Raw genomic sequence first — 144,179 nt, 5'->3', positions numbered from 1 at the left:
CCTAAATACCTTAGTACCATTACATCACCACAGCACACTGAGCGTGCGCTAACTATAAGCACCCTGCTATTGATATGTAAATGCATCTCTTACTGTAAGTATCCCTGTTTCAAATAGAACACAAATTGTCAAGTCCCCCTGACTTCTTAGGAAGGCTGAGAACCCTTAGGGGGGATGAGGAGCTGAACCAGACATTGTCAGCAGGTTCCCTCTCAGGCTGAAGGGTCTTATACCTCACCCAGAGTTCCCCCACTGTTTGTGGCTCTCTACAATTTATTCAAGGTTATATTACTTCAAAGAATTGGGTCCCTGACCAAGTACCTTTGATTCCAATCCCATTAATTTGCTTCTATACTACTTTCATTGGGCCTGGAGTCAAGAAGATCTGAGTTCAAATCCAATCTCAGAAACTTACTAACTGTGTGATTTGGAGCAATTCTCTTCACTTCTGTCTGCCATAATCCACTGGAGAAGGAAATGACAAACCATCCAGTATCCAGAAAACTCCATTATATCTTATAGGATCAGGAAGAGTTGGATGAAACTGAAGGACTGAACAGCAATGTATGTAGATATATATGTATGTTCATATACATACACATGTAATATCCCTTATGTAGATATATGTGAATGTTCATATCATATGCATGCATGTATAGATGCATATTATACATGATCTTTATTTTTATTATATTGATATGCTAAATAGAAAAAGCATTATATTAAGTATTAATGGTTCTAAATAAACTTATATATGAGTATATGTATGTACATTTCTCAGATAATCTTTTTAAAAGAGAATTATAAACATTAGGTATTACTGTATGTAGAGAGAAAATAATGATAAATTAGAATGTTTTAACAATAGTTATATTGTTACAATATTTCTCTATTAAAACAGTTACCAAAATTACCAGGTGTAAAATTATGCCATCTTTTCTTTTATAGATGATTCTGAGGGTTTTTAGAAATTCTACTGATAATAAAGCATTGAAGAAAATCCCCTTAAATCTGTACAGAACAATTGGATGGTTATGTGTGGGTTGTCATCTTTAATCAAATAAAAAGAAACCATGCCTTTTTTTTTTTAATCAGTGTGTACACTATTCCATGCACTGTCTTTAAACCCAATTACACTTTCACTGACAATAAGGGTCTTATAAACAAAGGATACAGAAAGATGAATGAGTAAAATGAGAAACTTTGTTATATACATTGCAATTTATTGTAGTCCTTGAAAATCAAAACTAATCCAAAGTCTAATAAAATGACAATAAATTGTAGTATTATCTAAGGTTTGTTGATAAATGACAAATTATTACTGTAATGAGATATTCAGAAGTTTTTTAGTTTTGTTCTTGTTTGTTTCCTTTGTGGTGTAGGTAGCAGTGAGTTAAAATTCTAACTGACTGGACTTAGTGAACATGGATTGATCACTGAATCTGATGATTTCTCAAGAAATTCTCTCTCCTTTTTGAAAATCTTTTTATTCTGAACTTGAATAGTTTATAAAATGAATATATCCAAATATACAATAAAATATGAAAATGTATTTAAAATTAAGGATCTCCATTTTATATTGCTTGCCTTTTTAAAGCATAGAATAAACTGTGCATTAATTTCAAAATTGGCATCTACATCTACATCTGGATTTCCTTCTGTTATTGTGAAGATCAAATGAAATACTATTTGTACCATAATTAACACAGTGCTTGGCACACAATGAGCACTTGACTAAATACTTGTTCCCTTTTCCTTCCTCCCCTCCTTTTATGTTCATTTAAAAGAAATGCTTCAATGTCTCTCTTTTTTGGAATCACTATTGTACTTGTCTTCCTGGTGTTATCAGTTTATACTATCCAGGATTCTCTGAAATCATTTAGTTTACCACTTAGTAAACAATATAAATTTTCTTATATTCACATATTAGAATTTATTTAGTTATTCCTCAATTGATGGGTGCATTCCTTACATTATAGTGTATTTTTTCTTCTTTTTCCCCCCTTTCTTTTAATCCTAATTTCAGGATCAAAAAATGAATTGTGTTTGTGACTTTTCATTTCTAAACACACACTCCAATATTATCTTCCCTTTTTATAACCTGCCCTGACACACTTGTTTCTCCATTAAGTCTGATGTTTTACTATACACCACCATTTTGTCCATTTCAAATAAGACTGAAGTTCATCTCATGCCCATTCTCCCTTCCTTTTCTTCCATGTATGTATATTCTCACCCCAGTTATGAAAAATAACAGATTCTATCTCCTATTCCCTCTCTACACAAATATATTCATCCATTTTTCTTATTTAAATTCCTCAATACCTTTTGAAGAGAAGTGTCTGGAGGAATACATTTTCCCCTCAGAATATTAATACATCATCATGCAGGCCCTTCTACTTACTTCTGTTTGTATTTCAAAGTCTCTACTTAGCCCTAGCCCTCTCACCAGAAATTATTAAAAACATTTTATTCCATTGAAGATCTTTGGTTTTTCTCTGGATTATAGTCAGTTTTTCACATTAAGTTATTCTTAGTGTAATCCTATATGTTTTTTGTCTTTTAGAATATTATATTCCAAAATTTCCTTTCATTTATATTAGAAGCCATCAATTTTTATGTCAACATGCCTGGATATAGTTCCCTGGTTTTTAAATTCATTTGTTCTGAATGCATTTGTTTGAATTTCCTTTGCTATAAATTCTATGGATTTTGATATTACATTCCTGAAACTTTTCTTTTCTTTTCTTTTTATTTCTTTCAGGAAGAAATCAGTTATTATTCTTTTTATTTTTACCTTGCTTTCTTTTCTAGTAGATCTGGGCAGTTTCTGTTTGTGATTTCATGAAATATTGGTTTTTAAGCATTTTTGTCATGATTTTCTGAGAGTTCAATGATTCCTAAATTTTTATTCTTTGTATTGTTTCCAGAGTCACTTGTTTTTGATATCAGATATCTTAAATTTTTTGTTTTTTCAATCTTTTAATTTTATTTCATTTCTTACCCTTTATTCATTCTAGTCTAACTTTAGGGAAGTTTGCTTCTTGAAAAATGTTTACATCTTTACTTTTTTTCTGCTTTTAATTCTTTTTTTCCACAGCTTCTATCATATTTTGTATCTCTTCATTTCTGACTGCCCTAGGTATTTCTGAATACTCCTCCCATTAAAATTTCTTAGAGAAATTTCTTTTGCTTTAGCTATATAGCCTTGCATTCTACAAATATTTCTGGATTATCTCTGATTGGGCTAGTTGACTATTATTTTATTGATCTTATAAGTAGAGGTGCTGGTTTGCTAGTGGGCTCCTTTCCATGGGTCCATGGACCTCCAGTTGACTTTCGATGTAGCACTGCAGTAGAAAAAGCTACCTGCTACAGTTCATCATTGGATTTCTTCATCATGAGTCAATCTAGTGTGAATTTCAGTTTTTGTTTTAATAGTGGGAGTTGAGTAATCTGCATTCAGGCAGTCATTTTGAACTGCCTCAAAATTTTTTTACATGTCATTTTGAACATATAAATCAAAGAGCAGAACAGTATTTTGACAGAATATATTCTACTGTATATTTTGGTAATTAGTAAGGGAACATTTTGATGGGCAGATTAGAGATTCAGTGCAGATAAATTCCAAAACTTTCATTTTTAATAAAGGAATAGTTAGTAAGTTAGTTAGCAGGTCTTTTTATTAAATACCATGTGCCAGGAGCTATGCTGAGCACTGGGGATACAAAGACTTTGTCCTCAAGGAGCTATGATGCTAATGGGGGAGATATTATGCAAACAACTATGGACATAAATGATACAAAGAGAGTATATCGAAAGTAGTGTTACAGAAGAGGCATTATTATTAATAGGGATTAGGAAAGGTTTCTTGTAGAAAGTGAGACTTTAGCAAAGACCTGAAGAAAGCCAGAGAAGCCAGCAAGTGAAAGGAAGGAGGGAGAGCATTCTAAGCAGAGGGAAGAGTCAGTAAAAATGCCTCAAAATGCCAAGATGGCACAGTAGCAGAAAAAAAAAAAAACAGCTTAACTCTCTACTACAAATCTTCCTCAGAGAGTTAGAAAATGTATCAGATAGAGTCTTTATTGGGAAATCATATAAACAAAATCACAGTGAATCATTTTTTCAGGTTAGGTTTTCAGGGAGATAAACAGGTGTGCAGACATTGAGGATATGGTTTAGATAGAAACAGTTATGCAGAATGCTGGAGGCAATTAAATGACTCGGTGGATAGAATGCTGGATTTGGAGTCTGGAAGATTCATCTTCCTGAGTTCAAATCTGACTTTAGACCTTACTAGTTATGTGACTCTGGGCAAGTCACTTAATCCTGTTTGCCTCAGTTTCCTCATCTATCAAATGAGCTGAAGAAGGAAATGGCAAAGCACCCCTCTATCTTTGCCAAGATAATCACAAAAGAATTCATGAAGAGTAGAACACTACTGAAAAAACTGAACAACAATAAAAATACAGAACTCTCCAATGTAAGAATTGAAAAGGGATCAAAGCTATGTACTAGACCAAACCCTATACCCACACAGAGAGATCCAAGCACCTTCTGTTTTCAGGAACTAGTGCCAGCTGGCATCTATATAACCCACTACCAAGTTTTTGGTCATAGTTCTAAGGTGGACTGAGAAGCAAATGGAGAATCAAGCAACAGCAACCATTATAGTTACATAGCATAGAGTGAAGTCTCACTTTCAGGTCCCAAACTAGTCTAATACTTGAAAGGAATAACTAGGTCAGGAATCTCAGGTATTGAAGAGCCTACAGCTTTGTCCTAAATTAAACCACTTGGGAAGCACTGAAAACTTGCTACCTGCCCAGATGAACTGACCCTGAGAAACTGAAATAACATAACACTAAGTATGGCAATAAAATTACCAGTTAACACAAGAAAACACAAGTTAAACTCAGATATCCTTTCCAGAAGTGTAAATAGTTCAGCCCTAAAATAAAATCCAAAGCCAGGAAATAAACTGAATGAATAAACAGACAAAAAAGAATCCTGCCATAAAGAGCTGCTATGGTGACAGAAATGCTCAAAACAAAGAGAAAGACAGACACTGAGACAAAGAGAGAGAGAGAGAGAGCCAGGGAGGCTGAGAGAGAAATGAGAGAGAGGAGGGGAGAGACAGACAGACAAAGAGAGACAGAGAGACAGAGAAGGAGAGACAGAGACCAAGACAGAGACAAAGAGGTGGGGGGAGAAAGGGGAAGAAAGGAGAGAAAGAGGGAGGAAGGGAGGGAAGAGAGAGAATGAGCGAGAGAGAAAGAATGCCTCCAAACATCTATGAGAAAATTTTCAAAGAAAACTACAACTTGAGAATGAGTTCAATCTCAAATCCCTGAAAAATAATTGTTCTCTTTTAAGTTTAGAATCAATCAAATGACAGTGGCATGGGTCTTGGAGGGGAGGGGGGAGAGGGAGGGAGAGGGAGGAGGAAAAGGGAAGGGAGATGGAAAAAGAATACACAGTTATAAAAGAAATAATTGGAAAGATAATAACTTGGCACAAAAGGCACAAAATCTCACCCAAGAAACTTCCAGAAAACAAGAATGACCAAATATAAGCTAATAACTCCATGAGATAACAAAAGGAAAAAAAATGTTATGTCAAAAGACTGAAAAAAATAAAAGAATGTATAAAATTATATCATAGCAAAAGCAACTGACCTGGAAAATAAACAGAAGAGAGATAATTTAAGAATCATTGATTTATTTGAAAGACAGGATCAAGAAAACTGTAGTGATCAAGAACACTGTTCAGATCTCTTAGAACTGGAGGAAATAGGAAAAGATTATTACAGGTCACCTCTTGATAGAAATTCCAACATAAAAATTTTTGGGAATATTATAGCCAAAAGAGTTTCTAGGTCAAAAAGAAAAAAAAAATAAAGCAAACACAGAAAAAAAAATTTAAAATTCAAGTACCCAGGAGCTTAGTTAGAATCACACAAAATTTAGCAGTCTCTACTATAAAAAAACAGAGAGTAAGGATGTGCTCTTTCAAAAAGAAAAATATCTAGGCTTACAACCAAAAATAACTTACCCCTGATAGCTCAATATGCTCAAACAGAGAGGAAAAAAAGCAAAATTTTTAATGAATTTGAAAACTTCTAAGAATTTATTATGAAAGGACCTGAAAATCTTCATGGAAATTTGAAATACAAATATAGAAGTCAAGAGAAACATTAAAAAGGCAAATATGATTAAACAATGATAAGGCATTAAACAGTTGTTTACATTCTAATATAAGGTGATGATACATGTACTCCCTCAGAAACCTATTATCATTATAAATTTTGAAGAATCTTACTAAGACTGCAGGTTTGGGAGTAATGTTGTTATGTTTTCATGATCTTAGAAGAAGAATGAAGAGGAAGAATAGAATAAGGAGGGAAACAGTGAAGAAAGAAGGGGAAAATTATTTAACATAACTGGAGGACATAAATTAATAAAGAGGAAGGATTGGGGTAGTGGGTAACCCTTAAACTTTTCTGTCATTTGAACAGATCAAGGGAGAGAATACACTCACACACAATTGGGTACAGAACTATATTTCACTCAATAGGGAAATTAAAGAGGAGAATATAAGGAGGTGTCTAAAAATCAGGGAACAGATGAAGCCATTATGGTATATAAATGTGATAGAAGGAATATTACTGGACTGAATTCTGTTAACATAATGACTAATTAGGATTCCAGAAGACTAATGATGAAACATGTTATCCTACTACTGAGAGAAAGGTGAAATGCTTAGAATGCAAAATGAGGCAGTTTCTTTGACATGGTCAATGTAGAAAATTGTTTGGATTGATTATATACATATTTCTTTTTTTAATAATTATAACTTTTTATTGACAGAACCCATGCCTGAGTAATTTTTTATAACATTATCCCTTGCATATTTCTAATGAATTTTGAATTTCTTATATTCTCCATTAGGAAATGGGAATTGGAGTGGAAAATGAGAAGGTGAATCTTGGATAAATAAAACAAAATAATTTTAAATATTCTGAGAATTATCTTGGTGGTAGCAAAAGAAAAAAACCAGAAAGATGATTTATTAATGACAAGTACCTAGGTAAGAGCCTCAAAATATATGTTGAAAGTTGTTTTGAAGCATTAGTTACATAGGTAAGGAAATTGAGGCCCTCTGAGGTTAAGTGATTTGCCCAATCATTCAGGTCTGAAATTCAAACCTTAGTCTTCTGATGCCAGATTCATTAGAGTTGGGGAGTCATTCATTAGAGCTCTCCCTTAATATACTGCCTACACTATGAAAGGTTATAAACATTTATTGTTATGAGAAGTGAAATGGAAATTGCCTTGAGCTACAGAGCACAAATAATGAGCAATGCAATTTATTGGGCCCTGAAATAGTAATATGCCAATAAAGAGAATCATTCATTTCAAATATTGCCTTATTTTTGTGTAGTGTTTCTAATTTTCAAAGCTTTTTTTCCAGTATTATATCATTTAATCTTTAATATAACTCTGTGAAATAAATAAGACAAGCCTTATTATTCTTGTTTTATAGGTGAAGAAATTGAGTCTCGGAGAACTAAAAACTAATATTTCCAAGACCAAAAAAACTATTTAAGGACACAATTAAAACTTGGCTGCAAGTTCTAAGAGACAGAAAAGTTATAACACTATGGTTAACAGCAGTCAGTTAATAAGCGTTTATTAAGTACTTACCATGTGCCAAGCACTGTGCTAAGTGCTAGGGACACAAAGAAAGGTAAAAGATAACCTTTGCTCTTAAAGAACACACAGTCTAATAATGGGTCGAATTTTCTCCATACTTTAAAACAACTCTTGTCTCTTTGTATTGTGGACTCTTCTAAGAGTGAACTATTGCAGTCAACTCATCAAAATTCTAATTCAGAGCTATGCTTAAGATCTAGCTGAAGGGAATGGTAATTTCTCTCCCTCCGAGAGTTTCTTATTCTTTTCTTTTTATAACTGCTTTTGTGGGTACACGCATACACACACACACATACACACACTCACACATAAACACAACCACTTTACCCTCCAGTTTAAATGTGATGAAAATACCTGAAACAAACGATTAAATGAAATATGGAAAAACCCAGAGCATGGTTTTTAGAAAATCAGTACTTGTGCTATATGAGTTATTATATTCAAGTGGTATAATTTAAGGAGCAGAGAAATTGCCATGCCCTTTCTCTTTCAGTGTTTCAGAGGCACCTATTTTTATAGTGGGCAAGAAGAATTGAGAAAGGATAGGAAGGGAGTCCTGTCTTGAAAAGCCTGCTCTCTGAATAGAAAACCATATAATGTGGATGGAAGGAAATGATTCCTCTGCCTTCCTTTGTCTTTGAGGGAGACTTCTTGCCAGGATATCTAGTGTCCAAGGAGCAGAGCAAGGCACTGTACCCGGAACAAGGCTCAGTGTGTTGTAGTGATGTAATTGTACTAAGGTATTTAAGGACTTGAAATAAGCAGATTCGAGTGAAAGTGAGAGTGTGCCCGAGGTAGAGCTCAGACTCCAGACTACAGAGAGATCCTCAAGAAAGCTAGCCCAGCCATTACAGAATGGTTTGTTATTTTCTTTTCCAGATCATTTAACAGATGAGGAGACTTAGGCAAACAGTTAAGTGACTTGGTGAGGGTCATACAGTTCAGAAAGATCAATCTTCTTGGCTCTAGACCAGCAATCCATCATTATACACCTTGCTTACCTTTCTACAGCTTACCTGACCAAATCACTTTCCTACTCAATAATTTTATGTTGTGGCCTATTTCTTCTAGAACAAAATGCTAACTTTTCATGTTGTTATCACAATTGCTTCACAATCAGGTTCCAGTTTATTTTTTAAGACTTATTTTGCATTATTCCATTTCATGAATTCTTTATTTCAGCCTAAATGAGCTACTTGATATTACTCAAACTTAGCATTCCATCTCTTTCCTCTGCACATTTCCACAAGTTGCTTTCTTGACTGAAAAGTATCTGTTCTTCACCTTTGTCTCTTATAAAATATAATCCTTTTGTTGAGGTTAGGAAGGGGACCCCAAAAGTTTGGGGTCACAGACCAGTGTTGTGAGATGCCTCAAAAGAATTTACAAGCTTGAACCCATTTCCTTGACAAGGGGCAAAGTTTATTGTAATTGTAACACCAATTACAAGCAGACTAAATTCCAAAAGAAATAAGCAAAGTTCTAAAAGAGAGGAGACCCCTTTATCTAGCTTTCTATCATTGATACACTAATTCTATGATCCAGGAGTGGTCTCTGGAATTTGATCATCACTGACCAATAGATTATCTAACAGTCAGCAATGAAGTAAGGAGTGGTCTATTCAGAATCAGACAGACTGGGCATGGGAGTTTCCTGAGGCAGACTCCAAAACCAGAATGTTTAGGATTTACTGACTTATTGTTAGAACAGAAGACCCTCTAAAATCAGGGAACCACAAAATCATTTCTATATTACATCATTTCCCCCTCTCAAGCAGTTTGCACCCCAAATTCATTTGGGAAAAAGAGATGGAATTCTAATCTTCTGGAGCTGATAGGGGGCATGAGTTATCACTACTCAGTGGGGTTCTTACCAGGAGGGGAAGTGGGCGACTTGAAGATGGCAAGCAGCAACATCCAAGGGATGTTGATTAGTCAGCTCATAATATTCTGATTGAATGAGTAGTTGGAAGTTCATACCTTGGAGGAAACAAATCTCACAAGTAGATTAAAAATGCAGGGGCCAAATATGAGCAAAAACAAATAATTAAAAGTGGAGTTAGTAGAGACAATAGCCAAGAACCCCACCCAGAGGAAGGCTTTGGCAGGGGGGGTGGGGAGAGGAAGATGAGGCTATCATGAATGGCTCTCATCCAAGCAGCTTTTTTTAGGATAAATACCAAAGAATGTTTTCCCCCAAATCCCTGCTTTTGTCTCCTTGAAAGGGTGGGGGCAGTGTCTGAAGCAGAGGCATTATACACAGTGAAAGGAGCACTCAGATGACCCAGGGTGCAAGCACCATAATGTTTAAAAATGTTGAGCATTGGTAGAGAGGATGACATTCAGAGTGGAGATAATAATTAGTCTTAAATGTGTTTGATCTCTTTTAGCAAAAACTAGTGCTTTCAGTCTTATAAGGGAAAGTGTTTACCCAATTAATAAAGGTGACAACAAAAACCAAAAAGCAGTTGGAAGCCTCAGGAAGGGGGCTTATGTGTAAAATTCACATTCCACTCCTTCCCTAAGTTTGTACCCCTCCTCCAGTTAAGCTTCAGGATGGGGAAGGGGCTTAGCAGCCCTTTCAGAATTACTTGGGCACACCTGGGCATACTTAACAGATCTGTTTAATAGTTTGTCCTAGCTTATGATCAGTGAAAATAGGTTTCACAAGGGATTGGGAAGCATTTTTTTTTCCAAGTGAGTAGCTTGCTTGGTGTAGGCCATAGAGAAGATGCCATTGGCTGGTTTTGGGATTTGGAATGTTAGATTTCAGGAGATTATGAAGAAGCTTCAAAGAAGGTGGCGTAGAACTGCATTATGAGTGAGTTTGCTAGGATAATTTTGGAATGAATATCCTACAATTATTATGGGGGCAAGAGATCCTTTCTGGCAAGAAGAAAGGGGATAGTCAAATTAAAGTCATTCCCCTGGGGGGTAGCTAGTACAAATGGGATGGTATCCAGGCTGGGGTTGGTGACATTGGGGAATGGGGCCTTTGCAAATAATGCATCAGGTTGATGAGGTTTGAGTAGTCTAGATTCCTGGTGGTCTAGAGGTTAGTGACTATAAGAGAGTTGTTAATAGTCCCCATTAAATTGGCCGCAGGTTTTAGAAGTGAAAGAATTCACTCATTCCCGAATTATTAGTTGCAAAATGAAAGTTTATTGTTAGATAGGAATCAGTTTACCCAGAGATTGACTTCTATAGTGGAAGATCTATGGAAAAATGGAGTTTTGCATTGAGAGAATGCAGTTTTCAGTGGACAGAAAGTCCTGGCAGCTGAGTGAGCTACCAAGGTCCATCTGCAAGTTGATGGAAGCTATTTTATTGGGTATCTTAGTGGGGGTTGGGAAGCCTGAGCAGATCAGAACCAGTGGGAGCTGAGCAGCCCAAACAAGTTAGAACCCGGGTTTGTCCCAGCCCCGCTACTGGAATTCAAAGGGATGCTTTGACTAGGATTTGTAATTGAATAAAAGGCTCTGGCCTCCCGGAATGACAGCTTGTCTGGGGAGGATATACCTCAGCCAGGAAGGGCTGAGAATCTGAAAGCAATCACAGATCAATAGGAAATACAGTTTCTTAAAGGGACCACAACCCGCTTCAAGGTCACATCTGTGGGCTGCCTTGGGGATGCTGAGGGCACCCCGACAATCCTGAATGCCTCCACTGCCCATGGAGTTCCCTAAACTGACTAAAGACTAAGGAGTCATCTCCCCACCGGTGGGAGCCACACAGAGTGACAGAGAGAGCTGAAGAAAAAACACTAAGAAGAAAGCTCTCATCCTCGGAGTGTTGTCAAAGGTACACCTGCAAAAAGTGGAAAATAACAAGAAAGAAAGCAAGGTAATCTTAAGTGTCTCATCCACAGTTTGAATTATTTGAGAAGTGAAGGCTGGGCCATTGTTACCCTGCAAAGAGCTGGGCAAGCCAGGAGGAAGTTCCCACTGATGTGCCTCTGGGATTAGAAGCTGTCCTGGGAGTGTTTGAGACCATCCAGAAGGAGAAAGGATGCTGACCTAGGGTGAGTTTAGAGGCTTCCTCAATTAAAAGGGCAGTGGCAGTCACTGCTCTAAGGCAAGAGGGCCATTCTAGGGAAATTGAGTCCAGTTTCTTTGCCAAGTAGGCATCAGGTCCAAGAGCCTGAGTTAAGACTTGCAGGGCCTGGCTCCACCTTTCATCAACATACAGAGTAAAGGGCTTTTCTAAATTAGGTAGAGCTAAGGCAGGGGCAGAGGTCAGTTTAGCTTTCAGCATCTTAAAAGCCTTAGCCTAATCAGGCCCCCAGTCAAAGGGAAAGGTGTCAGGACCTGGAATAGAATCATAGAGGGACTTGGCAATAATCCCAAAATCAGGTATCCAAATTCTGCAGAAACCAGCCCTGCCCAGGAAAGTGCGAAGCTGTTTATTTGAGGCAAGTTCAAGGAGAGATAAGATTGTCTGCTTTCTCTCCTCTGTGAGCTAACAGGAGTTGGGAATTAAATCATGGCAGATGCATAGGCCAGGAAGCAAGAGAGTTAAAGGGTTTTTTTGTTTGTTTGTTTGTTTGTTGTGGGGAGTTTGCAGCAGTCAGAGAAGCCTCTAAGGCTGTGTTGTAGATGCATACTTATATTGTGCTCATGGCTTCTACTGACCATTTGCTCTGATTACAGAAATTGCTATAAAAGGAAAAAGCAGGGACATGATTATAACATAAAAAAAAAAAAAAGCATCAAAGCAGATCCTTCAGCCTCAGCCCGAGTGCACGGAGAGAACAGGACAAAGCATCCTTAGTTAGATCTGTTTGGTACCTGATCATGCAGTAATAATTATCCAGACTCAGGAATAATCGGGTGGGAAACAGAAACAGAACTGGGAAACTGAGTCAGAAGGATCCCACCTTAAGCAGAGGCAAAGGTCATGTCCTCCCAGCTTTGCCCAGATATAATAGTCACTTAGACATTTCAGGAAGGAATTCTCTGAGTAATTTTTGGCATTTAATGGTGCATTACTGACTTAATAGTCAATCAAATTCAAGACTCAAAAGAATATCAGTTGCAGTCCCAAGAGATGTTTTCTCTAATAGCAAATTCTATCAATCACAGGTTAGGGCTAGATACATTATTTTAAAAGTTTACCAGGACTTACACACATAGAAGATTTTGTTTAACATGTTTTATATGTTTAAACTTATCCTGGTGCAAAGGATCAATCATTATATAGGCTTACAAATTCTTAGTAAATGCATTCTTTGTTTAAAAACTATAAATCTTAAAGAGGCTCAGTTCTCAGGGCTGATGACCTTGCTTACCCTGGTGGTTACAAGAAAACTGGCAAGCTTACAAATTAAGGGGAGTTGGCAGAGGCCCCAGGGAAGGGGCTGAGCTTGCTGTTACCCACCCCAACTGTTCTTAGTGTTTTCATGGGCTGTGCTGTTGGTACCTCTCCCTACTCTGTGAAGGGGGAAAGGTGTTACTTATACTTGGAGGTGAACTGGTAAGGCTTAAATGATGACAACTCCAAGTAGTTTAGTTAACAATTTTAGAATTTTTCTAAGTAATAGCCAAATAATCTTAGCTGTAGTTCTATTCCCTTAAATGAGTTTCATTTTTGTTTTAGGGAGAAAACAAAACAATCCTTAAAATTGAGATAGAACTTAATACTTCCTAGCTCTATGACCCTGGACAATTCACTTAACTCCAACTGCCTCAGCAAAAAAAAAAAAAATTGAGATAGAACAAATTTTTAAAATGACTTAACTTTAGATAATGAGATTTCTTAGATAATGATTAAATGTCCTAGACAAACTGAGTTGCAATTTGGTTATTTTCCAACAAACGCAAATCATTTCTCTTTTAGTGGTGCCAGTTTTTATTGACAGGGCCCTCAGAAGTTCGACTCTAGATAACTAGAGTTTTTAAAATAGTGGCAAACTGCTTTTCTATTTTCCTAAAGTTTGAAAACTCTTCTGTTAACACTATCAGTGCAAATAGATTACAATTTACACATCCCTTTAGTGAGCTTTAATTAGAGCTCCTTTAAAATTGCTTTTACTATCATATCTCAAACAAATTTCCAAATTACTTTACACACACATAGAAATTATTTATTTGTTGGTCACATCAAAAAAAAACCCACAAAGTCATTAAATATGAAGTAATTATATCCAATAAAGCAGTTAATATTCATATTGCATGTTTTATGCCAAGCACTTTTGCAATCATGTGGTTTTTACAATAATAATTATTTCTCTTTACAAATTACAAAACCTGGCAGAGATAAAATAATTTGCCATAAATTACACAGCTAATACATATCCAGAATTGAGACAAAGAATGGTGGTTTTTACCAAATGCAGAGGCTGAGTGGGTTTCTCATCTCATGCTGCCATGCTGGGTGGTGCAGGGGTACCCGAATTCTTCCCAGGCAGTTCCTTAAGAGAACCTGCTGAAAGCTGGGATGACAGTGCCAGGATATCTCTTTGATGGTAGTTTCAGGTATCAGGGCTCAGGGGATGCTGACCATGGAACCTGATCCCCACTCCATTCCCATTCTCCCCAAACTGGACTGGGGAGTTGTTTGGGCAAGGTTATGTGAAGTTCCCACAATTGCTTCCTCTATTTCTACAGATGAGGCAGAATTTGAGTTTGAGGGATTTGCAAAGAGAGGGACTTGGGATACTTTGATATTGTTAGCAATCCCCACAACTGAGATAATCTCAGGACCCTCCGGGGAGTGGAGTGGAGAGAGTCCCTTTTGGGGTGTTTTCTCAAAGGAGCAGAAGGGGATTCCAGACAAGATAGGAGTCAAGGAAGGAATAGCAAAAAGTTGTTATTTACCTAGGGACAATGATACATTGTTGGTGGAGTTGTGAACGGATCCAGCCATTCTGGAGAGCAGTTTGGAACTATGCTCAAAAAGTCATCAAACTGTGCATACCCTTTGATTCAGCAGTGTTTCTACTGGGCTTATATCCCAAAGAGATACTAAAGAAGGGAAAGGGACCTGTATGTGCCAAAATGTTTGTGGCAGCCCTCTTTGTAGTGGCAAGAAACTGAAAACTGAGTGGATGCCCATTAATTGGAGAATGGCTGAATAAATTATGGTATATGAATATTATGGAATATTATTGTTCTGTAAGAAATGACTAATAGGATGATTTCAGAAAAGCCTGGAGAGACTTACAGGAACTGATGCTGAGTGAAATGAGCAGAACCAGGAGATCATTATATACATCAACAACAATACTATATGAGGATCAGTTTTGATGGAAATGGATATCTTCAACAATGAGAGGATTCAAAGCAATTCCAATTGATCAGTAATGAACAGAACTAGCTAGAAGCAGCTACACCCAGAGAAAGAACACTGGGAAATGAGTGTGGACCACAACATAGCATTTGTACTCTTTCTGCTTTTGTCTGCTTGCATTTTTCTTTTTCTTCCCAGGTTATATTTACCTTTATTCTAAATCCAATTTTTCTTGTGTAGCAAGGCAACTATATAAATATGCCTACATATATTGTATTTAACATATACTTTAACATATTTAACATGTAAGGGACTACCTGCCATCTAGGGGAGGGGATGGAGGGAAGGAGGGGAAAAGTTAAAACAAGTTTTTGCAAGGGTCAGTGTTGAAAAATTACCCGTGCACATATATTTTGTCAATAAAAAGCTATAATAAAAAAGAAAAAATAAGATAGTTGGTCCTTTAAGAGGAACCTTAGAAGCCTTTTCTTCAAGAATCCATTGGCAATTATTTAATAGCCAGGTTATCTTTAATGGAGACCTGTGTCTCTCAGACACAGACACAGAGAAGACTCGGGATTCCATCTCTGACCATCTTCTGCCTTCATCACTTCTCCATCTAAAGACCAAGGCCCATCCAGGGATCCTCCAGAAAGGTAGCCCAGACATTAAAGTAAGCACCTTAGGATATAGTTCAGATCCTAAATATTGAAAAGGAGCATGTTTTTGAATTTTTTTCTGGAGCTATGTGCGATTTGTAGTTTCTTAGTATTTCTAAGGTCTTTTGTAGACATGCTTCTAACAATTGTTCCTCAGGTGCACATCCCTGTAATAATGAAAAGGTAGGCATCATCCATGTAATATAATAAAATTTTATTAGAAATTATTAGAAAAGCTTTTTTTACAGGAGTAAGAGCAGCAACAACATACATTTGACACATAGTAGGGCTATTTTTCATTCCCTGTGACAAAAGTGTCCATTCATATCTTTTATAAGACTCAGCTAAGTTAATGCTGGGCACTGAAAAGGCAAATTTTTTCATATCCTTCTTGAGGGAGGGATAGAATAGAAACAGTCCTTAATGTCTATAACCCAAAGAGGCCATTCTCTAGGCAATTGAGTAGGAGATGGAAGTCCAGGATGAAGAGGGCTCATAGTTTCCATATTTTTTCAGAGTTCTGGTCCTCTACACCAATCCACTGTATTTGTCAAGAAAATCTGAAATGGGTCCATGAAGAACTGAACATGACTGTAAATGATGCAACAGCAACCAAATGTTGTAGGAAGATCATTTTGTTCGTTTTATGCAGAAATTTATGAAGAAAGGAGAGATTGGAAATGAGAGTCCTGTTAGAAAAGTAATCTAAAGCAATGTTCTCCAAATTTTTTGATGGCATATCTCTATGTAAAAAGTAATTATGCATCCAAATATATGCATATGATTTATTTGGAAATTTTATGCATGTTTTAACTCTAATAAATAATTTGGGTATAAAAAATTGATTCACCATAGGCAGGGTGCCTAATTTTCTATTTATAATATCCTAAGCCTACCTTTTCATTATTACCTCTTCTGGATTTCTGCCTTTATCCCTGTTTCCTTGTACACAATTTTTTAAAACGTCTCATATTTGTCTTTCTGCTGCTACTCTGTTGCTGTTACTCTCCTTTACTGACACATTAATTCACTTTTCCTGTATTTCTGTTTGGAGTATTCAAGAAGCAATATCTTTTAGTTCTGGTTTTCTTTAGCAAAAAAAAAAAAGTTTTCAAATGTTTCTTTATTATTCAATGTCCCTCATTTTTTCATTTATGGCTAAAGGTTAAATATGCAGGGTAGGTAACTGTGGGCTATATCCCAACTTCCATTTCTCTTGGGACAGAGTATTCCGTTCTTTCATATGTATCCTGGTGGATACAGAATAGATTTGAATTACTTAAATTTCCTTTCCTTTGTACTTGAAAATCTTTAATGAGCTTAGATAACTTGTTCTTGAATTCAATCACGAAATTAAACCATTGTGTGTTTTGGAGTTTTGAGTTTTCTGGAAGTCATTTATGAATTTTTTCAATTGGTAATTTTCTATGTTCTGAGCAGTTCTCTTCTATTATTTCCTGTATTATGGTGTTAAAGATTTTTTCCTTTCATGTTCTTCTGGAAGATCTATGATCCTTTGATTATTTCTATGCATTTGTCTTTGAGATCAGTATATTTCGCTTGCATAGTAAGTATATTTTCTTTTATGCTACTGTTTTTGCTTTTTTCTTAGATCATCCCTTCAATGAATTTGTATTCCTAGCCTTTTTTGTTTTCTTTGATAAGGCTTACTATTGAAGATTCCAGGTTTTTTTGTTCTGCCCATTATTTTTGCTGCTCAGGCCATAAATTCTGTTCTTATAATTCTCATTTTTATTTTGAATCCACTAAGGAATAGTGTGTTATGGTTCCATGCTCTCTTCCCAATCCGCAGGACCCTCTGTCTCCTCAAGACAAAGATTAGCCTCTTTGAAATTCAATTTACTTATCAACTATATGTATCACAGTTTATCACCATTGAAAATTTCAGAGGCCATTTAGCCTAATCTGTATCCAATCAAGAACTTTTGTTTTGCAGGATTTGTTCATATTAGCTTGAACTTGAAGCTTAGATCTAGAGGCTATATATATATATATTTGTTGTTGTTGTTGTTGTTTTCTGTATTTCCCTACTTAATTTATCTGCTTATTTTCAACGTTTTTGAGTTTCCTTCTTCCTGAAATCTTTGGTGATATCAGTCACTTTTCTTTCTAAGTTTTCCCTTTTGCTTATTTTCTGAGTCTATCCCATCACATAGTACTTTCCTTAGGGTCTAGATCTCAAACCATCTCACCTTCCGCCCACCCCAAGCAATTCATGATTAACTAGAGGAAGTCTCTTCCCTAAGTGACTATTGAGTGGACAGAATTGACCTCAGCTAGATACTGAGTTTTTTTTCTCAAGCTTAGTGAAATGCTGCTTATCTCCTCACTCCACATCTCATACACATCTTGTACTGGGGTCCTATCCTGTTCCCTCTATTTACTTGGTGCTCCTGGCAGTTCAGAGAGTTGTAGCATTGGTGTGATGGGGTTGCCTTCCCTGGGCTAGATATCAGTTGTGACTTTCAACAACTAGCTTCTGATAGGTTGCTACAGATGCCAAATGGAACAATGGAATAACTAAGGGTGGAAGTTTTGACATAAACTGAGATCTTTTGAGGAGACGAATGTAAACTGTATCCCCTTCAGGAGCTCCCAGACCCTGGGAAAAGCCTGCAAACTCCCAATTAAGTGATTTCATTCAATTGGAGATCTTGATCAATCACACTCCACTGAATTGCCATAAACAACTTTCAGTGGCTCAAACTCCCAGTTAAGTAATCTCATTCAATTTTAAATTGAATTGAAAATCAGTCTCTTAAGAGTTGACCTCCATCTGTGGGACAAAGATCAAAGTAAGCCCCAATATATCTAGGACTACATGCCCAGATATCTTTGCAGAAGTCCTAAACAAGATTATGCTTGCCAAGGAAGCTGTCTTCTTAGCAAGCTGTCCTGCCAGGACTTTTTGCCCACTGGTGAAGATATTCTCTTCTCAGTGTTAACCTTCGCTATCTTCTTAATAGGACCTTTTTTGCCGACTAAGAAGTCTGTCTTCCTGGCAAGCTGGCTTCTCAGTGCCAATAAATCCCTTTTTGCCACACAGATTTTGGATTTGCAAATTCTTTCTCATAAGACCTGTGGCTCCCACCAGAGGGAATTTCCTAACCCAATTCTCCTCACTACTACCTTCTCACTAACCTCATCATTTGCACCTCATCAGTTTCTTCAGCATAAAAGGAAGTCCTTAAGGAAATTGCAAGAGAGGAGAAAATGAAGTGTTCTAATATTTGTGAATGATACATTATCACCAGAACGCTTGTGTTAAAAACTCCTCATGAAGTATTTATTAAATATTTACAAGTATCAGACTTTGTACTAAGAGCTGGGAATACTATTATAAGCAGAAAGTCCCTGCCTAGGAATTTATATTATTATGGGGGAAGACAATATGTAAAAAAGAGCTGAAAAAGGGTGGGGAGGTTTAGTAGAGACAGTCTGGAGAGTCAACAGTGGAGACCAGAGAATAAAAAAGTTATTGCTGGCCTGGGCCCTTTTCTCAAAGTAGAAATTTGGGAAAACAAACAATAGTTAAAGGAAGGGTCCTCAGGGATGAAATATAATTCCAGTGTAAGAAACCAAGGATGAATAAAAGTAAATTACTATGCCATGCTAGAGAATCAGGAATGGAGCCCAGGAAGGAATAAAACAGTTGGACTAGATGCTTTCCTTTAAGATGAAATTTTGTGCAGTGAAACAGCTTGAAAATATTGAAGGTGTGGAAAACTTTTCCAGATGGAATTCAATCCACTCTCTTCCTCTTATTTTTATTTATTCCTGAGTTCAGTTCACTCTCATCTGCAATGTCTGTCCAAGACAGATATAATGATATACAGATTTAATGGACTAGCCATCTAATAGCTGGCATGACCTAGGCAGCACCTACCTGTCATCCATTTGGTTTTTCCTTTATGAATAATGGCATGACATAATATATTTAGAAAGGAAGAAAAATTTAGCAATAAATTATTCCAAACCCATAATTTTACAGATAAACTGTCACCAACAGAGGCTAAGTAATTTCCCCAAGATGTATGTGCTATTCCTCTTTATGTAGAAGTAATACATAAGGATTAAATTAGGTATTAATGAAAACAGAATTGAATTCTTAGGCCAGTGGGACCTATGTGGAATTTTTCTATAAGGTGTTAATAAGGGATAACTACTTTATGTACTTGTGAAGTCATACTGGCTATGCCCCTAAAAAAAATGACTTCTAATTCTGAAGACATTCCATAGCTTATAATTTTATAATGTGCAAGAAAAAGAATTTGTAATGAAAAGAATAGTATAGTTGTGTTTTATTTATTAACAACAAATAGTTCTATTCATTTTAACACTATTAAATTCAGTAATGCTAAATAAGAATATTAAAATAATGTATTATAAATAATTAAAGAGTAAAAATAATATTTTTTGCCCTGCTAAATAAAATTCTTAGAAAAACAGAATCCAAACACAGAAATTATAGAAATTAAATTACAAGTTAATTAATAGTCTAATTTTTCAAGAAGGTTATTAAAATAAAAATTACTTTAAAAATTCAAAGAGAGGATAGTAAGGTTATCACCAAAGGGAAAAATAAACAAATGCAGAACCATAGAAATTAATGAATATATACATTTATATACACATATATACAAGTATATATTATATATCTATTTTCATCTACCCACACATATATATGCCTACATATATACATACACACATATATTCAGATACACATTTACCCATATGTAAACATGCATCAAAAACAAAATTAATAGTTTTCTTTCTTGATTTTTTCTCTTTAAATTTGACTTTGTCTAAGATCAATTATTACTAGTCCTGTTTTTTTCTAATAAATTCTACTTCTCTTCCTTGTTGTAGTGTTTATATCTATATCTATATATCTTATTTCCTATCCTTGCTAACTTCTACTTTAATTCTCCTTAACTTGCCTTACTATTACTTAACCTCTCTCCAACCATGGATCCTTACTTTATCTTCCCCCACCTTCCCTCTTTATCTCATTCTCATTAATCTACACACCTAACCCCACTCCTATTAATCTAAACATCTTTCTGTACCCCACTTTATTTTATGCCACTCATTTCCTCTCTTTATTCCTTTCCCATTAATCTACACACTTTATCCTGCTACCATAACTGTACATACCCTTCTTTACTTCACTTAATCCTTTATCCCTTGTGCATTAATCTATATACCTTGTCCCACTGCCATAAATCTACATATCCAGCTATATCCCACCTTATCCTATTCCCTATCACCTTATTTCTTTATAGATTTTGGAGGGTGCTATAACTTTCATGATATATATGTAGTGTTCTCTATTTAACTCATTTCTAAGATAAGTTTTTAGAACTATAAGCCTTCCTTCCCCCTTTAATGTTTGTCAGTCTTTCCTCTGCATTTCATTTTTATAACATAATTATTATCTTTAACCTTTTCCTAGACAGCATTGCTTTTTAGAATTAAACCATACTCAGCTCTGCTCCAGTCTTTCCTTGGTGAAACCCCATTACTGACGTCACTCTCAAACTTATGGTATACATTTCCATGTAAAAAACATTAATGATTTATTCACATTAAGTTCCTTGAAACTAATATTTGATATTGGCTCTTATATGTTAAATTTTCTATGAAGTTTGGGTTTGATTGGGACAAAGTCCTGGAAATCTGTAAGTCTGTTTGATGTCCATTTTTTTCAGCCAATATTATGGATAATTGGTGGGATAAGATATTTTTGGCTGCAGGCCTAGTACTTTTGATGGCAATACATATTTTTTTTTCAGGATTTGCCATCTTTTATCGTGGCTGCTGATAAATCATATACAATTCTAATTGTGGCTCCAACATATGTAAATTGTTCTTTTTTTGTTTTTTTCCAAATTTTTCTTTTTAATCTGGGGATTTTCAAAATGTGACAATAATATTCTTATAGGTTTTCCATAAAGGCTCTCTTTGAGGTGGTGATCAGTAGATTTTTTTCCTATTTCTACTTTCTCCTCCTATTCTATCACTCCAGAACAATTTTCATTAGTCATCTCTTACATTATTATGTCAACGTTCTCTTTCTGATCACAGTTTTCAATAGTTCAATTATTCTTATATTTTCTCTTCTTGATCTGTTCTCCAGTTCTGTTGTTTTTCTTACCTGTTGACTTTACCTGCTGGCAAAAATGATCAATTTTTATTTTTTATATTTTGTTTTAAGTCTTTGTCTCTTTAAGCTTTACTGGCTTCCATTGGCCAATTTTAATTCTCAAATTTTTTTTTTTCTTTTAGGTTCTGTATGTCTTTTTCTAGTTAGTTTTTTTCATAATATTCTTGTTTGGTTTTTTTTTTTTTTTGGATGGTTCCTATTTTTTCACTCAATCTCTCTTACCTGATTTTTAAAGTCTTGTTTAAATTCTTCTTTAAATTCTTTCTGGGCAGGTAAACCATTTAATATTACTCTTTGGGGCAGAGGAAGCTTTTTTATTTCACTACCTTCTCTAAGATGAACTCTATTCCCATAGTAAGTTTTTATGGTTGGTTCTTTCTTCTTTGCATGTTCTTTTTTTTTTTTAGGGAAAGTATTAGTGTAAACTTCTCTGATCATGGGGTCGGGTGATGGTGCCTCTTAGCTTCACTTTAGCTCTTTTATCTGATTTGGAACCCCAAACCAAAAGCTTTACTCCCCTGCAAGCCAGCACTATCCCTGCCCCACTGCTTCTGTACTTACCAGGTATGCTGGTTCCTTCTCACCCAGGGTCATGTCTCAGCCACACAGCTAAGAGAGAGAGAGAGATGGAGACAGAGACAGAGACAAAGAGAAAGGACTTCTTATGTAACCATTTAAAAACTCTAGTAGTCCTTATCCCAACTTCCACTTGCACTGATGGTCTGGAACTACAAAAGGATAGCTATATTTTTTCTCTTATGATCCTAGGGAACATTAATGATTTATTCACATTAAATTCCTTGAAACTAATATTTGATATTGGCTCTTATATGTTAAATTTTCTATGAAGTTTGGGTTTGATTGAGACAAAGTCCTGGAAATCTATAAGTTTGTTTGATGTCCATGTTTTATATTTTGTTTTAATTCTTTGTCTCTTTAAGCTTTACTGGCTTCCCTTGGCCAATTTTAATTCTCAAATAATTTTTTTTTCTTTTAGATGTTCTAATGCTTGGGGTTCCCACCCTAGTGTGTTCTTCCCATTATTAATCTCTAATTACAGTTAGTATTTTCTTGGTATCATTGATCAACTTGGAGCACAGTTCTTTACATGTAGGTACTACTTCACAAATGCTTTATTCAGTTTTTCACTTGCCTGACCAATTCCATTTCCTCATTTCCAAATGAGGAGTAACCAGTAAAGAGAAATCATTCTCTTGTAGAAACACTCATCTTTTTTTTTTTAAGACCAAAAGAGCCTTTATAATTTGTTTTAATTGACTTATTGGTCAAGCAGAGAAATATGTAAAACATTGATTTAGAATATAAATATATTTATTAAACTTTATAAACAAAGATAGTAGAAGACTATGTTAAACATTTCTTCATAAAGGAGGGATAAATACAAGGTAAAATAAAAGATCTAACTATACCAAATTATCCCAAGGCTAACTAACAAAACTGGAAAAATGAAAATAAAACAGTGAAAGATGGAAAAGATCTGAAAAGTATTTAATAAAAAAATATTTTTACCAACAAAAACAATGAAGCTACTGCATTTGGACTAAAATCCCAGTTTTAGATATTTCTAGAGAAGATATATCTGGAACTGACCAAGTGTACAGAGAGAAGTTTCAGGTCAGAAGCAATACAATTTTGATAGGAAACACTCACTTAATGTCAGTCCATTGCTAGACTGGCTCAAACAGACTTCTCCCTAGGATTTGCTCCTCACGAGGTTCAACAGTCTACACACTCACAAGCCCCTGGAGCTCTTTTAAAGTTTTGAAGCTCACAAAATCTAAAGCTAGTCTATTTTGACTCGCTTCCATGCTTCATTTAAATCAGGAAAGAATGTATAATAGGGCTCTATGCTCACAGCTCCTGGCAGTGTGGGTTTAAGTAGACCATTGACATTGGAGCCACCTCTCTCAGTAACAGTTGGGCCATGTCCATGTGGCTTTACACTCCTAATAAGAGAGCCCCTTCTCACACAGAGATCTACAGCAGCCCTAGCTCCTTTCTCACCACCAGGGGAGAAAAGAAGGTTCACTTGACTAGTAAATGCTCTTTTTAATATGTGCTCAATTCTGGGTTAGCAGCCAATTTAAAAAAAGCAAAATAAGCAGACCAGAAAGAGAACTGAGCATACTCTGAAGTTCATATAAGGGACATACTCATAAATTCTGGGCTCTCATTGGCTTGTCTCATTATACTCACCCTAAAGAAGAAGTTCAGCAAAACCAACTGACACCATTAGCACCTCTTATTGTGGTTACAAAATTTAGTACTCATAGTCTATGACTGAGAGAGTAACCTCATTATCTGCTGTCAAGTTTTACCAATAATGCTTTTAATCTTAGTACAGTTGCATTTAGTGTTTTCTTCATTTAGGTTACTATAGTCATTGGCCCACACTAAATCTCTCGAAGCTGCAACAAAACTTTTTATTAACTGTATATTGGTATCTAGATTGGATAGGTCTTTAGGCATCAAATCTAAACATTCTCAAATAAGAGTCTATCTCTTTAAACATGCTATACCATAATCAGGAGTAACAACTTATCTTCTTTAGGGGTGAATGCTGGATTATAGAATTCACTTTTGTTCATAATAAGTGTATCTGGGGTTGCTTGTTTTCTGGTCTGCCTGGTTTCATAGAACAAGATGTTCCTTCCAGGATAAGTTTATCACTTCTAAATTTACTGCCATGCTTCTAATGCAACCCTTGATTGATACCAAGTCCCTTAGTGTCCTTTCCCCTTTTTGGAAGGCTGAAAGTTAGAATACCAAAATCCCCCTCAATGTCTTCCTTTATAGAAGACAGAAAATGGACTCTCAGCTCCATTTTGCATCTGCTGCTCTATCTAATTTATTGACAGAATAAAATATCCTCTTGCTGGCTATGGCTATTTAATTTTTCTAGTTTCCTACCTCCTTTTGTGTATTGTCTTCCCCTTTAAATTGCAAATTTCTTATGGCAGGGAATGTCTTTCTTTTTTACTAATTGTATCCCCAGCACTTAGATAGTGCTTGACACACATTAAGTGCTTAATAAATGTTCATTGGATTGCATTGGATAGAATTAAGCCCCCAATACAGTTGATGAAGTCATAGATGTATTGATTCATGTGACTCAGCTGCTATTCCCAACTTCATTTTAAGTATTATGTTAACATCCTTATATGGCACACCAACGACTAAGATGTTTAGATTCTAGATGTTATGTTCCATTTTTATTGATTACAAAAGGAAATTATAGAGATGGTGATATATTCCATTTGCCATCAATTTGTTTTCTTCTGGTCATTTTTACAGTTTAATATTGCTGTGATGATCTGACTTAGGACTCTCACATGAGCTTTTTGGAAACTTGCCTTTTCCTCTATTGCTTTTCTTTGCTTGTTTTATGAGGTAAATTGCTAATTATCTTCTCATGTTTTCTTCTGTGGTCTCATATAGATCAATTTGTCTTTTAAATCCATATTTCTCTTGGCTGCCATGTCTCTCCATTTGGCAAGTAAATGAAGTATTTGTTGACAGAAGTGGTTATTGAGTTCTTTTAGCTTCTATTGTAATGACCTACAAAAATGGGAGTTTTTTGTTTCATATTCATACTTCAACTTCATTTTTTTTTCCTTCTCTTTTTGTCTATAGTTTTCAACCATGGGATGTCTGAAGATGAATCTCCTAAAAGGCAAGTGAAAAACATGTCACGGGAATCAGCAAGCTAAAACATATTTAAAAAAAGAAGAAGAAGAAGAAAGTACATAGATAAAGCACTTTAAAATATGTTAACAGAGAAATAAATAACTGGGGGTGAGTGGGAGAGAACAGCTTATTTCTTAGTAAGTACAAGGCATAATTGATAAGACAGCCCTTGTACAAGGAGTAAAAGGAAGCCCTCCAGCACATTAGATGGACCTCCTGTAGTATATTTATAAAAGGACATAGACAAAATGCACATAGGATAGATGGTCTTGGATGGTTTGAGATTTTCATCCATGGAACGAATGCCCACATAAATGAAATTATAAATCCACCAGAGTATTAATATATATATATGTATATATATATATATATATTCATGCTTTAAAATAAAAGGTGTTTTTTTTAAGTCTAATACTAAGAACAATAGGGAAAAAGAGATAGAACATGTGAAAGCTAAACACATAACATTTTAAGAAAAGTGCCTAAGTTTCAATTTCTTTTAAGTTTCTTTGTTGTTTTAGAACAGAAGTCAGTAACTTTTTTAGCCTAAAGTGATACCAACAAGGTTAAGAAATGGTTGTGAGAGTGAATGACTAAACAAAAGAAATTATAAGTAAGCAGAAACAATGGAAAAAAATGTGGGAGAAGGGAAATTGGAGAATACCATATGACCATTTAGGTTACCTACCCCTATTCCAGATTAACAATTTGATTTAGATACTGTAGTTGTTGGAAAGGTCTTCATAAACTCAAGCAATGGGAAATGTACTGTATAAAAAGCAAAATGTTCTGGGATGACCTGTTCTCAGAAGTACAATGATCCACGGCTATTCTAAAGGATTTATGATCAAAAATCTTATTCATACCCAAAGAAAGAATTGATCATGTCTGAATACAGATTGAGGCATTCTTTCTTTCTGTGTCTGTCTCTTTCTCTGTCTCTGTCTATCTGTCATACTTTATTTTTCTTGAGGTTTGGTTTTTTTTTTCCCCTCATTAGGGTAGGAGATCTATGTTTTCTTTCACAGCATGACTTTTATGGTAATGTTTTGCTTAACTTCAAATGTGTTTTCTTAATTGGGGGATGGAAATAAGGGAGAGCACTTGGAAGTCAATTTTTTTAAAGATTTGTAAAAAAAAAAATTATTTAAAATGTAACTGGGGGCAATATTAAATAAACTTTCCAAAAAATGTACAATCACGAAGAATGAACTTCATGAAGCAATTTCATAGAAATCACTTAGAAAATCACATAGAAGTGATTTTTCTCACTTCTATGGATTGTACAACACTGTGTTTGCATTTCAATTTAAATGTCATTACCATTAGAAACATGCTGCCCTGTGTAAAGCTGTGTTTTGGGTGCCCCCTAGTGGACTGTGTACACTAGCTGCAGAGAATCCTGTCAAATCTAGGATTCTTTTACATTAGAGATTAACACAGATTGCGAATGGGTAGTATCCTATTCTCTTGCTAGATTCCAAATACCCTAATATTGGAAAATCTATTGTATTGATCTACTTATTTTGATATTCTATAAGTTGAGGCAGTCATAACTCTGATTCTAAAAGTTTATAGTATTAAAAAAATCAACTGTGGATATTTGACCGATTTAAAACTGAAAGATCGCTGACAAGATAGATGGCTGAGCAAAGTACTTACTTTTCAGCAAACTTCCCATCCTAAGCACTTCAAAGTAATAAGGAATGAACCATATGAAATAATTAAAATTATAATAGGAGGAAGAGAAGGCTGGAAAACACTCTCTGCAAGGTTAAAAAAAACAACCACCTTTCTAAAACAACTGTAGAGGATGTAAAGTATCCAATGTTCTAATTATACCGAGTCTGCCATGTAGGTCGTGCCATGTCCCTGCAATGACTGGCTTTGACAGATATTCATTTTAGGCATTGACCAGAGGGGCTTCTATCCTGTGGTCCTGAAAAATAAAAATTCAATGAATAAATTAAGATGAAAATTAAAGCAAAAATTAGGACAGAAACGAGGTCTGCCAACAAGAACTCACTAACAGTTTGTCACTAAAACAAATGAGGAAGTAAATGACTTAGAGCATATAATTGATAATCTGTTCAAAACTATAGGGTTGGGGAAAAGAGAATGACAATTTTGGGATTCAAAATATAAAGATGGAAAATATTAACAGAACAGAATCAAGAGACAAACACTGAAAGGACAAATGTGTTATTTACAGTTCAAAAGAGCTGATCCTGAAGATAGAGATAATTCAAATATCACCTATTCCTCAGAAAAACAAATTTAAAATTCCTAAATGTCAATCTTTAATCAGTCAATAAATATTACTAAATGCCTAATATGTCAGGAAATAATATAAGAAAACTGATCACATATTTTGGAAATAGGGAGCAAAATACAAACCTGTAGAATCAACAAGTCAACCACAAAAATAAACCCATGTTAAAATTATCTATCAAAGGATATAGTAGTTAACTTGTCAGACTTTCAATGTCAAACATCAAATATTGTAGCCTTGTCCTGCCTTCAGTTATTAAAGAAAACAAATCTAAATACCCCAGAAGTGACCTTCTTGTATGAGAAATCAAAGAGACAGTAATGTTATATTTTTTTTTAAAAATGAGATTGAGTTACACCTCAAAATAATATATCTTGCAAAGCTGAGCCTAAAAAGTAAGTGAAAAAAATGAGCTTTAAATAAGAGTAAGGGATTTTGGTCACTCCTATTAAAAAATAGATCCAAAGGAGAAGAGTCTTGTGTACATATAAATACTTCAAAGAAAAGGATATATGGACAAAGACCAAGTAACGATAAGGTAATAAAATTAATAATTTCATGCTAGAGACTAGGTGAGAGTGAGAGCAAAGTACCGTGTTTCCCCGATAATAAGACACTGTCTTATTATTTTTTTGGACAGAAAAACACCAGAGGGCTTATATTCAGGGGAGGGTTTATTTTAATGAGCATTGACAGCAATTTTAATAAACAGGTAAATGTGAACAAAAAAAAGTACCTTTATTCAATAATGATCATGTCATAATAATAATAATGATGATCGGTTTATACAGAGGGTACCGTAATGTAGCGTGTAGCGCAGGGGATCACCTTCACTACAGTAGCAATCTCAATAGGGCTTATTTTAGGGGGAGGGCTTATTTTAGAGGAATCTTACACAGTAAGGGGAGGGCTTATTTTCGGGATAGGTCTTATTATCGGGGAAACACGGTAGTATAAATTAATCACTAAGACTAAGTAATTTAAAAGAGAGAGAGAAAACAAGTGGACAAAAAACCCCAAAAGTATTAAATGAAAGAAATTTAAAAAAAAATTTAATACTTGTAAAGTGGAAATGGATTTTCCTATCCTTTAAAAAAAAAAGAAACTAATAAAATGGACAAGAAAACAAACTTGAACAATTTGCTGCATAAATTAGTTTCATAAACAGAGGGAAAATTCACTATGCATAGATAACTTTTTTATCTATTTAAATTTAAATTTAATTTTCTCTGTAAAAGAAGCTGTAAGCATGTCTTCTGATACTATAATACTAACAATCCATAATGCTAAGAGAAATAAACTCTAAAGATGTATTATGCTTAAAGACAATGAAATATCATTACCAAATACATCTGTGATTTTTCTTTCTTTTTTTCTTTTTGCAAGGTAATTGAGGTTAAGTGACGTATCGCCAGTCAAAAAGCTAATAAGTATCAAGTATTAAAGTTGGATTTGAACTTGGGTCAATGCTCTATTCTCTGTTTCAACATCACTAGTAGTCCCTAAATATATCTGTGATTTATTAATTGCTAAATCTGATGACATCTTTTCAGTCTACATCCATCTGGATCACTCTATGGTTTTTGATGTTATTACCCATAACCTCTCCTGGATTTGCTCTATCCCCTGGCTTTTCATGACACTGCTTCTTAACACCTGTTTCTTTTCCTATCTGACTGGTCCTTTTTAGTTTTCTTTTCTGGATTATCAAACAGATACTATTGTCTCTGGAAGGATATGCTCCAGGATTCTTCCTACTCTTGCTGTTTCTCACTAGAGACTCTATTTCCTGCTTCCCCTTATACTCTGCCTCTGAGATATCAAATTGCTTTCTTCAGAGCTTATTTCTATTTTTTTAAAAAGCTTATTTCAAATGCAACCTCTTGTAAGATCATGATTGCTTCCTGTGACTTCCAGAGAATGCCCTATCACCCAGACTGAAAGAGTCAGCTAAGCAATTTCAAGTCTCCACTCAAGGAAATTAAAATTTTCTGAACATAAAGGGCAATAAATTCACTGCATTCTCATCCAGGTACAGATCATAATTACACTGAATGGAGAGTTTTCATGGATTGCTCTGTCAAAAAGAAAAACAAGAAATTTCATCACCTTGTGGCTATGATGTTGCCTCTTACGTCAACTAGACAAGTCCTTGAATGACAAGTAAGTACATGGGAATGACCATTCCCATATCTGAACCTCTTCAACTTGATAGAACCTGCTGAATTTATACTTTGGTGACATTGCCTTCAAACCTCGGGCTCAAATCCAACTGAAGCATTATCATCTGTAGTATCAACTTTGTCACCATCATCAGTCTTTCATTGTCACCATCATTCTGACCCTTTCTACTAGTCAGTCTCCCAGGGCTTCAGATTCTCTGTAAAATGAGGAGTGGGGTTAGCTAGTTTCTTGTCTCTTCTAGCTCTAGCTCTCTGCTTCTTTAATTCTGATGAAACCATCACCACCAGTCAATATCTTTTAGCATTTGGGGGAAATATGGGTTCAAAGAAAATCTAAATGATGCTTGGAGTGGATGAGGAAACAGATTTAATTCAACCAACATTTATTGAGCACCTACTATGTTCCAGGCATTATGCTGGGCTTTGAAGACACAAAGACAAAAGTCAAACAGGCTACGCTCCCAGGGAGCTTACATTTTACTGAGGGTAATGTGGGGAACCACATGTACATAGATAAATATATACAAAACATACAGAGTAAATACCAAATAATATCAAGGGGAGGGGTCCATGAGTGGGGGGGCAGCATTAACAACTGGTGGAATCAGGAAAGGCCACTTGTAAGAGGTGTGCTTTGTAGGGAAACAGGAGTTCTGCAGATTTAAGGTGAAAAATGACATTTCAGGCATGAGGAACATCCTGTTCAAATTCATGTTGGTAAGAGAACAGTAGTATGATGATGAGTATTTAACAACCAGCTTTTCTCCCTCCCCCCTCATCCCTCCCTTTCACATATGCACAATACACTTTTAAATTTAATCTGCATTAACAGTTTTCCATCATATCTTAATACTACAAATCATCATAACTAGATAACCCTAGTTTGTCATCATAACTACAGAGCAATTCTAGTTTGTAGCATTTGCCAATTTCTGAAGTGTAAATGCTCACACCAAAAATATAACAATCAACTCTCACAAGTAGATATCAGTTGCCTCTGGCACATCACTTTGAGATATAGCCTATTACATATGAAGAACAGGGATTGAATTGACCAATTTGTTGGAAGAGTGTGGAAGGGGAATGAGTAAAAGGAAATGTGATCTATGAGTGAGGGGGAACTGTGATCTGTCTGGAGAGTTTGGAATAAATTGTGAAGGCTTTTAAATACAAAACAGAGGTTTATAGTTTATCCCAGGAGACTAGAAAGCTATTCTATTAGTACTTCCTAAACAGAGGAGTCATAAGTCATCCATACCTGTGCTTAAAGAATATGAATTTGGCAGAAATGTGGAGGAAATGGCAGGACTGGGGTAGGGGGAATGGAGGGGAGAAGGGAGAGTGGAGACTGGAGGAAGACCAATCAGGAAAATATTTTAAAAGTTCAGGTAAGAGGTGTCAGGTGATGACTATCTGAAAGGAGAAAGTGAAGTATGTGAGAAAGGGGAGAGGAGAGAGAAAAAAAGAGAAGGGGAAGAGAATGTTGAAGAAGAATCATTAAAGATCTGGAAAAACTTAGATTTGGGGGGCCATTGAGGGAGACTGAAGAGCTGCAGATACCATTGAAATTTCAAACCTAGGTATATTTTTTTAAATATAACTGGAAAAATAAGAAAAGAAAATTATTATGTTTCACTGAGGGCTATTGAAATTGAGATATCTTACAAGGATAAAGATGTCTAACAAGCAGTTGGCAGATGACAGAGAAAAAGATAATCTAACTCTTAGCTTTTTTTTCCCCACAAACAAAAATTGTAAGACATATTATAAAAGAGATGACTAATGAATATCTAGAAAAGAAAGTTCTGATCAAAAAAAGTCAATGTGGCTTCATTAAGAATAGATCATACTAATCTCCTGTCTTTTCTAAACAGTCAATAGATCTGCTATAGCAATATTTTATCTGGATTTTATCAAAGCATGTGACAAAGTAAATGAGATTATATTTTTAAAAAATACTATGACTTTTAAAAAAACTACTGTCATTTCATATGTTTTGCATGATTTCACATATATAATTTATATCATACTTCTTGCCTTCTCAAGAGGTAAGACAGAAGTGGCAAAAAGTGAGAAAATCTGGAGCTCAAAATTTTTTAAAATGAATGTTAATTTTTTACATGTGATTGGGAAATGTTTAATGAAATAAAAAATATATTGAGAATAAAAAAATCCATTATCATTTCCCAATATTATTGCCCCATTCCAAGAATATCTTCCATATAATAGTGAAAAAATATTATACAAAACAAATGGGCATATCTAATATGATTTTTGCAGAAAATATGCAGAGATTTAGCTTAGGCAGTTTTAGAATTAGGTGGATTTTGAACTGGTTAAATTTCTAGATCTAAAAAATTGTTCCAAGTCATTTTGGGACTGTTTAACAGGATGTTTAACTCTTAGATATCTCTTAGATAAAGGTATTAATGGCATGATTAACAAGATAAGAAGGATCTATGCACTATATTTGAAAGAGAGAAGAGTATCTTCTATATATTCCCTGCATCTGGAGGAGTGTCAAGGGAATAAAACCATTATAAGAGTAACAAGAGATCTTGACTTTACACTGTGCTATTACTGAAAGTTATTTGGATGGTGTGGAGCAGTTTGGGGAGGGCAGTTTTTGAATGAGAAGCTTATTGCTTTTAGGTTAATAAATTCTGAAGGGAGTTTAAATCATAGGCTATTGCTACAACTATGGAAAACTCTAGAACCTGTAAAACTCTAAATCTGCAAATTTTGCATATAGTTCCTGATCAAATAGCTCAGGAAAATCTTAGGCTTCTGTTCTCTGGAATAATTTTACATCTTCAATATGTTTACATATTTCTATTAAAAACATCTACAACTTTGAGCAATACTGCATTTATATACAATAGCTACTTCAGTTAAATTTAAGATTAGTTATTCAGTTAATGGAATGTTAATGACTATTGTCATAATGAGAGCTGCATTATAAAGAATAAAAACTATCTTCAAAGTCCATAAGATTTGTGTTTTGAATTTCAACTAATACTGAGTAACTTTTATCAAGCCATTTAACTTTTCAAAACCTCTATTCCCCACTTTCTCACTCTTCACGCCTGCCCCAGACAATTCTCTAAGAATATGTTTTTAATATTCATTGGGAGAGATGATATACTAACCAGAAGCTCCCTATAGCAATGAAAAAAACTGCTCTCCCCACTATCTCTCCAAAAAGAGATTAGTCTGGCCTTGGTTTATATTAGGAAATCATGAAAAGTCAGTGTAAGGTTAGCTATAATCTGGAAAAAAATAAAAGGATCCAGGCCTTGCCAAATGCCTCCTTTTTCTTTATGAATATAAATGTGATCAAAGGAGTACCTGGGTCAGAGAGAGTCAGGGATGCTGACTTGTCTCTTCCTTTTGCTCTTCATCCTATCTATATTCAATTTACTCCAACATAGTGATGTCATTTTGGTTCTCTTTAAGAGCAAAGGACAACCAATCTATCAACTGAATTATCATTATCTCATCTATGCAGCTTAACTATCATTATCTGGGAACTCAGGCTTTCTAATTATTGTTGTGTATTATAGTGTATAAATTGTACTGAAGGATGTTTAAAGAAGTGAATTTTTATTCTGGATCATTATTATTTTCTTTTTTGTGGCAAGAATTTTAATTTCCTTTTTTAAAGTCTTATGTTACTACTATAAATTAATCTAAAATTGTTCATATATGTGTGTGTGTGTGTATACACACATATATATTTAAATTAAGTGGAGAATAAAATAAAGCAATGAATTAGATGGTTCAATTCCCTACAAAGTATTATCACCTCATACTTCAATAGGTAAAACCAGATTGTGTTAGATTGTGTTACTTTGTTAATGTGAGAGATTATCTCAATTTTCCATTTCACCTAATTTAACTCAATCAAAAAATTACCAAAAAATTTCTATACCTAAGTAACTATATCAAGGGGGAAAAAAAGACAGTCACTACTCTCAAGGAGTTTATATTCTATTGGAGTATTCAGTCACCGTCAGTCAACAAACATTTAAGAATTTTGTATTATGCTCAGCTTATCTGGATAAAAAGAAATAAAAAAACATATTTTCTGTGATCCAGGAGTTCATCTCAATTTCTAATGGACAGGTAAGCAAATACAAGATTAGAGGTTGGAGAATACTAGCATTTGGACAGTCAGAGAATTGGGAAAGATTTCATCTATAATAGATGGCTTCTATGATAAGCCTTGAAGGAGTCATACAGATTCTGAGAGATAGAGCGGGGTAGGAATTGTCATCCAGACATGGCTGAGAGTTTATGCCAAAGCAGAGATTGGATGAGGAATGCTAAATTTATGAAATAGCTAGCAAATCAATTTTGTAGGAATGTAAAGCGTCTGAAGGGAAGCAATGTGAAATAAATATGTAATGGTAAATTGGAGCCAAATTGCAGAGGACCTGGAGTAGCAGGAATACCTGGGAATATAAAGAAAAAGAGTGAGTGTTATACTCTCTTCTAGGTCTAAATAAGTGGTCCATAATCTATACCTTAATACATTTTATTTTTCAGTTGTGTGAAGGAGGAATTAGGGAGAGGGGGAAGAGTAAAATAAGGATACTGATTATAAGATTGTTGCAATAGATCAAATGAAAGTTGATGTATATCTGAATTAGGGGTCAGTTATATGAGCAAAAGACAGATAATGGATGCAAGGAATATGAAGGTAGAAAATATAGGACTTGGCAACTAATTGGAAATGGAGAGTGGGGTAAAGGAGAGGGAAAAGTCAACAACATGCAAATGTAAATGACTGCAAAGGTGATGGTACCATCAAAAAGATTGGAAAAATTTGGAGAAGAGCCAGATTTATCAGGTAGGATAATGAGTTCTATTGTTGAGTTTGAGATGTGGAAAAATATGAGTATTATGTGTTATCTCTACTTTTTTCTACATCTGGTAAATCTATCTCAATTGGAAATACATGAATTTATCATGACTCAATCCAGAAATCTTAAGGCAGGAACGAGATGATTGTTTAATATGACTGATACATCTAAAGCCCCAGTTAGCTATATATTACCTCCTTTTCCCCCTCCTCTATCCTAAATGCAATAAAGAAAACAAAGGCAACAAGAATCTGTGTACAATATGCATTTCAATAACAGCACAAAAAGAGATAGGCAATCAATTAACATTAGGAAAACACACTTTTTCATCTAAGCTTTAAAAAAGATCACAGTACATACTAGAATATAACTCAATAAACATATATTACTTTAAGACAATCATCTGTATACAGACAATACAGGTTAGTTGTGTCACAGTGACTACTTCCTCTATAAATCAGAGAAAAATAAAGATTTTTTATAAGAAATTATTTTACCTTAAAGAGCAAAGATATAATAAGCCTGCAGAGTATTTGCACATGTGAAATGAACATTGTTGGTTTTCCTCATGGTAATGATAAGCAGAAGTTGTATTGTATTCATATAAATATGACATTCTGAGAGTTACCACTGAATATTATCCCTAGCAGGCCTAAATGGCAATATCAGTCTTCAGGTGATAGCACACAATTACATATTGCTTGCCTTCTTTCTAATTTTAGGAGATGAGATAATAACACACACATACACATTCACATTAACTTTCTTAAATGGAATTTCTTAATGCTAAGCATCTTTTTATAGTGTGACCTCACATACACCCTCCCTTATTTCTCTATGCTGTAGAATCTTTTGGACCCAGTCCCCAATACTTTCATGGAGGCTGTATAGAAATAAATGTAATGATTGCTGTCTTCACAAAATGTAATGAATAAAAAAATCCAAATGAATGAAACATCGACTTAGGCCACAGATTAAAGCAAGTATAAAAAAATTATCTATATATTTAAGACATCTAATCCAAATGGCAGTTAAGAAATTCATTTTCCTATCTATCTTACCTCTAGGAATTTCCAAGTCAAATCCTTGACTTATGTCTGCTCAAAATTAAGATTCTCTGATAGACTGTGCAATAGTCTCCTATTTTAACGGATAGAAAATGAAGTTTCACTCTTCCTCAAATTCTCACAAAACCCTTCTAGATATTGTTGTCATACTTATGTTGGGCCCAATTCATTTTTTTGTTCCATGGATGGTGGAAACTTATATATATGTAAATATGTCAATGGGGTACAAGTCTACCCAAATACACACACACATATACATTATAACTAATTTGTAAACTCCTGGGGGAACCATGTCTCACTCATCAAGCTTAATGTGTTGCATATAACAGTTCTTGATAAACATTTCTGACATGAATGCACTTGGGGGTAGGATAGAGGAATTTTTTATATTTGTAATAACATTAACTTTCCTCAGAAATACTTAATCTTGACCAACATGGTATAAGTTAAAAATCACAAAATTCAATATGCCTACATATAGAAAACCAGACCATAATTATTCCCCAAAGAAAGGAATTGGTTGCTTAATAACAGATTTTTTAATTATGGGACTTCATAGCTGTAGACAATAAGATATAATAGCATATCTATTAGTGTTTTCCACGTTCAGTCTAATCTCAAGTAACTGTACAAATTATCTATTCTTTGGAATCTTGTGGGAAATTTTGAATCTTAGAAATGCTTCCATTTATTTCCCATCAGGCATCTGGACTCTCTCTCTCTCCCCTGGGCTTCATCAATTGGACATTAGAGAAATGATAGTTTAAGTTAGTTGAAGCAAAAATATAACTGGGAAATTAATTTTCTATAAATTAGAGACCTGGGCTTGAATCCCTGGGCAAATCACTCTAACTTTTCCTTACCTTAGTTTATTCATCTGTTAAAAGGAAATACTACAACTTCCATCACGTATTTTAGAGGTTTGTATGGATGATGAAATAGATTAAAATGCCATGTAGTTGCAAACTACAATTATTATCTATTCCAATGGCAAAAATAAGTTATTTAAGCATTCTTGCATTAGTGCAGATAATTGAAAATTGATTATATAGAAATGGATTCCAGTAAGGAAATATGGATCGCCAACATGCCTGATGCAAAGCTTATATGATAAATAATCTTTTAACTATATAAAAATGACTATTTCCAAGCTTGTATATTTCTAGGTGATTTTAAAGGAAAACAAATCATAATAGACATATGTATTCTTAATTTTCATTCCATGTTAAAAATAAAGTAACATTTTATTTGTGATTCAAAAATAAATGTGAAAAAGTAAACTGATTTTAAATGATGATGTCCTTCATCAAAAGGGCTGAAATTTTGTTTTATTGATTCTGCATTGGAGCTAATCTCTTGCAATTCTTGTATTTCTATAAAATTCTTGTAATTCTATAAAATCTAATTGATCAAACATGATTCAGAGCAGAAAGTATGGTCTTAAAATTCTTAAGAACAAATAGTTCTTATTTGGTTGGGAGGTTAGCATTTATTTTCATTGTGATGACATTTCTATGATGCACTAAGGAAAAAAGCAGCATAAATCCTCAATAATGACCAGTATAAAAAGCATGACTATAAAGCAGTCTCATTCAGGACATAATCACAGAATTCAACTTCAATACTTTAGAATCATAACATATATGTAAAATATTTTTTCAAAAAAAAAAAAAAACAACATGTTTTTTCTTTGGCCCTCCAGAGTCCACACAGAATAGATAGAATAATATAAATACCTAGGATAGCTTTGTATGTATCTATTACAAATCATCATTAGGAATTATATAATAAAAGATATTGATATATCTTGATATTCAATGCTACAGAGAAAGATGGACAGACAGACTAATGAAACGATTGATAAAGAGTTGTTATTTGTTTGGTTGGTTTTTTAAAATCATGGCATTAATTTGGATACATGCATCTTATAACTTTTGAATGGATTTCTCCATTTAGAATACTTATATTTTAATGGTATAATATACTTAGACATGTATGTTTTCTAATGTAATTACTGAGCAATTTGTACTTTGAAAGAATAGATAGATATATTCAGGCTGGCATATGTATTGAAAATTTAGCAAAGCTTAATAGCATTTTGTTTTGCAACACTATGCTACCACACAGAATCAAAAAAAAAAAAAAGAAAAGTGGATTCTGGTATACAATTAATCAATATTCTCAAACCTTTTTAAAATAACCTTCTAACAATCGATATAAAGTGAATTATGACAAATAATCACATTTTAAACAATCCATTTCTCATTTTGGCTCTCCCATTCTTTTTTCCTTTAAAACTGTCTCAAATTTATTGATGACGTGGAATTACAAAACCATGTTTTATTCTAACTTTTTATCCTTTAAAATATATTATCTGGTCATTTTGATTTTTATAATTGGGGGTTTTACATGAAAAATTTGATAACTTCAGTGTGCCTGTGGTCCTATGATGTCTTTCAATGTATACATTCCTTCTAATAGTGCAGATCTTTCTCAATCCATAATGAATATTATTACTCCCCATCGAAACAAAGGAAATAGGCTTGCTGGGTAAACATCCTAGGGGCTCTTCTACAACCACAGACCTTTTCATGGGAGGTTTTGTGTCATTCAGAGCAGCAATATCCATGCAAGAAATATCTAGCATGGGTAAAAAAGGCTGTTTTTGCTCTGGGTGATCTTTTGGGCCTAGAAATTTGGGTCCTTTCTATTCACTGGATATATCCCTTCCACATTACAGATAAGGGCACAGCATCCCCAACAATCTGGAAAACCCATGTAAAAATTTTTGGCCCTCCCTTTTTTACCATAGAAATCTGAGTTGTTATGGCATTAAAAGATAAAATATATTGCTGATAGTACACAGTACTACACATATATCTTATGCATTTCTGATTTTCTAGATTTTTTTTTCTGTGTTATCTGTTGGCCTTCACATAGCATCTGCAGCATCCACAAAACTCCATAAAAATTCCCACTTAGTTTCTTATGCCGGCCCAGGAAGGGATAACTGTATTAGCAAAATGGAGGACAGCCAGTAAGCAATTATCTAAGAACTACAGTACACATTGTGGATTTTTTTTTTAAATCCATCACTGGTTATATAGATTTTGGCCCTAACAAACTGGCAACTTTATTATGTATTAAGGGATGTATATGTCTGTGTAGGAAGAAGACAATTGTTCTATCTTGCTTTATAAGGTATATTCCTAGGGAAATACTAAACTTAAATATTGCTATGATCCCACAGAACTTTAATACATATCTAAACACCAAATTCTGAACAAGATTATAATAAATTTGGAAAATACTACATTTAAGTATGTAGTCGCTTTATAGTAACAAAACAATGATAGGGCAACATGGACACAATTATATGATTTAAAAACTGCAGCTATTCCCTGAATTATTCAGATAACAGAGGAAGAAGCAGAAAAGAGAGAGGAGATAGAATCTAGATACCCAGACTGGGTTCCAATTTACCAGGGATTCACATTGTCTAAGTGCTTGGCAAAAAAGCAACCCATCATTTGAAAAAGAAAAAGTGATTACAGACATAACATTAAAAAAAAAAAACAATCACAACAGTAAACTACGACATTTTGGATTGTTATTACAGAATACAATATTATTTTACTCACACACAACTTCTTCTCCCTCCCTCCCCACCCACTCACCCCCACAACCCCAAATGACAAAAATAATGCTTGTAAAAACTACCTTTCTAAATACCAGTTTTGAGTCAGATGAATTTCAATATAGTCAGTGTTACTGGCCAATCATCACTAAAATTCCCTCTTCCCATTCCCCAAATTCCCCTTATTGTTTGTCATCCTAAAACAGCTTGATCTTCATTGAATGATACCATTTGAACTTTCTTCCAGAGTTTTATTGGCCAAAAATCCACAGCAAACCACAAAATATTTTGCAGAAGGAATGATTTCCTGGTAAGCCTCCAAGTCAATGTTTAAACCACAGCATTTTGTTTCTCTTTCCTTATGTGATCTATGCAAATTCATAAATAAGTCTGAATGTTTTCTCTTCTGCATAGTCACACACATAAGTACTAAAAACATTGCATTGGCCCATTCACTTCCTGCGTCTCAGTCCTTAGGAAGTGGGTGGGCTAGAGAGGTCTTCACATGGTTCTAGCTGCATTTTTAGCACTCCAATTTTATGAAGATACCAAAGCTGAAGGAATTCCTCTGGCATGGCATGGAAGCCTGAATAAGGGAGTTCATTGTCATAGTAATGATGACTAATAGACTGCTCACGCAGATCCACTGAGAAAGGCCAGAAGCCATAGATGGTAACTTCTTCACATAAGCCCAAGGCAGCACTGACAAGAAAGAGACCTGTAGATAAGCGCTTAGCATGAATTCCTCTGCTTTTCCAGAATTTGCCGATGCTACGAAGAAAGTTGGGATTGGCAAAAAGCACTGTTTGATTGGCACCCACATCTGCCAATGTATAATAAACCCGGAGAGATGGTTCTGTCCCTGTTTTCATAGAAAAAGCAGGCATGTAAATGTAGCTGTGGTTATATACTTTCATGTCATCAACAAATGTCTTTCGGGACCAAAGCAAGTTCTGGAATCTGTCAAAAAAAAGAAAAAAAAGAAAGAAAGAAAAGAATCAATCTTAGCAATGAGGGAAACATTTTATCTTGTGGTGGCTCCAGTGATTAAAGCAATAATTATTTTTGAAATAAATTAGCAATTTATTTTAAAATAATTTTTTACATAAAATCCTCTTTGAACTTGTAGAAGTTGTAAAAAGCTTTTGTGGAATTATCTCCAAGCTCATACGCAATTTTTTTTTATGTTCAACCTACCTCCATATATTATTTTTTCTGAGCATAAAAATACTAAGATGCTTGCTTCTTTCAAAAAGAATTTGCATGGATTCATTTTTATGCAAAATTATTATGAAATAGAATACCCTTTTAAAATAAATACTGCCAATTTTCAAACTTCCTTATGTGCTTGTTAGATACTGTTTATTCTTCATATTTTCAGGGGATAAATTCTGGAGATCCCAGAGAATTCCATGCATACTTTAATGTACCAATAATAATGACTTATTCACAAAAGGGAATTTGTTTCCAACACAAAATGCCTCAAACAGCTGCCTATCTTTCTCTCCTGAGTAATAATTCATATGGTCCTGAGAGTACTCCAAAATACTTTCCTCCCCATAACTCTTCAAATAAGCAGTACAAGTGCTACTATTTCCATTTCACATTGATGGTAGAATTGAATGAAAAAAAAATGACTGGATTAACTGACTTTCAGTGATTTGACTGGGATAAATAAGACATCTGGAATTTGAAATCAGAATTCTTAAGTCCAAAACCAGCCCTCCTTTCACTTTACAACCATGTTTGTGCTTCCAATTGCCTCCTCTCAAAGAGAGATGCTATTTTTCTGTTTTATGAAGAGAATGCCTTGACTTGGGATGTCTGTAGCCAATAGTGGCAGAAGCTGGGGATGAGGACAGGGTAGTTTTAGGAAACTGGAGGAAGTACCACCTAGAAAGAGTTGGACAGCCTGAATCATGAATTTTTGAAACTGCAAATTATGAATCCACAAGATCCAAGGATTTTGTGTTGGATATCACTGTCAGCTTGCCAAGCATCTCACAGTGAGCAGGCATGAACGAGTTGAGATGTACATAATTGGAGGGAATAAACAAATCAAATGAGCATTTGATCATAACAGTCAGGAACTAAGTATCTAAAGCTATATTTATTATAACTGCTAGGAAAAGCATAAAACTCATGTACCATCCAGAACATATTCTCCTCTCAAGTTTCATTGTGCATCTGAATGTTCAATTCTTAGGGTATTCCTCACAGATATGAGTAATATGTGAGTTCTCAAGCCCTTAGAAGAATGTATAACAGCAAGTTCAATCTGACTTCAAAGATTAGATCTAGGTGGTCCTCAAATTCATAAATTCTTGTTATTCAATTTCAAGAGAGTTCTTGTCACAGATATTGTGAATTCCCCTACAGTAGGTGGTCCAGACTTTTAATCCAAAGTTTTATATTTTCTAGCTCATACAAACACACACTGCATATAATCTTGCTTCTTCATTTGTAAAATGATCAAGACTATTCAGCCTAAACTGGTTACAGATTTCATGGAAAGGGACAAATGTGTCTTCAAATTTGAAGCAAAAAACTTGGGTTCAAGAAAGGCCACAGAGAAGTTGAATGTAGAATCTTTTATTAATAAGGAAAAATTACCTAATTTAACCAGTGACTCAGAACTGAAGCTTGGGATTTACATGAACTAAGTTTATTTTGGGGAATTTCCCAAGAAATATATTTGGCTTGTGCCCAAGCTTTTTCCTAGAGAACATTAGAATTTGACATGTCTAGCTCTTCCTGAAAAAAAGCAAAAGGGCGTTTTCTTCCCCTGAAAGTGCTCAGATTAACAAAACATTTAATAAAGAACAGGGTTTTTATATAACCTGATAAAAATGTAAAAGTCTTGCATCTGACTCTATAAATTGTCTTTACAATATTTTCCCTTCTCTGATAAGCCCAAGATATATGTACTATTCCAAACTTCTAGTACTATCCTAAGTGGACCCCAGGTGGAACTGGATTGAAGTATCCCTGCAAAAGTCATTTTCTACTTCTATTGTCTGGGGAAAAGAGCAAGAGAATAGAGGAGTGGAACCAAAAAAGAAATTTTTAGTGATTGAAAGGGCTTCGAATGTCCAGGGATTGGACTGTGTGAAAACACTTTGGGGAATTTGAGGAAAAAGAAAACTGGCTAGTAATCAGCGAATAATAAATGTTTATTGATTCATTGCTTGATGTGAAAGAGGAAAAGAATTGAGGAAAAAAAGAGCTGAAGAGAAAGATTGAAGTAGGAAGAAAAGAAGAAAGTAAGGTAAAGCAGGGCAGCTAAGTGGCACAGTGGACTGGAATCAGGAAGACTCATCTTCCTTAGTTCAAATTTGGCTACAGACACTTCCAAGCTTGTGATTCTGGGCAAGTCACTTACCAAGTCACTTACCTTTATTTGCCTCAGTTTGCTCATCTGGCAAATGAGTTGGAGAAGGAATGGCAAACCACTCCAGTATCTTTGCCAAGAAAACCCAAGAAAATGGGGTTACAAAGAATTGGGACATAATTAAAACAAATGACTCAACAACAACAAAAACATAAGTAATGTAAATTTTAAAAAGGTAAACAGAATGGCCAAAATAAATTGGAAAGTAAAACAAGTCAAATAGAGAAGGGAAAAGAAGTTATAAAGCTGAAAGAAAGCAAATTGTTCAGAGGCAAAAAAGGCTATAAATAGAAATGCACTGGAGCTGCAGTGTATTTACACTTTGGAAATCAGCAAATGATGTAAACTAAGGATTGGTTTATTGTTTGTTGATTATCTAAGCTTTTAAAAAACAATGAGAAAATGTTAATAATACAGATTAAATTTAAAATGTGTCTTTTTTTGATAGCTAGATGCTAAATATTTATCAGCTTACCTCTGGTCATAAACATCTTAATGAGATGGCTAGAAAGCAAGTTATAAAAACCAATTTGTAAAAAGATTAAACAAAAAAAATCTGATTTAGAAATGGGGAAATCTGAATTATTTCAGGAGATGGAAGAATAGAACATCAAAAAACAAAATAGAGGAGGAAAGGGGGAAGAAAAATAATTTTGTAGTTTGGTGCTAAAAACAATATGAAGAGGTGAAAGCTGGATAATCTGTCCTTTGAGGAATGATAAGATATCTACCCTGAAGTTGTCAGTTTATTTTATCCCAGAAGAATCAGAGGGAGAAAAAAATGGTAGTAATCATTAGTGATGCTCTACTGAGGGTATGAGGTAGATATTTGTTAGCCTAATCCTAACAGAAATTTGCTGTCATTCTAGGGCATACATCCAAGATATAACCGAAATACCCCTCTAACCCCCCACGAAGACTTGTGAAACAGATGACTCTTTCACACTTCAGGAGATTCACATGGTCATAAGTCAAACTGACAGAAGGAACACAGAAAGCATTGCTGAGTATGGGACAGGAAACAACACCACAGGAACATTTGGACAAGGAGTGTTAGAGGAAAAAATAAGGTGTTTTTGCCATTGGAATATGCTGCATACTGAAAGATTCTCATCAATTAAATTATCATCTCTGTGCATATTTCTCTCATATCTTTATATTGAGCCTAATCTATTCTTACTCTTCAGTCTCATATCGCCAACTACCTATTGGAAGTTTGAACTTTTTAGAAGATAAAGGAAAGGGACTTCAGGAATACCTCTTTACACTCAGGGTTGTCAAAGAAACAATGGATTTAACCAGAAGCGGGTCTGCAAGCTCTAAAAAGGAAAAAGAAAAAAAGAACAAAATATCTGAATTGGCAGTGGCGGGAGGCTGAAGAATAGAACATCCACAAAAAAAAAAAAAAAAAAAAAAAAAAGGAAGAAAAAACATTCTGTAATCTGGGATTAAAAGCAAATTTACAAACTTCATAAAGAAGAGGAATCTAGATTATCTGTCTTCCTTTTCACAGAAGCTCATCAATTGATTTCATCTCAGAAGAATCAGAGGAAGAAGAGAATGGCAGCTTAAACTCAATAGATTCAAAATAGAACTCAATTATTTTCCCACTCTCCAACCTTTCCCTCTTTACAACTTTCCTATTTCTCTCCAGAGCACTACCATCCATCTAAGTAATCTGGTTTACAATCGAAGAATATTTTTGTGTCACTTTCTCTCATTCTCCCTACCCAATCAATTACCAATCTTGATTTTTCCACCCTAATTTCCATTCACAATGAAACCATTTAGACTTTTGTCACTTCTTACCAAGACTATTTTGACAGCCTCCTAACTGATCTCTCCTCTCTCTAATACAACTTCTATAATATTTGCCAAGTTGATTTTCCCAAATCACATAGTTGACTAAGACCTCTATTTAAGAAACTAAGGAAACTCTATTGCTTCTGATAAAAAACAAACTACTCTGTTTGCATGGAAAGCCATTCACAATCTGACTATCATTTCTGGGCTTATTTATTCTATCTTCAAGCTAAGCTTGCCTAATTATTGTCCATAGACAAATTGTATTTCTTGTTTCTGGCCTTTTGCACAGGTCTGGAAAATACTGTCCCTATAATAAATACTTGTTGATTGATTGGAATAAATTCTCTTCTCCACTTTGTCTCTTAGAACTCCATGCTCCTTTCAAAATTAAGCCAAAGTCAAGTGCCACTTTCTATATGAGGTCTTTTCTATTACTAGTATCTCTTACTCTATTCCAGAAATACTAGAGTATAAGCTATGGGAGAGCAGGAACTATTTGAGGTTTTTTGTCACCATCACTAGGATGTAGCACTGTGCTTGGCACATAATAGGTACTTAATAAATGCAATGAAACAATGAATTAAACTATAAATCTGTATATAAGAGAGGAAAATGAGTGTGCTAAATAATATCTCAAGCCTAATGTGACCATACTCTTCAAAGTGCTTCCCATTATACATGCAATTTTTGATAATTGATATTTGTGATAAAGCAGAGTTTTTTTATAGGACAGCTAGATGGTGCAGTGAATACAATGCCAGGTCTAGAGTTACGAAGATTCTCATCTTTCTGAGTTCAAATCTGACTTCAGATACTTAAAGCTGTATGATCCTAGGCAAGTCACTTAAATCCATTTGCCTCAGTTTCCTTATCTGTAAAATGAGTGGGAGAAGTAAATAGTAAACCACTCTAGTATCTTTGCCACAATAACTCCAAACTGGGCCATGAAGGACATGACTGATTAAACAACAACAACAAAGGATATTTTATGAACTGTTTTCACAGGATCATGTAGGAAGTATGTGAACACATCAATAAAGTTCTGCCAATTATGAGTGAAGGTGATGTTCTAATTTTATGAGATTTAGCAGGTGGTAAGAAGGAACAGTCAACTGTAGATATCCCCCAAGGTATCCCATCAGATATGGGAACTAAATAGGAGATTCATTAAGGGTAGGAGCATTACTTACTTAAAACATATTCTCTTTAATTTCTTGCGTCTGTGTATTATAAATCAATCTATTCTTTCTTTGTGGATAAAGTTCACTAGGATTTACCCGCATGTGGCCAAAGAGAAAATAAGGAAGCAAAAAAGGTATATGTCAAAAGTTGTGGGCATATGGAGAAAATTGGAGGGAATGAGACTAGTAATCCTGAAGACATGTTTGTTAGATTGCTGGTTGAATGTTTGAGACATATAGATTTTAGAACCCAGTATAACTCCCACCTTGGGGGAATGGGAGCAGGGTTCTCACAGCCTCAGCAGTTACTGACATCTAAATTTGCAGATTATTGGTCTACTAATCACCAACGTGAAAAATTCATGAAGAATTTGTGTTAGGCCATAAGAGTGTCCTCACATCATAATGCATTATCCCTTTATATTTAAGAACATCAATTGGTGATTTCAAAGGAAAAGGAGTATCTTGTGTAGAAATAGAGAAATAAACTAGATGCTCTCAGAAGAGACTATGGAGGTATGATACTGGTATCAACAGTCTATTATATAGAAGAAGTAACTGGATGCTGTAGGGAATGGGGCGCTTGATTTGAAGTCAAGAAGATTTAACTGAGTTCAATCTTTCCTTAAGCAGGTACTCATTGTGTGACCCTAGTCAAGTCATTTAACTGCTCTCAGCCTGTGTCCTCCTCTGTAAATGGGAGTAATAATACTACCTACCTTACATAATTGTCAGGAGGATCAAATAAGAAAACATGTAAAATGCTTTGCAAACCTAAAAGGGATGTATAATCATTAGCTGTTTCTAACATAGAATCACAGAACTCAATTGATCCAATCTCCTCCTCATTTTACATATGAAATAAATGAGGCCAAAAAAAGTAAAGTGGCTTACTTAATGCTACATTGCTATTAGTGGCAGAGAACCTCCTCAAGAGTTATCCAATTATCTCTAAGTCAGTAAATCACATGTCTTTTGTGAGAATATAAACTCAGCTGTGATCTCATTATTATTCTTTTCTCTCCCTTTGGGAGATGGTTAGGGTGAGCTTTATCAGCAATAATCCTTTATATGTCCTGTCTTTTGAACTGGTTTCCAACCTCCAGGGGGAATATTTTGGGTTGCTGAAAAAGCTCATGGAGACACCTGTTTATATATTTCCTTCCTTTCCTTATTTAAATACTTTCTTTATTGAATCAATCTATTTCATTATTTGTCAGCCCCTTCTTATAGTCTCTGTAACAATTTTCTTCTTCACTTCTTTTTTGTCTGATTTTTTAAAAATAGTTTTATCCTGTGAGAAATCAGTCCTCTGTCACTTCCTTGGAACATCTGCAAAATCACTCATGTGCTTTGTAGTCAGAACTAACTCAAAACAGGAACTAGTGCCCTTTGTCATTTTTGTGCTAATAAGACAAATGCTATTTTTTTATTTTGTTTAGTCTCTCAATTATGCCCGGTTACCTCATCTGCTCCAATACTTTTGTCCTCATCAAATCATTATTAAAAGATGAGAGAGGCAGAAACATTCAAAGATATGTTTAGCTAAAGATTTTTCACTTTTTCCCCAAGAACAGTATTTACATAAAACTAGCCTTTTTTCTCACTGTGCTTTTGCTTATAATTTATGCTTTCTGTCATGGTGCTTATATTTCCACATTTTTTACCATCCACTTCCTGACTAAATGCATTTCCAGATATTATCTTTTGCTTTCCAGTACTACTTAGACATTTTGCCAATTTCAGTGTTGGCTATTTTTATTTTTTCTTTCTTTATGCAATTTGTTTATCAAGAAGTTGCTTCTTCCCTCCCTTTTCTTCCCTCATATTCTGTCTTTGTTTCTGTCTCTCTCTGTGTCTCTCTCTCAGTCTCTCTCTCTGTGTGAGTCTGTGTGTGTGTGTTTCTCTGTGCATGTCTCTCTCTGAGTGTGTCTTTCTCTGTGCATATGTCTCTCTGTGCATGTGTCTCTGTGCGTGTGTGTGTGTGTGTCTGTGTCTGTGTCTGTGTCTTTCTCTTTATCTCTCTTTCTCTCTGTAGGTGTGAGTGTCTCTCTCCTTTTCTCCCTCTCCCTCTTTCCTTATTTCTGTCTCTGCCTCACACTTCAGCATTTCCCAGAGGAAACTATTTTACTAGAAAATATCTATCTTTCTACAAATAAGTGAATTAATACTCTATCATTAGGAATACTATATTGTACTTTCCCTAACATTGTAGCTAGAGAAGACATGTCTAGAAGTTATCTGGCTGAGACAAAATTAACTTTTTTTGTTCTAAAAAAAGCATATGGGTCCATAAAAAGAATGTTTATGGAAAGCTTTGAATGACTATGAATGGCTGCATTTAAGGAACTTCAAAGCATCTATCAATTCCATTAAATTAAATCAATTCCATTAAAAATTCTCATAAATTATGTGGTTTGTGCAACATCCAAATGATTCATTGAATTAACTAGCTGTTTTGATATTATATAAAAACAGCCTATAACTTTTCATCCCATAAAAAGTTAATAGCTTGAAGTTTTTCTCCCCTTTCTAAATTCAACTTAACTGCAAATAATACAATTTTATTCCTCCTTATATTAATAAGGCACTGCTCAACTTTGTTCTACTTTTCAATTGGGAAGAGAAAAAAAGACCTGCCAGAAGTTGTTCAATTGATTTCAGTTATGTTTAACTCTCTCATGACTCTCATTTGAGGTTTTCTTGATAAGGATACTGAAGTGATTTTCCATTTCCTTCTTTAGTTCATTTTATAGATGAGCAACTGAGACAAACAGGGTTAAGTGAGATCACAGAGTTGCACAAGAAGTGTCTGAGGTAGATCTGAACTCAGAAACATGAGTCTTCTAGACTCCAGACCTGGCATTCTATCCATTGTACCACTTAGCTGCAGGATATTAGCTTCTTATTTATCCATTTTAGCAGGCTGTACATACTCGTTCTTTAGAGATTTTTTTTAAATCCGATCCATACTTTTTTTCTTTTCATCATGTTCATTTCTCAGGAAGAATAGTGGAAAATCTCCCTTCCTCACCCATGAACATTTCTTTGTGACCAAGAACAATAAATAAACAAAAACATTAAGCAGAGTAATGACATCTTATTAAATATAACATCATGTCCTGGAAGTCATAGAAGAATAACTCTATTCTTACTTCACAGCAAAGAAACTGAGTCCCAGGGAAGGTTATATGACTTGTCCAAGATCACATTGTTAGCCTATATCAGAGGTCAAGTTTAATCCAAGATCCCATGACTCTAGAGCCAATGTATTTCCCACTGTGCTTCCTTGTGTCTCTGCTATGACAAGATTGCCATGTTTGATCTTCTGATCTCTGGTACTTTCATTGGTTTTTTATTTAATTGGTTCAACTTCTCAAAAGGAAGGTAATCTTTTAATTGAAGTCATTTAACTGACACCTGAAGAAGGTTGGGCTTAATTCAATAGGCTATGAGGAGGCACCGACTGAAGGGTTTTTAATAGTGAAGTAATATAATTAGAGCTGCCAATTATGTGTAGCATGGAATGGAGAGGGAAGATACTACAGTCTGGAATATCTGTAATAAGCTATTATAGTACTTCATATGAAAAGGAATATGAGATTGAGCAAGGTTAATATAATCGGTAAGTTTATAGAGAAAGAGGATGGATTGAATAGAAATTGTAAAGGTAAAATTGACAGTTCTTGGAAGGAAATATTTTGTTGTTGTTTTAAATTTTAGCTTCTAATAATTGTCTTTAGATTTTGGTTAATTAACAGGCTTCCAGACACATAGTAGACACTTGATAAATACATTTTTGGTTTTCTGATTGTTGCCTCACCCTAGTACATACAGTAAGTATGGGTCTCTTATCTTTTACTTACATAATCTAATATTCATCTTTTTGTCTTTACTCTCTTCCTCCTCCAATCATCCTTCATTGTCAAGTTAATCTTCTTTACTTACAGATCTTGTCCTTCAAACATATGCTGAGCACCTACTGTATATAGAAAGAGATGTGGTTGGAAATGTTTAATAATCTACTTTCTATACTTTCTGGCCAAAGATCATGCTCCTTGGCAGGGAAAGAAAAAGAAAATAAGAAATTAATTGTTCTGTCTTCTTTGTGTTGTCTTTTGTTACCATCTATTCCACACCAATAAATGTATTCTTATTAAAGTCTTCCTTCCTCTCATCAGTTTAATAAAGCTTTCTTTTGTAATATTATGGATGGTGTCTTGAAAGGGGAGGGTCAATCTTCATAACCAAGAATATCTTATGGGGTAGAGTGAGACAAGGGAGGAATTATGAGCAAAAAGAATGAGAAAATCCTCCCCAAGTCTACTGTGGGCTCTTGGGTTAATGAAACTTTCCCATACAAGGATTACAATAGGTCATTTTTTTTCCCTCTTTGTCTCATTCCTCCAACTCTGAGTAGACTGCAAAACTGTTGATGCAATGGCTATATAAAAGCAGAGACTTAGAGTTAATTATATCAGTCAGTGAAAGCAGAACATCTATTTTCATTCCATCTTGTGATTCAAGTGCTGCTGGATTACATCAGTCTTTGCAAGAAATGCATTTACCTGAATGTGCCTATCCTAGGATTTTGAACAGATACCCGTCTGGTTCTATGCCTCTTTGTGCTGAGTCACCCTGCCTCCTTCTGCTAGAAAGCACTGAGCCTTGTAAGAGTTCTTTAAGAACGAAAAATTCAGTTCAGGAGAGATGCTTTGGTTAGAAACAGAGACATATAGCAAGTAGGTCCCAACCTTTTTCAGTCCATGATGAGCATAGATGAAATTATTGAAACATTCTTGAGGTAGAGAAGGAACCAAACATCTTTCTAATAACCTCCCTTATCTGCCAACCATGTATGATGTATGTATAGTACACCTATAAACATATTAATATTCAATTGTGAAGAAATCAGTTTGTTTAACTGCATCTCTGGAAAGGAGAGCAAAAGATGCAGGGAACTCTCTAGCGAGGAAACTCTCTACTAACTTCAAACGCTAACTGTTCTTAGAATTTTAGGAACTTTATCAGAATTGAAAAACTTTGCCAAGAGCCACATAGTTTGTTCTGAGGCAATCCACCAGCTAGAGTACTACACTTGCAGGTCTTGAAGTTGAACCCAGGTTTTCCTTAATCAAAAGCCAGTTTTCTATACTCAAAATTATGAGGATTACCTCTCATTTATTAACATATACACTATTAGGAGAATTATTTTTTTCTTTAATATATTCCAGACATCTTATCCGTTTGAAATGCCAGAGCTATATCTCCAAAATCATTCATGATTAAAGTACAGTTCAAAGGCTCAAGAAAGAGAATTTCTCTAGTACAGTCTCAAAGGTGAGCTTTTTTTCTAGTCTCCATAAACTCAAAGGAAAAAAAACTCTTTCAAAGGCAAGAGCCACAGAGTGGGAAGAGGCTTATGGAGAGGGGAGGTTTCGCTTCATCGTCAGGGCTGCTTCAGGCTTGTTCCAGGCTGACATAACAGCCATTTTGCTCAGAAACTCAAACATCAGACAAGAAGCCCAAGAGACTTTGTGGCAATGAGTAGTCGCATTAAGTGGTAATTAAATATTCACGTGAAAAATCAGTAGATTTTAGATGGACTAAAAAAAGCATCTGAGATTAGCCTGTGTGGGAGAGAATTAATCAGATGTAAGAAAAAATAAACTTTTTATACTTCTAAGATATAAGCTTTTCAATTGCAGGGACTATTTTGACTTTATAGCTCTAGCACATAGCAAATAGTTTTGCATATAATAGACAAGTGTTTGTTGAATTAAAGGTGGTTTTTTCCTCTTTGTTCTATATATTATGATGAAATTTATAATTTGATATACATCCAATTATAATTTATATGTAAATTGATATATTTATGTTTGATATTGTAAATGAACTTATTCATGTTGTGGGATTAGTCACATGTACATATATTAAATGTAGCATTAATATGATATTTCCCTGGGGTTCTAAAGTATCCAATCTGAAGGCTGAGGCCTAAATTACTATACTGACTATCTGCACATCTGAGTGGCAGCAAATCAGGATAGAGCATAGCTAAGGAGAAATTCACCAAAAATCCTAAAGGTCTTAGGACCATAGTCCCTGGAGTTAGGTAGTAACACTGTTCAAAAAAGGATATCAAGTCATCTCAAATCCTTAGGCATGAGCACATCTCAAATGTTCTGGGAGTCTTTGCTTCTAAAAGCACATAAATTAGAAGGTGAATGGCTCTATATGTAAGGTATATTATTGGTGTGTTTTATTCCCTATCATCTTGGAGCTAAAATGAGTGCAAAATATAAGTTCAGTTCAGTGAGAGTAGAATCAATGATGTGAATTTTGAAACCAGCTTATTCTTTCTCCTTGTTAGGAAATGTTAAAATGTTCATCCTAGGAACTTAGTTTCTCAGACCATCTTATTACCACAATTAGACAACCACGATGTGCCCAGACTGCCTTGAATAGCATCTTTAAGATACCTATCATGGGAGCCCAGGTTTTCCCAGATGTCTTTGTTAGTTTCTTCAAGGCAGTCTCAATATTTCAGTATACATCTTTGTTCCCATCTTTATTTCCCCTCCTCCGCTGAAAGAAATCCCAAGATTATATTTCCCTATAAAAAGTGCTCATGATGAAGATTTTTGCTGAATCTTTCCAGTAGAACTCAGCCCATTATGAGGTACTTATCACCTCATAGCATCCTCCCCCTAAAGGCTCCTCTCTCCTGATTAATTGTGAGTTCTACTAGGAAATTCATCTTTCCTTTTGCTAATTCATATAAAAAGTAGCATATCTTTGTAATCTATGATGGATGTCTTATCATGATTGTTCCATGTCACAAACTGAATCTCTACTATGATATTTTCATATAATATTCTCTTTTCAATTTATTGCTCTCCTTTTACCTAAATTAATTTATTTAGGTATTTTGGTATTTTGATCTATTTCTATTTACCATTCCTGAGGCCTATTTTACCTCATTACCAAGATGGTACAGAAAGGCCAGAAAGTTGCCAGAGTTCTTCCTACCTCAGAGACAATGTTAAATCAAGCCTCTAAATAAATTCTGGATTGACAGAACTCAGATAACATGAAACAATTTTCTAGCTTAAGATAATTTAGAAGGATTTAGGAAAAGTCTGTCTCACTTGGATAAAAGGAGAGCACATTTCAGTGCAGAAAGTGTCCAAGCAAACCAGCGGGGAGCTCTTAGCCACAACACACATGAGCAAGGTGCCTGAGTCCTAGCTCTACAGGTCAGTAGCCTAGTAGGCCAGCTGTGAAGCCTCCAACCCCAGTGCAGAAGGCAAATTGCAAGCCCTAATATGGTGATGTGTCTAGGCCAAGACACTCCAATGCAGCAAGCAAGCCACAAGCACTTCAAGTCCCCCAGTGGAAAGCCAGTGATGATATCATGATTCCCAGCAAAAGAAGCTTGAGACAATCCCACCCTGTCCTAGCAGAGGTCAATTTTAAAAGTCACAAAATAGGCTAAAAATGAATAAGAAAAAAGAGCCCTAAATACATGAAGCTATTACAGTGACAGGGAAGATCAAAACAAAAATTTAGAAGAGAATAACATTCAAAATGCCCCCATGTGAAGGCTCAAAAGGCAACTGGTCTTAAGAAGAAAATATACTCTTAGAAGAGCTCAAAAAGAATTTTTAAAATCAAGTAAGGGAGGAAGAAAAAAATTTGGGAAAGGAAATGAATCATGCAGAAGAATTATGAAAAAGAATCAACAGCTTGGAAAAGAAAGCATAAAAATTGACTGAAGAAAGCAATTCCTTAAAAAATAGAATTGGCCAAATGGAAAGGAAGTACAAAATCTAGGTAAAAAAATAATTCCTTAAAAATTGGAATTGGGCAAATGAAACCTAATAACTCTGAAATATCAAGAATCTTAAAAAGAATGAAAAAATAGAAGAAGATGTAAAATACTTCATTGGAAAGACAACTGAGCTGGGAAATAGATCCAGGAGAGATAATTTAATAATTATTGGACTACCTAAAGATCATGATCAAAAAAAAAAAAAAAAAAAAAAAAGAACCTGGACAGCATCTTTCAAGAAATAAAAAAAGGAAAACTGTCCTGATATCCTTGAACCAGAGGGTAAATTAGTCACTAAAAGAATTCACTGATCACTTCCTAAAAGAGATCCCAAAATGAAAACTCTGAAGAATATTGAAGCCAAATTCCAGAATTATCAGGTCAAAGATAAAATACTATCAGATGTCAGAAAGAACCAATTCAAATATCAAGAAGCCACAATCAGAATTATCCAGGATTTAACATTTTCTACATCAAAAAATCACAGGGCCTGGAATATAATATTCCAGAAGGAAAAGAAGCATGATTACAATTAAGAATTAACTGCACAGCAAAACTGACCATAATCTTTCAAGGGAAAAGATGGATATTCAGTGAAATAGGAGACTTTCAAACTTACAAAGGAAAAAACCAGAGTTGAACAGAAAATTCAATCTTCAAAAACAAGATTCAAGAGAAAACTAAAAAGGTAAATAGAAAAGAAAAAAACATGTTATTCAATAAGATTAAACTGTTTACATCCCTACATGGGTAGATAATACTTGTAATTCTTGAGAACTATATCTTTTTTAAAGACATTCTAGATAGAATGAATATACATAGACAGAGGACGTGCATATAAGATGACTTGGATGTAATGATATTTTTTTTTAAAATAAAGGGTGAAAAAAAGGATTGTACTGGGACAAAAGAAAAACGAAGGACAGAATAGGGTAAATTTTATCATGCATAGAGATGCAAAAGACATATTACAATACAGGGAAAGAAGGAAAAGGGTGATTATTGTTTGAATCGTATTCTCACTGGAGTTGGAAATAATATAAACACTCAATTGGATAAAGAAATTTATCTTACCCTAAAGGAAGTAGGAGGGGGAGAGAGAGAAAAGGAAAGGGCTGATAGAAGGGAAGATAGACATATAAAGGGAAGGGAGTTGGAGGGGGTCTGATAAAGAGAGGGCAGATTGAGAAAGGGGAAATCATCACAAGCAAAACAGTGGTAAGGAGAGAAAGGGTGAAAAGAGAAAGAAAAATACAAATGGAGAAAAATAGGATGGAAGGAAATACAAAGGGAGTAACCATAACTGGGAATGGGAATGGGATGAAGTCTCTCATAAAAGAGAAGTGGACAGAAGAGTAGATTAAAAGCTAGAATCCTACAATATATTGTTTACAAGAAACATTTACGAAGCAGAGAGATACACATAGAGTAAAGGTAAAAGACTGGAGTACAATATATTATGCTTCAATTGAATTTAAAAAAAAAAAGCAGGGATAGCAATAGGAAATGAGTCATGCAGAAGAATTATGAAAAAGAATCAACAGCTTGGAAGAGAAAACATAAAAATTGACTGAAGAAAGCAATTCCTTAAAAAATAGAATTGGCCAAAAAAAAAATCCACTGAAAAAAATAACTCCTTTAAAAATAGAACTGGATCAGATCAAGCAAAAGCAAAAATGGATCTAATTAAAAGAGATAAGGAAGGAAACTGCATTTTGATAAAAGATTCCATAGACAATGGAGTAATAGCACTACTAAATTTATATGTGCCAAGTGGAATAGCATTCCGATTCTTAGGGTGAAGTTACATGAGTTACAGGAAGAAATAAATAGCATATCAGTGGGAGACCTCAACCTTACCCTCGTGGACTAAATAAATCTAACCACAAAATAAACCAAAAAAATTAAGGAGGTAAATAGATTTTTAGAAAAGTTGATAGTCTCCTGCAGAAAACTGGATAGGATTAGAAAGGAATAGACCTTTTTCTTAGTGATACATGGTATCTATACAAAAATTGACCCTGTATTAGAGTATAAAAACCTTAAAATAAAATGCCAAAAAGCAGAAATATTAAATGCATTTCTTTCAAATAATGATGCACTAAAAATTACATATAATAAAGGGCCATGGAAACATAGAATAAAATCTCATTGTAAACTAAATAATCATATTCTAAATAATAAGTGGGTCAAACAACAAATCATAGAAATAATCAATAATTTAATCAAAGACAATGACAAAAAATGAGACAACATACCAAAATGTATGCAATGTAGTCAAAACAGTTGTTGGGGGAAAATTTGTATTTCTAAATGCTTATATGAATAAAATAGAGAAAGAATAGATGGAAGAATTGGGCATGCAACTAAAAATGCTAGAAAAAAATTAAAAATAGATAAATAGAAAAAGAAAGAAGAAAACCAATTTATGGGTAAAGATGAAAAGAGTGACTTCACCAGTAATGAAAAGGAAATTAAAACAATAAGTAAGAGTTATTTTGCCCAACATTACGCCAAGAAATATGACAATCCTTATGGATGAATTATGGCTGAAAATTGATAGATATTTGCAAAAATATAACTTGCTCAGACTAAAAGAAGAGGAAATAAAATACCCAAGTAGATTCATTTTGAGAAAAAAAATTGAAGAAACCATCAATGAATTCAGAAGAAAAAAATTCCAGTGTCAAATGGAATTACAAGAGAATTCTACCAAACCCTTAAAGAACAGCTAATTCCAATACTATATAAACTATTTGGGAAAATAGAAAAAGAAGGAGTCCTACCAAATTCTTTTTTTATGACACAAATATGGTGTTAATACCTAAACTAGGTAGAATCAAAAGAGGAAAAGAAATTTGTAAACCAATTTCCCTAATGAATACTGATGCAAAAATTTTAAATAAAATGTTAGCAAGGAGATTATAGCAATTTAATACCAGGATAATAACACTATAGCCTGGTAGGATTTATACCAAGAAGGCAAGGCTGGATCAGTTTAGAAAAACTATCAGCATAATTAACCATATCAATGAGAAAGCTAACAGAAATCATATGATTATCTTAATAGATGCAGAAACAGCTTTTGGCAAAATATAGCACCTATTCCTTTAAAAAATATTGGAGATAAAAAAATAAAAATAAAAAAATAAAAAATACTGGAGAACATAGGAATAAATGCAAATTAAAACAACCCTGAAGTATTTCCTTACACCTATCAGATTGGCTAATATGACAGAAAGGGAAAATGACAAATATTGGGAAAATTGGAACACTAATGCTTTCAACTTTCCAATAATTCTGGAAAACAATTTGGAATTATTTCCAAAGGACCATATATTCTTTTTTGCATACTCTTTGATACAGCATTACCACTACAAGGTCTACATCCCAAAGAGATTTTTTTTTTATAAATGCTAACTGGAGATGGTCTTCTCTTGGGACCTTTGTCATCTTGGAAATGAAATGGACATTCTCCCTCCTATTGCAAGCAGTTTTAATACCCCTTATCCTCATGTTTCAGTCACTGTTTGCAAATAGAAACATGTGTATATTTCTTCTATTATGTATTTTCCTACCCACATTTACTCCATATTTCCACAGTGTATACAATCTTTATTCTACTTGCTTTTATCAAAAACCTGTTTTCTCTTCATGTTCTTTGGCTAGCAAGATCCCAGCTCTTCCCAGAAAACAATATGTCTCTGGACATTCTCTCTAAAAACTTGGCGTTCTTCCTTTTTTATGAGCCTCAAAGTACTAGATTAGGAAGAAAAGTACACAGATATTCTTCAGTCATGATTCCCAGACTCTCTTTAGAACTATAACTCAGAAAATTCATCTTCCTTTGCATTCCAAACCCCCCCATCTTTGCTGCCATTTAGTACAATTTTTCTCAGTTACCTCTCAACTTCTAAAACATTATCCCTCCTTCCTCAAATTTAGAACCTGATACAATCTTCTACTCTCCATCCCAAACTTTCCTCCTACATAAGAACTTAATATGTGTGTTAATGTCCCTTAAAATACCTTGATTTCTCAGTTTACCAACTTCTTACATATCTATGACTCACTTCAAATGTCATATGTTGGAGCTGTCAATGATGATAAGACATGGACAGGTTTGATCTTCATAGGAATAACCTATGTTAATGAGATCATGGATTTTCTGAGTACTGAAATATGTGAGATGCTATGCAGATGCAAAACTATAGTGAAAATATGTATTAACATACACTGAAATCACCATATTCTTTAACATGGATGATGAAAAAAATCACTACATGGCATATTTACATTCAGACTGGAGCCTCTTGCATTGCAATAAAAGATTATATTTGCCATTTAAAGTTATTTCCCATATATTTTCCTAATCTTTTCTCTAAAATCTTAAACATTTTTAGGGGAGGGCAATTTTCTAAACACCTGCTATTCCCAACCTCATTAAAAAAAAAAACCAGTTGATGCTTATCTGACATTTATCAGGTTTACCAAGTATTTCACATACATTTTTTCATTTGATCAATTATTTGTTCAGTCATTTTCATCATGTCCAACTCTTCCATGATCCCATTTAGGGTTTTCTTGGCAAAGATAATGGAGTGATTTGGCATTTCCTTCTTCAGATTATTTTACAGATGAGGAAACTGAGGCAAACAGGATTAAATGATTTATATAAGGACACACAGGTAGGATGTGTCTGAGGCCAGATTTGAATCGAGAAAGATGAGTCTTCTGACTCAAAGCCTCTATCCACTGTATAACTAGGTGCCCTTGTGTTCCATAATTACCACAACCTGGATATTTGCTACTACACTACAGTGAGGTAGCAAAAGAATATAAGCCTAAGACTCGGGCAAACTCTATCATCAAACTTCATCCATAATATTTTAATCAATAAATCCCAATGTTTCCTTATTACCTTTAGATCAATGATAAACTCATCTGTATTGACTTTTATAGTCTTTTACAATTTAGTCAACATTTCCAATCTTATCATATATTATTCATCTATTCATACTTTACAGTCTAGCCATAACGAACTTCTTGCTAAAGCTTACACAATACTCTACATCCCATCTCTATGCCTTTGAATAGGATGGCTCCCAAGCATCCTCACCTCTACTTCTTATAATCTCTCATTTCCTTTAAAAGTCAGTTCAAATACAACCTTCTACATTTAACCTTATTTTATTCCTGCAGCTGCCAGTGCTCTTTCTACTAAAATTACTCTGAATTTATTCTCTGTATTGAATATTGTAAAATTATTACATATATACATTTACATGAAATTCTATATATTTTTAAATGCATTTGGTATATATACACATACAAAGCCTCTTTTAAGCCTATCATTTATTCTCATGCAAAGATGAGAAAAATCAAAGCCCAGACACATGGTATTACTTACTTAAGATCACAGAACTAGATAGTACTTGAGCTGGAACTAGAATATAGCCTCTTGACCATAGTATTATTTTCCTGATAACCATTCTATCACTTCTTCAATATCTTTTCTATTCAATATTCATTTTCTTCAATATCTTCTTGTTAAAAAAAATAATGGGGCAGCTAGTTGGCACAGTAGATAGAGTGCCAGCCCTAAAGTCAGGAGGACCCGAGTTCAGATCTGGTCTCAGACACTTAACACTTACTGGTTATGTGACTCTGGGCAAGTTACTTAACCCCAATTGCCTCAGCAAGGAAAAAAAATCTTACCAAGACTTTCTTGAAGTACTACATGGCAACTCTTGTCATGATTTCCCCTAAAAAATAGCCCTCTGCGAATAGCACCAGTTGGGACCTCTATGAGGTATAGCGCTTGTACATGACAGACCACATTTCATCAGTCATATAAAAATGACCAGCATAAGATCCTTTATGGTTTTCTGCACTGATATTGGCTTGAAGGAAGATTCAAAAGAATGATCTAACAGATGAATTCTCTGACCTCTAGAAGTTAACAGTTTAAGAATGGAAATACTGACATGCACAACTGTAAAAACAAAGAAATCTATTGCTAACATAAAGATTTTTTTAAAAATATATTTATAATATAAAATGAATATATAGAGGTACAAGTACATCTCTATATGTGTGTGTGTTATTGTGTTGCTTCAGTTGTCTGTAACTCTTCATACCCCGACTTGGGATTTTTTTGGCAAAAGTATTGGAATGTTTTTACCATTTCCTTCTCGAGCTCATTTTATGAATGAGGAAACTGAGGTATACAAGGTTAAGTTACTTGCCCAGTTGTGAGATTGGAGTTGAACTCAGATTGCAGCCCCAAAACTTTATCTACTGTGTTACCTTCACATACAGATATATATATAGTAAGCAAATATAAATGTCTATATTGATATTTAATAGTTCAAATATTTTTTTCTGTTGGTGGAAAATGAAGAATAAATTATAAAATGTAGAAGGAACTAACTTACCTAGCTCATATATGGAAAGTCTTTAGGATGGTTCTGGGATTCTTAGAGGTCACTTGAAAGTATAGAGACACTAGGTGATTAAAGAATATGAGGGCTGAAATGGAAGCAGAGGAACATGGTAAGCTATCTGGGAAAAGGTACTAGATAGAGATTTTAAGTTGGATCTACTAGAATTGTGAAATAAAGAGGCCAAAGATTCCACCTGCCTGGGAAAGTAGAGGAATTGAATTGAAGGATAAAGAAAAATAAAGGAGAATTTATTACTTTGTGGTTCACAAAATATTAAAGATGACCTTATTCTTCATCCTAAAGCATTGAGGATGGAGTGAAGGGGAAGTGGAACTAAAATTGGAGAATCCAAAAAAGAGGAATCTGTAATAATTCAGGTAGGAGATAGTTCCAGATAGTTCCAGAGTAGCTTAAAGCTATGACCATAAGTAATTATTCTATTTTGGAGTGCTGTTATATTAGGTAATTCTAAATATCAGTTAGAAATAGGTCACATTGTGTTATGTTCTAGAGAAAGCATTTTTATATTAACTTAGGATGTCCTATTTTCTGTTCCCTGATGACTCATCACCCTTAAGTATTAATCCTGTGGCTCACTGTGTTATTATTTAACTTTAACTGAGCATCTGCTCCTGCTCCCTTTTACTGAAATGTTCATCTTCTTTTGCTACTAAGATCTGTGAAATGCTGTACTACAAAGTCATAAGTCACTCTTCTTGTCTTCCCAGGAGTTTCATCCTATTATCTCTAAATCAGTAAATCACACGCCTTCTGTGAAAATATAAACTCAGCTTTGACTTCATATATTATTCTTTTCTCTCCCACTTGGAGGTGATTAGGGTAAGCTTTTTCAACAATAACTCTTTATAAACCCTGTCTCTTGAACTGGTTTCCAAGAAATCAGTCCACTACTTCCAGAGGAAAGATTTTGCATCACTGGAAAAGCTCATAAAGACATCCTGTTTATATATATGTCTTTCTCTTCCTCATTTACATCCTTTATAGAAGCAATCCATTTCATTTGCCAGCCTCTTCTTAACATCTCTGAAACAACTTTTTTATTCACTTTCTTATTTTTTATAGGAGTTTTTAAAAATACTTTTATCTTGTTGGAAATCAGTCCTTTGTTATATTCTTGAAACTTCTAACAGTAATTTTCAAAATCACTCATGTGCTTTGTAATCAGAACTAACTGAAAACAAGAATTACTGCCCTTTGTCATTCACTCCAGTCCTTGATTTTTAATGTGTTCTCTCTTTAGTCTTTATGTTGCATATTTAGCCAAGATAGAAGAATAATGTGAAAATTTTTGTAACAAATTCAAATATCAATTTGCATTTTAAACAAAGTTTGAATTAATTTTTACTTGTGGGCCATTAAAACCAATAAGAACATTTTTTGCCAATATGCAAACGTAACAAACCTGTAAATAGTTGCATCTCCATTAGCTACTGTACTTCTTGAGCCCCACTTCATTAATCTATATCATTTATATAATGCAAGAAAAATATTTGCAAATAAAAATGTAGAAAGTAAATAAGTCATCTTAGAGTGGGAAAATACTGAAATTAACTTCCTATCTCTAATAAATAATTATTAGTGTCTCATCCCATCTCATGATGATAAATATGAAGGAACATTTTAAGAAATATCTGAAAGTCAGTGAATAATACATAATAAACTTAGTGAAATAAAACCATATTCAAACAGATCCTTATAGAAAACTTTCAGTACATGTGGAATATAGTCAGTGAATTATTCACTCTTAAGAATAAGTTTTCGCAGTCAAGTCAGGGACCCATATGCCCATTGCAGAATGTTCTCATTATGAAGATATCTCAACTTTTCAATAGAGAGATACTCTCTGAAAAAATATAAGATTAATCTAATAGAAGAAAAATGGATGGTGAACTGATCTACAGACTCAGTTATATGGAAGGGACATCATGAGGGAGAGAAAAAGATTGTCAATTGCTTGAGATGTTACTTCCAGATAACAGATATGTTGGAAATGGCATACTCAAAAAATATCTCAGAAGGAAATAAAAATGGTTCAGTTTAGTGCGGAGCCCAGTGAATCCTGGGATACTTTTTGGCAGGTACCTGACAACCTAGTTTTCCCAGAAGGAAAATCATATCACAATAGTCCCCATTTGCAAGGAAATTTTATTTTAATATAATTCCAGTGACACTGGCCTCTTTACTCTTTCATGTTCACAACATTTAATCTCCTGACAGTATTTTTACTAGCTGGCTATTTCCAACGCCTGGAACTCTTTTCTTCTTTATCTCTCTGTCTACTGGCTTCCCAGTCTTCCTTCAAGGTTTAGCTAAAGTCTTGGCTTCTAAAAGAAACCTTTTTCAGGTCTCCTTAAACTTAGTACCTTCATTGTAAAATTATTTCCAATTTGGTGTGTGTGTATGTGTGTGTGTGTGTGTGTGTGTGTGTGTGTGTGTGTGTGTAGGAGAGAGACAGAAAAAGAAAAAGACAAAGATAGAGAGTTTGTATATAATTTTTTACGTGTTCTATGATTCACTGGACTGAATGCATTGAGAGCAGGGACTCTGTTTGTTTGTTTGCCTTTCTTTGTATCCCCAGTGCTTAGCACAGTGCTTGGCACATATAAGGCACTTAAATACAATTTGGCTTAAATTTTATATTGGAGAGATCCCTCACATTTAGAAAAAAGCCCAACTTCCTGGCAACCTTATCATACCATATAATTGGTAAGTACAATGGAGGCTATGGAACAGTTCTTCCTGAGCATCTTAATTATTAGTATCAAGGAGGAAATTGAATGCTTCATGCCAAAGTACAAGTCATACTTAAAAATAGACAGTATCTACTTTCATACCCTCCTTTAGTTTTAAATTATGCCAGATTTCAACATAAATACATTAAATAAATAACTGATCTTTATTTTTTCACACTTTTAAATTTAATAAATATTATTTACACTTTCTGAAGTTTGGACAATCAATAAACATGTAATTCAATTCCAGATTATAGCTATTGAGGTATAAATTATCACACTGAAAATTTAGCAACTGGCTCTTACAAGCTGCATAGAGATGGTTCTAGCACACCTCTCAATACTAGCATGAAAGATATTAAATTTTTCTCTAATGAAAAAGTATAATCTTTAAAAAAAAAGATTTAATGATTTATCTTCCCTAAAATTACATACAAAAACAATCTTTGACATTTTTTTAAAATTCTGAGTCCAAATCCTGAGACTGAGCTTTAGGCAAATATTCCCCAATGTAGAGAGAAGAGCTATTTTTCTAAATGGTTACCTTAGAAAATTAGATACTTATTCCCACAGCATTGTCATTGCTTAAAAAAGTTTTAAAAAGTCCTTTTTAGGACCTGCCTTCAGAACATAAAGCATATAATAAAATTAGTTTCATTTTAAGATTCATTTTTCCACTAGAGTATATTACCAAGAGCCTCAACATCCATTTTACTCATTAAATTTATCTTTAATGATTTATCTGGAAGTCCTCACCATTAGAAGGAATCCCATTTCCATTTGGACTATTGCAAACACCTTTGATGAGTAGACTCATTCAAAGGAATTTGATTGTACAAGAAAAAAAGTGGAACAAGAATGTATCTAGATAGCTCATTCATAGAGACAATATTAGTACACACATCTCGTACAGACACCATGCAAAAATAATGAGGTGTTCCCAGGACTGACCAAGAAAAGAGACTATATTGCTTTTCATAAATTACACAAAATTTTAATGACCCTAAACTTAACTCTAAAATGAAAGATCATCATTTTAATGATACTTTCTTGTATGTCTCTAAATATGGATATGCATAGTTGCCAATGAATTAAAATTACCAAAGGACAAAAGAGATGCATGGTGGCAACAAGTAGACTTTGTGACCCTTTTTAGGGTTTTCTTGACAAGAATATTGTAGTAGTTTATTATTTTCTTCACCAGCTCATTTTACAGATTAGGAAACTGAGGCAAAGATGGTTAAGTGATTTGTCCAGGGTCACACAGCTAGGATTTGAACTCAAGTATTCCTGATTCTAGATCCAGAACTCTATCCACTACACCAATTTATGGACTTTGAATAAGAGAACTAAAAGAAAACATTACCATTCCATGAGTTAAAATGTCCTAAATAGTGTTTGCTAGGCAAACCAGTGATTTTCTGCATTAAATTTGCACAACAGATGTTATCAAATCCCAATAGCAGAAAAGAAGATAGCCTTCAAGTATACAACAGAATTTTACCAATTCAAGCTTGTATTCCAGAGCACATGAGGACATCATCAATCTAGTCAAAGAATTAAGAAAGAATCTAGAAATGTGAAGTACCTGAAGATATTAGTAACCTTGATGAATTCATTGTTTTTAGTACTTGGAAGAATGTGAAGCAAGAGAGTTGCAGGTGTTAGTTCAGTTGGAAGAAACTATTCTGAAGTTGTCAAAGTTCAAAGTTGCTTAACTGCCCATTCTGTTGAGCCATTGTATGGGTCACACAATATCTCAAAGAGTAGAGAGCACTATGCAGAAAAGAAATTCTCACTAGCTGGCCACTTCCAAAGAATTTCTGTGAACTAAAGACTCTTCTACACTTTGGTAGCCACTATCAAAAATTTAAGAATTCTGATCAATGTAAGGATCATCTCCAATTCCATAATGCAATTGATAAAGACTGTTACCTATCTCCTGACAGAAATAATAGTCTCAAAATATAGAATGAGATACATATTTTATGTATAACCCAACATAGGGGTTTGTTTTGCCAGATTACACACATTTGTTTGAAGAGTTCTTTTCTTTTCAATTCAGGAGAAGAGTGTAGGAGAGCAAAAAAAATAGGGATAGAATACCAAAAAATGTGAAAAGAGAAAGGCAATAAGGGATCACAAGTAAGTTGAACAGCTTAAACCATATAAATAAATATTCAGTTTCATAAACAATTCCTGCCTTCTATTCTACAATTCTGATTGCTCTGTTCATTTTATTTAGTGGTTTTTTTTTTAATTTGTTGGAGTTTAAAGTTATTATGAAGTGTGAGAATTATACTCATTGATAAAACTCACAGTTCTCTCAGTTATAAGTATGTGGTTGAGAAGAACAGTAAGCCAAAAGGAAATAAGACCAATTTGGATTGACCAAATTCACTTAAATATCTTTTGGAGATCGTAAGATGAGATATATGACAAACATTTAGGTACCTGGCCAATAAAAACATAAATTGTCCATATTAACATAAGAGGAAATAGAATATTTAAATAGATTTATCTGAAAAAAATGTACAAGCCATCAATAAGCTCCCTAAGAAAAAAACCATAGGACCAAATGGATGCACTAATGAATTTTACCAAACATTTAAGCAATACTTAATTAATCCCAATGCTATATAAACTACATATTTGAAAAAATAGGCAAAGAAGGAATCTTAACAAATTGCTTTTATGACACAAACATGGTTTTTATATTTAAATCAAGGAGAACTAAAATAAAGAAAACTTTAGGCCAATTTCTTTAATTTCAATGGAAAAACTTTTAAATTAAATAAAAGCCAGGAGAGCCTATACAAAGATCATACACAATGATCAGGTGGATCATTAAGCAGAATGTAGTGTTCAAAACTGTCAACACAATTAACCATGTAGATAACAATATAAACAAAAATCATGTGATTATATCAAAGGACATAGAAAAAGCCCTAGACAAAATACAATGACCATTCTTACCGAAAATGCTAGAAAGTGTTAAGAATCAATGGAACCTTTCTTAAAATGATAAGTAATATCTATCTAAAAACCAATAACAGGCATTGTCTTTAACCGGGATAAAACTTAAGCCTTTCCAATGGCATCAGAAGTGAGATCAGGATCTATTATCATCTGTGTTATTCAATATTGTGCTGAAGATGCTAACTATGGCAGTAGGACAGGAGAAAGAAAATGAAGGAACAGGAAGGGACAATAAGGAAACAAGACTATCATTTGCAGATGATATAATGGTATACCTAAAACCTCAAAGAATTAACTAAAAAACTAGTTGAAACAATTAACAACTTCAGCAGAGTCGCAAAATATAAAACAAATGCACATAAATTATCAGCATTTTTATATACCACCAAGAAAACACTATAGGAAAAGAAAGAAAGAAATTTAATTTAAAATAACTATAGAAAGTATAAAATAATTGGGAGTCTACATGCCAAGACAAAACAAGGGATTATATGAACACAATTATAAAACACTTCACACAAATAATGACAGATCTGGGGGGCAACTGAAGAAATATTGATTGCTCATGGGTAGACTAAGCCAATATGATGGAAATGACAATCCCATCTAAGTTGATTTTCTTATTCAGTGTTATGCAAACTGCCAAAGAATTATTTTGTAGAAACATTGTAACGAGAGTCATAAAGTCAAGAATATCAAAGGAATTGATGAAAAAAATCAAGAAAGCCTAGCAATTTCAGATTTCATGCTATGCTACAAAGTGGTAATCATTCAAATAATATATTGTCCTGGCTAAGAAATAAAGTAGGGGATCATAAAATAGATTAGTTAAATATATACCGTAATAAGTGGTTATAGAAATCTAGTGTAATAAATCCAAGTTTTTGGTGTAAGAACTCAATATTTGACAAAAATTCCTGGAAAAATTAGAAAGCAAAAATTAGGCATCTACCCACCCCCATCTTATGCCATGTACTAAGATATAGTCAAAATGAATAACTGTTTTGGAAATAAAAGGTGATATAATAAGTAAACTAAGGGAGCATGAAAAGATATACCTGTAAGTTCTGTAGCTAAGGAAAGGGATTATGACCAAAAAAGAGATAGAAGAGATTATAAAAAGTAAAATAAATAATTATGATGACACAAAATTGAAGGGCTTCTGCACAAGCTTAGAAGGAAAACGGGAAACTGAGAAGGGGAACACTTTTGCAACAAGTTTCTTTGATGGTGCCTCATTTCTCAAATATATGGAGAACTGAATCAAATTTATAAAATTAAGAGCCATCCTACAGTTGATAAATGATCAAAGTATATGAACATATGATTTACAGAAAAAAGAAATCAAAATTATCAATAATCACATAAAATACTCTAAATCACAATGGATTAAAAAAATAAATTAAAGCAATTCTGAGATATCACCTCATATTTATCAAACTGGATAATGTGATAGAAAAGGATAGCAATGTTGGAGGAGATGTGGAAAAGTTAGGGGAAAAAAATTTGCTGTTGGTGGTTTGGTGACCTGATCCAACTCTTCTGAAGAGTACTCTGAAGCTATATTCAAGAGCCTATGGAACTGTGCATACCACTTTGACCTATTAATACCTTTAGTAGATGTGTATCCCAAAGAAATCAAAGAAAAAAGGAAAGGATGTATTTGTACAAAAATGTTTATAGCAGCTCTTTTTGTGATGGAAAAGAGTTGGGAAAATATGGATGCCCTATCAGTTGGGAAATGGCTAAAGTTGTAGTATGTGCTATATAGCATTATTGGGCTATAAGAAATGCACAATGATTTCAGAGAGATCTGGAAAGACTTCTATGAACTAATGCAAAGTGAAATGAGTTGAACCAGAACACTGTGCATGGTAACAGCAATGTTAGAAATATATTTGGTATGACTTCACATGTATAATCAAAATCAAAGTGCTTATCTTCTCAAGGAAGTTTTAAGCAGGAAGAAAAAAGAGAATTTGGAACTCAAAATGTTTTTAAATGTTTGTTAAAAATTATTTTACATGTAATTGGAAAATATTTAACAAAAGAAAAAAGATAAAAAGAAAAACAAGTAGAAACAGAATAGAAGCTGATCATTTCTCTTCTTTCTTATAATTACATCTGAAACAGGAAGTTTCAGGGCCAGAGAATATCAAAATCAGCAGTTGAATATGTATCTTTACATAAGAATAGCATTCACTCCTCTCTCTGCATTGTATTTTTTAACTTTCTCTCTTCCCCACCAATTAATTGCCTCAATTTTTTCTTGTTCATAAAATTGCTAGGGGACCTAAAGAGAAATAATGGCTAAAAGTACTATTCTTCTCTAAAGAATTCATATTTCTCTTTAGATTAAAATGTGTAACAACTTTTTTTTTTCTGTCCCTATCTACTTTGTTTTTCCTTGTTTAAAAAAAAATTGCTTAAGGAAGATCCCGTCTTTCTATAAGTTACTAAAATACAGAGTTCCCATTCTGGAAAGAGACCAAGTAAAGGATCTATAACAGTGAAATGCAATAAAATGTTCAATGGATTGCATTCAACTTTTGAGTACCCATTTTTCATCTATAAAAATGGGAATGATAATAAATCTTATACCTACCTCACAAGGCTGTTGTGAAGATAAAATAATATATGTAAAGCACTTTGCAAATCTTAAGGTGCTATATAAATACCAATTATGATGATGTTAAGGCATATAAATTTCCTGAAACTCATGTTTCTTATCTGTAAAGTTATCTCAAAGCACTTTCTCTCTCTATCTCTATCTCTCTGTCTCTCTCTCCCTCCCTTTCTCTGTCTCTCTCTCTCTTCCTCCCTCTCTTTGTCTCTCTCTTCCTCCCTCTGTCTCTGTCTCTGTCTCTTCCTCCCTCTGTCTCTCTGTCTTTTTGTCTCTGTCTCTCTCCACATATATGTGTATATATGTGTGCATATGTATGTATATACACACATACACATACACATATTTTTTTTCTAAGCAAGAGAGAGGAAACACAAGCGATCAGGAAAAGTTGTTGCTGCTGAGGGTGGGTAAACCTGGGTAGAGAGCTATAGTAGGGAAGAACCTGGGCAGAAAGCAGAAGGAGAAAATGCACAGAAAGTACTTTAAAGACTAACTTGAGGTGTCACACTTTTGCCAAAGGCATATTATTCTTAACTAAATTAAGCTATATCATTTGGATGTCACAGGAACATAGATTTAGAGCCATCTATATTCTCATTTTATAGATGTGGATCTGAGGCCTAAAGGGGTGAAATTTGCCTAAGATCACACAAGTAGTAAAGAACACAAAAAAACTCAATCCATGTTCTCTGACTGCAAATCCTGAATTCTTTCCATTGCACCTTAATCTTCATATTATGAAATCCAAAGAAGCATCAACTTCCAGCTCTGCAGAGGCTACCAATGGTATATACTGGTAATTAAACCAAAAAATGTTAAGATAGTTTAACCTCCCCCCACATATACACACACAAATGTAATAGTGATTAGAAGCGTTTTCTGGAATTCTATTTCAAGAATGCTTTAGCAAGACAGAATTGCCTTATTTTCATGATAGGGTTCTAATGTTGGTCCCAGCCACACAGAAATCATTATAACAACAAGCAGGTCAGCATGTCCAGGTGACCACACCATCTGGTTTAGACATACCATAGAAAGCAGCCAATAAGAAAGTAGCACCAACAAGATGCAGAATAAGGATATTGGACCACAAATCTCAATAACTCTTTACCTTGATATGATGTATGTATTGTTCCCCTATTTTTGCTGTCCTTGGGTGAACCTAAACTAGGTTATAATATCATTACCATACATTAACACCCCTCCAGTAAGCTTTTCAGTATGCATTCTGAGTAACTGCATATGTAGTTCCACCAAGGCTTTAGGACTCCCCTCTGTTAGCAAATTCCTATTACCTCAAAATGTATACATCTTATGATGTAATTAGCACCATTTACTCTATAAAAATCTTTGCCTAGCTTTGCTGGGCTGCTGACTCAAGAAAGTTTGGTTTGCCCACTAAGTGTGTGAATCTCATTAAAATCACTTTGCTTGGGTTAGACTGTGAACCTGAATTCTTTCCGAGGCAACATCATAACACATACCTGACATCTTTCAGAATTCAATTCAGACATTTTGACAGAAAAATGTTTTTGAAATTAAACAAATTAAGAGGGACCTAAGATGAGGTGTGTTCCTTTACCTCATGTGAAAGTTGTTTTAAGCTCACAAAAATCTCTGAAATCCTTCTAAAGAAACCAGGATTTGAATGCATATAGAAATAGAGTAATTGTATCATTTCTAAAGTATCTTACTTCAGATCAGGAGTAGGCAATCTTTCAACAGCAGAGTGCCATGTTGCTAACTCAGAGACAGAGTGAGGGTAGGAGGAATAATAAGTTTTGGCAACAAATAAAGAGTTTGAGAAAGACTCCCCGAGAAAGTCTTTTAGATAGATGATGATGATGATGAGAGAGAGAGAGAGAGAGAGAGAGAGAAAGAGAGAGAGAGAGAGAGAGAGAGAGAGAGAGAGAGAGAGAGAGAGAGAGAGAGAGATCATGCTTGTTATTTCTTATGGTCAGAAAGTAATTTGAATTGAAAAGTTCTTCCTTAAGTGTAAATAACTTATTGAAAAGGGTTAATCTTATAAACTTTATAGAATATATATATGTGTATATATATAGCTGTAATCATATTGCTTTCTTCCTGAGATAAGGTGAACTCACTGAGTGAAAGTTCTGATTTTAGTGGACCAAAAAAAAAAAAAAAAAGGAAAAGTAATTTTGGACAAAGGGGGAACTCAGCAAGTCCTCTGAATTGCGAGAAGGCAGCATAATTGTAAGAAGTGGGCAAAGGAATTTCAACTATTTCAATTTTTTTTTCAAGATTTAGTGTCCATCATCTCTTTACGCACTTGATTATACAATTTTCATCTCTTATCTGACCCCACCTATACAATTCCACTGAAGATCATCTTCCATGCTCTAGATTATTTTTTTGAATCTGCATCTTTTTTTAAATAGATTTTTATTTTACTAAATACCTACAGACAGTTTTCAAAGGGAGACCATTTATCAACTAGGGAATGGCTTGTATTCTTATAAATTTGGGTCAATTCTTTATATATTTTAGAAATGAGGTCTTTATCAGAAACATTGATTGTAACATTTTTTCTAGTTTTCATCTTCCCTTCCAATCTTGGCTGCACTGGTTTTGTTTATATAAAACTTTTTAATTTAATGTAATCAAAATTATTGATTTTGAATTTCATCATGTTCTCTAGTTTTTCTTTGGCCATAAATTCCTTTCTTCTTCACATATCTGAGAAATAGACTGTACTTGTTCTCCTAATTTGCTTATAATGTCACCTTTTATCACTTAATCAGGAACCCATTTCAACCTTATCTTGGTATAGGGTATTAGATGCTGGTCAATGCCTAGTTTCTGCCATTCTGTTTTCTAATTTTCTCATCAATTTTTGTCATATAATAAGTTCTTATCCCAAGAGCTGAAATCTTTGGGTTTACCAAACACTAGATTACTATAGTCATTGACTATTGTGTTTTGTGAATCTAATCTATTCTACTGACCATATGGTTTTGATGATTGCCACTTTATAATATAGTTTTAAGTCTGGTACTGCTAGGCCATTGTCCTTTGCATCTTTTTTTTTCATTAATTCTCTTGAAATTCTTGACTTTTTTTTCTTCCAGATGAATTTTGTTATTATTTAGCTTTATAAAATAATTTCTTGGTAGTTTGATTGATATGGCACTGAAAAAGTAGATTACTTTAGGCAGAATTGTAATTTTTATTATGTTAGTTCAGCCTACCCACGAACACCTGATATTATTCTAATTGTTTAGATCTAATTTTATTTTTGTAAAGTGTTTTGTAATTGTTTCCATATAGTTCCTAACTTTATATTGGCAGGTAGATTCCCAAATATTTATATTATCTATCATTATTTTAAATAGAATTTCTCTTTATATCTCTTGCTACTGGACTTTGTTGGTAATATATAGAAATGCCGATAATTTAAGTGGGTTTATTTTAAATCCTGCAACTTTGCTAAAGTTATGAATTGTTTCTAGTAGTTTTTTTTTTGTTTATTCTCTAGGATTCTCTAAGTATATCATCATATCTGCAGAGTAATAATTTTGTTTCTTCGTTACCTACTCTAATTCCTTCCATTTCTTTTTCTTCACTTATTGTTAAAGCTATTATCTCTAGTACAGTATTAAATAGTACTGGTGATAATGGGAAACCATATTTCACTCATGATCTTAATGGGAATGCTTCTAGTTTATCCCCATTACATATGATGCTTGCTGATGGTTTTAAATAGATGCTACTTATCATTTTAAGGGAAACTCCATTTATTCCTATGCTCTCTAGTGTTCTTAATAGGAATGGGGTGTTGTATTTTGTCAAATGCTTTTTTCTGCATCAATTGAAACAATCATATGATTTCTGTTATTGATATGGTCATTTATGCTGATAATTTTCCTGATATTGAATCAGCCCTGCATTCTTGGTATAAATCATACTTAGTTGTCGTATATTATCTTAGAGATAAATTGCTGTAATCTCTTTGCTAATATTTTATTTAAGATTTTTGCATCAAGGGAAAAATACACAAATTGATGTTAAGTGGAGTGAATAGAACCAAGAGAACACTGTAAACAGCAACAAAAAGATTATGTGATGATTAATTCTGATGGACATGGGTCTTTTCAACAATGAGGTGATTCAGGCCAGTTCCAACTGTCTTTGATGGAGAGAGCCATCTGCATTAAAAAATAGGACTGCCAGGACTGAATGTGGAACATAACATAGTTTTTTCATCTTTTTGTTATTTGCTTGCTTTTTGATCTGATTTTTCTTGTGTGGCATGATAAATGTGGAAATATGTATAGAATAATTCTAGATGTTTAACATACATTGGAGTGGGTGAGGAGAGGGGATAAGGGAAGGAAGAGAAAAAAATTTGAAAAGAAAGTTTTTCAAGGGTGAATGTTGAAAAATATTTTTGCATATATTTTGAAAATAATAAGTTATTATTTAAAAAATAAAAAAGCAAAAAAATTCAATAATATTCATTGATGAATAATCAATATTCATTATTATGTATCAATATTAATTAGGAAAATTAGGGTCTATAATTTTCTTTTTCTGTTTTGGATCTTTCTGATTTAGGAATGCGCACCAGATCTGTGTCATAAAGTGAATTTGGTAGGACTGCTTCCCCTATTTTTCTAAATAGTTTATATAGTATTAGAATTAATTATTTTTAAATGTTTGGTAGAATTTACTTATAAATTCACCTGACCCTGGAAATTTTTTCTTAGAGAGTTCATTAATAATGGTTTGTTCAATTTTTTTTTCTAAAATGGGGCTATTTAAGTAATTTGTCTCCTTTTCTGTTAATGTGGAAAATCTATATTTTTCTAAGTATTCATCTATTTCACTTAGTTTATTAGATACTGGCACAGAGTTGTGCAAAATAGTTCCTAGTTATTGCCTTAATTTTCTTTTCATTGCTGATAAATTCACCCTTTTCTTTTTTGATATTGGTAATTTTGTTTTCTTCTTTCTTTTAATCAAATTAATCAAGAGTTTACATAATTTTTTGTTTATTTTTTCATAAAACCAATTCTTAGTTTTTTATTAGTTCAATAGTTTTTTTTTTACTTTCAATTTTATTAATGTCTCTTTGATTTTCAGAATTTCTAATCTGATATTTAATTGGGGAGTTTCAATTTGTTCTTTTTCTAACTTTTTTAGTAGCATGCCCAATTAATTCATTGATTTTCTCTTTATTTTATTCATGTAAGCATCTAATAACATAAAATTTCCTCTAAGAACTGCTTTGACTGCATCCCATAAGTTTTGGCATGTTCTCTCATTATTGTCATCCTCATGGATGAAATTATCAGTTTCTATGATTTCTTTGTTAACCCACTCATTCTTTAGGGTTAGATTATTGAGTTTCCAATTAATTTTTGGTCTATTTTTCTATGGCCTTTTGTTACACATAATTTTTATGGCATCTCTGCTTTAGATTTTCAAGGTCTACCCCAAATTAATAACTGAGCACAGTTATATTATGAATAAAAAATATAATAATTCAATTATTAAAAAATAGAAACTCAGAGACACTAAGATCTAAATCCAAACATTCTTTTGTTCTTTCAAAAATATCTATTAATTTTTTATAAGTTAATTAGGAGGTTTAGTTCTATGTGCTGTTAAAGATGTGCAGTCTCTAACCTCAAGGAGTTTTATGTTGTAGTAGAAAAGCTAAGTTAAAGGCACAAATAGCTATTATATAAAAATTTTTAAGTTTTTTTTTTTATGTTTATGATAACTTCCAAGAAGGGAATCACTTTTAATTAGCGATTGAGAAGATGTGGCAAGGAGGTAGTTAACATTTAACCAGAGCCTTAAAGAGTGGGTATAATTTCAATAGACTCACTTTTTAACCTATTACAATCCAATTCCTGACTTTGTCATTCCACCAAAACTGCTCTCTCCAAAGTAATTAATGATCTCATAACCAAATGCAATGGTCTTTTCTCAATCCTGATTCTTATGGATTTCTCTGCAATCTATGACACTGTTAATAATCATCTTCTTGTTATGATTGTCTCAGAATGTCATTGTCTCCTTGTTCTCCAAGGTCTATTGATTAATCTTTGCAACATCTTTCAAATGTACCTTTCTCTCCTCTGAAACTGGCAGCACCCTAGAATAGGCTCTTATTACCTCATGACTGAACTATTTGGTCTGCTTGCTTCAAGGCTCTCCTTGTTGAGATTTGAGGATATAGTCAGATTCTCCCCATATCAAGCAATACCCAGGTCTCATCATTCTCATTCCAATTCATGCTCCATTTCAGTCATCAAAGTGATTTTCCTAAATGACAGATTGGATTATATCACCTCTCTCCTCAATATACTCCAGTGACTCCCTATCAACTACCCTATCAATTACAAAATGCTCTATTCAGCATTTAAGACCCTTTATAACTTAGTCTCATCCCACCCATATCTTTCCAGTTTTCTTATACTCTAGTTCCCAACACGTAGGGACACTGAACTTCTTATTGTTTTGTTAATTAGACAATCCATCTTTCAGCTTTAAGTATTTTCTCTGACTGAACCTCCTCTTTTCTCTGACTGACCCCTTCTGTTCTCCCTTTTATTTCCACCTGCTGACTTTGCCTGCTAGTACCATGAATTATTTTGACCAGCAGACTAGTCAAGGTTGTCTTTCTAACAATCCCAAATTCCTCTTCATTCCCGAAGGAATCCAGACCTTTTGGATAGAATCTTAAGGCAAGATGCCCATACAGATCTCTGGGCTAAGAGTGGGATTCGTTGGAATGTAAGGGAATTTTCTTTTTAGAAATCTCAAGGTTATTTCCTTTTAAGGGGAATACAAACTCTTCTGATGTGTCAAGAGGACTGTATAGATTTTAGAGAAAAATGGGACTCAGAAAAGAGGAAGAATTTTATCATTACTTTATCATTTACTAAGAATGTTTTCTGTATCTCTTGTGAGATGAAATACATAGGCTTTCCTATATCCCATATTATTATACTGAAATATTAATCTTGTATTATTGTCTTGTAATATCGAGGGGCCCTTTGTCCCATACTTGTCTACACACAAATTATATTCAGATGGGAATTCTGGAAGTATATCAAATCAAAAAGAGAATAATTTGGGAGCATCTGCCTCCAAAATTGAACCTGATCTATTTAAAGTCAGAACCCAGTGTAGTAGACAAAGGAATGTCATTGTTTCTATTCTATACTTGTATTTATATAGGTTGGTTCAGATGTGTGATATTGGTCACATTACTTAACTTCTTTGGGCTTTAATGTGTTAAATGATAAAATAATGGAGTTAGGTTTAAAGATTTCTAAAGTCCCTTATAGCTCTAAATCTATGATCATAGATTTATAGCCCTTTAACCCATGATTATAGGTAAGACTGAAAAGAAAAACAGGAGCAGATCATGAAAGGCCTCAAATGCCAAGCTAAATTGTTTGGATTTTATGTTTGTGTGTTTACATATGCACAAAATGAAGATAATAATTGAACAATTTCTCCCTTTAACCAACCTATATAAATACAAGTATAGAATAGAAACAATGTAGAGATCTACAGATAGTCTTTCTCATGAAATCCATTACAAAAGACAATGTAATTGTCATTTGTTTTTACTCTGTAATATTAGATTACACAGAAAATGTTGCAACTATGTTAATTGACAGAAACAAAATGCAAGAGACCATTATCACTTTTGTGATAACTAATTTTGTGATGGTTATTAATGTTTTTATGCTATTCTGTCAACTTTGTTTCAAAGTCATTATGCAAATGCAAGATATATTTACAATTGTGGTGGCAGCTGCAGAGATTTGGTGGCTCACCAAAAGCAGCAATTCCCAACAGCATACAGAACACTAATATGGATGCATTTGTTAGAGGGGGAGAATGTCTAGGGAAAGAATTTCTCCTCTGGTGAGAAACTAAGTTCTAATCACTGGATACTTAGGAAAATAATTACTGAAATTCATTATGTAGTTCTCAAAAGAGTTTTCTAAATAAACAATCCTTGGAAAGATAACTCCCATCTTTCTGAAAAGTTTTATCTGAGACCCTCTACCTTTCTAGGATTAGGATAAGGTTTGATCTATTCTGATTCTGATACCTTCCAAATAGACTGAATAAATGACCTACTTTGGGGTTTTTAAATTTTTGTTAAGAATTAACCACTTGTTAATTATTGTCAATCATAATTAGTATAAGCAAGTGTAATGAATAAGCAAAACTAGATGCTGCCTACTCAAGCAAGAAAACAGATCTCTGTGTCATTTTAACTCTCTCTGAGGCAGCATAAAATACTGCTTGCTTTTCTAGGCATTGATCTAATTGATGTGCTTTTCTCAGATTCTCTTGGCCGATTTTATTTTATTTTTAAATTTCCCAATCTGCAAATTATGTTTATTGTCTCCCAGTTACCTATACACATAAAGTCTTCTTTTCCAGTTACTTAGTAATGAAAGAGTTTTTATCCTACCTTTTCCGAATTATGCTGGGATTAGCTGTCACCAAATGGGTTTTGAATCCAACATCTTTATTGTATTCACTGGATAGAGGAGGAAGATTGCATCTAGAAAAATGAGAATACAAATTTGGGATAATTTATACATTTTAAAATTCTGAAAATATCATTCAAAGGCAGCATAATATAGTTACTAAAAAGGAAGTTGGGTGCAGAGAGAGCTGGATCTGGAGTCAAATTCAGTCTCAGACTTATTAGTTATGGGACTCTGGAAAAGTTACTTAACCTCTGGCTGGCATGTAGTAAACCATCACTATCAACATCACCATCACCATTATTAGTGAACAGAATAGCCTTAGAATAAGGATCAAGTCAGGCTTCTAAGACATACTGTTGAGTGACTCTGGACAAATCATTTAACCTGTCAATGTCCCAAAGATTTTCTAAAACTGTAAGTTGCAGAGCAAATACTGATATACATTTGTTATGGGAGCAACCTGCTAAGGCTGCTGGGTTATGGGAATCAACTGCCAGTGGCTGCTGGGGATCCAACTCAGATCAGCAGAATGGATCCCTTCATGTAAGAGGATGATAATGATTACAAGGAGACTGAGAGACAGTTTCATTCTCTGGCCTCACTCCTTTTCCCTCTTGCCTCCAATTTATTTCATTCCCAATCTACAAGCAAATCTGTCATAAAGGCTGATTTGCAATTCATTCAGGATTGTTATGATTCTCAGCTATGGGGACTTTTGGAGAATCAACTGCCCCTTCACACTTATGCATGGTCCTTAACATACATTAGTAAAAGTAGTTCCATATACCAATTAAACCATAGGTCTATTTTTTTAAAACGCTTCCTTTTTGAATTCAAATCAATTATAATGACAAAATTATAATTATAAAATGTGATAATATTTATATCAAATGTTAGAAATATCTTACTGTGAAGGAGGCATTATAAGAATTATATTCATTTTATAGACAAACACAGTAAAACATTGACTTGAAAACATCTACAAGCAAAGCCTCAGTGAAAATGCAGATCAGACACAAGACTAACAATAATTCCTAGAAATGTTAAAAAGCAAAAAATTAATCAATCAAATAATAATGTAAAGAAAAATTGGGGTAGAAAAGTGAGAAGAATGCAAGAAAATTAAGAAAAAAGATTTAATAGCTCAGTAAAAAGAAGTAGGGAAAAAAAGAAAATGACTCCAAAAAAAAAAAAAAAAACCCAGAATTTATCAAATGGTAAAAGAGGTGCAAAACAACACTGAAGAAGTCTTTAAAAATTAGAATTGGCCAAAGAGAAGCTAATGACTCCAAGAAACATCAAAAAATGAAAAACAATATTAAAAATTGGAAAAAATAGGAGAAAATGTAAAATGGGGCGAGGGGGGAGGCGGAATGACATGGAATATAGATAAAGAAGAAATAATTTAAGAATCACTAGACTATTTGAAAACCATGAATAAAAAAAGAACTTATACATCATATTTCAAACAATTATAAAAGAAAACTTCCCAGCTATCTTCGAACCAGAAGACAAACTACAAACTGAAAAAAACTCACTTCATGAAATTCTAAAATGAAAAATTCTTACAAGCTAAAATAAAAATCTCCTGAATCAAGAAGAAAAAACTAAAAACTGACAGAAAGAAGCTATGAAAATATTGTTTAGCCTCATGGCTTTTAGCAGCAGCCACTATAAAGGAAGAACAAGTTTAGAATGTAATTATTTGGAAAGCAAAAAAATTAGGATTTGTGGTTAAGAATGGGACAATTAGTTGGTGCAATGAATAGAGTACTGGCCCTGGAGTCAAAAAAGCCTAAAATCAAATTCAGCCTCAAATTGTTATTAGCTATATGACCCTGAGCAAGTCACTTAACCCTGCTTACTTAATTTTCTTTATCTGTAAAATAAGCTGGAGAAGGAAATGACAATTGTGAGTTGCCAGTTCTTTTGCCAAGAAAACTGTAAATAGAGGCACGCAATAAAGAGTTTATACAATGAAGGAGAGACTTGGGGGAGGGAACCCCGAAACTCCTTGAAGGACAAATTTTCCTTGAATTCTGCCACTGCGGGGACCCCACCCAAGGACAAGCAGCTTCATTTTGGTTCTCTACTCTCATTTTGGTTCTCTAAATTTAGACCTTATCATTTGGTTCTCTACTAAAGGGAACCAAATGATAAGATTAGAGTTCCTGGTGGTCAGGAAGTTAAATACCACAACTAGGCTTGTATGCCAAAAAGATGAAAGAAAAAGGAAAAGAGTCTGTCTATATGTACACAAATATTTATAACTGCTCTTTTTGGGGTGGCAAAGACCTGGAAATTGAGGGGATGCTCATCAACCAGAGAATGGCTGAACAAGTTGTGATACATAATTATAATGGAATACTATTGTGCTTTAAGAAATTAGATGGGGGTGGTTTAAAAAAAAAACGATGGCAAGACTTATAGGGACTGATGCAAAATAAAATGAGGAAAACAGAAGATCCTTGAGCACATAAGAGCAGAGTTGTAATGATCCTGTGAAAGACTTGGATACTTTGATCCACACGATGATTCTAGGTAATTCCAAAGAACTCATGAAGAAAAAAATGCTATCCATGTCCAGAGAGAGAACTGATTAACGGAATACAAATTATAATATATATATATGTGTATATATATATTTTACTTTATTGTTCTTGCTTTTAAAAAATATGGCTAATAAAATATATTTTACATGACTTCACATGTGTAACTGATCATTTTGCATGCCTTCTCAGTGAATGGAAAAATGGTGGAAGGGATGGGAAGAATCTGGAACTTAAATTTTAAAAAGAAAATAATGTTGTATATTGTATTACTTGCCATCTAGGGGGAGGGAAGGAAGGGAAAATTTTGGAAGACAAGGTTTTATGATGAAAAATAAAAAGCTATAATAAAAATAATAAAATTAGGGGCAGCTAAGTGGTGCAGTGGTTAGAGTACCAGTCCTGAAGTCAGGAGGACCTGAGTTCAAATCTGGTCTCGGCACTTAACACTTCCTAGCTGTATGATGCTGGGCAAGTCACTTAACTCCAATTGCCTCAACTAATAACAATAATAATAATATTTTTTAAAAAGAAAGAAAGTGATGAATTACTGAAATATAATTGAATATAAATAAATAATAAATTAAATGTTAAAAAAATGAGGAGACATCAAGAAAAAAGACAGTCCTAACAAAAAAGAAAGAAAGAAAAGAATATTGTATATTGGATTACTTGCTATCTGTGGGGAAGGGAGGGAAGAATTTGGAACACAAGGTTTTTCAAGGGTCAGTGTGGAAAAATTATCCTTGCATATGTTTTGAAAATAAAAAGCTGTAATAAAAATAATAAAATGTTTAAAAAGAAATAAAATAATGGTAAAATAAATAAATTATGAATTAAATGTTAAAAAGATGAGGAGACACCAAGAAAAAAGACAGTCCTAAAAAAAGAAGAAAGAAAAGGAAAGAAAAAAAAGATCTCTTTTGCAAGTTCAGTTTTATAATCTAAAAGGAAAATCCTGTACTCCTCATTCTTCTTTTTGGTTCATAACCACAAAAGAGTAATCAATCTAACATATTTTAACATCCTGAGATTTGTCAAAAGTCTACAAGCCCAGGAAGAAATATTCCCTTGTTACCTTTCCTCCTTTCCTAAGTTCACTTGTATGCAGCCTTAAAAGAAGAAAGAACTAAAGCATGTTTCAGCTTATTAATCACAAGTGAGTAGTTTTTGAGGAGTCTGGAGGTTTTTTATGGGAGAAAAAAAGGACAGAGGCTCTGGCACGAATCTGTTTTCTTACCGCATGACAAAATTTGCTTCATCTATTTGTCGGCCACAGACACTCTTCTTCAGAATCCCACCATTTCCCACCACTGAGCACTTCTTCAATGGTAGTTGGAATGGAGTAGCCTAGCAACAGAAAATAAGGGCAGTTTTCACTGAACAGAACACACACTAATTAATAGACTTGTTGTTTATAACAGACCTTCTAAGGGAATTTCATTGGAAATGGAGCACAATAAAGTGAAATTATAGGAAGGAAGGTAGCAGGATGGCTCTCAAATGTTTAAAATTAGTAAACTAACCTTTTTCTCAAAGTATACAAAAATCATCAATTCTATACAACAAAATTTTAGACTGAAAAATAAATTTTCCTGTCTAAAATTACCATGAAAAATAATTAGCAGCTCATCAACCAAACTAATTTTGGAAATCAAAATTAAACAAAGGATTATTTTAAAGTCTTCAAACTTGGAGCTGGCTCACTTTCTTCTTTCTCACATAAATCAGCATGATATGACTTATCATCCATTCATTCAATAAACTTTTAGTGTGTGCAATAGGTAAAAAAATGTCCTGTGAGTATAAAAGTCTTAGCTGTATTTCTAAAAATAAAGGCAAATTAAAAAGGAAATTGCTATAAAAGCATGTTTCAAGTAGATAGGTTATCTTAGGACCTTTAACACAGAGAAAGTTATTGAGTCTTGTCATGAAAAGGTATGAAGAAAATAGATGTATTGAGATCTAATTTATTCCCACAGGTACTTTACAAATTGAGGAGACCTTATCCATTTGTAGAAAGAAAACTGGATTCAACTTTAAAAAATAAGTTTTCATTGGTTTTTTTAGCGACATATATTTGCGGTCAAACTCTGAAACACTAGTTTTACTACTATTAAAGTCCTAAATTAAATAATCTAGTCAAATATTATGGTTTTATGTAAATTTTTCTTTATAAAAAGATGACAAAGGTAATTATGCTCAGATTTTTTACATTGACAAAACCGATTGACCCAAAGTCTAAGCTGTCTTTGATCTCTCACTCAAGATAATTATAATGAAAGTTTTAACAATTCATTCCAGGAATCTTCACAGGAACAGTTTAGGGAATACTTTAAATTAATCTAAGTAACTACACTCAAAAAACAAATTTTATTTCATACTAATTGGATATACAAATATTCTTTCATAAGGAAGTTTAAAGTATACTGAAAGTCTCCAATGAGAAATCCACAGGTAAAAGTAATAAAAGTAACAATTAATTTAGAAACTCCAGATGCCTCCAAAGGACATTTAGAAATCCAAAACATTGTACATCATACTTCTACTCATGTTGGGATGCATAGACTTCTAGGATTTATTATACAATTATTAAGGAAGGAAGGAAACAAGCATTTAAGTGGCTATCAAGAGCTAAGCACTTTGCAAATATTGTGTCATCTGTTGCTCACAACAACCCCAGGATGTATTTGCTATTATTATCCTCATTTTATAGATAAAGCAAATGAAGCAAGTGAAGCTTAAATGACTTGGCCCAGAGTCATAAAGCTAGAAAATGTCTGGGGCTAGATTTGAATTCATGTCTCCCTGACTCCAGACCGTTCCATTTTAGCTGCTTAAGGAAGTACTTGGAATGTGGATGAAATATGCATTATGGAAAGGAAATTGTATTAGACTCAAAAAAAAAATCAGTTTTCATTGTTTTTTTTAGCCACATACCTTTATGATCAAACTCTGAAATATTAGTTTTACTACTATCAAAGTTCTAAATTAAATAATCCAGCTAAATATTCTGGCTTCATATTCATTTTTTTCTTTATAAAATATAACAAAGCTCATTGTGTTTACTTTAAACATTGCCATAAGAAATATTCAACAAGAAAGGTTTCTTCCTTAACTTACAACTACCAGTATAAATTGGAGGTCCTGCGATATTCACTCTGATTTTCCTGGAAGAAAGAAACCTTCTAATTCTGAGATGTGTGTCTCTGAACAATTAATACTTTGAAAAATGATTGTTGAAACTGATATATGGATGCCAGTTCCACAGAGCAATCACAGACTGCATCAAGAGGAGCATAATATCCAGCCTTAGGGAGTTGATGGTTCTCTGGCATACTCTCCATACAATATCTAGAATATTGTATCCAATTTCCAAAGCCAGATTTTTAGTAGGAAAATGAAAAACTAAAGAACATTGGCAGGGAGGGAGAAACAACCAAGATAGCAAAAGGAGAATAAGTAAAATGCACTGATACATAAACTTGGATTAAAAAAATAAAAACACAAGTAATCTCTGCTTTCAAGGATCTTATATTTGATGGAAGCAGCATATAATAATTGCTAATAAAAATAGCTGACTTTTATATAGCACTTATCATGCATCAGACAGTGTGCTAAGCACTTTATAATTATTTCATTTCATTCTCAATAACCCTGTGAGGTGGTTTCTATTATTATTCTCATTATACAAATAAGAAAACTGAGGCAAGTAACTTTCCTGGGATCATACAGTTAGTAAACTCATAGGTCAATTTAGAACTTAAATCTGACTCTCCCCTTCAAGGAAGGAACTCTCTTTTGGCTGTTTCTGTATTCCTAAGATTTGGCCCCCTGGAGAAGGAAAGACATTGCAGCGACACGATAACTATCACTTCCTTAAACTCCACTCCTTCTTCTAATTTCCCTATTTCTTTTGAGTAAACTATCTTCTTTCTAGTCTCCCAGGTTCATACCTTCAGAGTGAACCTCAACTTTTCCTTCTCTCTTATCCTTCCCACCCATAGCCAATCTAACAAAGGCTTGTCAATCCTATCTCAAATCCAACAAGCATTTATTAAGTGTTTACCAATTTAGGCACTGTGATAGGATTTGGTAATGCAAATACAAAATAACACAAGCATCTACAATATTTCTCACGTTCATCCCCTTCTCTCCACTCACAAAGCCATCTTCCCAGCTGAAGTGCTCACTTCTCTGCTTATCTGAACGATTTCTATATTCACCTAATTGATCTTCCTGCTTTCATTTTCTTCCTTCTTTAATACAGCTTCCATAGATCTTGCCAAATTGATATTAATCTGACTATATCACTCCATTGCTCAAGATGTTCTAATGACTCCCATCTGCCTCTATAAAAAATAAGAACTCATTTGGCATTTAAAGTCCTTGACAATCATTGAACTCTCTATTTTAGCTAAAGTTGTTCATCTGCTGTTTTTTATACATGATAATCCATTTCTTGATTCTGTGACTTGCAATTTAACCCCCATGCCTGGAATGTTCTCCCTCTTCATCATAGTTTCTGGATTTTCTCAACAAATAGTTCAGGCACCAAGATATACCTTCTCAACTACCAAGAAACTACTTAATATTTGCTTCAGATTAATTTATCAATGAATAGAGTACCACTCCTGGAGCCAACTTAATACAATTTCAATAAACAAGTATTAAGCACTTACTATGTATCAAGCAAAGTGCTAAACCTTGGGAATACAAAAAAGAAGTAAAAGAGAGTTCCTGCCCTTATGAGGAGAGTCAGACCCAAGTTCAAATCTGATTTTAGACCTCACTAGCTGTGTGACCTAAGGCAAGTTACTTAATCTCAGTTTCCTTATCTGAATAAGGGAAATAATAATAGCACCTACCTCTGTTGAGAATGAAATGAGATAATAATTATAAAGCACTTAGCATGGTGTGTGGCACATAGCAAACAATATATATAAATGTTAACTATTGTTATTAGCTATTATTATCTGTTTTCATTAAATATAATATAAAATCCTTGAGAGCAGGGACTACTTGTGCTTTTGGCTTTTTATCTCAGCACCTAGCATAAGGAGTATAATTTAATCAAATCTAATTCAATTGAATTTGAGTATTTGAAGAGAGGTCAGTGGAAAAGGGCTAAATTTGTCCCTCCTGAGGAGAAGAAAACATAGATAGAAGCAGTGTAGTAGCAGCAAAGATAAATTTATTTTTAGTGTAAGGAAAACTTCTTTAAAAGTAGAACTCTCCAAATGTGGAAAAGACTAACTCAAGATATAATGAATATCCTGTTGTTGGACAAATCAGTTCTTGGGTATATTATTGAGGGTATATTTTATTCCAGGAGACTGGATGCAAAGGTCTTCCATTTCCAGGATTCTATTACTATGGATTTTTCTTTTATCAGTTCTCATGCTGATCTTGCTATTACTCCACTTTAGTACAAATTTAACAAATTTGTACAATTGCATTTAATCACAGGATATATATGTATGTATGTATGTATGTATGTATATATTTAGTTCGTAGAAAGCAATTTGGAATCATGGAAAGCAATGTGATATTTCCCAAGTCCAATACAACTCATTCTACTCTTCCTATTCATTTCTGGGTACATCTGCAATGCTCATCCAACATATGTACAGTCATGGTCAAAAGTTAATTGATGGACTGACTATAAGTTCCTATCATTTTCACTATACCAACCAGTTCTTTATAACCAATGAAAAGCAGATAAAGAATGCAATTTCCCTATGTTTCTTTTAAAAGGATTGAAAAATTTAACCTATACCAAATTGCTTACTGTCTTGGGGAGGAGAAAAATAAGTGTTCAAGAAGAAAAAATTTGGAACACAAAGTCTTATAAAAATAAATGTTGAAAACTATCTTTATATGTATTTGGAAAAATAAAATACTACTGAAAAAAGCTCCAAAACAAAAATAAATAAATAAAGATGAGACTGTCTTAAAAAAGAAAAAAAATAAGAATGTAATTTTCCTTTTGTTTTGGGTTTTTTTTTTTGACATTTAGAGGATGAAATAATATAAACAAATCAAATCAGAGAAAGAGTTCTAATCAATATTCAAATAACTGAAGTCCTCAATTTATTTATTAAGTACTTTACTATATGTATGGTACCAAGCTACGTGCTGGATATCTCCATTCTATGTATGTGATCTGTTTTTGACTCTATTATCTAGATGGTCTATACTTCTCCTGCCTTGTGGAATGATGCCATTATTTCTAACTCCACTAATAGTTACCTAAATACTTCCCAATATATATGCTTCCTCTTCTTCCTATGTGTCCTTAAAATATATCTTCTTATATATTAAAAAACACTTAACCTTTTAAGAATCATGTTCCTTTTGAATAGGTTTATCTTTTCATACTCAATCTTGAATCTCATGCCATTCATTCTCAACCACACTTGTGAAAGGAAAATGTCTTCGTTGTGTTGGGATCTCATATTTATTTTATATATTTGTATATAAACACCTGAAATCAGGGATCTTACTGCTGATTTCTTTATTTGTTTCTTAATACTTTTTTGGAATTTCTATTTCTATTTATTCTAATTACTCCATTTTATTTATTCCTATATTATGGTTGGTTATTCTTTATGATATCTAACTTATTATCTATCTATATGCTGTCTGTCTGTCTGTCTGTCTATCTATCTATGGAGTTTTCCCTCTCTCTTTTCAGTAAAGAGATTTGACTAGGTTTTCAATATTCCTCAAAAAATACATTTTGCTGTCTTTTATCATCTGCAGCCAGAAGTGATTATTACTATATTTTAAGTAGTGAAGTAGAAATCCAAAAGACTATATTCAGGCACTATCTTCTTAACTAGCTCTGTCTCCCAAATATATCCTTCTTTTCTGAAGGTTTTGCCTTAAACAAGTGGACATATCTCCTGTGCCCCTAACATCTATCGTTTCTTGCCCAAGATTATACCATCCTTAGCAATGGCCTCTAGATTCCTCCTAGAAATATGTTATGTGTGTCTGTGTAATTACCAAAAGTGAGAAGTAGTTATTTGACCCAATGAATTCCTCAATCATATTCTGGATACATCCCCTGAGAGGAAAGGAGACCACTCTTGCAAAACCACATTCAGTTATGTCCAAATCTTCATGACTCCATTTAGGGTTTTCTTTACAAAGATACTCAGTGGTTTGCCATATCCTTTTCCACCTTACTTTACAGATGAGGACACCGAGGTAAACAGGGTTAAGAGACTTGTCCTGAGTCACAGAAGCAGTAAGAGTATGAAGCTGAATTTGAACTCAAATATTCCTGACTCTAAGCCTGTCTAGCTACCCAAAAGTCATAGAGCAACTAAACTTTCTCACAGGATTTCTACTTCTATGTATATATATTTCTGGTGTAAGGGTTCTCAATTGGCGCTTTATCACATGCAGCTGTCCCCTCTCACTGCCCAACTCTAGACAATCATCCTTACTTTGCACTTCTCCTTTATCCTGTGTTCTTCACTTCTTGCAGTTTAAAGTCTTAGAGACCACTAGCTATATCTGGCAATATAAGATGGAAATTCTGAAGGACATGTTGCCTTTTCTCTGAGCACAACTACACCCAGGATAGATTGATTTCTGAACAGCTCTTTCTCCTTAACTGAATTTTCCATAGTTGCAGGAAGACCTACCAAGAACTCTCCTGTACTGATAGTCAGATGGACAAATAGCTGCTTCATTTCCATTTAGTGAACATCTAAGACACTAACTTTCATTATTTGTACCTTCTTCCTCTAACCCTCCCTGAATGTTATCCCATCTGATTATGTGTGTGGATCCATGTCAGCATTCCTCAGAGATCACATGGCTTCTTCAGAAAGAGACTCCTCTCTACTAACTCCACTTATCCTTCCTTTCTTCCCATATTTTTATGTTTTTCTAATCTCTGGCTTCTCAATCAATTCTCTTTTGCCTTGTCAACAGCTTTTATTATTTATTTTACATTGAAGCCCTTCTTCCATTTTTCAAAAGGAGAAATTCATTTTCCTTATAACCTAGAGCATAAAGAGGCATTTTTCAAATATTTTTATCCTATTTTCAAGGGACAAGAACTGATTGCATTATAAGTACCAAAATAGTTTTATTTTATCTTCTAGGGAACATCATACAGCACCATATTTGCTTAGAAATTCCAAATGCTATTGGAAACATGGAGGCCAGAAAACAAGTCTTGAACAGCAATTTATCTTGGGATAGAGAGAAAGGAATCTGGCCTCACGATGAAAGTATCAATCTTTTTTTTTAACTTTTTATTTTCAAAACATATGTATGGATAATTTTTAACATTCACCCTTGCAAAATCTTGATTTTTAAATTTTTCACACCCTTCCCCTCACCCCTTGCCTAGATGGCAAGTAATCCAATATTTGTTAAACATGTACAATTCTTCTATACACATTTCCACAATTATTGTGCTGCACAAGAAAGAGCAGATCCAAAAGGGAAAAAAAATGAGAAAGAAAACAAAATTCAAGCAAACAACAACAAAAAAAGTGAAAATACTCAATTGCCATAGTCCTCTCAACAGGTGCAAAAGTCTCCCTTCATCATATGATCATTGAAACTGGCCTGAATTATAAAGGGCTTAAACTCTGAATAGGTGCACTGGAATTAGACAACTGAGCACTTAAGGGTAATTACCTATTGGACAATACTCTATTAGCATATGCTTGGAAAATGGTCCTTCTCACTCTTCTGTGCTGGCTTGATCTTCTGGTGTATACAGAGAATTGTAGGAGGGATTAGGGGGTGAGTAAGACAAGCCAGAGTCACTTTGGCAGTGGAAGAGGAGAAGGGAGGTTGTAGAGAGTTTGTGTCCATCCCCTTCACTTCTTCCCCTAAAGACCAAGAATAAAGACCAAGGACTTTTGTTTATTCTGACTCCAGCTGATTCTAAGGCATCCAGGGAGCTAACCCAGGTCTCACATTGAAAAGAGCCATGTCCATCAGAACTGATCAGTGTGCAACATTGTTGTTGCTGTGTACAATGATCTCCTGGTTCTGGTCATTTCATTTAACATCAGGTCATGTAAATCTCTTCAGGCTTCTCTGAAATCACCCTGCTGGTTGTTTCTTACGGAACAATACTATTGCATAATATACATATATCATAACTTATTTTGCCATTCCCCAACTGATGAGTATCCACTCAATTTCCAGTTTCTTGGCATTATAAAAAGGGCTGCCACAAACATTTATGCACATGTGGGTCCCTTTCCCTCTTTTATGATTTCTTTGAGATACAAGCCTTGTAGAAACACTGCTGAATCAAAGAGTACGCACAGTATGTACAGTTTGATAGTCCTTTGGGCTCTCCAGAATGGTTGAATCAGTTCACAACTTCACCAACAATATATTAGGGTCCCATCTTTCCCACATCCCCTCCAACATTCGTCATTATCTTTTCCTGTCATTTGGCCAATCTGAGAGGTGTGTTTACATTTCTCTGATCAATAGTGGTTTAGAGCACCTTTTTATATGACTAAAAATGGTTTTAATTTGTTCATCTGAAAATTGTTCATATCCTTTGACAATTTACCAATTAGAAAATGACTAGAATTCTTATAAATTTGAGTCAATTCTCAATATAGTTTAGAAATGTGGCCTTTATCAGAGCCCCTGACTGTAAAAAATTTTTCCCAGATTATTGCTTCCCTTCTAATCTTGTTTGGATTTGTTTTGTTTGTACAAAACCTTTTTAGTTTAATATAATCAAAATTATCTACTTTATATTCAATAGTGTACTCCAGTTCTTACTTGACCACAAATTCCTTCCTTCTCCACAGATCTGAGAGTCATCTCCACAGAGAGGTAAACTATTCTTTGTTCTTCTAATTTGCTTAGAATATCATTTTTTATGTCTAAATCATGAAACCATTTTGACCTTATTTTGGCATAGGTATTAGGTATGGGTCAATGCCTAGTTTCTGCCATACCAATTTCCAATTTTTTGTCAAATAGTGAGTTATTATCCCAAAATCTGAGGTCTTTTGGTTTGTTAAACACTAGATTACTATAGTCATTGGCTATTTTGTCCTGTGAACTTAACCTATTACACTTATCGACTATTCTATTTCTTAGCCAGTACCAAATGGTTTTGATGACTATTGCATTGTAATATATTTTTAGGTTTAAAAGAGCTAGGCCATTGAAGGTGTCAATCTTTAATCTAAGAATTCTAATCTAGAAGCACTATAGCTTCATTAAAATAATATACCAATGTACATAGCACAGAAAGATACAATAATATTAGTTTGCATTGCTGACCCAATACCAAACAAATAAATATTCACTATCTAGGGAATTTCAGAAACATCTAAGATCATAAATCTGTATTATTCAATAGACAAGTAGAGATGAGAAAAAAGCACTACCTATATGTGAGTTTTTTATAAAGATACAATAGAGACAGAACCAAGATAGTGGAGTAAAGGCAGGGACTTGCCTGAGCTCTCCCCAAAATTCCTCCAAATATCTTTAGATGATGACTCTAAATTAATTTTAGAGCAGTGGAACCCACGTAAAGATTGAATGAAGCAATTTTTCAACCCAAGGCAATTTAGAAGGTCAGCAAAAAAGATCTGATGCATCAACATGAGGAATAAGTGCAATCCAGCAGAGATAGGGCCCCATCAATCCAAGAGCAAATCTCAGGGGAGTCTGAATCAGTGATAGCAGGGGCGGTTTCCAACTTCTCATAGATTATAGAACAGTGGATCAAAAGGAGATTTACCTATTGCTGGTACCAGGGGCAGGACTCTGTTGCATTGCCCATACTTGAATCTGGCTTTTAGCCCCAGTGTGAGGAAGAGAACTAGCACAGCAGAGCTTATTGCTGTAGGGAAGCAGGGATCCTAATCACAATTCCAGAGTTGCTCACAAACCAGTGCACAGTACAGGAGAATAATAAATATACCTCTCCCTAGATCATACCACCTTGGAAGGCACCAAAATTTACAGGTCCCAAGAATTATTTCTGAAAAGTTGCACAAGAGACTTCAAGCTTGAGACAGTGCCTCCTCCACTAGGGAAGCAGAACTCCATTTTAATGTAGAGTTAAAAGTCAAGAAATAGGGTAGAAAATGAACAAACAACAGGAAAAAATCTGACCATAGAAAATTACTATGGTACAAAGGAAGATCAAAACACACTGAAAAAAAAGACAAAAAAGTCAAACTCCTGCATCCAAAGCCCCAAAGAAAATTATGATTTGATGGCAGGTCATAGAAGAGCACTTGATACTTTTCCAGTTGTTTAGATCTAACTTTATTTGTGTGAGAAGTGTTTTGTAATTGTGTTCATATAGTTCCTGTCTTTGTCTTGGTAGAAATGCTCCCAAATATTTTATATTATTTACAGTTATTTTGAATGGAATTTCTCTGTCTATCTCTTCCTGTTGGACTTTGTTGGTAATATAGAAATGCTGATGATTTACATGGACTTACACCCTGCTGTAAGGGTCAAAGAACAATGGTCTTGTTCAGTGCAATCAAGAAGTAAACCAGCAGAAATGCTATCTAAATTAATCTACTTATTCAGTGCCATACCAATCAAACCACCAAGAAATTACTTTACAGATCTAAAAAAAATAATAACAAAGTTAATCTGGAGGAACAAAAGGTCAAGAATTTCAAGGGAATTAATGAAAAAAATGCAAATGAAGATGGCCTAGCTGTACCAGACCTAAAACTATATTATAAAGCAATGATCATCAAAACTTTTTGGTACTGTAGTTCATCAGTGGAATAGGTTAGGTTCACAGGATAAAGTAGTCAATGACTATAACAATCTAGGGTTTGATAAACCCAGGACTCCAGATTCTGGGATAAGAACTCACTATTTGACAAAAACTGCTAGGAAAATTGGAAAATAGTGTGGCAGAAACTAGGCACTGTCCAACATCTAACACCCTATACCAAGATAAAATCAAAATTGGTTCGTGATTTAGACATGATACTATAATCAAATTAGGAGAACAAGGGACAGTCTACTTCTCAAATATGTGAAAAGGAAGGAATCTAAAGCCGAAGAAGAACTAGAGCACTTTATGAAATGCAAAAAGGGTTATTTTGATTATATTAAATTAAAAAGGTTTTGCACAAACAAAACCAATGGAGGCAAAATTAGAAAGGAAGCAGAAAATGGGGGGAAACATTTTACATCCAAGGGTTCAAGATAAAGGCCTCATTTCTAAAATACACAAAATACATAAATTTATAATAATACAAGCTATTTTTCACTTGGTAAATGGTCAAAGGATATGAATGAATGAAATGGTCAAAAGGATTTTCAGATGAAAAAACTAAAACCATTTATAGTCATATGATAAAGATGCTCTAAATCACTATTGATTACAGAAATGCAAATTAAGAAAACTCAGAGGTATCACTATACACCTCTCAGATTGGCTAATAAGACAGGAAAAGATATTGATAAGCGTTGGAAGGGATGTGAGAAAGATGAGACACTAATATATTGTTGGTAGAGTTGTGAACTGATCTAACTTTTCTGGAAAACATTTTGGAACTATGCCCAAAGGGCTATCAAACTGTGTATACCCTTTGATCCATCAGTGTCTCTCTGGATCTGTATCTTAAAGAGATCATAAAAGGGAAAAGAACCCATATGTGCAAAAATGTTTCTAGCAACCCTTTTTGTAGAGGCAAGGAACTGGAAACTGAGAAGATGTCCATCAGTTGGGGAATGGCTGGATAAATTATGGCATATGAATGTTATATAATATTATTGTTCTATAAGAAATGATCAGCAGGATAATTTCAACAATTAAGTAATTCAGGTCAATTCCAAAGTAAATGTGTTGGAAAGAGCCATCTGCATCTAGAAAGAGGATGTCACAACTGAATGTGGATCACAACATAGTATTTTCACCTTTTTGTTATTTGCTTGCTTTTTTATCTTTGTCATTTTTTCCTTTTTGATCTGATTTTTCTTGTGTAGCATGATAAATGTGGAAATATGTATAGAAGAATTGCACATCTTTAACATATATTGGATAACTTGCTGTCCAGGGGAGAGGTTGGAGGAAGAAAGGGAGAAAAATTTGGAACTGAAGGTTTTGCAAGAGTGAATGTTCAAAACTATCTTTGGGTATATTTTAAAAATAAAAAGCTATTATTAAAAAGAGAGAGAGAGACTAGATAGGGTAAAAGAAGAGAGTGGGAGAGAAAAATAAATGGGGGACAATAGGATGGAAAGAAATGCATTGTTGGTAATCATTACTATGAAAAAAATTTTGCAATGAGTTTTCCGATAATGACTTCATTTCTCAAACATAATAGAAAACTAAATCGATTTTATAGAAATGAGAATCATTATTCAATTACCAAAAGATATGAACAGGCAGTTTGAAGACAATGTAATCAAAGATATATATAGTTATAAAGGAATGCTCTAAATAATTGATGAAAGAAAATTCAAATTAAAACAACTCTAAACTACTATCTCACATCAGTGAGACTGACTAATGACAGAAAAAGAAAATGACAAATGTTGAAGGGGAATATTATTGTATTTTAAGAAATGATGAACAGAATGCTCTCAGAAAAACATGGAAAGATTTATCTGAACTGACACAAAGTGAATGAGCAGAGCCAGGAGAACACTGTACACAAAACAACAAAATTATATGATGATAAATTATAAATAGTTTAGCTATTCTCAGCAATGCAATGACTCAAGATAATTCTTATAAAGCATATGATGAAAAATCTGTCCATCTCCAGGAAAATAACTGGTAGAGCCGAAATGAAGTCCAAAGATACTTTTCTTTATTTTTCTTGGGTTTTTCATCTGTTTTCTTTGACAGAATGACTTACATGGAGATGTGTTTTGCGAGACTACACATGTATAACCTATGTTGAATTGTTGCCTTCTCAATGAGGGAGATAGAAGAAGGAGGGACAATTTGTAACTCAAAATCTGAAGAGTAAAAAGAATGTTAAAATTGTTCTTACATGCAATTGGGGAAAAATAAAATATTAAATAGATTTTTCAAGAACTTAAAAAAAAAGAAATTAAAATCATATCCTCATTCCCAATAAGGGTATTTTTTCCCATGGATATCCCAACATGGATATTGTCAATGTTAATTGACAATGTCAATGATGTCCTCTAATGAATATCAGAAATGTTTGCTAATGTGATTAATGACAATAATATAATTTATCCATGCAAGACTAATATCTGATATACATATAATGAATTTTGCTGAATGGACATGACATTGATTGGTTTCTTCTTTGGTTACTTTTACCAGCTATTAAATGGAGGAAATGATAATATTCAAAATGGTCACCCTGGCTCTTCTTCATTCTGAATTCAGAATTCTTACTAGGAACTGTTGTAACATCAAAGTACCCCTATTAAATTAAATACAAATGTATAATGCAATAATAATTCACATTTCCAAAGTACATTACAGTTTGAAAGACATTTTCTCATCACAGGGCACATATTTCTTTATCTGTATCATCATTACCACCACCACCAGTATCATCATCACTAATATTTATATAGAGCTTATTAAGTTCCAGACACTATCCTGAATATTTTACAAGTACTAACCCATTTGATCCTCAGAACAACCCTAGGAGGTATGTGCTATTATTATCTCCATTTTCCAGGTAAGGAAACTGAGGCAAACAGGTTAGGTGACTTGTCCAAGGTCAAAAAGTAAGTAACTGAGATTAGACTGAATTCCAGTTTTTCTGACTCTAAACTTAGAACTTCAGCCACTTAACCAGGGTAAACACTGGACCATATACCCTTAATAAATCTTATTCAATTGAAAAATCCTGTAGGATAAATAGGACAAGAGTTATTATTTCCATTTTATAAAGTGGACACTCAGAGAGATGAAGAGATAGATTCAATAGTTTCATAACTAGAGTGGAAATTTGAAATGAAGCCTTCAAATTTTATTCCACTAAACCGAATTGACTCCCCATTATAATGTAATATCACTAAGATATCTTAGTTATGAATGAAGTTAGAAAAATCCTTTTTTTTTCCTTTGCCAACTAAAGTTTGCAAACCTTAATTTGATCTGAAATGATGTCACTATAATGCCAGGGACTAAATATTTGTCCTTCTTGATAAAAAAAAAAGTCTAGTTTTTTGTCTACAAATGTCTATCTAGAAACAGCCCTAACCTTGTGTCTTATTGTGCCCATACCCACACATGAGCACTGACTCCCCCGCATAATTACATCCCTCCCACATATATAATTAAATCCCTCACCCATATAGCTAATTATGTCCTCTGCCAGGCATCTAAATACACCCCCATTCCACAATCTAATTACACCCCCTTCTTATGAATTTAATTGTACCATTCAACTTCATCTAATTACATCCACACTCACATATTTAATTGCACTGTCCTCCCTAAGGACCTAATTACATCCTAACCAATGCATAAATTAAGCCCCCATCATGCATTTAACAACATACCCCAGACACACAACTCTAACTACATACTCCAATCAGTTTACAATTTTTGCCTAAAGTTGACAGTTTCCCACACATTAATTCCTGGTAGGCATGTTGTTCAATCAGAAAGAAGCCAAATGGTAACAATATGCTGTCTGAATAAAAACAATTTCTGTTTCTTCCAAGAAATCACATTACCATTTATTTCTATTTAATTCCTCTGACAGCTCTTTGATAATCTAAGTAAAAATATCAGTGGTCTATCCATGTCACATGGAAGCATTTTTGATGGCAAAATACATAGTATTTTAAAAAATCTTTATGAGAGGATTATGCTTCTTACAGACAATGAACTATGAAATGATTCTTAAGACATTACCTTAACTGTTACTTTGGTTGAAAATGGAATGCTAACATACTCATTGTTCAAGAGAGATGAGTCATTTGTTCATTTAAATAAATTAGATTTCTCCAGGAGCCGCTTCATTTTCTCTTTAACTAACAAAATTGTGTCATTTAGTAATCTTATTAGCAAGGTTGATCTACTTTCATGCAGTAGATGGATTTTTGAAAACAAGATTAACATCATTATGAAAATTGGTTTCTAATGGCCTTTTATAAAACTTAACATGACATTTTCACCAAAGAAAACATTTTCCCACTGATGATGTGACTCTTTTCTTATTGTGAGTAGCAAGTATTTGTGTAATTACTTGCATTGTATCTTGTGCATATATGTATCTACATATATTGTATGCATATATATATAAATTTTATCATATTGTAAAACTCTAATATGGAATTTCTTGTAGGAAAGAACTTTTCCATGGATGGTGGGAATAACCAGAACATTAGACATTAGTATTGTAGAACCATTTAAAATATGACTGCTGAGATTCATTTTGTAGTTTCTGGTTTATGATTTCTATAACCTTCTTATTATGTCAATAAGGTTTTGTTTTCTAAAATTCTCTAAATTATCTTCCTTCCTCACTAGATAGAAGATATATTTACATATATATATGCATATATATATATATATGAAACTATATTGACAATTAAGGACTCTCTCCCCCTTTTAGGACATTTATGCATTGAAGTTTTATTTCCTTTTCTCTACAGAATCTGACTGAGAAATAATATGTAGAAGGGAAAAGACATAAGCACTTCCAAAAAGTCTTTGATCCTATCTTTAAAAACATCTCAAGGCCATTCTCTTAGAATAAGTCAGGCAATTTTAGAGGCAGAACTCCCTAGACAGAGCCATATTCATGTTACTTGGCTAGCATCCTATATATCTGTGTAGTTTTAGTTTCATATTGCTTTCTCTTGCTTTGACTCCTGAAACTAGTTGAGATATACTCTTCCTATGTCCCCAAATAAAATCTCATAAATAAGCATCTATCTGGGCCTAAACTACCTCATAGTAACTTAAATATAACCTGCATCCTCTTTGTAGTCAAGCCAAAGTAAAATGGGAAACATCCCAGTACCATCCTCAATTCCCTTCAGCCAATTACTTTGTTCAAAGATCTTAAAGTGTAGATCTAGAAGCGAAAATATCAATGTTGCTCTTCCTCTAGACATCATCCTGGAACCTCTCAAAGGGAGAAAATAACCTTACCATACATCAAAGATGAAATGTTTTCTATACAGAAAAAAGGAAACTTGAGAAGACATCTTTAACCCTTCCACACTGTCACAAATGTAAATGAGTATTCCTAATTTACAATCTTAGATCAGATACTGTAATGTGATAAAATGTGCAAGAGAATGTGGGTCTTAAAACCAGAAATTAAAGTTGAGTTTCTCCAACTGCTGGACAGTGAATAGGTACTGAGAGTTTAAAATGGAAAGCATCATTTAGAACTAGCAGAACTTATCCTAGATTTTCTTGAGGTTATCATTAAAGCCAAAGAAAGTGTGAATTATAGTTTGGAGAATGTTAGTACCTTAGTCTGATCATAAAATGGTACTGAAGTCAGATGTCAGAATCAGACAAAATTAAACTAAAGATCAGCTCTGTGTCACTGTATCTTTCCAGTTTATGATTCTGCATGTTATTTATTTTATTTTTCTTATCTTAATTTCTTAATAAAGATTTTTTAAAATTCCAGTCAAATCTCAATTGAACTAAAGAACTCAAAGGAAATAATAAGACAAAGAAGGAAAGAAGTAACCATCAAAATGATTTGGTATTAGTTAAAAATGCAAAAGCTGAACACAACAGCACAGTGTCTAATAAACTCAAGGACCAAGTGACTGGGGTAAGGATCTATCACTTAACAAAATTACTAGAAAAAAATGGAAAACAATCTGGCAGAAAATAGTTTGGTTTTGTTTTGTTTTCCAATCCATACCTCATGTTGAGCACTTGGAAAAGCCCCAAATGAATATATGACTTAAAAATAAAATATGATATCATAAGCAAATTTGTAGAGAAAGAAAGAAATTAATTTTCTGGGAAGAATTCATAACCAAAGGATAGAAAGGGTCAAAGAAGATAAAACGGATATGTTTGATCATGTAATATTAAATAGAATTTAATTTAATTAATAATTTAATAATAATTAATTTAATAAACCAAAGAAATACAGATAAAATTAGAAGATAAATAGATAACTGGGGAAATTTATTGAAGCAAATTTCTCTGATATGTCTCATGTCTAAGATACATAAAGAACTGATTCAAATTTATAATATTATCAACAATAGATAAATAATCAAAATATATGAATAGGCAGTTTTCCAAGGAAGAAATTCAACTCTTACAGTCATAGATGCTACTGGAAATGGTTTTGCTTATACAAACTTTTGTCAGCAAAATGAAGTCTCTGTTTTTTTAAGTATGCTGTCCAGATTTACCATGACTTTCCTTCCAAGAAGCTAGAACAAACTAAAAGTGGTCAGATGTGTGATATATTAAGGTGTTTTATGCCAAGTTAAATCCAAGCATCTTTCCAATGTTAGGCATATTACTATCAGCATTTTGAATAGGCTGAAGTTGGTTCCAATCATGGCAAAATATCTGCCATATCTAGACAACAGAGCCATGCTTCTCATTTTGCCTTTTACAACACTTTTAATCTACTCTCTCTCTCTTACCATGAAGGCTTTTAACTCATTCATCACCCCCAGATCATATTAAGAGAATCGTTAATTAGTTTCCAAATAATGGCCTCAAAAGTTTTCTATTTGGAAAGCTGGTAATTCCAGATTTCATATAATTTCAGATAATTCACTCATTATAATTCACTGTTTCTTTTTCCTTCTTTTATACTTTAGTATCAAACCATAGTTTTTATAATATAACATACTATTTTATAATATAATAATCACCATAATTATTAATACCATCATCAACAGTTACTGTTCCCAACAGCATTTTTATGAGATCAGTTCACAAATTACTAAATTGCCATCATGATTAATATGTAAATACACAATGCAATATATTGCAATCTCAGTTCAATATAGTTATAGAGTACTTTTCAATACAATCGTGTTTCCCTTCACCAAAATAATACTACAGAACAATATAGGAGGTATAGAATTATAATACAATATATAGTGTCACTTCAACAGTTTTCTAAAAGATAATAACAGTTTGGTATACAACAACATAATGATTATTTAATAAACTGTCCTGGTCTATGGTTTGAATTTGCTGTAGGAAAAACTAGTCAAATTACAGCTAAGATTGTGAAAAAAAAAAAAGGAAAAAACTTCCAGAACCCTACTATGGAGACTATTAACTTAAAGTTACTCTGTCAGTGAGGTTATTGGTATAAGGAAATAATGTCTGGAAAAATCAATGTAGGCTAAAGCTTCCACACACAAAAAAAGTCTTTATTGGATCTTTGGAATACTTGATAAGTTTTTTCCCAAAATTCTTTGTTTTTTAATCAGTTTTCAAATATTTTTGTTTCATGGTAAAGTCCATGACAGATCCACTTTTCTTACTTCCCTCCTTTTCTTCATATGACATGTTTGCTCCTTTTTTCCCACTATGTAAAATTCAACATATTCCAACTCTCTCTCACTTCTGAAATATGTTATGCTCACTAACATTCCTATTATCATCATCCTAGTTATCATCTAGTCTCAAAACTTCAACATAATCTTTTATTAGTTTTTTCTCTGAATCTTTTACATTATATTTACTTATTTACTTTAAACATTCCATTTTTTCAATGTCAAATTCCAAATTCTCTCCTTACCTTTTCTCCCTACCACCAATTAATAATGCATATGATATGTTAATTACTCTATTGTATCTGTACTATATAGATAGATAGATATGAAGTCATCTAAAACACAAATATGTTTCAGTCACATTGAAAAGAAAAAGCAAAAACAAGAAATACAAAGGAAAAAATATGTTTCAATTTACATTCAGTGTACATCAACTCTCTTTCTTTGGAGGTGAACAATTTTCATCATGGATTCTTTAGAACTGACTTAGATCATTGTCTTGATCAGATGCAGCTAAGTCTTATACAATTAATTATCATTACAATACTACTGTTAATATGTATAATGTTCTTCTGGTTTTACTCATTTTACTTTGCATCAGTTCACAAAATTCTTCCTAGGCTTTTTTGAAACCTTCTTTCTCATCATTTCTTATACTACAATAGTATTCCCTCATAATCATATATAACAACTTATCATTCTCCAATTGATGAGCATCCCTTCTATTTTCAACTCTGTCACCACGAAAAGACTTGCTATAAATATTTTGTACATAAAGATCCTTTTTTCTTTTCTTTCTTTTCTTTCTGTGTCTTTTAGGACACAGACCTATGATTTATATTTATTGCTATAAAAAGGTTTACAATCCTTTGTGTATAGTCCAAATTGTTCTCCAAAGTGGTTAGACCAATGCAAAACTCCATCAATAATGCATTAATGTACCTATTTTTCCACATCTCTTCCAGCATGTATCTTTTCCCTTTTCTGTCAAGTGAGCCAGTCTAATTGATGTGTGGTGGTACTTTGCATTTCTCTAATCAATAGTATTGTAAAGCATCTTTACATTTGACTATAGTTAGCTTTGACTTATGGTTCTCATTGTTGTTTGTTCAATTAGTCATTCCCAAATCTTTTTGCACCCTTATAGGGCTTTCTTGGCAAAAAATACTGGAGTGGTTTACCATTTTCTTATCCAGTTCATTTTACAAATGAGGAGACTAAGGCAAACAGGGACAAGTAACTTGCCCAGAATCACATATCTAGTCAATGTCTTAGATTGGATTTGAACTCAGGTCTTCTCAACTCAGACCTAGGGTTCTATACAATGAGTCATCTGGATACCCTTCATATCATCTGACCATTTATCAATTGAAAAGTGGTTCTTATTTTTATGAATTTGGTACATTTCCCTATATACTTGAGAAAGGAAACCTTTATCAGAGAAATTTCCTGTAAAAAAAGTTTTCCTCCATTTCCTACTTTCCTGCTAATTTTGGCTACTTTGGTTTTGTTTGTGTGAAACCTTTTTAAGTTCATGCAATCAAAATTATCCATTTTACTTCCTGTGATTCTATCTCTAGTTTGATCATAAACTTTTCCCTCATTCATAGAACTGATAGGTACAATTTTCACAATCCCCTAATTTACTTATCACTCTTTATAGCCAAAACATTTCCCCATTTTAACCTTATTTTGGTATATGATGTGAGATGTTAGTTTATGATTAATTATTGTAAAATTGCTTTCTAGTTTCCAAAGCAATTTTTGTCAAATGGTGAGCTCTTAACCCAAAAGCTTGGATCTTTGGGTATGTCAAACACTAGATTACTATGGTCATTTATTACTTTGTATGGCCACTAATCCACTATTAGATAATTATGTAATTCCAAGTCAGTACCAGAATGATTTCATGATTATTACCTTGTAATATATTCTGAAATCACATATTTCTGGGCTTTCTTCCTTCATATTTTTGATTCTCTGACATTCTTGACTTTTGTTCTTCCATATGAATTTTGTTATTATTTTTCCTAGCTCTATAAAATAATTCTTTAGTAGTTTGATTAGCATGACATTGACTAAGTAAGTTAATTTAGATAGAATTGTCACTTTTATTATGTTGACTGTTTACTAATAAGTAATTAATATTTCTCTGATTGTTTAGATTTGTATTTTTGTGAAGAGTGTTTTGTAATTGTGTTCACATAGTACCTCGATTTTTCTTGACAGATAGATTCCCAAGTAACACAGCTATTTTAAATGGAATTTCTTTTTTCTCTCTTCCTGCTAGGTTTTGCTGGTAAACTACAAAAATGCTGTGCTTTATGTGATTTTATTTTATATCCTGAAACTTTGATAAAGATAAAGTTACTGTTTTAATCTATTCTCTATGGATCTTTAATTATAGCATCATATCATCTGCAAAAAGGGACAATTTTCTTTCCACATTTCTATTTTTATTTCTTCAATTTAGTTTTCTTGTCTTACTGCTATGGTAGTTTTAATGTCTCTGAGCCTACATCTTCATCTGTAAAAAATAAAAAAGAATATCAGTAAAACTTATCTCAGAGAATTGTTCAAGAAGTCTCATGATTCCAATGCTCAAATAAAGCAACCTATGTAAAACTACCTGCTTATGCTAAAGCAATATATAAATGCCAGTTACTGTTAATTACTTTTTTAAATTACACTATGCTAATGCCTTTTTCCTTCCTTAACCAAGCCTTTAACTACTTTCCTGGTTTCTTTTCTCTCTTTTATTTCCTGAATAATGGTATTCTCCAAAATTCTGACCTCCATTCTTCATGCTCTCATGCTTTTAATCATCACTTCTATGCATGTAACATTCAGATTTATTTCTCCTATCCTGACCTCTCTTTCCTAGGGTTCAGAACATTTCCAATTACATGATGAGTATCTTTCTGTCTGAATATCCCATCAAAATCTCAAACTCAACAGATTTCAAATTTTTCCTTCTCTTTTAAATCTGTTCCATTTCCTGACATTCTAATTGATGTTAATATCACCATTTTAAGTCTCAAAACTTCAGTGTAATACTTGTTTTCTCTCATTCTTTTATTCAGTAATCTCAATATGTTACAAAGTCCTACTGATTCTATCCTTAAAATGTCTGTAGCATCTGACTCCCACCTTTTTTTCACTGCAATATCTTAATATCATCCCTCATTAACTCTCAACTAGTTAACTACAATAGTCTTCCACCTTGATATCTAGATATCCTATACCCTAACCCTTTAATTCCTGCCAGATTCATTTTATTAATATACAATTCTAACCAAGTCACTTCCCTACTGGAAAAAACTTCCAAAAACTTTAAATTATTTACCAAAAGAAGTCTTAATACCCAAGGCTTTTTATGATTTTGCCTCAATTTCTTGGATTTTTTAAAAAATACATTTTGTTTTGATACAATGAACACTTCTTAACAAATATTCATGAATAATCTAGTAGTTTTTCTTGAATAATTCCAAATATTTTCCAGAACTGTTGGATCTATGTGTAATTCCAATAGTAATGAATTAGTATGCCTGTTTGTTGCTTAATTTATTTGAGTTATTTAATTTAAAATTTTCTAAGTATTACATATCTTAAACAATTTTTAAAATGTTTGTTTATAACTTGCATTTCTTTTTTTGAATATTGTTCAATCATTTTCTAAAATTCATCTTTTGGAGTCTAATTCTTAATCTTATAGATTACGTAGACTTTGAACATTATACTTTTATCAGAGCTGCTTAATTTAAATATGCTTACAATTCATATATTTTCTTTCAATCTAGCTTCATTGATGTTACTTATTAAAACTATTAAAGCTTTATGTAGCTTGAATTATCTTTCTTATCATTATAATCTCTCTGATGGATCTGATCATGAATCTTTCCAATGGCTATATTAAAAAAAACTTCATTCTTCTCTAATTTTCCCCAATATTACTGGCTTCTAAATTTTCCTTAATCTTTATACAGATCTACATTATGTTTTTTAATCCAATAAGAGATATATTTGCTTTGTACTGGCATGGAGAAATGAAAAGAACATTTGACTTGATTATAAATAAAGCAGGTAAAAATCCTGCCTCAAACCTGAATGACATGGGCAAATTATTTAACCTCTTTGTGCCTCAGTTTCCTCATCTATGAAATAAGATAATTGGACTTGATGTTCTCTAAGGTCCCAAACTTCTTAATCTATCATCCTATGATAATAACTGCTTTATGATATATTTGAAGTCTATTAGTGGCAAGTTCCTTTTCTTTACAGGCTTTTATATCATTCTTGATATTTTGAACTTCTTCCTTCATATCAATTTTTCTAATTATTTTTAATCTAAGTAATTTTCATCTCATACATTTTAAGGAGCATAATGATTTTATGTTGGTATAGCTTAGCTCTGAAACTTCAGTTTTTTTCAAAATATTTCTCTTGTTTTATTTTTGTGAAAATTATAGTTGCATCTCTAAATTCAACAAACAATTGTTAAATGATGATGTGGTAAAGTATGGGTGATAAAGTATTATGGTACCTTCATCAGGAAGAGAGATTAGGAAAAAGGAAAAAGATAATGAATTTAGTTTTTTTTTTATTTGTTGAATTTTAAACATTTATGGAACACCCTGGTGAAAATATTCAGTAATCAGTTTGAAGTGTAGACTGGCACTTAGAACATAATAAAGATGATATGTGGGTTAGAAATTCTTTATACAAAAATGATAGTTGAATTCACATAAACTGCTAAGACCATCAAAAATGATGAAAGATAAGATAGCCTAGTAAAGATACATGATAAATCCTATGTTTATCCTATGATTTGTATATTCCTACTTAGGTATATGTTGCTTCTTCCATTAATCTGTAAGGTTCTTGAGGGCAGGATTGTTTCATTTTTGTCTCAGTATCTGTAGTGCTTAGCACATTGGCTGGCACATATTAATTATTTAATACTTAAGTGAATGATTCCCAGATATTTAATTCACTTTTGTTTTTTTAAATGGAAATTTTCTTCCCCTTGCATTTTGAAAATCTTTCTCTAGATAGCTTAATGTTATGTGAATACAAGTAGAGAATTTGAGATGTCTCTTGGTGATCCTTCATTCTGACCAAATGACCAAGCCACACTTTTTCCCATCAGAAATTTTGCTGGTGACATACTTTATGGCACTTCTCTTGTGTAATTCTTCCTTGCAGCCTAATCAATTTCTCGTTCTTTAGGATTTACATAGTTACATTTAGGATTTAGTTACATAGTTTCTGTAACTAGAGAAAATATTGCTTCTTCTTTGTTTATGTGTAACCTCTTAACTTTGGAGCAGTGGATACTGAGCCTAAAGTCAGGAAGACATAGTTTGAGGCTGGTTTCAGGTACTTTCTAGCTATGTGATCTTGGGCAAGTTATATAACCTTTGTCTGCCCTCTGTTTCCTCAATTGTAGAACAGTGATAATTGTACTTTACCTCTTGGGGTTGTTTTGAAGGTCAAATAAGATAACATTTCTAAATTGTTTATTATATCTCCTGGCACATAATAGGAGCTTAATAAATGGTTATTTTCTTTCCCCAAAAAATCTATGATCATCTTTGCTTGAAAAAAAATCTAATCTTAGTTTACTTTTTCATATTCAGACATTCCACACACACCCTTCATCCACTCTATCCTAATCCATACCTGGAACCCTTAATTGTGAATTTACTGATATAAACTTTCTTAAATTTTCTTTGTCTCAACTAGATAATCATACTACAATATGGCTCATTTCTCTCTCTCCTCCTCCATAATTTTTAAATTTTATTTTATTTTTAATTTATGGAACAAAACAAGCATTTCCATATCAGTACAATAAAAAGATGATTGTACATGAAATTACAAATCTTCTGTGAACAACTTGTTATTCATTTCAAATATACAGCAAAAAAAATTCATGTGAATTTATTTTTTTTCTTCCTTCCTTCTTCCCTCACCTCACCCTAGAGATGGCTACCATTAGACATAAATAGGCATATACATATACAATTCTTCTACAGGCTCTTCATTATTTTTTAATAACCTTGCCTGTGGGACCTTAATTCAATTTCCTCTCTCCCTTTATCTCCCTTCCCTTAAAGAACTCATTTGATTGCCTTTCCTGGCATTAACCTATTGATGTTTTTTTCTTATTCTCTCAATAATCCTCAGAAAAAGTACAAATTCTGAAAGACAATAATCATGTCTCTTCCTTGCAGCATGTAAATACCATTGTTATGCTATATGAGTTTTCTATTGTTGTTGAGTTTGCATTTTAAAGTCCAACTAATCATTGATTTTATTGTTGAAGTGACTGAACATCTATAATTTTGTTCACAGAGAAGTAAGATTCAGATTTCATAAAAAGTATCACAAAATTTCAGAGCTCTAATCAATCTCAGTGCCTTCTAGATAACCATAAAAATAGTAATAAATGATGATAATAATAGCATTTATGTAACATTTTAACATTTTCAAGGCACTTTATAAGTGTTATCTATTTGATGTTCACAATAATCCTATGAGGTAGGTGCTATTACTATCTTTTGTTGTATTTCAGGCAATATTGGCTATATCAAATACATAAAAGAATGACATCTACAATATTCAACACAGTGTCATCTAACCTTTGCTTGAATAGTTCCAATGAGGAAGAACCCATCACCATCTAAACCAGGCTATTTCTCTTATTATCTCCTTTGTGTAGTTATAATTGTTAAGATGGTTCATAAATTTGCCCCTTTGCAATCTTCCTCTTGATCATGGTTTTCACTTTGAGGCAAAGCAGAACAAGTCTCATCTCTCTTCCATGTGACAGATCTTAAAACAGTTCACAATAGTTGTTATTTCCTCCATTTTTCTCCTCTAAACCTTCCCAATTCATTCAATCTTCAAATGACATGAATGTCAGGCTCTTCACTGTATTAACTGTTATCTTCTAAATGTTTTCCATCTTATTATTTCTCTCTTAAAACGTGTTAGCAAAAATTGGAAACAATATTCTCTATGTAGTTTAAGCCCATCCAAAGGATAACAGTACTAAAAAGACATATAAAAAGAGAAATTAGAGTACTTAAAAGGGATTTGAAAAAAAAATAAACTAGAGAATAGTTCACAATGGAAGTGAGAAAACACAACAAAACAGTGAATAATAGAAAAAAGAAGTAATGGAGACAATACAAATAATGCAGAGAAAAAATAACATATGTCAGAGAAAATAAAATAAAATAAAATATTACATAAACATTTGAAATATCTCTAAACCAAAGCAACTAGCTTGGATAACAGAGTTCATTTTTACAGTCTGAAAACCACTGGCTTGCCCCAAAAAAAACCATGGTGAAAAAATCAGCCTATTTCTGGAGATAAAACAAGAAAATTACTGGAAATTTTTAATATAGCAATGGACATATTAAAATCTTCAGAATGATGTCAAAGAAAAACTGAGGAATTTCCAGTCAAGATGGCGGAGAGGAGGCTCACAGCTGTGTAAGCTCTGAGTTTTCTCTTAGAATCCATCTCATGACAAGCCTCTGAATTAATGCTTGACTGAAAAAAAAACCCACAAGGAAAGGTCTGTTTATGCTCGAGGGAGGGAACGGTTTTAGATCAGGTGCAGACTGAGGGCACACAGCGGTAGCGAGAGTCTGGCAGGCAGCTCACAGCCAAGCAGACCCAAGTGGGAAAGGAGGGTTGTGATCTCAGCCGTCTCTGCAGGGAGAGCTTGGCTACAGGAGCCCAGCAGAGAAGCTAAAAACACATTGGGGTGGGGTGGGGAGGGCAAAGAATACAACCCCAAATAGCTGAAGTCTCTCGGGGCCTGGCCACCCCTCCCCAACAGTGTCTCAGCATGCTCTCAGAGTCTCAGAGCACAGGTGCACAACAGCCATCACTGTCCTGCTAGTGATTTGCTGCTGCCCCCATAGCAGATACCTTTTGGGGTTTTTTCTTTTTTTCTTTGCTAGGTTGTCTTTGATTCTTCTCTGACAAAAATGAGCAAAAAATTTAAACAGACCTTAACCATTGATAGCTTCTATATGGATAGAGAGCAGACTCTAAATCCTGAGGAGACTAAAAACAGACTGTCTCCAGGTGAATCCCCAAAGGAGGAGATCATCTGTTCCTCAGCACAGATGAATCTCATGGAAGAAATTAAAAAGGCTCTCACAAGGGAGCTAGAAGAAAAATGGGAAAAGGAAAGGGAGGCTTTGCAAAAGGAGAGGGAGACTTGGCAAAAGGAGAGGGAGGCTGGGCAAGAGAGTCTGGAGAAGTCATCCCACTCATTTAAAGAGAGACTGGATAAAGAAATAAAATCCTTGAAAAATAGGATTAGTGAACTGGAAACAGAAAATAGCTCTCTAAAAAACAAAATTGACGAAATGGAAAAAAAATTCCATAGAACAAAAGAACTCAATTGGACAATTAGAAAAAGATATTTAAAAAGTGAGTGAAGAAAATACTTCATTGAAAATCAGAATCGAACAAATGTAATTGAATGACTCGAGGAGACAACAAGAATCAGTCAAGCAAAACCAAAAAAAATCAAACAATGGAAAAAAATGTGAAATACCTTCTGGGGAAAATAACAGACCTGGAAAACAGATCCAGGAGAGACAATCTGAGAATTATTGGACTCCCAGGAAAACATGATGAAAAAGAGAGCCTGGACACTATTTTCCAGGAAATTATCAAAGAGAACTACCCAGAAGTCATAAAAACAGAGACATTGAAAGAATTCATCGATCCCCTACTGAAAGGGATTCTAAAATCAAAACACCAAGAAATATAGTGGCCAAATGCCAGAACCCTCAGACAAAGGAAAAAATACTGCAAGCGGCTAGAAAAACCCAATTCAAATATAGAGAAGCCACAATAAGGATTACCCAGGACCTAGCAGCATCCACATTAAAAGATCGAAGGGCCTGGAATATGGTATTCCGAAAGGCTAAGGAACTCGGTATGCAACCAAAAATAACTTATCCAGCCAGAATGAGCATCTTTTTCCAGGGAAGAAGATGGTCATTCAACGAAATAAGCGAATTTCACCTATTTTTGATGAAAAAAACAGAACTTAACAAAAAGTTTGATCTACAAATATAGAACTCAAGAGAAATCTAAAAAGATAAAAAGAAATTTTGAGAACTATATTTTTGCTATAAAAATGTATAAAGAATACCTGTAAACCTTGTTCTAGAAACTAGAGGTAGAAAGGGTAAAGTGGAGGTACTACATCTCAGGAAGAGGCAAAGGAAGCCTATTATATCTGAGAGAAAGAATGGAAGGGGATGGATATAGTGGGTATCTTGCTGCCTTCAGAATTGGATTTAAGAGAAAAATTTTAGACATATTCAATCTATGGTGAAACTTCTTCCAGTCACTGAAAAGTGAGAAGGGAAAAGTGAAAAGGGAAGGAATAAGCTAAGTGGAAGGGAATACAGAAACCGGGAGGGAAAGGGGTAAGATAGGGGGATGAACTCTAAGGTAGTGGAAGGAATACTAAAAAGGGAGGGCTGTGAGAAGCAAGTGGTGCTCACAAGCTTAATACTGGGAAGAGGGGGGGAAGGGGGAAAGAAGGGAGAAAAGCATAAACAAGGGTTAACAAGATGGCAAGTCATACAGAACTGGTAATTTTAACCATAAATGTGAACAAGGTAAACTCCCCCATAAAGAGGAAGCAGTTAGCAGAATGGATTAAAAGCCAGAATCCTACAATAGGTTGTTTACAGGAAACACACATGAAGCAGGGAGATACATGCAGAATAAAGGTAAAAGGTTGGAGAAGAATCTACTATGCTTCAGGTGAAGTCAAAAAAGCAGGGGTAGCCATCCTGATGTCAGATCAAGCAAAAGCAAAAATTGATCTAATTAAAAGAGATAAGGAAGGGCACTATATCTTGCTAAAGGGTATCATAGATAATGAAGCAATATCAATATTAAACATATATGCACCAAGTGGTGTAATATCTAAATTCTTAAAAGAGAAATTAAGAGAGCTACAAGAAGAAATAGATAGCAAAACTATAATAGTGAGAGATCTCAACCTTGTACTCTCAGAATTAGAAAAATCAAACCACAAAATAAATAAGAAAGAAGTCAAAGAGGTAAATAGAATACAATAAAAGTTAGATATGATAGCTCTCTGGAGAAAATGAAATGGAGACAGAAAGGAGTACACTTTCTTTCCAGCAGTTCATGGAACCTATATAAAAACTGACCATATATTAGGACATAAAAACCTCAAACTCAAATGCAGTAAGGCAGAAATAGTAAATGCATCCTTTTCAGACCACGATGCAATGAAATTTACATTCAACAAAAAGCCAGGGGAAAGTAGACCAAAAAATAATTGGAAACTAAATAATCTCATACTAAAGAATGATTGGGTGAAACAGCAAATCATAGACATAATTAATAACTTCACCCAAGAAAACAACAATAATGAGACATCATACCAAAATGTATGGGATACAGCCAAAGCGGTAATAAGGGGAAATTTCATATCTCTAGAGGCCTACTTGCATAAAATAGAGAAAAAGATGGTAAATGAATTGGGCTTACAACTAAAAATGCTAGAAAAAGAACAAATTAAAAAACCCCAGTCCAACACTAAACTTGAAATTCTAAAAATAAAAGGAGAGATCAATAAAATTGAAAGTAAAAAAACTATTGAATTAATTAATAAAACTGAGAATTGGGTCTATGAAAAAACCAACAAAATAGACAAACCCTTAGTAAATCTGATTTAAAAAAGGAAAGAGGAAAATCAAATTGTTAGTCTAAAAATGAAAAGTCAGAACTCGCCACTAACGAAGAGGAAATTAGAGCAATAATTAGGAGTTACTTTGCCCAACTTTATGCCAATAAATTTGACAAATGAAATGGAAGAATACCTTCAAAAATATAGCTTGCCCAAACTAACAGAGGAAGAAGTAAATATCCTAAACAGCTCCATCTCAGAAAAAGAAATAGAACAAGTTATTAACCAACTCCCTAAGAAAAAACCCCCAGGACCAGATGGATTTACATGTGAATTCTACCAAACATTCAAAGAACAATTAACTCCAATCCTATATAAACTATTTGAAAAAATAGGGATTGAAGGCATCCTACCAAACTCCTTTTACAACACAGACATGGTACTGATACCTAAACCAGGTAGGCTGAAAACAGAGAAAGAAAATTATAGACCAATCTCCCTAATGAATATTGATGCTAAAATCTTAAATAAAATATTAGCAAAAAGATTACAGAAAATCATTCCCAGGATAATACACTATGACCAAGTAGAATTTATACCAGGAATGCAGGGCCGGTTCAATATTAGGAAAACTATTAGCATAATTGACTATATCAATAACCAAACAAACGAAAACCATATGATCATCTCAATAGATTCAGAAAAAGCATTTGATAAAATCCAACATCCATTCCTAATAAAAACACTTGAGAGTATAGGAATAAATGGACTTTTCCTTAAAATAGTCAGGAGCATATATTTAAAACCATCAGTAAGTATCATATGTATTGGGGAAAAACTGGAACTTTTCCCAGTAAGATCTGGAGTGAAGCATGGTTGCCCATTATCACCATTATTATTCAATATTGTATTAGAAACACTAGCCTCTGCAATAAGAGATGAGAAAGAGATTAAAGGAATTAGAGTAGGCAATGAGGAAACCAAATTATCTCTCTTTGCAGATGATATGATGGTATACCTAGAGATCCCCAGAGATTCTGCTAAAAAGCTATTAGAAATAATTCATAACTTTAACAAAGTTGCAGAATACAAAATAAATCCCCATAAATCCTCAGCATTTTTATACATCACCAACAAAATCCAACAGCAAGAGATACAAAGAGAAATTCCATTCAAAATAACTGTCCCCAGCATAAAATATTTGGGAATCTATCTACCAAAGGAAAGTCAGGAATTATATGAGCAAAATTACAAAAAAAAAACTTTCCACACAAATAAAGTCAGACTTAAATAATTGGAAAAATATTAGGTGCTCTTGGATAGGCCGAGCGAATATAATAAAGATGACAATACTCCCTAAACTAATCTATTTATTTAGTGCTATACCAATCAGACTTCCAAGAATATATTTTAATAATCTAGAAAAAATAACAACAAAATTCATATGGAATAATAAAAGGCCGAGAATCTCAAGGGAATTAATGAAAAAAAATTCAAATGAAGGTGGCCTAGCTGGACCTGATCTAAAACTATATTACAAAGCAGCAGTCACCAAAACCATTTGGTATTAGCTAAGAAATAGATTAGTTGATTAGTGGAATAGGTTAGATTCACAAGACAGAATAGTCAACTATAGCAATCTAGTGTTTGACAAACCCAAAGATCCTGACTTTTGGGATAAGAATTCATTATTTCATAAAAACTGCTGGGATAACTGGAAATTAGTATGGCAGAAATTAGGCATGGACCCACACTTAACACCACATACCAAGATAAGATCAAAATGGGTCCATGATTTAGGCATAAAGAACGAGATTATAAATAAGTTAGAGGAACATAGGGTAGTTTATCTTTCAGACTTGTGGAGGAGAAAGAAATTTGTGACCAAAGATGAACTAGAGACCATTACTGATCACAAAATAGAAAATTTTGGTTATATCAAATTAAAAAGCCTTTGTACAAACAAAACTAATGCAAACAAGATTAGAAGGGAAGCAACAAACTGGGAAAACATATTCACAGTTAAAGGTTCTGATAAAGGCCTCATTTCCAAAATATATAGAGAATTGACTCTGATTTATAAGAAATCAAGCCATTCTCCAATTGATAAATGGTCAAAGGATATGAACAATTTTCAGATGATGAAATTGAAACTATTACCACTCATATGAAAGTGTTACAAATCACTATTGATCAGAGAAATGCAAATTAAGACAACTCTGAGATACCACTACACAGCTGTCTGATTGGCTAAGATGACAGAAAAAAATAATGATGAATGTTGGAGGGGATGCAGGAAAACTGGGACACTGATGCGTTATTGGTGGAGTTGTGAATGAATCCAACCATTGTGGAGAACAATTTGTAATTACGCCCAAAAAGTTATCAAATTGTGCATACCCTTTGATCCATAAGTGTTTCTATTGGGCTTATATCCCAAAGAAATACTAAAGAAGGGAAAGGGACCTGTATGTGCCAAAATGTTTGTGGCAGCCCTGTTTAGAAGCTGGAAAATGAATGGATGCCCATCAATTGGAGAATGGCTGGGAAAATTGTGGTATATGAATGTTATGGAATATTATTGTTCTGTAAGAAATGACCAGCAGGATGAATGCAGAGAGGCTTGGAGAGACTTACATGAACTGATGCTGAGTGAAACCAGCAGAACCAAGAGATCATTATATACCTCAACAATGATACTGTATGAGAATGTATTCTGATGGAAGTGGATCTCTTCGATAAAGAGAGCTAATTCAGTTCCAACTGATCAATGATGGACAGAAGCAGCTACAACCAAAGAAAGAACACTGGGAAATGAATGTAAAATGCAAGCAGTTTACGTTCATTTCCCAGTGTTCTTTCTTTGGGTGTTTTTCTTCCCGGATTATTTTTACCTTCTGAATCCAGTTCTCCCTTTGCAACAACAGAACTATTCAGTTCTGCATACATATATTGTATCTAGGATATACTGCAACATATTTAACATATATAGGACTGCTTGCCATCTAGGGGAGGGGATGGAGGGAGGGAGGGGAAAAGTCAGAACAGAAGCGAGTGCAAGGGATAATGTTGTAAAAAATTACCCTGGCATGGGTTCTGTCAATTAAAAATTATTATAAAATTTAAAAAAAAACAGAATGGAAGGCAAACAACATCAGGGAACACCTGAGTTGAAGCAAAGCCCTGGCTTGAGAATAAGGTCATCCTTGTCCCTGGGGCCATGTTCCTGTTGCAGGGACTCTTCCTGACCCTACTCTCTCAAATCCCTTAGGAATTGCAGCAGATTGTCTCCCTGGACTCTAAATTGGCCTTCTCTAACCTTCGAGGTTTGACTTCCTTTCTGGTCTAATTGTGGAAGCCAGCTCACATGGCAAGGGTATGGATGAGATGCTGATCAAAAGTCAGGTTGAATGTTGGAGTCACTAAGTAAGCAATCACGAGCCAAGATCATTAAGTGAATTCTTTGTATCCTGCCTTCAATTCCCTTTGCTTTCCATGTCTGATGTCACTACTTAACACCCTATTATGAGTGTTATGTGTGGCTTTGAGATAGCCATCCAGGTTAATTTTCTGGGCTTTTCTAAATCTCTGAAGTAGGTTTAAATTAGGGTTATCCCTTCCACATCACAGAGGTAAGGGATATGGCAACACAATGATCTGCAAAATGTGCCTAAAATTTTTTAGGCCCAGAGAAGAAGTCTGATTTTTTTTTTATTTTTCTTTTATGGGGTATTTATAGTACCTTATTATAAAACTTGGTTTAGTATTTGGTTATGTGTTATCTGTTGGCCTTTGTATGTAATCTCTGGCTTCTGCAAAATTTCCTTAAATTCCCATTTAATTTTTCTTCCAATCTGTGATATAGCAAAAGTCGTGATGTGGAGGGGATAACTGTATTCTGAGCAGGCAAAAAATTGAAAACATTGTCCTTTGCTTCCCCTTTAAATGCTTCACCTAAGGCTCTTTCTCCAGCCCACTGCTTCATTTTTATCTTTGATATTAATACATCTCTCCAAACTGAGGCCATGGCCTCACAATGCCTGCTTTACCTTGACTACTATAAGTCTTTCTCCTGTTCTTTTGTCCTTGCCCACTTTCATTCCATGCCATCCTTCCCCCCTCACCTCAGCCCTCCTATTCCTGTCTCTTCACTTGGTCCCTGCCTTTGGTGACTGTGACACTCAGTCAGACAAGAATTAAGCTTTCTGTCACTTCAGAAGTGGTTCAAGCATCCACTTGCATCTGACATTTACCTGCCAATGGTCTCCAAATTTTAATGATGTGCTGAATGTTACTATGGGTTCAGGAAAGAAAAAAAAGCATAATTTTCCCTTTTTGGAAAAAAATTCTGAACTTAGCAAACATCAAATAAAATGAGCATTTCCATTGTATTTGAATCTACCGTCCAAGTAGAGTTTGCCTTTCTCTTTAAATATAAAATCAATTCAACATGTAACTTTCCAATTGGGCCTCTTATCAATAATTCCTCCTGACTTTCTTCCTGTTCTATTCCAATACTTTATAAGGGGATCTTATTCCTCTTCATTTTATTTTGGTCTTTGTGTAATTTACTTTTACAGGCATCGCATTTAATATTTAATCTGAAAACTCAGGATCACACTTGAAAATTCTTATCAAATGACAATAAATTATTCTGAAATGTGAAAAAAAAAGAAAAACCAAACATTTAACTCACCCAGAAATATATTAAATAAGTTCTGTAGTTGAATAAAAGGAGTCTTATAAGTAACCAAGAAGAGATAGTTCACATATCATTTAATGCCTGTTTAAATTGCACAGAATTACTCATCAATGAGTAGAAATAAAATAAAAGACTAAAATATGACATTACCAAAAAAAAAAAAAAAAAAAAAAGGAAATGGCTTGCAACACCTGATTGACATGCTAAATTGCAGACAACTTGACACACTTCTTATTCCTAATACATGGCACTTCATTTCTTGCCTTTTTGCTTTAGGTTCTCTCATGTTCCTGGAATCTATTTCCTCTTCATCTATACCTCTTTGACTTCTCTATATAATCCTATATGAAAAGGATTTTTCTTGATTTTGCCAGCTATCAGTGCCCCACCCTGAGAAAATTCAATTGAATTTGATTCTATTCTGAATCACCACTAAGATGCTGTAAAATCACCAAAGTCATGTTTCTTTGTCTTTGAATTAAATTCAGAAGTTCAATTTCCATTTCTACATTAGGTTCAAAAGTTTAGCTATCCTACAAATCACCCTAATTCAAAGAAATATATTATCTCTACACCTCTTTCTGCCCATGTACAATTAAGGGAAATTGGTTATCTCCCTAATAAGCTTTGCAAGATTCATGGGATGCCAGAAAATCTGTTATCTGTTACCTCTGCAACAATGGATATTCTACAAGAAAATCTGGTCTACTATCACCATGACACTAAGGAGCCATGCAGGTAGACACCACTAATGAGCAACATAGCAACAAGGAAGAAGAAGGAGTTGTTGCTACCACTATATTGCTTGGGTCTCTTTGATACTAAAACTGGCTCTATTGCTCCATAGTATCTTTCTTATTAAGCATATAGTAAATCCTTTTTAATTGATTAAACATCTTTATTTTTTTTGATTGAACATCTTTATTTGATATATACCACAAACACACCATGTTAAGATCAAAAAGGCTAGAACATCGGGATAAATTGAATAAAATAAATTTTAAGAAGTATTGAGGATGTCCAAAAATTGACTTTACAAGTACAAGATAACATTTTTTAAGAAATCTGTGGAATTTAGAAGACAAGCTCAAAAGAAATCAATTATAAAAACAATATGGCAGTCTAAAAAAGAAACTAATGGACAGAAATCCATCTACTTCGTATCCATTAGAAGCATAGCTTCTGACAAAGAGATCTAACTCAGTTTCAATTGATCAAGGATGGACAGAAGCAGCTACACCCAAAGAAAGAACACTGGGAAATGAATGTAAACTGTTTGCATTTTTGTTTTTCTTCCCAGGTTATTTTTTACCTTCTGAATCCAATTCTTCCTGTGCAACAAGAGAACTGTTTGGTTCTGCACACATATATTATATCTAGGATAGATGGTGACATATTCAACATGTATAGGACTGCTTGCCATCTGGGGGAGGGGGTGAAGAGAGGGAGGGGAAAATTCGGAACAGAAGTGAGTGCAAGGTTTAATGTTGTAAAAAAAATTACCCAGGCATGGGTTCTGTCAATAAAAAGTTATAATAATAAAAAAAGCATAGCTTCCAGGAATAAGGATGCAATAGTTCTATATTCTGTTATTCTAGCATATCAAGAACTTTAAAATTTTTCTGACAGTCTCATCCAATGGTCAGTGGAAAAAGAACTGGATTTAGAGTCAAAGAACCTGGGTTTAAATCTCCAAATTGGTACTGATATAAACTTGAGAAAGCCATTTAATTTCTCTGCAAAATAAAGAAGTTGAATGAAATAATGTCTAAAGTCTCTTCCAACCCTAGATCTTGGTTTTCCACGTGGACTTTTACTACTTCTTTTCACATGGATTATATTCTTGACAAAAGGAACATCCCATTGCCTACATTTTTCTGCTTATGTGCCTTTATTTACATTGTTTTCTGCAAATGGAATAATCTTCCATCTCAGTTTGCCTGAATGATTACTACCTATACTCCATGCTTCAGCTGAAATGAAACTTTCTCTATGAATGACTGCTATTCATTAGTTGTATAATCTGAAGTAAATTAATTCTGAACTTCAGCTGAATTGCCTATCAAATGAGATATTTGAACTACATATCTAAGGTAGATCTCTTCCTATTCAAAATCCTACAATACCATAAGTTTTCTCTTATTATTAACAATCAAGAATACTTTTTTCTTTTTTGCATATTTTGTGTAAATTATTTTATTGTGGTTCTATAGGGCTATTGTATTTATTGTATGTCCGTTGTTCTATTGTATTTATTGATCATTTAATTACTAGACTGTAAATGCTATGAAAGTAAGGTTCATCTGTTGTTAACATCTATAACATCAACTCCCTAACATAATGCCTCATACATAATAGAAGCTTAACAAACATTTGTTGAATGAATTAATATTTTTAAATGTTAGAATTAGTAAATATATAAATACATAACTTTATATATCTCAATACCACAATAATATGCTTTAGAAGAAAGAACTTTAAATTTGGAGTTGGACATTCTGTGTTTGATTAAGGTCTATTACAGTATCCTTTCATAATTTTGGTCAGATCACTTAATTTGAGACTGGTTTCATAAATGAAGGAGTTGGACTATATGACATATTAATGTCTTTTCTAGATTCAAATCTATGATCTTATTATATAACCAAAATGATATCCTTGAACAATAGATTCCATCTCCCAATTGCAATGCATTTTCACTAGCTACTCCTTCTGCCTGGATATACTCCCTTTTCATTTTTATCTCCTGTCTTCCCTGGCTTTTTTTCAAGTCCCAACTAAAATACAAAAAACTTTTTCCAATCTCCCTTGATTTTAGTGCTTTCCTTGTTTGTATATAGTTGTTTGTATATTGTCTCCTCCATTTAGACTGGGAACTCCTTGAAAGCAAAGACTGATTTTTGTCTGTCTCTATATCCTCAGCACTTAGCATAATGCCCAAAACCCTTAAAAATGTTGACTGACTAACTAATGCTGAAGAAGCTATTGTGTTCTCTATCACTTCCTTTTCCCCCAAAATCTCAAGGCCAAAAAATATATTTATTCACTGTTTCAGGAAGCTGATTATCATTTTTTTCTATATTAGCTCTCATTTCATTTCTTACAGAAATCCTATGCTTTAAATCATTTAGAGCACAAAGAGACTAAGCTAAAAACTTTTATACTTTGTACTATGGTAATTCCCTGACTTGTAATGATTAAAAGAAAGATAAGGAAATATAAGGACAAATGCAACTCTAGAAATGTACTATGGTAATTCCCTGACTTGTAATGATTAAAAAAAAGATAAGGAAATATAAGGACAAATGCAACTCTAGAAAATACAGAAAGTTAGAGTGAAAATATGGAGATAGAAATGCCTTTTGAGACAATGTCTTCATCAAATAAATAGATTGATTGTTTATAAGAGCAGCAAATCACTCTTTTTGTGGTACACATTTTAGAAATTTGATAAATTCTTAATTGTTTTGGTCTTATGAGCTGGTGAAGATTTGCTGTGTTCCTTTAGATCCATTTCTGAGATAAAGAGGAAACTCTGTGGCAAGGTAGCTAAAAATGAAAGTCTATATTGAGGAAGTATGTGAAAGATAAAGAAGCAAACAATATTTTATTATTTTGCATTTATGAAGTCCCTGTGATTCCTTATGCAGCAAAGAAATTCTAGATTCACCTTGGGAATGAAATCCAATGTATATTCATTCAGCAAGAATTAGTGCGGGAGGTTGATGATGAATTGTACATGTTTTGATTAAGCCAAAAGAAAATATTTGTAAGATTCCATCAACACAGCTGCAGTTCATAACATTCCTACTATGCCCTTTGTTCATTTCCAAGTGATTTCATTCTCTGTAAATCTCTCTTCCTTGACATATTCTCTCCCCTAAAAGCTTTTATCAAATAATCTAAGCATGCAAAATCAGTTAGGTGCTGCCAGAACATTGAGTTAACAAGTGATAGCCAAGAAAAGTGATACAGTCCTGGGCAAAACAGAAAGAATCTTACTCCTAAACAGTTCTGCCATGGCTCCCTTCTCCAACTGGAACCCCTTTCTCTCCTCTCCTCCTCCACCAAAATAATCACAAGGCTAGAGGTAAGCAGTGATCTCCTAAGATACACAAAAAAGAAGAATCCAATAGAGAGTCCAGAATTCAAACATGAGTAGTAATTTCTGCTATATTTCCAATGACCTCCCAAAGAATCTCTCTGGTTGATAAGAGAATAGGAGATTGAAACTCTAGAAAAGAGAAAAATGACAGGGAATGCAATCTGCAAATTAAGGGTTCAGAATTTTGGCAGAATATGTAATGACTTCATTTTTCATTGTCAGTGAACTCAGATACCCTATGTAAGAACACAATCAGAAAAAATTCTGGAGGGAAACTCTTGGAATCCTTACAAAGTGTTAAGTCATTAGAATTGATACAGACAATAATTATCTAATTTAGCATAGTTCAGTAGGATTGATCTGACCCAACAAGGAGATGTTATGGCCAGAATTTGAAATAAGGTAGTAAGTGGAATTGAGGAGACAATGGTTAAATCTAGTTTAGAATTGATTTAATTCTACAACAAATAATAGTTTCCCAGTGATATAATGATTGGTATGTACTCAGTGTACAGCATATAAGCAAGAAGCTCTCAGGGGCAGGGACAGAAGCCCACTCTTGGAGGCGGAGACAGATTCATTTCATATTCCACCTTTGTGCTGTCTGGAGACATTCGGAGGGAGCTAGGGGCTTCTGAAGCTCAAGACTTTGAAGGACACAATAAAGGACTGGATTTTAACTCCTGGCTGCGTTTGAAGTTATTATTGCTTTGAACTGAAACTAAGGCTGCCTCCAGAAAACCTCCCCAGGAAACTTGCTCCCAGAGAACCATCATATATTATACAAAAGAAGAGAACACCACAGGAAATATTTTGTCATTACAGTAGTATAAGACCTTCCCCCCCAAAAAAAATGCAACAGGGCAGGGCATTGTATTTTCTATCACTTCCAGAGTCACTTATTCTCTTGGCTAATTTTTATCCCCACTCACTGCCAATATCCTTCTAGATCCATAATGTTTTTTTCAAAAACACTTCAATATGTTAGGGAAGTAAAAACATAAGAATTTAATTGTTAAAAGTACATCAAGGACATAAATTGGCAGCAAGCAATCTCAACAGTCATCATCCAAGTAAGTTACCTGTATTCTCCTAGATTTATTCTCAGAGACTGAGATCTAAGAGTCCTAGTCACAGCTTACCTTCATCCATGAGGGCAATTTAGAGCACCTTTTGTATAATTATAATTCCTGCATCTAATCAGTTATTAAATTCTGCCAATTCAATCTCACCAAAATTTCTTAAATCAGTTCTCTCTTCATCATCCCCACAGCACCAAGAGGACAGGTTCTCATTAGTATGCCCTAAAACTACTGCAAAAGCCTTCTAATTCTAATTTTTTACTCTCTCCCCAATCCCTCCTATCCATCCTTCATATTGCTATCAGATAAATATTCTTTATCAGATTCTTATTCAAATAGCAAATTCTTATCAGATTGTCATTCTATTATTCAAAATCTTCCACTGGTTCCTTTTTACTTATTAAATTAAAATTTAACTCATCTTCCTCTCACTTCTAGTTGAAAGTAATTTCTCCCTTCTCAAATATTCCTAGAGCTATTTGAATCTGGATCTAAATCTGATTCCAAATATCTCCTTTGTCCCTCTCCCTAATTGCCTCTATATTTTATGTTTAATGACATGATGTGATTATATAATAGTATATAACATAAAAATATAATATGAAATTGTATAACAATTTAACATTGTAAATGCATATACATATATAAATGTGTATGTATATGCACATGAATATACATATATAATTAAAATATATTAACTCTACTATTCTATGAAGAAAAACAAATTTTATTTTCTGGAATGAAATGATTGATGTGGTGTATTTTCAGAAGAAAAGTTATCTACAATTACACTAATGGTATAAGGTGACTGGTTATAATTTCAGAGCCAAAATATTTTAAATAGTTGTCTATGGTTTTATTACTGATTTCATTGTTAATAAGTTACTTATTCAATAGTTTTTATATTTATTTAATTCTAAGAGGTTCAGGATTTAAATAATATAAAGATATGACTATATAGTTATGGGGAAAGGTTTCTATGATACAGAAGTGAGGCTGATAATTCAAATAACCTTGTTATACACAAAGTGTTAACCTATAAATCTTGCTATTCATGGGAGTCTCTGACTTGAATTTTTTCTTCTTTTCCCATAGGTATTATCTCAGGAAATCTTATATACAAAGTGTCTGATAATCCTTTGAAACTAATGACAGAGAATTGTCTGTTTTTCTGTTTTTTTTTTAATATTAGATGCATATAACTATTATTTCAGTATTTGTTACTGTGTAGACTGATGAGAGTAGTGAAAATTAAAACAATTCTGAAGTACCACCTTACACCTATAAGAACTGACAAATGCTGGAAGGGGATAAGGGAAAATAAGTATATTAATGATCTGCTAGTGAAGCAGTGAACTGACCTAACCATTCTGGAGTACAATTTGGCTTTGCCCAAAGGGTTATGAAACTATGTATACCTTTGACCCAGAAATATGACAAGGAATTGTATATAACACAAAAATATTTATAGCAGTTCTTTTTTGAAGTAGCATAGACTTGGAAATTGAAGAGATGCTTATCAATTAGGGAATGGCTAAACAAGTATTAGCGTATGATTGTAATAGAGTATTATTGTGCAGCAAAAAATGGCAAGGTGAGTAGTTTTAGAAAAACATGAGACCAATATATTCATGCAAAAGGAAATCAGCAGAACTATTAGATCATTGCACATAGTAACAGCAATATTGTAATGATAATCAACTCTGATTTAGCTTCTATGATCAATACAATGACCCAAGATAATTTCAAAGGGCTCATGATGAAAAAATGCTACCCACCAGAAAAAGAACTGATGACCTCTGACTATAAATCTCTATCGCTTCATGAAGTTCATAGGAGATATAATACATACTTATGTGAACAAAGGCATGGAGGCAGGAAAGTGTACACCACATGCAATTTAACTAGACTCTGTATGGGTAAAATAAAAGTGGGCACATATCAGTGTGATATGTTAGAAAGAATTGTGGATTTTGAGACAGAGAACTGAAGTGTGTGAATTATACATATCTATGTAGATGTGTATAAGTGAAAATAATAAAAACACATCAATCTGATAGATACTAACCTGGGGGAGGAGGGAGTAAGTTGAATTGTCAATGGTGAAAGAGTACAATAATTCTCCATCATACCACATGCTTTTCCCCATAGGGGAATTTTGTTTAGTCATAGCAAAGAGATTGGCAGGGTCACAGCATTGTTCCATTTCTTTCCTAATAGAAAAGACAAAGAGAAAATTTAAAACATGTTATCAGATATCAGAGCAAGAGACATTAAATAGAATCCCTTTCAAAACCATTAGCCTGCTGAGACTTTAGTGTCTAATTTTAAATCATCTCAATGTCATAATCACAATAAAATATAAACTCCTTTGAAAGCAGAAATGTTTTGTTTTTGTTTTGCATTCCTTCTATCTTGTACAATGTTTAGTACATAATATATGTTTAAGTAATAGTTGTTTAACTCAGTTGAACTGAATCACAGAATCATAGAATTTTAAAACTTAATTTTTAACTTAAATTTTAAAACATAGAATTTTAAACTTAAAATAGATGTCATGTGAAACAAATACTTAATTTTGCAAATAAAGAAATGAGGGCCCAGAATAAATGCTTTATGCATAATAGTTAATTATTGCCAGACTAGAAACAAAGTCAAGTACAGTTTCTATTATATTTCACTTCATCTTGACTTCTTTCCTTAAGGGTATGATCTGTGTAATATTAAAAGAAAAACAGAAAAAAAAAACCTAGTTATAGGTCTAGGACTACGTTTAGACAGAATGGTTTAATTTCACCATACTCTATGGAATTGCTTTCATCTTCTTGCCCCCTTTTTTTATCACCACCAATTTGCTCATCTACCATTTCTTCCCATCATCCAACACCCACTTTTGTGGCTATCATCTCTCTTCCACTAAAAGGACTCTTTGATTATAAGAATGAAGTCATATTGTACATTTAAATGAATTGTTATGTGGAAGAAAAAGGAGACCTCATATAGCAAACATACAACAAACCAGAGAGAAATAATTTAGAAGCCTCTTAGGAAATTCAGTTTATGGCTTCATATAACTTAAATAATTTTAAACTGTGATAAAGTATGACTCAGCTAGTTTCAAAAGGCCATGAATACTATACTGAAGTAATATATCCTCTATTTATTTAATCATTCACAGAATCACAGAGTTGGGAGGTACTTCATTCTTCCTATTCTAGTTATACCTGAAAAAGTTGCCTCTCTAAAGCATAGATTCATCCAGCCTTGCTAAAAAAATGTTGTGGGGTTAGGGAAAGGAACCTATACAGTTCTACCACTATGGGGAGGGTGGGGAAACCCACTCCCACCTGAGATAGTATATCCCAATTTTGTATTGCTCTGATTATTGAGAATTATTACATCAAATGATTTATCTGAAGTTACCAAACACTGCTTTTAATTTTGCCATTTGGTGCCAAACTGAACAAGCTTAATTCCTATGATAGCCTTTAAAAATATATTTAAAAAGAGCTATCATATCCCATCGAAATAATCTCTTTTCAAGAGTAATCATCTCTATTTCCTTCAAATGATCAGCATATAACAAGATCTGGAAGCTTTCCAGTTTAGAAATGTCCTTCCTTATGTATGGTGCCTGAAATTGAACGTACCATGTTCTAGATGTATTCAAATATGAAAGAGTACTAGCTTTTTCCTTCTAAACACTGTGACTAATTTAGCCCAGCAATACTATTATTAGGCATTTACCACCAAATCAAGTACAATGGAAAACATATACACAATATTTATAGGAGAGGAGAGATGGGAAGAACTATAATAACCTCACAGCGGTTTAAAAATTCAATAAAAGAATTATATAACTATATAAAAATAGAAATAAGAGTTTTTAAGAAAACAAAAAAGACAAAAGTAATAATAAGGTTAAAATTATAGCAGCATAGAATTTTACTTAGAGTGGGCCTCCAGTCATCTATCTCATTTAATCCATAGCCAGAAATAAATTCCTATGACAACATACTCATCAAGTGAATATCCAGTCTCTCTCCTTGAACAAATCCAAGGAGAGGAGTTCACTGCCCCCTAAGGCAATCTATTCTACTTTTATATAGTTCATATTGTTAGAAAAGTTTAGCTGACATAAGCTTCACAACTTTTACTCACTCCCTCCAGATTCTGCCTTCTGAAACCAAAAAGTACAAGCCTAATCACAATTCCATTCAATAGCTCATTGCATACTTGAAAAGAGCCATCATATTCCTCCATATATTCTCTTTTGTCCAACCTAAATATAAGAAACCCCTTTGAAAAGACTTCATAATTTGGATTCAAGGTTCTTCATCATTCTGGTCAAATTCTTCTGTACTCTCTCTGTTTCAATGTCTTTTTTAAACTGAGGTGCCTAGAACTGAATATAATACTGGTCAGATATATTCTTCTAGGACAGAATACAGTGAAACTATGATATTCTTATTCCTTGAAACTAGGGCTCTCTTAATTCAGTGCAAGTTTACATTATTTGTTTTAACTGCCATATCATCCTGCTAAGTCATATAGAGCTTGGTGTATATATAAAGTAAGAGTCTCAGATTATTTTCAAACAACCTGACCATGCTGCCCTATATTTTACTCTTGAAGTAGATATTCATCCATATTTAATCTTATTAGAATTATTAACAAATTTAATCTCATTACATTAAACCCAATGCTCTGTCTAGTCTATCTTGTTGCATCTAACTGTCATACATAAAGTACAGAATATCTGTAGAAAGAAACAGTAGAAAATTATAATAAAGCACTGCACTCTCAAGAAAAAAAAACGAGAGAATGGCAGAGATGAGACAAAAAAGCAAAGCTGTAAGAAAATGATTAAAGAAAAAAATGAAACGGATGAATATTTATATAAAAAAGTTCCCAGATCAAGAAAAAAGGACACATAAACAACCTAATATCTGAAGAAAAAATTGAGAAAACTACAGTTGAATTATTTTAAAAGTTCCAGACAAACTTCAAAGTAAATTCTAATAGTTACTTAAAGAATAATTTTACTTCTGTGCTACATGAACTTTAAATATGGACTATTTAAATATGGTCAGTATTGAAATTGACAATGTACATAAATAATTTTCAATAGCAGAAATTACAATTATAAGCAGCTATAAAAAATAATTCTTCAAATCACAAGTAATTTGAAAGACAAATTTAAACAACTATAAGGTTTCACCTCATGTGAAGAAAGTTGGCAAAAAAAATGGAAGATAGAAAAAGCGATAGGACAAATACTTTACTAGACTGTGGGTGTAGTTACATATTGATTCAAGGAAGGAAGGAAAAAAAAAAAAACAAATGCTCATCCAGAATGGAAGGTATGAGATAATGCAATAGATTATTATGCAATAAGAAATGATAAGTATGAAGAGTTCAGAAAAACTTGGTAACATTTGGTTGAAATACTACAGAGTGAAATAAGCAAAATCTATAAAAATGTGACTAACATAAAAGAAAAAATATTAAAAATCACCTGGTATTAAATCAATATAATTCTTGACCTTTACAATAGAAGGTTTATTAACCCTCTATTGCAAGGAACTATCTATGTGGTAGATATAGAAGAGACATATATGTTGTCAGATATGTTTAATATAGCTGTTTTACTTAGATTTCTTTTTTAAAGGGTTTGGGGGATAATATTGGGTGATGTGAAAAGTATCAATAACATTTGAAAAATTGAAATATGTAGATTTTCAAAAACTATGAAAAGCATCTTCACATAGGTAATTATACTGAAATATGCTTCAGTAAGTAAAGCCTCACTAAAGAAACATTAGGAGTGCAAATACACAGAAGTGAATCTAAAGACAATCTGGAAGAACAGAAGCAAAAAAGCAATAACAGTAAAATAAAACATAATATTTATACAATCAAAACATTACTATTGAAGAAAATATACACTCAAATAACTGGAGTATTATAGGTCTCCCAGAAGAATACAAGTTAAAAACCCTGAACATTATAAATGTTCAATTATATATATGAGAAAATTTTTCAGAACTTATGAAAATGGAATATTGTGCCAATTAAAAATATCCACATATTACCTCCAGGGGAAAAAAAATCTCTACACTGCAAACTCCAAGACACAGTCACTTAATTTAACAATTCTGATGACAAGGAACAAATTCGGCAAATACAGCCAGGAGACTTTCATATATAAAGGAAAGGAAATTGGAATAACATAAAATCATTCTATGTCCATTATGAATTCAATTCACTTCACTCAATAAAGATTTATTACTACGTACTATGTATCAGGAAGTATGCTAAGCCGAAAAAGGCAAAAGAAAGTCCCTGAGCTCAAAAAGCTTACTAGAAGCAAAAAAAAAAAAAAAATACTATGCAAAATGCAAGATTAATAGGAAACAATTTAACAGAGGGAAGGCACTGGAATTAAGAAAGGTTGGGGAAGGCTTCCTCTAGAAGGTGGAATTTTAATTGGGACTTAAAGTCCAAGAGGTCTGTAAGAGGAGTGGAAGAGGTGTGGGAGATAATCCAAGAATGCCCAGAGCAGAGAGATGAGATGCTTTGTGTGTGGAACAGCCAAGAGGCCAGTGTCACTTGGAAGGAAGTATGTTTTGGGGAGTATGGTGTAATAACACTGGAAAAGTAGAAGGGAGTTATGTTATAAAGAGTTTTGAAGGCCAAACAGAGCATTCTGTATTTACTCTTGAAAGCAATAGTAAAACACTGGAGTTTATTAAGTGTGAGATGGGAGAATGATCAGATTGATTTTAGGACAATCACTTTAGTGGCTGAATGGAGAATGGATTGAAGTAGGGAGAGACAAGGTAGACAGATCTAACAGGAGGCTATTGCAGTATTCAAGGCATGAGATGATGAGGGCCTGCACTAAAGTGGTGGCAGGAAATGTTCCAGAAATGTTACAAAGGAAAACTCAACAGGACTTTGCAATAGCTTAGGAAACTTTAAAAAAAGAACAAATGTTAAAAATTGTTTTAACATGTAATAGGGGATAGATAGATGGATAGATGGATGGATGGATGGACTTAAGCAAAACTGTTCATATCTTTCACTATTTATCAATTAGGGAATGACTTACATTCTTATAAATTTTTTAAAATTCTCTATATATTTGAGATGTAAGACCTTTATTTGAGGAACTCTCTCTAAAATTTTCCTCCGTTTTCTTGTTTCCCTTATCTTGGCTACATTGATTTTATTTGTACAGAAACTTTTCAATTTAATGTAATCAAAATTATCCATTTGACATCTTTTGTTAATTCATAAATTCTTCTCCTAACCATAAATGTAATAGATGATATGTTCTTTTAGTTTTCCTATATCTCCCCAGGTCTATTCATTTTGAACTTATCTTGGTAAATAGTATAATATATTGATTTATAGATATTGATCTATACTCAATTTTTGTCAGACTTTTTTGGCAGTTTTCCTAACAATTTTTACTAAATTAGTGTATTCTTATTCCCAAAGTTTATATATTTACATTTATTAAGCAAAAGGTTTATTAATGTATATTATATATCTATTCTGTTCCATGTATCCATCTTTCTATTTTTTAGACAGTATAAGACAGTTTTGTTAATTACTGTCTTATGATATAGTTTAAGATCTGGTACTTCTAAACCTATTTTTTAACATGTTTTCACTAAATCCTTCAAAATTCTTGACATTTTGTTTCTCCAAATGAATTTCATTATTATTTTTCTAGCTTAACAAAATAATTTTGATAGCTTAGCTAAGATGGCAATGAATATATAGATTAGGTAGAATTGTCTTTTTTTTATTAAATAATGTCCAGTTATTTAAATCTGACTTTATTTGTAAAATAACCATTTTATAATTATGTTCATTTAGTTCCTGGGTTTGTCTTGGCAGGTATACTTCCAAGTGTTTTACATATTCTAAAATTATTTTAAATGGGATATCTCTTACTATCTGTTGTAGGGTTTTCTTTATGATACATAAAAATACTGATGATTAATATGGGTTTATTTTATATCCTTCTACTTTGCTAAAAATTATTTATTGTTTCAACTAACTTTTTAGTTGAATTTCTAGGATTTTCCAAGTAAGCTATCATATCATCTGCAAAGAGAAACAGACTTATTTCCTCATTGCCCATTCTGATTTCTTCAATTTCTTTTTTTCTCTTACTGCTATTGCTAGCGATTCTAATACAATATTGAGTAATATTGGTGATACTACTTCTGATCTTACTGAGGTTTCTAAATAAAATAATGAATTTATAAATAATGCTTTATTCACTTCTTTTTTTAAAATTATTTTTGGTAGCTATTTCTTTTTGTTCTGTTTGCTTTTCACAACATGATTAACCTGGAAAGATGTTTTACATGACTGCACATATATAACATATATCAACTTATTGCTATCCTAGGGAAGAATAAGGGGAGAAAGGGAAGGAGAAAAAATTGGAACTCAAAATCTTATTTTAAAAAAAGAATGTCACAAACTGTCTTTACAAGTAAGTGAATTTTTTATAATTTTAATGAAAAATTCATTTATATTTATGGTTTCAAGTATTTTTGATAAAAACTATTGTTGCTTTAACCAAAAAAAATTTCTGCACTTATTGATGTCTCATGATTTTTATCACTTTTGCTTTGGATATAGTCAATTATATTAATAGTTTTCTTTATATTAAATCATCTCTGTTTTCCTGAAAAATATTTGTAGTTCTATTTTATGTAGCAAAGAATAGAAATCTGAAGGGGTTCTCATAAATTAGAGAATAAACAACTTATGATATGTAAATGTGATGAAATATTATTATACTGAATTCTTATCAGCATAATGATCAACCATGATTCTATAAGACTAATGAAGAAACATGTTACTGAATTCCTAATAGAGAAAGGAAGGACTTAGAATGGAAAATAAGACAAATATTTCTGAACATAACCAATATAGAAATTTGTTTTGTTTGACTCTACATGTTTATAATGGATTTTGTTTTTCTCATGTTCTCAGGTCATGGAAGAAAGGGAATTGAGGTGGACATGTGAGAATGTGGATTTTGCCTGATGGAACCTAATGAATTATTTTTAAAAATCATGTTAGATGCAGAGAAGCTTTTGATAAAATAGAATGTCCTTTAATTAAAAAAAAAAACATTCCAAGTATAGGCATAGAAGGACTTTTTTTAAAAATAACAAGATGTATCTATCAAAAACTAAAAGAAAGCATTATATATAGTGAAGATACCCTTGAAATTTATCATTTAATACATTAAGTACAGGAATATATATTTGACATAGTTGGAATACTAAAAATATCAATAAGAAAAAGGAAACAAAAGCATAAAAGTAGGTAGAAAAGATAAATATCTTATTTGTTTATGATATGATTTTTATAAAATATATAAAATACTCAATTATAAAATTCTACATAAATATATAAAATACTAGATTATAAAATGCTAGGAATAAATAAGCAAAGACAATAACAAAATTAATATCTTCATCAAATCTAAACCAAAAAAATCCCTCAAAATTAATAGTATTTGTATTCAATAATAACAAAATTCAAGAGGCAAGAGTAAAGGAAATCTTTTTACAAACTCCAAATACAAAACATATTAAGAGATCAGACAATCAAAGCACACAAAATACTTGTATAAATTAAACTGCAAAGTATTTCTTAAAAAACTCAACTTAAATAGCAAAAATTCAATTAAAAAATAAATATTCAATACTCATGGCTGAGCTGTACCACTATAATAATACCAAAGCTAATTTATAAATTCAATGCTAACTTAATTAGATAAACAAAGAAATACTTTACAGGATTCAATAAAATAATAACAAAATTCATTTGGAATAATAAAAGATTTGGAATATGAAGGAAATAATGAAAAGGGATAAGGTCAAAAGGGGAACAACACTTCCAGATGGAAAACTGTATTATAAAGCATCAGTAATCAAAACCATCTGGTATTAATTAAAAATTTAGAGGTAAATCAATAAAATAATTAAACAAGGCAGAATTATTGGGAAAGGGGAACTAAGCCCAATGTTCTATAACATTTTGTATATTTTGTAACCATCATTACTTAAGAAAAACTCTTCTTTTGATTAAAAAAACTATTGAGAAAACTGGAAAATTTCAAATTAAAGATAAAAAAAATTTTAAATTGGAAGAGAAGCCAATCATATATATTTCATAGTTATAGATAGGAGATATGTTCTTACTCAAACCAGGCATGAAGATATAAGAGAAAACAGACAACTTTAATTACATAAAAGTGAAAAGTTTCTACATAAACAAAATTTATTCCCCTAGAAATAAAAAGGAAAGTGGTCAAATTGGGGGGGAAATCTTTCTGTCAAATTTCTCAGATAAGAGTTGGTATCCAAGTTATATAAATCATTAAAGGACTTTGAAACATTCCCCCCTTAGATAAGTAGTCAAATAATATATATATTGTTCTCAAAAGAATAGTCAACTCTAAAAACCATATAAAAAGATGTTTCATATCACTCATAATAAAATAATTGTAAATCAAAACAACCCTGAAGTTTCACTTCACACTATGCAAATTAGCTAAAATATGGGAAGAGTTAATGTTGAAGAGGTTGTGGAAAGATAAGAATATTAGTACATTAACAATGTACTAAGAGCTATGATTAAATATAAATGTTTTGGAAAGCAATTTGGAATTATTTAAAATATCCATATCTTTTGATCCAGAGATTCCATTGCCAGGCTAATACTTCCAAGAAACCCTTGATAAGAAGAAAATCCTCCATGTAACAAAATACTTATAATAGCCCTCTTTTGTGACAATAAACAATTAAAAACAAAGTAGATACCCATAGTTTGGAAACTGAATAAGCAAATTTTAGCATAAGAATATAATAGAATATTATTCTGCTGTAAGAAATAAAGAATGTGATAAATTCAGAGAAGCATGGACTTGGTGAAATAAGCATGCATGAAGAGTGAAGTAAGCAAAACAAAAAATACAAATTATTAATATATACAATATATAAATATTCATATACACAAATATAGAATAATATAAATGGAAAAAACACCAAAAATTTAAAATCAAATACTGCAAAATTAAAAGGGATCAAAAAGAAGAGATAAGGAAAATATTCTCACCCCATCCCTTTGTAGAGATGGGAGGTCCAAAGGGGTTACGAATTGCATGTATTTTCGTACTTTTTCTTTCTTCCTTCCTTTTTTTCTTAATTTTAAACATAAAAAGTACAGACATAAAGGGACCCTTTTTTAAAGCATGGTGTTTTTTTTTAAAAAGGAAAAATGCTAAACCAAAAGGAGGTATTAATTGCCAGGAAGCCATACTAGAAGCTTTCCCAGTGAACACAATTATAAAACAACAATGATTTTCTCAATATTATTCGACATAGTCACAGAAATTCTACCATTAAGTATAAGACAATAAGAAATTAAAGGTACAAGCATTTTCAAAGAAGAGATAAATTTATATCTCTTTTGTAGGCAATATGAGAGTTTACTTATAAAAGACCAAAGCATAAGCAAGGAAATTGTCAGAACACCTAATAGTTTCAGTAATGTGGCAGAATAATTAGCATGTAAATAGCATCTATTATGTGTCAAGCACTGTACTAAGCATTTTAGAGATATCATTTGATCCTTGACAATATTAATAGGGAAGTAGGTGCTATTATTATCCCCAAGTTCCAATGGAGGAAACTGAGGCAGACTGTAGTAAAATGACTTTCCCAAGACCAGAGTTCTAGAAAATGTCTGAGACTAGATTTAAACTCATTTTCCTGACCCCAAGGCCCAGCACTCTATCCACTGAGCCACTCAGCATAAAACTCAAAACCCACAAAAATCATCATTTCTACCTAGAAATAATAGAGAAAATGACATAACCAAAAAATACTAATATTTTAAAAATGCATAATTGTTTCATGGAGAAACATGACATCTATCAAAATAGTTATACATCAATCTATTATGCACAACTTCCTATTCTTTTAAAATAAACAAAATTATCATGTAAATTTTTTTACCACCATCATTCAAATGATGGCTACCATTAGACTCAAATAGGTATTTATGTGTAAAATTATTTTATATACATTTCTACTTATCAGTTCTTTCTCTGGATGCATCTTTCTTCATATGTTCTTTGGCGTTAATTTGGGTATTTGTCATATTTAAAATAATCTATTCACTCAAAGCTGTTACTGTATACAATGTTCTCTTGGTTTTGTTTATTTCACTCTTAATTATTTTATACAAGTCTTTTCATGATTTTCTAAAATCACTAAGCTCATCATTTATTATAGTATAGTAGTATTCAATCACAACCATATACCACAACTTATTCAGTCATTCTCAAATTGATAGGTATTCCTTCAATTTCTATGTCTTTGCCACCACAAAGAGAGCTGCTATAAACATTTTAGAACATATAGGTTCTTTTCTTTTTTCCAAAATTATCTTTGGAAATACAACAAGTGGTGGTATTGCTTGGTCAAAGAGTATGGATAGTCTAATAACTCTTGGGGAGTAATTCCAGATTATTCTCCAAAATGATTGGACCATTTCATAATTCCACCAGCAATAAATTAGTGTCTCAATTTTTTCACATTCTCTCCAACATTTATCACTTTGCTCTTTTATCATTTGAGCTAGTCTGGTAAGTGTAAAATGATATTTCTGGGTAGTTTTAATCTAATCAATAATGATTTAGAGCATTTTTATATGACTATAAATTATTTTGATTTCTTCATCAGAAAATTAACTGTTTGTATCCTTTGACCATGTATCAATTCTTATAGATTTGGTACGTTCTTTTTATATTTTGGATATAAGACCTTTATCTGATAAATTATCTATAACATTTTCCCCCAATTTTCTGCTTTCCTTCTGATCTTGACTACATTTGTTTAGTTGTTCAAAAGCTTTGTAATTTCATGTAATCCAAATCATACATTTTACACCTAACTTTGTTTACTATATTCTTTCAGAGCATGTTGAACATAATTTAACATTTTTAATGATTAAAAGTTATCATTATGAACATGAGTCTTTAGACTTGTACTATACAGTTCAATGATACTCTCAGGGGTTACTAAATTATGTGTCAGACATAAACCTAGACTATATTGCTTTCTGACTTTTCACATTTTCTTTTACTTTTCACATTTTCTTCCTAGCTATTAGGATCTCAGTAGTTTGTCCTTTCAATTCCTCCTCACTATGTACTTTTCTGCTTCTAGTTTACCTAGGACAGAGAACCAGATCAAATTGTTGAAACTGTATCAAAAGAAATAGTAAGAAGGTTTTGAGGGAGAATCTTAGGAAGTCTTCTTACAGGTAAGGTACACAAGTTTTATAACATTTACTTTGATTACACAGTGGTCTTTTTTTCTTATTTGTGAGTTCACAATTTTATCTCAAGAGCCATCTAGTGGTTCAGTGAAGATAGCAGAAGGCCTGAAGTCAGAAAGACCTGAGTTTGAATTCAACCTCAGATGCTTAGTAGCTGGAACCCTTGGCAAGTAACTTATCTCTCTTTGTCTCAATTGTAAAATTAGAATAATGATTACATCTACCTCCCAGGATTGTTGTGAGAATCAAGATAATATTTGTAGAAGTGCTTAGCACAGTGTCTTGCACATAGTAGGTGCTATGTAAATGGTTATTCCCTCCCCTCCCAGCAGCTACAGAAATAAATAGGGAACATGGAAAACTAAAAGGTCATTTAGCTAGAATTTGTGTATTACCATAGAAAAGAACCCCATAATGGGTACTTCCAGATAACAGTGGAAGTAGGGGGAAAAGTCTGGTAGCAGAGACAAATAAGTTTAGATTTTTACAGAATTAGCTTTTTAGCTCTACATTTAGTTTTACAAAGTTTCTTAGTTAACAATAGCATTAAGAATTTTTAAGTCTTCTGTGATGAAATCACTTAACTCTTTTATCTTTATAACATTGTATGAGTTTTAGAAAATTCACTTTTAAAAGAAATTATCTAAATTTGAACATTTCTAAATATAATCATCTCTTTACCTTAATCCTAGACTTTGATTTACAAATGTCATTTTTTATGTCAGCTACTCCTAATTTCTGATTTAAAAATTAGTGATGAAACCTTAAGAGTAAATGGAACAGTGAAAAAAAATTAAATTATGACATTCATTAAGAATTTGGAGATACTGGAGTTTATATTTAAGCTGACAGGCCTTTAGTTTTTAGAAATTAACTAACTTTTGTTTCTACAGAAAAAATATCAGTCACTCTTTATATGTCATTGAAAAACTACTGCTCTAAAAAAAAGGCAAGAAATCAACATCTTTGTCTAGAGTAACCTTTGTCAAGCTCCAGAGTAAACCTTCTACCACAGCTTATATGACTTTGTGTGAGTCACTTAATCCATATGGGTCTCCATTGTCTCTTCTGTTGAAATAAGGATAGTTATTCTTAATCTAACTAAAGGTATGACCTTTAGATCAAATGATTTCTAAAGTCTATTTCCAACTATATAATCTATGATTCTTTCACAGTCTAAAATTCTAGAATATCTATACTCTAAAATATAAAATAGTATGCAAAATTGATCTCAATTCATTAATAAAGTTTACAAGCAATATGGTTTAATACCAACTATATTGTAATGTTAATATTTGATTATACAGTTAATAATATATAATATTTATAGTTAATAATAATAACAGTTGATATTAAATTTAAAAATGGAACCTCTTATCTTGCAAAGAATCTTACTCTGCTCTCTTCCCATAGAGTGAAGGTGGCTCTGGGGTCTCAAAGGCTATGCCAAAAGTATACAAATTCTAGTCAGGTCCCATCATCCTAGAAAGATTTACAGGACAGACTTGGGAAAAGACTATATATGTTTCCCAAGAACCAGCCTACCTTAGAACAGAAAATTCCACTAGAAGGTGGAGCCAGGAGGTGGAATACGGGTAGGAACTCACCCAACCTCTCTTCCAAACTGCTCCATATTCTTTTAAATAATGATTAAAACTTTGGAGCACCAGAACACTAAAACATCACAACACCCAGAAAGAAGAACATTTTCCAGTCAAAGACAACTTAGAAGGTTAATAGAAAAAATCTGTGACATCAAGGTGGGAGTCCAGCAAGCAGTCCTGGAGCAGGCCGAGCCAGCACAGTCCCAGACCCAGACCCAGACCCAATTCTAGTCCCACACCAGCAACTCAAGAATGGCTCTGGGGACCTTGGAAACAGCAGCAGTACTGGTGGCTTCCAGATCTTTCAACTCAGAGATAACAATGAAGAGCTGGAAGGTCAGCAGAAAAGGTCTATGGCAACAGGATGGGAATCCAGCATACAAACCCAGCAGTCTCAGGCCCCACTCGTAGTTCTGGCCCCACACCAACAAAGCAGGACTCTATTGCTTTAGCACACTAAATTTTATAGCTGCAGTGGAGCACAGATATTCCTAACAGCTTCAGGGGAAAAAAGAAGGCTTTAATAAGGTCCCTTGTCTTTGAAAACAGCTGTACAAAACTCTTGAAACTTAGGACAATGCACTCTCCGTCTTGGAAACAGAGCTCTATTTTAACAAAAAATTAAAAGCTGAGTAATAGACTAGGAAAATAAGCAGCAACAGAAAATGTTTCTGACCATAGAAAGTTACTATGGTAACAAGGAAGATCAAGCACACACTCAGAAGAAGATAACAAAGTCAAAACTCCTACATCCAAAGCGTCTAGTAAATATAAGAATTAATTTCAGGCTATGAAAGAACTGAAAAAGGATTTTGAAAATCAAGTAAGAAAGATATAGGAAAATTTAGGGAAAGAACTGAGAATGGTGCAAAAGAAAATATAAAAGGCTAGTGAGGAGAAGGCTATCTTTTTAAAAAGCAAAATTGGCCAAATGTGAAAAGTGGTACATAATTCCTCTTGAGGAAAACGATTCCTTAAAAATTATAATTGGGCAAATGGAAACTAATTATCTTATGAGAACTCAAGATATAATAAAGCACAAACAAAAAAAAGGAAAAAATAGAAAAAAATGTGAAATCTCATTGGAAAAACAACTGACCTTAAAAATTATTGGTCTACCTGAAAGTCACAATAAAAAACGGAGCTTGAACATCATCATTTAAGAAATTAACAAGGAAAACTATCCTGATATTCTAGAACTAGAGGGTAAAATAGAAATTTTAAAAATACATCAATCACCTCCTGTTCAAGATACCAAAATGAAAATTCCCAAGAATATTGTAGTCAAATTCTGAAACTCCCAAATCAAGGAGAAAACATTGCAAGCATCCAGAAAGAAACACAGTGGAGCCATAGTCAGGATAACATAAGATTTAGCAGGTTGTACATTAAATTATCAGAGAGCTTAGAATATGATATTCTTGAGAGCAATGGAGAAATTTTCAACCAAGAATCACTCACCCAGCAAAAATGAGTATAATCCTTCAGGGGAAACGTGAATGCTCAATGAAATAAAGAATTTTCATACATTCATGATGAAAATACCAGAACTGATAGAAAATCTGATTTTCAAATACAAGATTCAAGAGAAGCATAAGGTGGTAATATGGAAAGTAGTTTCATAAAGGTTTATCTATTTACATTTCTACATGGGAGAATAATATTTGTAACGCATTAGAAGTTTCTCATTATTATGGCAGTTAGAAGGAGGGCAAAAGTCAGAGGGCACAGGTTTGAGTTGAATATGAAGGAATTATATTGGGAAAAGAAGATGAAATTAAGGGATGAGAGAGGGATGTGCTGGGAGAAAGGGAAAGGGAGAGGTGAAATGGTTTAAATTGTCTGCCATAAAAAGAAGCAAGAAAAAGCTTTTACAATGGAAGGGAAGAGAGGAAGAAGAGGGAGAGTGAGTGAATCTTACTCTTATCAGAAAAGACTCAGACTTACCTGAAGGAAAGGAGTGGAGGAGGGCAAAGGATGATAAAAAGGAGGGCAGTATGGGGGAGGAGGTGGTCAGAAGTAAAGCACTTTTGAGGAAGAACAACGTGAAAGGAGAGAGAATGAATAAATGGGGAGAAATACAGTTAGCAATAGAATTGTGAAAAGAATTTTGATGCAGGTTTTTCTGATGAGACCTCATTTCTCAAACATAAAGGGATTTGAATCAAATTTATTTAAAAATGAGCCATGCCCCAATTGATAAATGATCAAAAGATATGATCTATGCCCAAAGGGCTATAAATTCATGGATATCTTTTGACTTAATAATACCATTACTAGGCATGAATCCTCAAAGGTATTTTTAAAAAGGAAAAGAACCTATATGTGCAAAAATATTTATAACAGCTTCTTTCTCAGGGTAAAAAGTTGGAAATTTGGGGGATGCCTATCAATTGGGGAATGGCTGGATAAATTGTGACATATGATTATGATGGAATATTATTGTTCTATGAGAAATGATGAGCAAGATACTCTCAGAAAAACCTGGAAAGTCTTCCATGAACTCAAGCAAAGTGAAATGAATTATACAAAGAAATAGTAATGTTCTAGGATGATTAACTGTAAATGATCTTGCTATTCTCAGCAGCACAATGATCCAGGACTACTCTGAAGGACTTACAATGAAAAATCCTAATAATACTCACAGAAGAAACTAATTGTGTCTGAATATAGATTGAAGCATACTTCTCTCTCTCTCTTTCTCTCTCTCTCTCTCTCTTTCTTCTCTCTCTCTCTTCTCTCTTTCTTTCTCTCTCTCTCTTTCTCACTCTCTCTCCTCTTTTAAAAAAACTTTATCTTGAGGGATTTTTTGTTGTTTGTTATTGTTTTCTTAGGGTGGAAGATCTATGTTTTCTTTCACAATATGACTTTAATGGAAATGCTTTGCATAACTTCACATATAGTTTCTTAATGGAGGATGGAGTTAAGTATAAAAGAAGAATCTGGAATTCAAAAAGTTTAAAAATAAATGTAAAAAAATGCTTTAAATGTAACTAAGGAAAATATTAAATAAAGAAATAAATTTTTAAAAAAGAAAATCTCATCACCAGTGAGCTTGTGTGTTGTCTACTCCATTAGACCGTAAGTTCCTTGAGGGCAGGAGCTGCCTTTTGCTTCTTTTTGTCTCCCTAGAGCTTAGCACGTCACATACTAAATATTTTTTTGTTTAGCTAAAAACTCAAGGACAAGTTATTTGGCCTTATAAAATAAAAACAATATAAAATAGTACTCAGTCCTATGTGACTTTTTCTGCTTCTTCAAGAACACTGAAATAATGCTGAGTTGAAACATAACCATTATAGAATATTTTGCTTTAATTTCTCCATATTCCAGTTTGTTTTTTCAAGGAATAGCAGCGATGAGAGAAATAACAGATACAGACTGCCAATCTCCTACTCAGGTCAGTAAAACTTTCCTGTGGGATCAGGATCAAAATGTGACAGAATATTATTATTGCAAACCCCTGTGAATAATGGTGAATAGAAAACAGTGCCTTCTAGTATAAGAGCTGGAAGAGAATATACATTGCACCCAAAGGAGAGCTTAGCCATGAAGGGACAGAATAGATTGTGATCAGAAAGCCAAGATACCAGCTCGTACTAGAAAATCAATTTGAAGTAAAGGGCCTTTAGCCACTTTGTAGTAAGTTTTCCAAAAGTACCTGAAGTCTGAATTGCTAGATTAGCTACAGTCTTGTAACTATGGCAACCTTGCAGCTGAACATAGCCTAGGAAGAACACAATCTAACTGTACACCATTGGTAGAACATCTTGAGTGGATAGGCCCCATAATCATAATTTTCCTTAACCTTGTGCTGTCTCCTGTAGTGCTTTTCTGTATAAGAATGTCATTAATCTTATTCTGAACTGCCCCTTGCCCCATCAAATCTAACAAGTAGCTACCTAAATTGGAATATAAATCAAACAATAAATTTAATTTAGAGGAAAAATGCAAGGAAAAAATTAAAGTTTAATAGGAACCATATTAGGAGGTTTATATGCACCCATACTACCATCTGCCATTTAATTAAACATTAACTCAGGATTAGCAAAGAATGCTAATCTCAGGTCAAAAAGATGAATTGGGGGCATAAGTATGAATACATTATGATCCTATAATATAATGCCCTCCTCTGGAATTAAATACACCTATATAACTTCCCACAAAAGTAAGCCCAAAACCCCAAATATTGAGTCAGTCCTACAACAACTGCATCAAAGCAGTTAGCCTTGGCTCAGAAACAAATAATAACCTTCTTTAATAATCCTCAGAATATTTATATCAAGTAAGTTGTAAAAGAGGAAGACATACTCATAAAAGGGGTTTATGACTTTGAAGGATGTGATCCAGGAAGAAAGATTAATTATATATACTTAGAAAAGCAAATAAATGAAGAATGCCTTTTGTCTTTACTAACATATGTAGCTAGATATACCACCCACAAGACTCATTCGTGTATGTGTATGTAAAAAATATGTATCAGGCCTGAACTGAGGGAGAAGAGTAGTTATATTACCTTTGGAAACCTTTCAATGACCCCAAACTTCTTTGTGATAAAAAGCCAATAGTCTTCTAATTGTTCTTGCACAGGTACAAATCATGGAACCCTCTATTTTCCAAAGATCTGATGCTGAGCATCACTCAAAGGTCAACAGTGGTGCACATGATGGGAAAACTTCAACACCTTACAGATGCAAAAGAATATATTAAAAATTAAGTTAGGGGCAGCTATATGGCTCAGTAGAAAGAGCACCAGCCCTGAAGTCAGGAGGACCTGAATTCAAATAAGGCTTCAAACAATTAACACTTCCTAATTGTGTGACCCTTGGTGTCACTTAACCCCAATTGCCTCATTAATAATAATAATAATAAGTTAAAGGATACTATCAAATTTATTTCAATTCAAAAATTTACTGATCTTATTAATTCAAGCATTGTGATAGATACTTGGGTTAAAACAATTTAAACAAACACTACTGTCAAAGAGCTTACATTCTCCTGGGAGAAAGCAACAAGTACACAAGATACAAATATGAATATATGTGAGATAAATACAAAGTAATTTTGGAAAGGGATCCAATTAAGGGAATCAGGAAAGACCTCTTCTGGAATATTAACACTTGAGTTGAAGTTTGATGTGATATAGGAATTAGAAGAAGCAGAGCTAAAGAAAAACTATCAGGCAAGAAATAGAGGCCAGTCCTTTCACGGGATTTTAGAAAGATATTTTATAATAATAATAGTACCAAAGATGTGGAAGAGAGTCATGCAAAATGAGAAAGCACAGATTGGTTGCAACTATATCTTTGGAAGGAATATCCACATTGATGAGAACAGATTCACTGGAGTACTAGAGTAGAAGAACACATGATACAAGCTTTCCTTTAGATACACGCCTGTTCCTTTTAATTCATTCAACATCAACTTCTCTTAACACTGTTTTTTTCTATTTCCCTTGTCTTAGCTTTCATAATTTGTACAAGGCTGCAATGGGAAGAAGAAAAAAAACCTAATAGCTACTCTTTTCTGGTGACCAGCTTCTCCTAAGTAGTCAGCAGAAAATATGGTCTAGTATGGGTTAAAAGGGTTGTAATCTACAGGTTAAAGAAGTAACACCAATGAAATAACATATCCTCAAAATAATGAAATATTGAAACAAAAATTTTTGTAGGTTAGCACAGGCAAACAAATACCTCCTAAAAATAAGAAAGCAATGTAAATTAGTAAATTGGACAACCTAGTTTGGTAACATTGAATAGTAGTCTATAATCATAAGATAAAGCTGAAGAGTCTTTGCTTTGACAGTGGGAAGGACAATCTTAAAAATTAATTTATGTTATTAAATGCCTATAGAAAAAATACATCTATTATGTTATAATTATGTGGTATTTTCTTTTTTGGTGAAATACCTTTACCTAATGCTTGCAATCTTGAAATGAAATGCTTGCAAAAAAAGTATAAATATAAAGTATATCTTTCTCTTCCATTGTGTATCAATATCATAAACATTATATAAACACACAAGTGTGAAGAACATAAAATTCTCAATTTAAATAGAAGTCAATCTTCCATGATTCCTCTACACACATGCATTCTCTCTCTCTCTCTCTCTCTCTCTCTCTCTCTCTCTCTCTCTCTCTCTCTCTCCCCCCAGCTCTATTACACTTTGTCTTCCATTTAGAAAAAAAATCTGCTCAAACTTTATAATGATCAATTCCAGTATTAAAAGCAATCAAATAAAAAAAAACATTTTTGTTTTATTTTGTTGTTGTTGTTAAACAGTGAGATTTTTTAAAACTGGTAATTCAGTAATATGCTTTTTAAAAATTTTATTTTAAATCATGTTACTCCTTTTAGATCTCCTTTACACACATCTCCAAATTGGTTAGTATATGGCTTCCAAATCACATTCTATCTAGCCAAGTCATAATTAGTCAAGTATTTTCACTTCAACTGTAAAATATATCTGAAATTACACATTATATTTTTATAGTTACTAACTCTCTGAGATGAGTGTTTTTCTGAAAGTAGCTACTGCAATACGAATTTTAATAACTCTCTATGCATAAACAAACATAACCAAAGATAGTCTAGGGTCACGGAAGAACAAATGTTCAACAGAAAAGACCAACCCATGTTTTACCAATGTTTGCCATGCTTTACTTTATTATCTCTTCAAACTTCACTGTTTTTTTTATTTATCTCCATAATCAAATATAATGTCCTCTTTGGAGCATTTAAAGCTCTTCATGACCCCACTCCTTTTTACCTGTTCAATATACTTTACTTCCTTCTATATCCTCTTTGATCCAGACACGTTGCCCTGGACTTGTGTCTCCAACGCTACCTCTTATCTCTATGCCTTTTGTCCAGGCTATCTGGACTGCTTTCCCTACTTATTTCTACCTCTTAGTTTCCCAGTCTTCATTCAAGATTCAGCTCAAATCTCACCTTCTGCTGAAGGCCTTTCCCTGTTCCTCAGAAGCTTTTCTGTCCATAGTATCTTCCTTCTGAAATTACCTTTCATCTATCATGTAAATGTTTCATATGTATGTGTATATTTATATATACACACACACACACACATATATATATATATATCTTGTACATACATAAATATATAAATATATGTAGCCTATTTTCATGCTTGTCTGTTTCATTATTCTGTGAGATCTCCTTGAGGGCAAAGTCAGTTTCTGCCTTTGTGTGCTTCCTCATTAAATAGCACAATACCTTCCAGAGAGTAAGCTTTTAATAATGCTTCTTGACTGATTACTGATAATCTACAAAAGTTATTTTCTGTTTCTCCTTCTGAATTAAGAAATGGCTTTTTTAATCAAAACAATAGAAAATTATTAGCTAATTTCTTATATCAGTTGAAACCAAAAAAAGAAGAAGAATCTGCCACTGAGAGCTGGCATTTATGAATTTGTAGGTTACAAGTTTTTCTATGTAAATTATTAAACTATTGAAGGTCTTACGAATTCTTAAGTAGATTTGGGGGAAAGTAATAATCCTTTTGAACATTATTTCATGATTCTTTCTCTCTCCTTCAAGAAAAAGTCCTTTGCATTTTATGCTGCTTTGCCCTCACAGAAATGGTCTGCTATATTTCTGACCTTCATGCTTAGAGACCAAGAGCCATAAGGGACCAGAGTAAGGCTAGGGAAAAAATGTCAGTGTTCCTAAATGCATAATGTGAAAAAATTTTAAAGTGCTACATGCAAATAAGAGCAAATTATCCAGGTTATATATTTTATTGAAATGTACTTCTTCTCCAGTCCCCACCCCTCTCCCCAAGGCTACTACAACAGTAATAGAGCTTTGACTTTATTATTAATCTCTTCCTGATCCCCTTGGAGAAGATGAAGTGATCACAATCTGTTTCTTAGTCCAACTTTATGGTCCACACTTGCCTACCAACAACCTAAACCACATGCACAGCAGTGCACAGGTTCTCTTTTATTGGACTCTTTCTGAGTCTCTTAATCAATTTAAAGTGAAATTATTATAGTGGTTAGGAAACTGCTTCTCATCCTTGAATTTTTTCGCTACCTTTCTGAAGAATGAGATCTTTACCAAAATGAAATGTTTTTTTCTTTACAGAAAGATTGTTTGTGGGGCTAATAAAAATGCTTGGAGTGGTAGGGGAAACAAGGACTGATGGTACCAAGAAATCATATGTCTGAAGGATCTGGCTATCTGATTCTTTGAAGGCTTCAATTGCCCAAACTTCTTTCAATGCCCACTTCCATCATCTTTTCATTTTTCTGTTTCTGCCAAAGAGTTTACATGATTCTGACCTCAGGAAAAACATTCCATTCTTCTGATCCTCAAAAGATACAACATTCAAAAGTCAAGAACTCCTCTTTCATACCAACTTTACAAGACAAGTTACTCAGGCCTCTTCACTGTACCAAGAAAGGAGAGCCAATGACAGTCTCTTTTAGCTTGACTTTGGGAAGAAATCTCTAAATGATGATGATATTAATGGTAGTAGGGGTGGGGGTGATGATGAGGATGAACACCTGACAATAAATATTGAAGAATTCCCTACATACAATATGTGTCCTTGAAGATGTCTACTGGTAAGAGGTGGGAAGTAGATAAGGGGCCAAGGTCACAAAGTCTTAGCGAAAGGATTGTGGTTGTGTACTATGGGGTGAGAGATTGGAGGGGAAGGGGAGGCAACAGAAGAATAAGGAAGATTGAAGAGAGTGATTTCCCAAGAAGGGATGTACAACGTAGGCAGAGCCTCTTTGAAAGGCAGTAGTAGGCGCCTGCGGTCCTCTGTGTGCCAGAGAGAAAGAGGAGAAAGGAACCCGGGTACCTGAAGTCTCTAGCTGCAGTCTGGTTTCTCCTCCATGCTTTGCCTTGCTGCAGCACCCCGTTCACAATCTCCTTCTCGTTGGGCAGCCGGTACACTGGGAAGACGTAGAGCCAGCAGAGAACAAAGACGCCCAAAGCACTAGCTCCCATTGGCAGCCTAGTCCGGGGGCACTTACACGCCAGTATTGCCATAGTCCCTTTCCAAGTCCGTCTCCGGGCCCGGCTGCTGTCCCTTATGCTTAGCGCGATCATGGTGTTGCAGTGGTCTGAGGTGCAGCGCAGAGCTTGAACTGAAATCAAAGCGCTCCCATGCAATGTATCTCTCTCTCTCTCTCTCTCTCTCTCTCTCTCTCTCTCTCTCTCTCTCTCCCTCCTTCAACCCCCCTTTTCTCCCCTTTTCCCCTCCTCTGCTCTCTCCCTCTCTCCCCCCTTTCTCTCTTCCTCCTCCTCCTCCTCCTTCTTCTTCTTCTTCTCTCTCTCTCTCTCTCTCTCTCTCTCTCTCTCTCTCTTCTCTCTCTCTCTCTCCTCTCTCTCTCTCTCTCTCTCTCTTTTTCTCTCTCTCTTCTCTCTCTCTCTCTGTTCTCTCTCTCTGTTCTCTCTCTCTTCTCTCTCTCTCTCTCTCTCTCTTCTCTCTCTCTCTCTCTCTCTTCTCTCTCTCTTCTCTCTCTCTCTCCCTCTCCCTCTCCCTCTCTCTCCCTCTCTCTTTTTCTCTCTCCCTCTCTC

General features: G+C 33.5%; 1 protein-coding gene and 1 long non-coding RNA gene across 2 annotated transcripts; one reads left to right on the top strand and one right to left on the bottom strand.

The window, feature by feature from the left end:
* Window positions 1-39,756: 39,756 nt before the first annotated feature.
* ST8SIA1 (ST8 alpha-N-acetyl-neuraminide alpha-2,8-sialyltransferase 1) lies at window positions 39,757-143,801 on the bottom strand. Its single transcript, XM_051963417.1, has 5 exons — window positions 143,458-143,801; window positions 121,703-121,847; window positions 80,820-80,929; window positions 77,009-77,101; window positions 39,757-40,479 (listed from the first exon to the last, which is right to left on the bottom strand). The coding sequence occupies exons 1-5, from the start codon at window positions 143,706-143,708 to the stop codon at window positions 39,993-39,995; spliced, it is 1,086 nt and encodes a 361-aa protein (XP_051819377.1). The 5' UTR covers window positions 143,709-143,801; the 3' UTR covers window positions 39,757-39,992.
* LOC127539291 (uncharacterized) lies at window positions 126,088-128,877 on the top strand. Its single transcript, XR_007947899.1, has 3 exons — window positions 126,088-126,256; window positions 128,066-128,152; window positions 128,659-128,877. It is a non-coding gene; the product is annotated as an uncharacterized LOC127539291 (long non-coding RNA).
* Window positions 143,802-144,179: the final 378 nt, after the last annotated feature.

Source organism: Antechinus flavipes, chromosome 5 (genome assembly GCF_016432865.1).
Source record: "Antechinus flavipes isolate AdamAnt ecotype Samford, QLD, Australia chromosome 5, AdamAnt_v2, whole genome shotgun sequence".
Classification (NCBI taxonomy): Eukaryota; Metazoa; Chordata; class Mammalia; order Dasyuromorphia; family Dasyuridae; genus Antechinus; species Antechinus flavipes.
The sequence above is the reverse complement of the archived record's forward strand: the minus strand, read 5'-3'. Positions and strand labels throughout refer to the sequence as shown.

What these genes read in the sequence shown, in the direction of transcription:
- ST8SIA1 (XM_051963417.1), bottom strand. Translation starts at nt 143,708, where the DNA reads ATGATCGCGCTAAGCATAAGGGACAGCAGCCGGGCCCGGAGACGGACT. An exon ending in CTTACTCCCTCCTCCCCCAG is followed by an intron (nt 80,930 to 121,702) that starts GTTAGTATCTAT and finishes TTCTGTTGCTAG; the next exon opens with GCTACTCCATTCCAACTACC. An exon ending in GAAGCAAATTTTGTCATGCG is followed by an intron (nt 77,102 to 80,819) that starts GTAAGAAAACAG and finishes TCATTTTTCTAG; the next exon opens with ATGCAATCTTCCTCCTCTAT.